Raw genomic sequence first — 123,376 nt, 5'->3', positions numbered from 1 at the left:
AAAATGTTGTTCATAAAGTCAATTTTCGCAATTATATTACTGGATTCATGCTTAAAATTTATTTTTCATTAAAGGTTAACCGAAACAATTATTTATTAATGATGAAATAGCATTCAGATATGAAAGATAATGATTAGTCACCAATAAAAGTTATAAACCCGCATTTTTTTGTTTATCATTAATACTATCCACTGAATAAATTAATTATTATTACTACTACGATATCCAATTTCTTTAAAATTTTTTTAGAGATCTAGCACCTCAATTCATATTATTTTCAATTTTTACGCTGGTATTTACTCGTTCATACATACAAAAATATATTACATTTACAATTTTCATGAGGACTGTTATCATTAAAATCCTCTGAAATAATTTTTGCAATTACATTATTTTTGTGAATAAATTGAATAAACAATTCTTGATTCATACCAGTATCGCAATACAACAATATATTTAGTTCAAGAAATTATTTTTTCTGAGTTATACTGATATAATGAGCAGAAAATTTGCCGCTATTCCCAACGATAATTATCCGCAGGTCATAGTTACCAAGGTACTTAAAAAATGCAACAATAAAACAAGAAAGAAACAAGAAACCACCGTCTATAAGACAAAATAATTTATTAAAAAGAAAGAGGTGAAAAAGAAAATATAAAATATTCCCCCGTGTCTGTATCTGCTAAATTTGTCCCTTTCGCAAGGTCAAACAGGCCTAAAGTAAATATGAAAACATAGAGAAAGGGTGCAGAAACAGAAGAAAGAAAAGAGAGAGATAGACACAAAGAAAACACTAAAATACTTTTTACAGTGGTCGATCATTTTATCTTTTTACGTGTGTACGAAAATAAGTCAACAGAAGTTAATTCCCCTTAACTGGCTTTGGTATCTCTTTTTATTAGGGTAAATAAATCCAAGTAAGTTCTTTGTAGATGACGAAAATACTCACGGAAGTTCATTCGAATTTCTTTTGGTAATTCCGGTAGATTTTTCTCTTTGGCAGCTGAGTCTTCACTGCCTAGCTTGGCAGAATTTTTTTTTCTTGTTCACACCAAACGCAAGTCACCTTTTGTAATCCGGCTGTACTTAGCACTGCAGCAGCATTACAATCTCGTGTTAGACCGTTTAGCAATTTCTCCATCCCAGAAAAAATGTTCTGTCTTTATCTTATAATACTGGAATATTTCAGATTTTTATGTCTTTACTGACATGTTTATAGTCTAGTCACAATATCAAGATAAAACATAACCTCTTGGTTAGCTTCTCTAAACTTTCTGATTTTCAACTGTGTTAAAGTCCCGTTAAGACTAGTTCTAATTTTTACGTCTTTATTGACGAAGACAAAGTTCACACGTCCACACCAATGGACGCCGAATCCTCAACTGACAAAATAACGAAAATCTTCAAAAAACAAGCGGAATCTTCCCAAACTAATCAGCGAGTACAATTCAGTCAGCTGATACAACAATCATCATCATAATCAGAAATAGATAGAAAGAGTAAGAAAGAAGATGAAGTGGAAAAAGGGAGAAAGAAAGATTAAGACAGAATAAAATCCCAACAGTAATGAATACAGGTTTAAGGAGGTTTTTCACAATATTCCTGTATTCTTTTTAAAATTTATTGGAAAAATTGACGAACCTTTATTTTCATAAAAAAGCGAAAAATATATTATGCGTTTTTAGTACTTAAAACTATAACTTAAATAATGTGTTTTTGTTTAAAATTAATAAATTTTCACTAAGATTAAAAAAATAATAATCAGTTCTTTTTATTCTGATATCGTCAATTATTAAATACTGAAAATTACATTAAAATGAGTTTCTGAACTTTTGTCAGATTTTAAACGATAAGAGTTATCGAATGCGAATAAGCCAATCATTTTACAAGTAGATATTGACGAAAGACATATTGAACGTTTACAAAACTGCTGCAGTTGATGTCAGCGTAGTTAAGAGATGGGTTCGTTTGTTGCAAAGTTGTGTAAACACCGTACATCGAAGCTCTCGTCGATTATTGGTAAAAGTGCTTTAAGAATGTTGGATACTGTGTGGAAAAATACATTCTAGCGCACAAAAGTTCTCTCATTTTAACGATACCACTCAAGTATTTGTAGCTCTTCAACTTTTTGTGATAAAACAACAAAATAGTAAGCATTATATTTGAAACAGCCTTCATATGTTATACGAATAGATTCGAGTACTTTTCTTTACAGAATTAGGGTTCATTTTTAGAAAAAGAAGATTAGATTTATGCCATAGAAAATGCTTAATATACACTACGTAACATGTAGAAATATTGTGAATAACAAGGATGGTCTAACACATAAAATAAAAGAAGTAAATGCATTTAATATTGTTACAGTCTCTTGTGAACAATATTTGCTAAATAAAGGGGCCGGGTAAGATATCACATCCAAGCTACAATCAACTTTATGTGCTTCCCAAATACGCAACTGCTAATATCATGATTGATACAATACTCGTTGACCAATAATAGGCATTTTTATTGCTGCCTTTAATTCATCCAGTTGTGGAGAGTTTTACAGAGTAAATTTTAGAGTTACTTGAATGAAGCTCATAGTACATAATTTAATTTTTAAATTCTTCTAAAAAATCTTAGATTTCACATCTAAATAAAATGGCACGCTGGAAAAATGGTCAGATCCTTCTATCGATCCAGTAGATATCTCACTGCTGATGCAATTCTCTATCTATATAAGAGCCAGATACGTCCAAGGATGGAATACCGTTGCCACATATGGGCAGGAGCTGCTAGAAAAGACTTGTCCTGCCTTGATAGGGTTCAAAATAGACTTTGTGGCCTGGTGGGAGATGTTTTTTTCTCTTCGCTGCAACCTCTATCTCACCTCTGCTTTATCGTTATTTTCATGGAAAGTGTTCGACTGAGCTTTAATCTATGCCCCCCCTCGCCAAACTTTCACAGGAAACACTAGACTAGCTGAAAACATTATCAATAATTTTCCTCACTCTTTATTTGTGCCTAAACCTAAACATAGATTCCATGATCAAAGCTTCTTTCTTAGAACTGCACGCCTGTGGAATTGTCTTCAGTTTTCCTGCTTTCCAGCTGTCTATAATATGGTTGTCTTCAAGTCCAACGTGAACAAGTTTCTGATGAGCCGTTCCACTTAAGTTAACAAATTTACCGAACTTCCATTACTATTGATTACTATATTGTCCTTTTGACTACTCTACACTCTTTAGCCCTTATCCTTGAGTGGCCGATCGGCCTTGATAAGTGGTGACGCCTATGAAAAAAAAAACTTTCCGGAAAATATGATACTAAATATTATTTTTTGTGGAAGCATGGACCTTTTCTAATACTTAAGTTTGAATGTTTAAATGTTTGATTGAAATGTTCACTATTTTCATTAATTTTCTTTTTGTGTAATATTTACGTTTACTTTTTATATTGAAAAAAATATGACAGACAATTTTGTTCATTTTTCGACTTGCTTTTTTTTAGTCACTTGTTTATTTACTTTATTTACTTATGTATTGAAAATAAATAAAGTAGATATTTTTCTTGCTGTTTAAAAAAAAATTAATATTGCAAATATTTTTTCAACAGGAATACACTTTTTCGACAACATCATCTGCTGGATTCGTATTTATTATGTAGTTCAAAATTGAATTATTCATATATTTGATATTTGGAACTTTAGTTATTTTAAAAATGTTATCATTTATTATTTACTTAATTTTTTAATTTTCATATTTTTAACTAATAAAACTTTCATTAATTTCTGCTAAAATATTCATATTTCCGGAATTATTAAAGTATCCAAAAATTATCACAATATTACCGTGGGTTAAACTGCCAGATAACCATGTTTCCACTATTAGCAACCTCGTGGACTGAAGTCAGTGCTGACTTTGGACACCCCCAGAAAGGAAAGTATTTTCTTGTAACTGATGAATACTCACACTAGGTTATTGTTGACATTCTAGGCTTCATCTCAACGACGCCAGTTATAGACGTCTGGACAGGATATTTGCCTAATTTGGGGGCGCTATTATCCATCAAAATGGACAATGTTACACCATTTAACAGCTGTGATTTCAAAGCCTGCTATTCCATTACCACATTCAGACACAGGAATATAACACCCCTTATGGCTTCAGACCAATACCGAACAAGGAGTGTAAAACCCAAGACAAGCAAATATTAAAGCAATACGCTGATAAAAATATACATACGAGAAATTTAATGATCTTAATGTTTGGGACATATTAATCGAAAAAGCGACTATCATTCAAAGCTTCTCACACTTTGCCAACTTCACCCGATAACTATTACAAACAAAAAAGGGTCTAAATCCACACCCCAATATGCTACTGGACGTCCATTCTGGGAAAGGCTGCTAATGCTGTCGCAGATGCATCAGTTTCTATCGTAAAAGGAACTTCATCCTCAATGGCTGCAACCGAAGCCTTGCAAATTTCATCTTTCATGGCTTGAAATTGATTTTTGAGTTTCTCAGTGATAGGAAAGGACGTAATGTTTAATAAAGGTGAAATCCGATCTGAGAAATTCTCTATCCATGGTGAATAGTATGAAAAGAGACGTAGAGCCCGCCTGAGTGACTTACTGCAGTTCGGAATCGGTAATTCTTTTAGTGGTGTAAGTCCGTTTGGATCAGGACTGATTGTTCCATTTTCCAATAAGTGTCCTAGAAACTTTAGTTTGGTTATACCGTATTCACATTTTACAGGGTTTAGTTGCAAGTTAAGACGGTTGATAACCTTTCTAAAAGCTTCCATATTTTCGTTTAATTCTTTATTAGTTTTTCCTCCGATGACAATGTCATCAATGTAGGCAAATGTACCTTGGAGTTCATGTTCTTTTTGTTGCGATGGGTTTACAATTCTTTGCTAAATTAGCAAAAAGAGACGGTGGCTCGATTTTCATCTGAGTGACGTTACAAATCTGTAAAGATGGTATCTTTCCGTTATAACGGAATTCCACCCGGTTATGCAATTGCATGAACTCTTGTCCTAGTATAATTGGAGCACACTAGTTGGGAAGGATAGATAGACGCATATTAGTGTAAATTTGTCCATTAGCAGCGATGGACGCAACACAGTGTCCTAAGGTTTTGCTCGTGAGATTCGAGGAAGCCATGCTTACCGTATCATTAGAAGGTAATATACTAAGGCCGGGTGATCTCACGATGTTTATTCGTATAAAGTTATGAGTGCTTCCACTGTCTACCATAGCTTTCAAACAGGTACTATTAATTGTTGCATTTACTACAGAATATTGTGTGCATGGAGTGCATTGGGATGACGCAGTGAGGGCAATATATGCAGAAGTAGTCCTGGTATTATAAGTTGTTTGTTTTATTTTAGATCGGCAGATTTTAGAGAAATAGCCCCTTTTTCCACATTTAAGGCATTCCGAGCTGGGCAAATATTTCGAGAATGATTTTCTCGTCCACAGAATTGGCATCTGGCGAAGTGAGTCGCCTGATTATTTCTGGAAACAGCAGCACATTCATTAGTTAGTTCCAAACTAGAGTTATTTTCAGATTCATCTGCATGAATAGATGCCTTTGCTACAATTGATGTGTCATAAGCTGCTGCATTATGTTGGGCCATTTCTAGACTTCGTGCAGTTGCTACGGCATGATCTAGGTTAATTTCAAAACTTTCAAGTAATCTTTGCCTAATAGCTGAGGAAGTGAGACCTGTGATAAATGCGTCACGTATCGCTAGCTCCGCATGTTGAGAGGCAGTAACATCTTCAAATTTACAATCCTTAGAAAGATTCTTTAGTTTTAGGAGAAACTGATCAATAGATTCACCTTGATTTTGTTTCCTACTGGCGAGAAGGTGACGAGCAAGCACAGAATTTACCGGTTTTGCATAGGTTGCTTGAAGGATGCTAATAGCTCTCTCGAATGTTGAACAGTGAGATATAAGAGAATAGACCTTCGGTGAGGTGAAATTAATCAGAATACTTAACTTATTCGGAGGATTTTGAGGATGAGCGACTGTGAGAGAGTCGATGCAGTTGATGAGGGTACGATACCAATGGTTCCATTCGTCAGCGGTTGTATCTGACGATCCTTCGAATTTACCAGGTCTCAGTATAGCATCCATTGTTGCTGTTAATTTTTAATTTTATGTTGAATAAATTGTAATGAAAAATAAAGACCTTTTAAGATATTAGAAAGGTTTTATTCAACATAAAATTCAGCAGGTACAACAACATGGTCGGTAACGAACGACTAAGCTGGGAAAAGGCGCCAATTTCGTTCTATTTGTAAACATCTGGTGCGCATGCGCACTAGCGCTCTAAACTCACAACACCCATAACGTTCAGTGAATTTAAAGTGGCATTGCGTAGTTATGAAGAGATAAATAGGATGCACGTCGACAATAATAACTCCAACAATATCATGAAGTTCAAAAATGCTTCTCTAAAACCGACACAACTAAATTACACATCTCACCGCAATGTTTTCCCCAAAAGTAATTTTCCCAAGAAAAAGAATAAAATTATCTGTTATCAGTGTGGGCGGCCCAATCACAAAAGTTTCCAATGTCGATATAAAAGCTCAAAAGTGGACTTCATCAAAAACGTTGAGAACTTTCATGAAGAACATACATTTCTATTCACATGTAAATTTTGCAATATGACAAATGGTAAAAATTTTCTTGTAGACTTTTGCGCTACAGCACACATTATCACCAAGGAATCAGTTTTTATTAATTTAAATTGGAACTTTAATCCACAGAATCATTTTGTCGAACTTGCTAGTGGTAGTCAAATAAATGATATAGTCTTGAAAAGAGGCGATGCTAAAATATCACTAAAAAATAATAATGGTGAAATTTGTAACCGTATTCTTAAAAATGATCTTTACATACCTACATTTAAGCAAGACATATTTTCCGTACAGACCACCATCAAACAAGGTGCGAATATAAAGTTTGGCCATAACAAGTCAAAATTGAATGGAACTGTATTTGATTCAAAATTCAAATGGAACTGTATTTGACATTAAAAAAAATGGCCGACTACATTATTTTAAAAGTATAGTTCCCTCAAAAACCGCCTATCACGACTTGGAGATTGGCATAAAATTCTAAAAAAAAAAAAAAGTTACTAAATGTAGTTTAAGACATGAAAATAATATCTTTAGACAATCTTCCAAATTGTGATGCTTGTGCACAGGGAAAAATGGCGAAATATATGAGCAAAACACCAGACAAAAAGGTCACAAAAATTCTGTCACGTGCACTGTGACTTGGCAGGCCTAATAAGTCCGATGGGGGAATAACTTCAGGTATGGTTTACATTTTGTTGATTCAGGTTTAATTATGGTTTATTTCTTAACAAAAAAAAGCAAAACAAATTCGATACTATCCTAACCACTAAGAAATATTTAGTTGACATCGCCCCATAAAACTCGGTAAAATGTATTCATTTGGACACTGGAACTAAATTTACTAGTAAAGATTTTGAACCTCTATTTATTAATCATCATACGAGAGTCGTGCAATAAGTAATGCCCCTGACCCACTTCCCATAGTAGTAGAGCAACGAAACTTGGCACAGTTATTAGTCTTTCTTTACATAGGAACCACCCAGAGTTATGCATTTCTCCCATCGTTTGATGCAGCTCTGGAGACCGTTTTTGTAGAACACCCCAGGTTGGTCCTCCAACCACGACGTGACTTCAAAAATCAAGGCTGCATCATCTGAGAAACGCTTTCCTTTCAAAAACAACTTCATGGCTGGGAAGAGGTGAAAGTCAAAGTGTGCAAGGTCAGGAGAGTAGGGAGGATGGGGGAGGATTTCATAACCACACGCCCGTGCGAGATTTGGACTGGAGCGTTGTCCTGCAGAAGGAGAGTACCTTTGTTGATCTTGTCCTGTCTCTTGATTTTGATATCTTCCTTTAATTTCCTCGAAAGTGAAGCATAATAGGCTCCTGTAATTGTGGTACCCTTTGCCAGGAAATCTGTCATCACTACTCCGTCCTGGTCCCAGAAGACTGGGAGCATGACCTTGCCACCGGAGGGCTGCACCCTTGCCTTCTTTGGAGGTGGTGAGTCCAAGTGCTTCCACTGCATTTGACTGGGCTTTGGTCTCTGGATCATAGTGATGGACCCAGGTTTCATCCTGTGTAATCAGTCTTTTGAAAAACTTTGACTCATCTTCTTGGCACATCTCCAAATTCATCCTCGAGCACTCGACGCGTTCTCGTTTCTGAAATGGTGGGAGCAACCTGGGAATCCATCTGGCAGACACCTTATGCATATGTAAATGGTCATGAATGATAGTTTCCACAAACCCTGTACTAATCTTGACATCTTGGGCTATTTGGCGAATAGTAATGCACCGATCTTCCAAAATGGCAGCCTCAATTTGACGGACAGATGCCTCATCAATGGCAGAAGGGGGCGACCAGGTCTGCGAGCTGTTTCCACAGACTTCCGGCCATGTTTGAATTCACGATGCCAGCGTTTTACAAGGTCATATGATGGGGCATTATCACCATAAGTTTATTTCATTTCACCAAAAGTCTCCTGTGGTGTGCGTCCTTTCAAATACAAAAACCAGATCACTGCTCGACATTCAACAGGCTCCATTTCACACCTGACCTTTTCCTAGCTAAAATGCCATAAAAATGTTGGACGTGTAAAATTTAATAACACATTTGTTATATTTCCGTTAAAGTAAAACTTTCTATGGCATGTGATTTTGCACACGTCCCTTTTCCTTTTTAAAAGGGCTGAGTTTTTTTCTTCTTCAACATTTCGTTACTAGCAGTTCTTGCGTTTACTGCTGCTACCTGCCATTTGCTCTTACGTTTATTATTGACTGTGAAATTAGTTCGGTAAAGCCTAGTAAAGAAGGTTTGGTCTGTCTTCCGTTCTACGATAAAACACCACAACATTTGGTTTAAAAAATGATGAACCAGTGGACAAAAAACGTGAGGAAATACTTCCTAGTCTTGTTGTTGATCACAATGAAAATATTAATAATGACGAAAATTGCAGTAAATCTACTAACGTAAATAATAACCCGACATGTCGATACCCGATAAGAGATCGTAAAAGGCCAAATTTCTTAAAAATGAAAAGCTACAAGACTATGTAAAAAATTAGTTACTCATTTAAAAGCGCACCAGAAAGTTATATTGAGGCGATTAATTCAGAAAATCACCAATAATGGAAAAAAGCTATGCAATTCGAATTGGGAGCTTTATCTGAAAATACTACATATGAAATGGTACCAAAACCAAAGGATAAGATATTGGAATTTATTTATGTAGTTCCTCCTGCTAATGGCGCTTTTCTCTCTTAAGGCTCTGTAGATTGGCTAGCAGTGATCTCCTACCCCCACCCCCTTAGGCGTCACGTGTATTACAGTGCCCAGGGGAAAACGAAAAGAAAAAATTTAATTGTTTGTTCGAAACGGGCAGTAAAAGATCATACTTTTCAAAGAAAATGATTGAAAAATTAAAAATCTCACAAGAAGATTTAACTCCTTTGGAATATGAAGTGAAAACATTTTTGGACACGAAAAAAAAAAAAAAAAGAAACAAACTTGATATGTGTTACGTTCACGGGTTAGTATCGGAGTGAAGACGACACATAAGTTAAAATATAATAACAGCTTTATTGAGCGGCCATGTTACAAGCAGTAGTCCTCCTCCTTTTTAGGAGAGTTCTATAGCAAGAGGAGATGGCAAGTGAGGGCAGTGGCGGGGGTTTATCTATACGCAACAATGTGGTCGTTTTAGGAGTTCATCTGGACAAGGAACGCACTCTACCCATACCAGTTCTGGTGGACGATGATTTTGATATAAACTTCAAAATTGAAAATTTTAGAGAAGTAAAAAAACAACCTCAAAGCATCAAATTACAAATTAGCCTTCCTAGACGAAGGTGACTACCATATACATATCCATGGTTTTATAGGAGTTGACATCATCCAATTTATGAAAGATGTTAAATTGATCGGGTATTTCACCATTAGGCAACTGCCGACATTTTCTAAACAGAGGACAAATCCCCCTCGAGGAAACTAAAGCAAAAGCGACAGAGAACAACTACCACTCTGTAATAACTGCTTATTCATCATGTTCTGAGGCCCGGGAGGATTTTGTTTTAAATCCAAAAAAAAAGTCACCTAGATCCATTTCCCGAATTGTTTGATGAAAGTGCAGTTGAACATAATATCGAAAAAATGTTTGATGTCGATTCATTGGGCTCCACTCCAAACAATAAGGAATTCGTCAACGATTATGATAAAAACCAAATAAAAACATTTAGGAAGTCCATATACTTTTAAAATGGTGCATATTATGTGGACCTTCCCTGGCATAAGGATTGTCCCTTCACACTACCAAGTTGCACTTAAGGTGCTTGATAAACAGTGAAGTATTTACAGACTTTAAAATTAAATGGAGACAACAGCTGCAAAATCAAACACGTTAAAATACCATTGTACTCACCTTGGGTAAGTAACACACGGGAGCGTTTGATACGGGTGGTGAAGGGATGTTAGTATAAAAGCATCGGTCGAGCCCAAGTCAAATACTTTGAGCTCTTGACATCTCTTAGCGACATACAAAATGCAGTAAACTCAAGACCTCTCACTTACAGATGTTCATCAGATAATGATCTTCAAATAATAATCCCCAATTGTTTCTTACGTTCTAATATAAACAGTGGACTTGTAAGATCAAGGCTTCAGATACAATGAAAACTGATCTAACGAGGACTGACCTCACAGAGACTTTGGAAGAGTGTGAAAGAGTTGGAAAAATTTCGAGAATTGTGGTAGGAAGAGTACTTACTCGGTCTCAGAGAAAACTGCAAGGATCTGCACCAAATAAATTTCTCCAATAAGATAAAACTAAACAATGTGATTCTTATAAAGAATCCAGCAAAGCCTAGACCTTATTGGCAACTTGGAAGGGTAATGGAACTCTTCACAGGAGATGACAAGATTCGGTCAGTTCAAGTGAAAAGAGGAGATGGATTGATACAAACCCACTCCATAAAACATTTGTATCTATTAGAATTATTTCTCACACATGACTACCACCCTACCCTACCCGAAGGGAAGAAAATAAATATCTCCAGCTCAACTACTGAAGAGCTGGTCACTGATGATGCCTCCGTTAAAACCAATGAACGCAATCAAACATCATCGCGGCCAAAAAGAACAGTTAATAAAAAATCAGGGAAAAATTACTCAGATGATCCATATATATATATATACTATTAATGACAAGTTTATTTAAAAAAACATATGTATATATAACGATACAAAAACAACTCAACTAAAATCAATTTAAAAACACTAATATTTCATTTTCACCCCCTCTATGATCTACATGCATTTTTATCATATGCACATTACACATACATCAAGCTGTAACCTTCCTTTTGGACATTACTGTTAAGCCTCCTAAAAATTACATTCACTTATTAACTGAACTTTAAAGTACCCTAATATAATGCTATGACATATTCATAGCATTATTCTCCTAAGTCGGGAATGTATAAGAATTTATTTATGTAGCTTCTCCTGCTAATGGCGCTTGCCCCTCTTAAGGCTCTGTGGATTGGCTAGCAGCGATCTCCTACCCCCACCCCTTAGGGGTCACGTGTATCAAACTATAAAAACCTTGGGAGATCTTGCGTTATCCTCTTTTTCGGCGCAAGCTGGAGATTGGTATTTCGGTGTGAAGCCCACGGTGGCAGTCACTGAAAGCCACCCCACTTCTACTTCACATTACCCATTGAATATTGTCTTCTTTCCGGACATCCCAAGACGACAGTGAGAAGTTAGCCAGTCTTCATCCCCGTTTATACAGAGTCGAACTGTTAACCGTCCACACGAAAAGAGCCAGAATTGTGGAATGAATTCATCTTTTATCCGAACTCAGATAGGTTCTAACGAACCACGTTTTCGCAAACCCTTAATCATCTTCATCAGTCTGTGCAATAGTCCGTTTTCATTTTAGATTATATTTTATTTTTACTCACCCAGTAAAATTGCTTTAATATCAATTGCTTGGTTGTGTTCCGTTTTTGCAAACTGTCGTCACATTTCTGATAAGAACTTTTCTATTGAATTGTTGTTGCATTCTCACGCGTGAGAATTGAACTTTATTCCATGGAAAATTAATCCCAACAAAGAATATAATTTCTTCTCATTGGGTTTTTACCAAAAACATCATGGCTTTTGGCAGTGAAACTTTTAAAGCAAGATTTGTGGCAAAAGGTTTTTCCCAAATTTATGAGGTCAATTATTTTGTCCCATTCTCACCACGACAAATTAAGAATTTTATTGCAACTTGCCGTTCAATACAATTTAAAAATGAATCAAAAGGATGTAAAAAAATGCTTATTTAAGTGCTCCAATTGACTGTAAAATTTATATTTACCCCCACCCCGAGGGATTTAAAATGAAAAATAAAAATTTCGTACGGAAATTAAATAAGGCACTGTATGGTCTAAAACAAAGTGCTCACAATTGGAATCTAACACTCCATAAGTATTTAGTAGAACAAGAATTCAGCCAATGTCCCATAGACGCATGCATGTATATAAAAATTATAGGTAATAAATTGTTGATTTTGTTTTTTTTTTGGGGGGGGGGGGTTGACGATATATCACTTGTCTCGAATTGTGACAACACTTAAAATGATGTCAAAAATAAATTAAATAAAAAGTTTTTAGTTGACCGATCTTGTATAATTATCATGTTTCCTTGGTATAAAGTTTACTTGTGAAAATGAAACTATAACAATGAACCAATCACGGTAAATTGAAAAAATCCTGCTGAAGTTTGGATTGAAAGATTCTAAACCATGTATAACTCCTGTTGAGATTGATATAAAAATACAGAGACCGAAATTAAATTAATAGACGATCAATTATGCAGATGAATTATTGGAAGTCTAATCTATTTGATGACTGCCACTAGGCCTGATATATATAACTGTAACAAAGCTATCTTACAATTTATCAAAATTGACAATTAAGAACTTGTACAAAACAAGTCCTTTGTTATCTAAAAATAACCAAGGAACGATCTTTAGTATTTAAAAAGTCCACATATCCACTAAATTTAGGATTCTCAGATCAGATTAAGGTAGATTTCAGGATCGGAAAAGTATAACAGGATACTGTTTTAGACTGTCAAAGATTGTACTTAAGATCTGGAAAATTAAATAAAAAACAACAAATTGTGGCCCTTTCTACATGCAAGACAGGGTTTGTTGCACTTAAAGGAGAAGTGCTTCCGACTCCCTGGAAGACCTCATCAGTTTTCCCTGTATTTAAGAATTCAGGTGATAAGTCATCTCCCTCTCAGTACAGACCAATAAGTCTCCTGTGTGTTATGAGTAAGTTGCTGGAATCCATATTAAATAGAGAAATAGTCAACCACCTCAGCAGGAATAACCTTCTTAGTGACACACAATATGGTTTCCGCTCTGCAAGATCTACCGCAGATGTGCTGACGGTTATATCCCACAGGATTAGTGAATCTCTTGACAAGGGCTTCCTTTCTAGGGCAATTGCTCTTGACATATCAAACACCTTCGACAAGTATTGGCATAAGGGTCTACTTCACAGGATTTCCAGCTACGGTATAACTGGAAATGTTTTCTCAATCATTAAATCATTTCTCTCCGATAGGCTCAAAAGAGTAGTGGTAGATGGACAAAAATCGGAGGCCTGCAATATAAATGCTGGAGTCCCTCAGGGGTCAATCCTGGGCCCAACTCTCTTCCTGATCTACATCAATGACCTCCCTAAACACATACTTAAATCATTCGTTGACATCTATGCTGATGACACGACACATCAAAGGCTGTAAATGACATTCTCTCTGATTCTCTCTCCTCTGATCTCGAGCGCGTGGTTCAGTGGGGAAGATGTGGCTGGTTACCTTTAATGCATCCAAAACCAAACTCCTATCCTTACATCATCAACGCTCTGATCCCCATCTGGCATCAATTGTGATGGATGGCTCTCGTCTGGGTGAGGCCCCGTGTTTTGACAAGCTTCTGAGTTTGACCTTTACTCCTGATCTGAAATGGAACACGTACATCAAGTCTGTTGCCAAGGTCGCTGGAAAGATGGTAGGATCCTTCTACCGCTCCAGAAGATATCTCACTACTGATGCAATTCTCTATCTATATAAAAGCCAAGTACGTCCAAGGATGGAATACTGTTGCCATATCTGGGCAGGAGCTGCAAAAGCAGCCTATCCTGCCTTGACAGAGTACAAAATAGACTTCGTGGCTTAGTGGGGGATGCCCTTTTCTCTACCCTGCAACCTCTCTCCCACAGAAGAGACGTTGCGAGCCTATCCTTGTTTTATCGTTATATCCATGGCAGGTGCTCGTCTGAACTTCAATCTCTGGTCCTCCCTCGCCAATCTTTCACGATAAACACCCGTCTAGCCGAATCCACTGTGAAAAATTTCCCCCACTCTTTATCTGTGCCTAAATCAAAACGTGGATTCCATGAACGAAGCTTCTTTCTTAGAACTGCACGCCTGTGGAACTCTGTTCCGTCTGCCTGCTTCCCACCGGACAACAGCTTGGATGTCTTCAAGTCCAATGTTAAACAAATTCATAATGAATCGCCCCCTTAAGTAAACACTTCATCAAATCTCCACAGTAACGTAATGTACTTGCAATAACCCTTATCCCTGAGTGGCTTCCGGGCCTTGATAAGTGGTGATCACTGTGTGAAAAAAAACAACAACAAAAAAAACACAGCACAGGAGGCAATTTTTCTAAACACCTTTCTAAAGTCTATTTTAAAACCAGATGTTAGTAAAAAACAAATAGTAATTCATTGTGATAAACAGAATAATATCTTATAACCAAATAACTCTATGATTAATCAAAGGTCGAAGCATATTGATACCAAATATCATTTCATAAGAAAAAAATCGTATGTACATTTGAAAAATGTGTATATCTGAATTTGTATATATATTTGAAAAGCATGTATATCTGTGTGTATTTGTATAGATATTTGAAAAAATATATATCTAAAAAAAACCTTAAACAATTGGATTAAAGATGGCTTCTTTTTACACAGATTATACCAATATGTTGATATTTTTTAACCAGAATAAAGATAAATTCCAAAAATAAATAAAGCACAAAAAGAAAAAAAAAGAAATAAATACATTTTTTTATTTTTGCACTATCAAACGAAATTGAGCGTGAGAGTACTTTTTATTGCATCAAAAAGGATGGAGAACTGTTTTTGATTAATAATGAGGGTATAACCCCAATAATTTGGACGATCTTATTTATAACTATGCATCAGGACAATCGATCAATGAGAAGCCTTTTGGATGCAAGTTAGTCTCTGTCTTGAAATGACTGAGCCAGATTACATTGATTCTTCAACACCATCTTTGTTATTAAGAATTACTCAGCACTCGAAATCGTGATATCATTGATTCTTCGCTGATTTGATTTACTACCACCAACTTTGTTCAACATAATGTCTCAACACTTAACAGTTTTTTCCCAAAACTCTACCTAAAAGTAACGTCACATTAAAAATTGCCTCAATGTAAGACTACGTTAGACTCTAAAGGTTAAACTATTTTAAATTATTGTTTATGATCTATATTCTTTTTATTAAAACATTTAAACATAAATAATTTTTTCTTTAAATATTTATTTTGCTATGATAACATAGCAGCTTGTTTGTGTATTGTTCGTTTGTCGTTTTTATTGTTTAAAGGCTTGGTCAGAGACATCAGAAAGTCACCATTTATAGCTTCTTTGTGTATTACGGTATAAAAAGCATGAAATAGAAACTCCATTCAACACACGACAAACTCTGAACATTTAAGGTTTAAATAACTTTTATCATTAACAAAAGACTAGATTGAATGTGCGTGTTTAAAAAAGTTCATTTTCATGTGTTTTCACCTTTCAAAATAATACAAAGACGTTGAAATAAACGAAAAAAGAGGGGTAATGTTTATAAAGAGTATTTATTCCTTGTTTCCTTTTGTTGGTAGAGTAGCGGCCACAAAGAAGAGTGTTTGCAGGCTTTTAACAGTGAAAGTGGGTGACTCACTCGACTGCACCCATATTTTGTTTCCTTAGTGTCTCGTTTCCCTTCTCTCTCGTTTACAAAAAACATAGGGTTTTTACTCTTCTTACCAGCTTCCACAGACATGTTGGTTGTTAAATTTTATTTTTATTGCACCCCGTTCCCATCAGATAATAACTACTATTTTTCTTTTTTCTTTTTGTTTGCTTGACGGACAAACTTTGAACATTTAAGTTTTAAATAACTTATCATTAACAAAAGGCTAGATTGAATGTGCATGTTCAAAAAAGTTCATTTTCATGTGCCGTCACCTTTTAAAATAATACAAAGTAAGGCATTGGAATAGATAGAGAAAAGTAGGGAGAATGTTCATAAAGACTACTTACTCATTGTTTATTTTTGTTAATCGAGTAGCAATAACAAAAAAGGAGTGTTTGCCGAGTTTTAACAATGAAAACGGGTGACTTTTAACTTGACTGAATCCGTGTCTTGACATATTTTGTTTCCGTGGTGTCTCGTTTCCCTTCTCTCTTGTTTACAAAAAAACATGGGTTTTTATCTCTTCTTATCGGCTCCCACAGACAGGTTGGTTGTTAAATTTTATTTTTATCGCGCCCCACTTCCATTGGCTTATCAAATTTTATTATTTTTCTCTTTCTGACTGGATGTGTGCATGGAGCTTATGCGTAATGACGCGTTTACACATTTTTTCTGTGATAACAAACAAGTAAACATCCAGCTGGGAGTTTATTAGCTTTTTTATGAATCCTCACAAATTCTAATTTTACAAATATTGCAACGATCATAACAATCGTCGACTAACGATACCTTCATCGTAATCCTGCTAGTATCTAACATATTACAACCAGTGGCGGCTCGTGCCTGAGATTAGTGGGGGTGCTGTTTTTAAAAAATACCTATTGTTTTAATATTGTGTAAAAATAAAACAAACGTAAAAATATAATTTATACGTATGCATACGATGACGAAAAATTTCTGGGGGTGTCGCCAAAACTCGTCTTTTTGGGAAACGATTGGGGTAAAAAATGAGAAAATAATGTCAAGCAACAACACAAAGAGAAATAAAAGGTAATTAATTGAGACCCTGTAAACTGTTAGAATTATAAATGTTTATTTAAAGAAAAAGGTGTCTGGTTGCTTTGAATTCCCAAAAGCTTGTAAAATAAAATTTACTAAGTAACAAATAGAGAGAAAAAAAGGGAGAAAAAATCAAAGACAAAAAGGCATTCAATATAAAAAGGAAAAAAGGCAACTGGGCAAAAATTCACATTAAAATGGTCTCTCAAAAGGGAGACTTTTCAAAATATATAAAATGTTCTTAATATCAAAGGCTTACTTGAAGTCTGAATGAAAAAGAAAATAAACATTTCAAAACAGGGAATCCTTTAAGACGTGTTTTTCACCAATAAAACGAACCTTCAAAGGTTTTTTTAAATGTTTCTCTCGCCCGAAATAGGGTTCCAAACAAATGGTCCACTCTCCTTTTCATGAAGGGTTGTCAGTGTCTCTCTCTCTCTCTCCTAATTCCTCCTTTCTTTGGAGTAAGCAGTTTTACTCAAAAATTCCGACACAGTTCTTATAGTTGGGCTCTCTACCCAACGTTTAAATAAAATGAAATTTATCGACGGCACGTCGAATGTTCTTCTTTGAAAGGGAGGTGCTTTACAAACACTTCAATACATTCCTTTTAAAAAAAGCACTCCACTGTCAGAAAAGGATAAAAAATATACAAAATACGTTGCCGAAAAACGGTCAGCAACAGAGTCTAAAGGATGCTTCTTCCAAGATGGCCAACCTCCAAACTGATTTTTTTAAAAAGGGCACATAAAACGGGGCACTGTGGCGTTGCCAGAAGTTCCACAAGGATCGTGATTGGCCAATAGCCAAGGGCAAAAAGGAGGAAGAAAAGACAGGTCGTTTCAAATTGGGAGAGAGATAGAGAAAGAGAGAGAGAGGTAAAGAGGGAGATGGGGCGAGAGAGAAGCGCACACACTCACAGGTCAGTTAAACGGCCAACTACTACATACGTGTACCAGGCAAAAAGGGGAAGGGAGTCACAAAGCCAGCGAGTCAGTCGCTCAAGGCAGCCCATCTCCCACCCCACTTGCACTGTGTGATGGCGACAAGAATCTTTAAAGTAAAATTTCGGAAAATGATTAAAAATACAATAACTTAAAGGAATCCTAAATAGATGTAAATATTTTAAATATTTTACTTATTACATTCATTTGAAAGCAAACTCAATTTTTCTTGTTTTAATTTGTGAGGAAAGATTGATAATTTTCTCCTTAACTTCTGAATGACTGCTGAAGAACGTTTTTTCAATTGAAAGCACTGCAAGTGCATTTAGTCTTTCGCAACCCATGGTGCTCCTTAGAAAAGTTTTTATTCTTTTCAGACTTGAAAAACACCGTCTTGCCTCTGATGTAGTCATGGGAATTGTCATGATAATTTTTATGAGTTTTGTGATTTCACTATAAGAACATTGTTTTAATTGTTTTCCAAAATAAATTTCAGGAGATCAATTAGTTTGCAATACTCATGGATATCTGACCTACTATAAAATATTTCTAGCTCAGTTTCAAACTTTCCTTTCAATCATTGGATATGCTTCAGTTGTCAAGGATATCTGTTCTGTAGGTAGTTTTTTCTTAAAACTAGCAAAGCTTTTCTTGTAAAACAATTTAGCAAGTATTAAATGTTTAGTTGAAGAATATCTGTCCGTTATATCAACAGATATATAGTCACACAGTTCTTTAGCTTCGCCCTTGGGTGTTTGTGAAGGATTTTCACAGTATTTGGTGTTTCTGTAGTGAAGTAGAAGAAAAATGAAATAAAAAAAAATATATAAGACACAGCTGTTCCTTCCAAAAGGTCGAGCTCTTCAACGTCCAAAAAGAATTCGCCGTCACTTCTTCCAACCGTCGTTTCACTCTCTGCGCTCTTCACCCCTGCTTAAAAAAGTACCGTTTATATGCTGCCCATTTCTCCACTTATGCAAATTGACTATCAACCAGAGCCATCTAGTTTTCCATTTCTCCAAACAGCCAATTTGCAAAGGGGGACAACTCAAACCACACAGAGCCATCTAGTTTTCCATTTCTCCAAACAGCCAATTTGCAAAGGGGGACAACTCAAACCACACGCCCCCTTGATCTACACCAGGGGTCACCAAACTTTTTTCACAGTGGGCCGGATAACTGAAAGAATGACGAGCGCGGGCCGCATAATCGTTCTGTTCAATACTTGCAAGCCAGAACGAAAGCTCTGGGGAAAAAGACGAAAAACTAAGTTTAGCATTCCATGTTAATCAAAAAACAAAGATAACCAACATTTTATTTACTAAAAAGTTTTCAAAGAAGGCGACGTAAGCAAAAAGATAGTTACATCAAACCTAGTGTGCACATATCCGAATCTCACAACCTAAACAGCAAAAACGTTAAGTGAGATTTGTGAAACTGACGTTTGGCTTTCAAGATATCATCAATGTTTGGTTTGGAATTGCTGCACCCAATCAAGAGAATTGCTTTCAAATGATCATCAGTCAATCTCGTTCGATGTGTTGACTTTACATACTTCATTTTTGAAAATGTTTGCTCACAGACATAAGTTGTTCCAAACACTGATGCCATACCAGCGGCAAATTTCTTCAATTTCGGAAACTCAGGATCAGGTAAGCAGCGGTAAAATTCAACAAGTTTTCCTTCTCTGTGCTTCTCTTTCAACAAGTCATTTGCTTGCAAATCAATGAGTTCCAACTGAGTTCAACTGGCACATCATCGAGGTTACAATCAAACGGATTCTGGAACAGAAGAATGTCACTCTCAGTTCTGTCGAGATCTGAAAATATCTCAAAAAAATGCTTCTTCAAGTCACGAATAATCTTTTTTGGAAAATCGAGGTTGACATCTTCAGCGATTGAAGCGCAAAACTCTCTGAAACAGTGAAAATGAGAGAAGTTTTCTCCTTCCAGTTGTGCTTCAAACAATGACAGCTTTCTCCGAAATCCTTTGATGATTCTGTAGAGATCACAGACGAGGTTATCCTTTCCCTGAAGTTTCAAGTTCAGTTCATTCATGTAGGATGTGATGTCGACCAAAAAAGATAACTTTGACAGCCAGATAAAATCTGACATCTGTGGATCGGCTCTATCTTTTTCAGTGAGAAAAACATCTATTTCGTTTCGGAGCTTGTAAAAACGAAACAGGACTTTACCACAGCTGAGCCATCTCACTGCTGTGTAATAAGGCAAGTCACAGAAATCAGACTCAATTTCTTCAAGAAAAGCCTGGAAATGACGGTGATTGAGTGCATTTCCCCGAATGAAGTTCACAGCAGAAACGACTGAAATATCTAAGTCTTTCCTACAGAGTGCTTGCTGATGTATGATGCACTGTATGAACAGAGCGCCTGGAATTTGAAGATCTTCCAACTGAGTCCTGATCTGCCCCACCAGACCCTTCCTCCCTCCAGCCATGTTTTTACCTCCATCAACTGTAACACCTCGAAGCTGATTCCACTGAAGGTTATAGTCTTGCAAAGTTTTCTGCACTTCCATGAAAATGTCTTTTCCAGTTGTTCCATGCATGCTGCAAACGGATGCCAACTCTTCTGTTATCTGAAAGTCCGAATTGACACCAAGAATGAACACGAGAAGTTATGATCAGTGGACTCATCCAGCGCCAGAGATTACCACAAGAAGTTCCTAGCTTTCTCACGTATCTGTAGCTCTATGTTCTCTCCAAGTTCTTCTGTTCTCCGCACAACTGAACTTGTCGAAAGGCTGATACTTCAAAACAAATCGGCTTTCTCAGGACACAAGTCATTTGTTGCTTCCATCATACACGCTTTGATGAAGTTGCCATCAGTAAACGGTTTTCCTCGGTCTGCCATCTTATGCACTATTTTGTAACTTGTACGAGTGACAGATTCATTTTCAGCAAACTTTCTCGTGAAGAGGTTTCTTTGAATTTCTAAACCACGTTTCATGGACTCATATTTCTCAGAGCGTAACTTTCCAGAAAACTTTGAATATGTTGATAGATGTTTTGTTTCATAGTGACGCCGAATATTGTACTCTTTCAAAACGGCAACACTTTCGCTACATATCACGCAACTAGCTTTCTGGTCCTTTGTTTCAACAAAGAAGTACTTTACTCCCCATTCTTCATTGAAAACGCGACACTCGGCGTCCACTTTTCTTTTCTTAGAAACCATAATGAAGGGTGAAGAAAACAGGATCTGAAAATGAAAAAGAAATTGAATTAATTTTGGCGCTTGACCTTTCGACCTTTTTCCACTGAACCACTACCATCTCGGAATGGTAAATGTAAAACGATTGATATTTATTAATTTTCTCGCTTGAGTAGTTTGGCTCTTTGTCTACTAAGTGTCAGAGTACGGAGCGATCAAACACAGTACAAGGCCTGCCGACCAATTTTACACCCCTTACGGCAGGGAGGTAAGGATTTTAAAAATGAGTCAATTTTGACTGCTTTTATATTGTCTTCAAACAAGTTGAAACATCTTAATTTTGTATAAATATAGACATATAGGTGAAAGTAATCCAATAAATCACCAAATGAATGTCAAATTATCAATTCAATCACTCATTTTAAAAAAAAATTGAATATAAGTATTATGAATATAATTTTTTGATCCTTAAAAGGACTTTTGAATAACAGTAAATAGATAAAAATTAAGTAATTCTAATAATAAATTAAAACAAATATTTGCCAGGGTTGATAAAAAATTTTAATATGCTGAAAACAAAATCAGAGTCAGGAGCAAAACGTTTCCCTTTTCAAAAATTTTCTGAACTTATATAATCATATTAAAATTTGTTAATTGATTAAAAGAAATATTAATATATCTGACAAAAATCATTGAATACCAGTCTCATGGGATAGAATGCAGAACATGACATATTGAAATTGACCTGTGCACCTTGAAGAGATCTATAACAAGATTATTTTATCTGAAAAATCATAGAATTTATTTTTTTAAGCATCTTATCAATGAAATTAATAAATAATCATGCATGAACATTTTTTTTAAATTAAAAAAATATGGAGAAATAATAATTTTTACTGTGATCATCAAATTTTAAAACTTCAAGAAAATTTTTGTATTATTATCTTAGATTCAAAAAAGGATGCACAATCATAATATAGTCTATTTTGCTTTAGTCGATTTTCAGTAACAGAGAAGGTACAAAATTTATTTTAAGTAAATTTATATTTTGTGTCTTAAATAAACATTTATCAAAAATATGCTAAAAAAACACCATTAAATTCCTTAATATTAATAGCTCCAAATAAATTGTTTATAAGTTTTGGCGAAAAGTACCCTAACCATAAATTTTTGAGACAACGAAAAACAACTATATAGAATTAATTAACTCAATTACAATCCGACAAAGATTTAATTTTTATTTTATTATTAGAATTACAATTAGCGATGACGCAAGATTCTTTCGTCAGGCGAGACCCAACAGAAAAACTCTGAGCGAGAATTAAAAAAAAATATAAGTATAAGATATTTGTACTATTATTAATTCTATAATATTATATCTATTTATCCAAAAAAATATAATTTGATTATCATTTGGTGATTTACTGGGTTATTTTCACCTAGAAACTTTAATCATACAAAATTACTTGAGCACGTAGTACAATGGGGAAAGGAGTGGCTGGTTACTTTTAATGCATCTAAAACCAAGCTTCTCTCTTTACATCATCAACATTCTAATTCACATTTGTCATCAATTGAAATGAATGGCTCTCGTCTTCAGGAGGCCTCAAGTTTTGACAAGCTTCTGGGCTTGACCATTACTCCTGATCTTAAATGGAACACGTATATCAAATCTGTTGCCAAGGCCGCTGGAAAAATGGTGGGATCTTTCTATCGATCCAGTAGATATCTCACTGCTGATGCTATTCTCTACCTATATAAGAGCCAGGTACGTCCAAGGATGGAATACTGTTGCCACATCTGGGCAGGAGCTGCTAGAAAGGACTTGTCCTGCCTTGATAGAGTTCAAAATAGACTTCGTAGCCTCGTAGGAGATGTCCTTTTCTCCTCCTTGCAACTTCTATCTCACAGAAGAGATGTTGCGAGTTTGTCTCTGATGTATCGTTATTTTCATGGAAAGTGTTCAACTGAGCTTCAATCTATGGTCCCCCCTCGCCAAACTTTCACAAGAAACACTCGTCTAGCTGTAAACACTATCAATAATTTCCCCCATTCTTTATCTGTGCCTAAACCTAAACGTAGATTCCATGAACAAAGCTTCTTTCTTAGAACTGCACGCCTGTGGAATTGTCTTCCGTTTTCCTGCTTTCCGGCTGACTACAATATGGTTGTGTTCAAGTCTAAAGTAAATAAGTTCTTGATGAGCCGTTCCATATAAGTTATTAAATTTACCAAATTTTCATTACTAATGATTACTATATTGACCAATTTCTACTGTACACTCTTTAACCCTTATCATTGAGTGGCCTCTGGGCCTTGATAATGTGGTGATGCCTTTGTAAAAAAAAAAAAAAAAAAAAAAAAAAAAAAATTAAGATGTTTCACCTTGTTTGAAGACAATATAAAAACAGTCAAATTGACTCATTTTTAAAATCCTTACCTCCCTGCCGTGAGAGGTATAAAACTGGTCGGCAGGCCTTGTACTGTGTTTGATCGCTCCGTACTCTGACACTTAGTAGACAAAGAGCCAAACTACTCAAGCGAGAAAATTAATAAATATCAATCGTTTTACATTTACCATTCCGAGATAGTAGTGGTTCAGTGGAAAAAGGTCGAAAGTTGTTGTGAATAGTATTTCTAAATTTTTTCCACTTAGTTCTTTCATAAGTAAAATAAAAAGTTTTTCAGTTTGATGTTAGCATGTCTTTTCTAAGAAATTTACTTAAGAATGATATTTCTATTATTTAAAATTTTTTTTTCAAATATCCTATTTTTTTGATTGAACTTTGCACACCTTTGAGATAAATGAATAAGTCAATGAAAAATTGCAAGAATCTTTTTTTTTAAACATCATTGGCAAATCTATTTTTTAAAGATAAACAACCTTCTCAAAAAGGTCTTAAAGCGATGGAAACCATGGTGACGTCAGAGCGTAGGCGGAGCTACCACGAGCCGAGGAAGCGACGTCAGTTCAACGTCGACGGGCCTGGTGAACTGACGTCGCGGGCCGAATCCGGCCCGCGGGTCGTAGTTTGGTGACCCCTGATCTACACGATCATCACATGTCAACCCATCACATAGTCGCTCAACTAACATGGCGGCCGTCTCTCTCGCTGCGATCTCCGCGGAGCCTCTTCGTGAACGTCACTACTTGGCTCGACGTCGCTGTCTTCCTCTGATGACACCACTACCGGCCACACATCAAGGATGTGTCGAGGGATGCCGTCGATAGATACATAGTTCGGGGACTGGACACTTGTCACAATGCCCTCCCTCAGCGTGTGGTACAGCGAGCATCAGGCGGTTTGATCCACACTTCCTCTCCCACTCGCACAGTCGCTCGCTTCTCGCCTTCCTCCGCGGGTACCTGTGCAGTTCGGGGATTCCGGCACTCGTACTTGAAGACTGCCCTCTGCGGCACTGACTCCACTTTTTGCCCTGACTTTGGAGCCATATTATACCAGAAGACAGCTTCTGGCGGCGAAATCTGGCCCCTTTCAGCTATAGCCTTAATGGTCCTGTGATGCCGCCCCACAATTCCGTTTCCGCCTGGTCTATATGCAGCCCTGAAATAGCGCCGCACTCCCCACTTATTCAACACATTCTCCATGAAAGCTGAGCGAAAGGCAGTTCCATTGTCCATTAGCACTTCCGTCACTGGACCCCTCTCCAAAAACACCTCTTCCAAGACCTTTGCCATTTCACCTGCATTTTCCGCCTTGATTTCCCTCACAAATAGCTACTCTTCCTGGTCCACAGTCGACCATTGACAGATACGGCCTCTGTCGATAGTGCGTTACGTCTATCGCCAACCTGCTCCAGTTCTCTGCCACCTGAACCTCACCAGTTTTGTGTCTACTCGGCGCAGTGTCGCTTGATTGACACCGGCTGCATCTCTCAACCACTGTCCTAACGGCCTCCTTTGTGATTCTGGGGTCCACCTTCCTGGCCAAGAACAAGGTTCTATCCACTCCAAAATGATGCATGTCATGCAAATCCTTCAGAGTGTCTTCATTCAAACAACATATTGCAACAGCCGCCTCATTCGGTGTCTTTAGCCAGGTCTTCCGCACCCTCGTCATCACATCTGCTCTGTTCTTCGCTGAAGGAACGATAGTGACCCTAAGTTGAAAATCAAATTCCCTAATCAGCTCCCTTAACATCATCAATCGACGCTTTACTAGCATCTCGGCAGCGCCTTTCGTCTTCACCCTCCTTTCTCCTGTAGCTTCGGACTGGATCCAAGAGAACACAGTGGCTGAGTCGGTCCTCACCTCAACATTCTGTAGCCCCCATTTCAAGGCTAAGTTGATGCCCTTCATAACCGCATCCAGTTCCGCCACATTTATGTGAGCCACATCGTCCTTCTTCCGCAACCAAGCAGCATCTTCTCCAGTAACACCACTTATCTCCAAGGTGACCCCCACAGCTATACAGCTTGCATCACACCACACAACACTTTCTGCACTGTTGGGTACATGCCAAACACCTCTCACTGGATCCTCCCTCTTCACCTCTTCAATAATCTCTCTCATAATATCCACAGTCTCTTTATCAACTTCATCCTCCCACTTCGTTCCATTAGCTAGCCTTTTGATATAACTACATGCAGTCCGTAGCCATCCTGCAATAGGGTAATGGCCCACCAGTCTTCCGCATATTGAGAAGAGTTCTCGCCTGCTCAATTTTTCCGACACCTCCGGGATCTCATTTCCCCTCTGGAACACTAACCGTCCTATCTGGTCCTTTCTTAGTTGGAGCCCTAACACAGCTCCTCCATCCAACGATTCTGGGCGTTTTGCAATTAGCCCAAAACTGTTGAGGTGTTTTACTACGTCCTCCGCACTTGTTACCGTCTCATCCACCAAAATATCATCAATGTAGGAACTGGTGACTCTTCTGACTGCGTCCTCCTTGCTTAGCACCGTTTTGAGGATCGCTGCCATGATTTTTGGTGCAGAATTCAGGCCAAAACCCAACCTAGTCAGGCAGTACGTTCGGCCCTTGTATCTGACCAGCTGGTATTTCCAGAATTCCTGTGAAATGTGGATCTGTAGGTATGCAGATTTTAAATCCACAATCGTCGCAGTCTTCTGAATCTGCCTCCACTCTCGCATGGTCTCTCCGCACACGTCCATCACATCGCCTCCCGTGTGACACGCAACGTGTACGTTCAGCTCCCTGAAGTCCAGTACTGGCCGAACTTTTTATTTTGTGGGCTGAACAACCGCCATTAACGGCAGCACACCTTCCACCTTCTCCGTCCATGGTCTTAAAATTCCCTCTGAGATCCATCGGTCCACCTCCTTCTCAAATTCAACTCTTGTGCCTCCTCGCAACGTATGCTCGTAGCATTCCACTCTCTTGTTCAGTATGGGAGGTTCTCCCTTCCATGCCCACTTGACTGTCCATTTCTCACCATCAAAGTGTGCAAAGAAATCTTGGTCCTCTATCGTGCAACTTTCGTCTAACCCGGCCGTTCCTGTGACACCTTTTTCGAATTGCACACCTGCAGCCCCTTGATGTCCTCCAAATCTCACGGAGTTCCTATAACACCCCCTAGTCGAGCAATTGCGTCCATCCCTAACACCACATCGACACCCGTTACAATTTTGTTAATAACAATCGCCTGGATTGTTAGTGACATCCCACGTACCATCAACGGAACGATACTTGTGTCATTGCACTTCACCTCTCTGCCGTCAACTGCCGTAATGCTGCTGGTTCCATTGCATGTGTCAACCATGTCTTTGGGGACAATTGTTGAAGTACAGCCCGTGTCGACAAGGGCTTTTGCACTTCGTCCATTTAGGGTCACCTCTACTTGTGGTGACATACCCTGAAGCGCCTTCATCGAATAAGTGGGGTAGCCACCGGCGCAGTAGCTTCCCCTGTTCGTTTTCCCTGGGAACAGAATCTGCTGATGTGGCCGACTTCCCCACAGCGGTAACACGCGACTTCTGGCTTTGGCTCCCTGCACTCCCTCGCCATATGGGGGCCTTGGCATCGGTAGCATCTGCCAGAGAACCTGGGTCTCTACCACAGTCCTCTCTGCTTTTCGTCCTTCACAATTTCCTGCTGCAGTTTGCTTCGTTGAGCGACAGCTACGATTCCCTGCTCACTCTCTTTTTTCCTGGCCAGCGCCCTAGCCTGTGTAATCAACTCTGCCACCTCCATAGTATTTACACCGGGCTGTTGCTGCACAGCTATAGAAATATGGTCTGGGAAGCTATTGATAAAGGCCATCTTAACCATCTGTCGACGGCCTCCTCCATTGAATCCTGCTAGTCCCGTCAACCTCCTGATATTGTTGGCGTAAACATCGACAGGCTCTCCGGTCCACACCATACGGCTTAGTTTGCCATATGCCACAAACGGTCCTTCGGTAAATGCTTCCTTCAACTTTTCCTCACTGGCGTCAACAGACAGTCGATCCTCCTCCCGCATCTCCAGATATAGGTCCAGAGCATCACCATCAAGATACAGTGGTATCAAGCTGGCTACATCCGCGATGTTCCGCAACTTAGCGACAAGTTTAACCTTGGACAGCCAGGTTATAACATGTCCCTCTCCAGAGAACGTCTTAAGCATTTCACTGCTGATCCTCTTTGCTTCCATAGTTCCCGCCGAAATAGCTTGTAGTGAAGTAGAAAAAAAAAGAAATTAAAAAAATATATAAGACACAGCTGTTCCTTCCAAAAGGTCGAGCTCTTCAATGTCCAAAAATAATTCACTGTGAAAAATTTCAATCCACTGTGAAAAATTTATTGATAATAATCCACTGTGAAAAATTTCCCCCACTCTATATCTGTGCCTAAATCAAAACGCGGATTCCATGAACAAAGCATCTTTCTTAGAACTGCACGCCTGTGGAACTCTGTTCCGTCTGCCTGCTTCCCACCGGACTACAACTTGGATGTCTTCAAGTCCAATGTTAACAAATTCCTAATGAACCGCCCCCTTAAGTAAACACTTCATCAAATCTCCACACTAACGTACTGTACTTGCAATAACCCTTATCCCTGAGTGGCTTCCGGGCCTTGATAAGTGGTGATCACTGTGTAAAAAAAAATTCACCGTCACAAAAAGAATTCGCCGTCACTTCTTCCAACCGTCGTTTCACTCTCTGCGCTCTTCACCCCTGCTTAAAAAAGTACCGTTTATATGTTGCCCATTTCTCCACTTATGCAAATTGACTATCAACCAGAGCCATCTAGTTTTCCATTTCTCCAAACAGCCAATTTGCAAAGGGGGACAACTCAAACCACACAAAGCCATCTAGTTTTCCATTTCTCCAAACAGCCAATTTGCAAAGGGGGATAACTCAAACCACAGTTTCTTATCTCTAAAATAGCAGTTTTGAAATTTGTTATGTATTCATTGACTTTATATATGCTAATTTCCCGAGAAATAATTTCAACATGAGACATAATTTTATGAAATAGCTCAAACCAAAATATGAAATTTTCATCGTTCAAATATTTCAGAATTCCTGTCGCTTCTGCAACGGTCTCATCTAAATATGATGATGACTGAATTTCAGTGACAGTTTTTTTATGCTTGAACATTTTCATGAACTTTATGTATGTTAAAATTCCACCTTGTGGCGGATGGACGTAGAATGCTTACATCCAGATGTTTCTTGAGAATGGACAGACGCTGTGGTGATCTAGAAAAGAAAGTCGGAATAGCCAAAATGTTAGAGATAAATATTCTGGCATTTCGTGTAATGCTTGCTGCATTCCTCATTATTAAATTAAGTTGATGCGCATAACAGTGAAATGTGCATTAATATAAACTGCTTTTATTTTCGCCTGAGCACCAGCTTTTTTTGCCTTTCATGACATTTGCATCATCAAATGTCTGAGCTATCAGTTTTTGGCGATTCCCTTGAAGGATTATATCTAATTGTTGTAGAATACATTTTGATATTCCATCAGCGGTTTGGTTTTCTGGAATAAAGAATCCCCAAAAGCGTTCAAGTATTTTTTCATCCAAGACGTACCGTAAAACAATGATCATTTGTGCATGTTCAGACACATCCATGACAGCTAAAAAGGAAGCTTTGGTAATTTCAGCCCTTATTTCATCACGGTATATTTGTAAAAGACAGTCAAGTATGTCATTCTGAATGGTCTTGGAAACACCTTTGAAGACATTACTGGTTTCTAAGTGATTCTTTAAATCTGGATCTAATTAAGATGCAAAATTTAAAAACCCTCTAAATACAATTGGATTTACTGAATTATCTTATTCATCATGTCCTCGTTAGGGAGTTTCAAAGTTCCCACAAAAGAAAATACAATCTGTTATTTTAGATAAAATTTCACGGTTCTTCTTAGCATTCATATTATGATGATTGATTGAAAATCTGTAGGCCTCACTGTTTTTCTTTAATATATATGGTCCCCAAAATTGATAGGGAAACTGTAGCAGAAGTAGCAATAACTAAAATGAGGGGGAAAAGAGCTTACCTCGGGTACGTCTGTTGTGTCACCAGTTGGGGGGGAAAAAGAGAATTCCAAGATGGCGTCCGGGGGTTTTTATTAGCATTTACCCCATGCAACTCTCGGAAAATCACGTTTCTGTCTCATGTGATTATGCAAATGGATAATTCCCGGCCACTATAAAAGCAGGAGGCTAGAGACGAGTCGGCAGTGTCCTGCAAACTGTGTGTGTGGGTGTTTCTGGCGATTGGAGTGTGTCTTCTTTTACCACGGTTATCACGGACAGGAATTCCCTCTCTTCTGGAGGTGGGCGATATTGACTATTTTGAAGTTGTACTGTTGCTGACAGAACATTTATTTATTTATTTTTTGCCTACTACATTTTTGTTTCAAGCTATTTCGGCCCGAATATGGCGAAGGTGCGGATAAGCAGTGATATTATCAAGCCGTTCTCTGGCGAGGGAGACGTTGTAGCGTGGCTGAAAAAAGTGAGACTTGTCGCACAACTTCAGCAGGTGGATGACGTAGCGAGTCTGCTACCTTTATACCTGGAAGGCGATGCGCTGACCCTCTACATGGAAATGGAGGAGGACGATCAAAAGAAAATAGACCAGATTGAGGCTCGATTAAAGGAGGCATTTACTGATGACGCGTTTGCAGCATATAGAAAAATAACTATGGTTAGATGGGCTGGTGAACGTGTGGATGTGTACGCCAACAAAATCAGGCAGTTGGTTGGATTGGCCGGATTCACAGGAGAAAGCTCAGAGAGACTCACAAAATTAATTTTTGTCACTGGATTCCCTGACACCATCTCAATTGCTCTTCAACAGGTGCCGAACATCAAAGCCCTGACCATGGGGGAGCTAATGTCGAGAGCGAGAATTTTGACGACGACTGGCGAACAAAATCAGGATGTGGTTGCGGCCACACGCTCACCCAACAACAGGGCCCAGAATAATCCTGTTAACGTGACCTGTTTCAAATGCAATGTTAAAGGCCACCTTGCAAGGGACTGTCGAAAACGTGGAACACGGTGTTACCGTTGCGGTGAGAGTGGACACTGGGCTCGGAACTGCTCGGGAAACGAGCAAGGGGAGGACGCATAAGCGCCAGTCTCCTTCCCAACCAAGATGTGAACACGACGCTCCCGGTGATAAGCATCCATGTTGACGGGACGCGATGTTTGGCGCTTATTGATACAGGATGCTCCAGGACAATTTTACATGCAGACCGGTGCCGGTCTTGGAGAAAAACAAACGTAAATGTCAACACAATTGGTGGAATGTCCCATGCGTGCTGCGGTGTTGGAATGGTCTCTGTATCCACTGATGAAGGTGTGTCTGCCAGAGTCGATGTGTTGGTGGTGCATGGCAAGCCACTGGGATTTGACTTGCTTCTAGGGATCGACGCCATAAAAGCTCTAGGAGGTGTCGTTGTCAAGCCTACAGGATCAGTGCGGCTGGGCGCCAGGAAAAGTATTAAATGCGCAGCCATTTCTATCGATGAACCAGATTTCACTGCTACCTTTGACCATCAAAACCGAACGTGGACCGCATCGTGGAAATGGTCTGTGGACCACCCCCCTGAAAGGCTGCATAATCGAGTGTCAGAGTACCCAGTGCCAGCAGAAATTCGTGAAGAATACACGCAGGAGCTCCACACCTGGATAGATAATGGTTGGCTTGTGCCATACCCAGAGGATAAATTGGGACCCCCCAAAGGTCTAATTCCCCTGATGGCTGTGATACAGCAGAACAAAGCCAAAGTGCGCCCGGTAATGGACTACCGGGAGCTAAATCATTACGTAGACGTATTTACGGCCAACGCAGATGTTTGTGCGGCTAAGCTGCGTGAGTGGAGACAAAAAGGTGCTAACGTGTCTCTACTGGACCTCAGAAGAGCATACCTACAAGTCCGGGTCCATGAGACACTGTGGCCATACCAGACTGTGGAAATCGATGGGAAAAAATACTGTCTGACCCGTCTGGGGTTTGGTTTGAATGTGGCTCCCTTGATAATGAGAGCAATTGTCAGCGAAGTACTATCTCAGGAAGAAGTTATAAGCCGCGCAGCATCTGCTTACATTGATGACATTTTTGTCAATGAAGACGTGGTGCCCGCGACCCGTGTGAGAGAACACCTCGCGCAGTTCGGGTTGGAGTGCAAGAACCCGGAGCAGTTGAAGGACGGTGCACGGGTGCTGGGATTGGCAGTCAGGATGGAACACAATGAACTGCGGTGGAAGCGAGGAAATGCAATTCCGGAGGCTCCCAGTATTGTTACGCGACGAACAATCTTTTCCCTGTGTGGTCGACTTGTCGGGCACTTTCCGGTGTGCGGTTGGCTTCGTGTGGCTTGCGGAATACTCAGAAGGAGAGTAAGTTCGGTAACGGAGGGCTGGGATGATGAAGCAAGGGACGCCGTACTACATCATATGATGTTCGAAACCTTAAAATCTGCACAGCAGAACGATCCGGCACAGGGAAATTGGTGTGTGGACGGCAAAGAGCTGAATGTATGGGTCGATGCTAGCTCCCTAGCAATTGGGGCAGCCTTGGAGATGTGTGAAACTGTGCTGGAAGATGCATGTTGGCTGCGACCTGAAGATGACTCTCAACATATCAACTTGGCTGAACTGGATGCCGTATTGAAAGGCATCAATTTGGCTCTCCAGTGGCAGAGCAAGGTGCTACACATAAAGACAGATTCTGTTTGCGTATACCATTGGGTCTCGGACACGCTAACTGGAAAGGCGCGAGTACGCACCAAAGCAGCAAGCGAGATGCTTATTAGGAGGCGATTAAACACTCTTGAGCTCGTGAAAGAGTACGGGCTGACAGTGGATGTGACGCTGGTTCCATCAGCACGAAACATTGCTGACCGACTGACACGAGTGCCACAGCGGTGGTTTGAGGCAATGAAAAAGAAAAACGGTCTTGACCCAGTGATAGGCGCGGTCCACACAGACGAGCTGGATGAGAGTTAAATCATGGCTATTCACAAAGATAGTGGACATCCGGGGGTGCGACGCACTACCTACTTTGTCAGGAGAAGATGTCCAACCACGACAAAAGCAACTGTCAGAACGGTCATACAGAAATGCGAGGAATGTCAGTCCATTGACCCAGCGCCAGTCAGGTGGGAAAAGGGAAAGCTGGAAGTTAACGAGAATTGGCAGAGAATTGGAATGGATATCACGCATTATGGCACCTTCCATTTTTTAACTTTAACAGACTGTGGTCCATCGCGTTTCTCCATTTGGAGGAAATTGGCAAGGCAGGACTCGGCAAGTGTGATTCATCAGTTGGAGGCAGTGTTCCTCGAGCGTGGCGCGCCGCATGAACTCCTTTTAGACAATGACACAGCTTTCTGCAGCAATATGTTCCAAGCATTTGCATGTAAATGGGGAGTTCACTTGCGATTCCGTTGTGCATACGCTCCAGCCGGGAATGGCATAGCGGAGCGATGTCATCGTACAGTGAAACGAATAGCGGCTAGAATGTGTTGTCCCATACAGGAGGCTGTCTACTGGTATAACATCACACCAAGAGACGACACATCTCCCTCCACTGTGCCTGCAAACAGGATTTATCAATACGAAGTTCGAGTAAAGGAGACCAATCTCGCAACTGCGTCCCCAGGTCCCAAGAACAGCTTTTACCAGGTTGGAGATCGCGTATGGGTCAGAAGACCGCAAAATCGATGTACCACGAGGTTCGGCAAGGGTGAGGTGACCAAGGTGATCAGCCCTCGGTCGATTTTGGTGGACGGTGTGCCTCGTCACGTGAAGGATTTGCGCCCTCGCCATTATGTTGTTACATCGGAGGAAGAGGGAGACTCAGACAGTATGATGTCTTCTGAAAAGACAGAGAGTATGATGCAGGACGACGAAGAGGATTTTGAGCCATATAATGTACATACTGAAGAAGCGGAGGAAAGACCACCCGTCTTGCCTCTACGAAGGAGTACCCGACAGAAACGAATACTGCCCCCCTGCCCTGATTGTGAAACACCGCCTATGGAGCAGACTGGTGGCAATAATGGCGATGAGGAGGATGGCAGGGAGGAAGTGCTGCCTCCGGTTCTTCGGAGAAGTACCAGACAGAGACGACTGCCCCCCCCTGCCCCATTTGTGATCATGAGATCAGGGGGGAGTGTAGCAGAAGTAGCAATAACTAAAATGAGGGGAAAAAGAGCTTACCTCGGGTACGTCTGTTGTGTCACCAGTTGGGGGGGGGGGAAAAGAGAATTCCAAGATGGCGTCCGGGGTTTTTTATTAGCATTTACCCCATGCAACTCTCGGAAAATCACGTTTCTGTCTCATGTGATTATGCAAATGGATAATTCCCGGCCACTACAAAACCAGGAGGCTAGAGACGAGTCGGCAGTGTCCTGCAAACTGTGTGTGTGGGTGTTTCTGGCGATTGGAGTGTGTCTTCTTTTACCACGGTTATCACGGACAGGAATTCCCTCTCTTCTGGAGGTGGGCGATATTGACTATTTTGAAGTTGTACTGTTGCTGACAGAACATTTATTTATTTATTTTTTTTTTTGCCTACTACATTTTTGTTTCAGAAACTACATTGTCAACGTGCTTCTCATGCTTTTCAGTTCTAACTTTCATTTTGCTAATAGTTCTGAAACTATCTTTTGTCCACGTTACTCCCCCCCCCCTAACAACAAACAAGGAAAGCAAAACAATGCCTTTTTTAGTTCACAGCCACAAAGCCAACTTTTCCGTTTGTACCATTAAAGCTACGAATATATACTTTGTTGTTGATAATGCGTGGCTGAGATATTTGAATATCAGGCGTTGAACGGCTTCTTTTCTTAATTTCAACTTCATCATGGAGAGACAGCTGTGAAAACTCAATCTGTTGCAGTTCATTTACCGTCGCAGAAGTTATTTCTTGGGGATTCAAGGAGGCCATGGTTAAATTCTTTTTATATCAATTGTGTTGGGAAAGGTAAGTACTAGGTAGTCTATTAGTAGAATATCAATTAGGGTAGAAGGAATACAATGTTTACGTGATCCTCTTTTTGCGATTCAACTGAACCGGAAGTTCTAACTGAGTTTAATCATACTTTTATAACTTTTAGTTTTTTGTTAATTAAATTAGTTTTTTGTTGATTAAAAATAGGCGTATAACAAACTAAGCTTGTACTTAAAATTGCTGTTTTAATACAAATATTTTTAACTTTGCCATTATAAGCCGTCGAAAAAGGAGTAATACCGTGGCCTTCGTTATAAAGATGGCCGGCCAGCTGAAAAAATGACGTCATCGCCGAGGTCCCAACAAGCAAGATATGTGGAACTCTTAGACTGTAAATAATGAACAGTAATTTTTACAGACAGCGTTACAAAACTTCAAAATTGGTTAAAAATAAAGAAATAAAGAAAGAACACGATGATTTATACTGAAACTCATCTAATATTAATAATAAAAAAATAATTAAAAAAAACACAAGTTATTTGTTTAAGTATATTAGCAATTGAATATTTCGTTGTATTATAGATTTTAAAGATTAGAATGCGTTCTTTAATTACTTATAAATTACATTTTAAAAAGTGAAGGAACACGATTTGATTTGAAATAAACTTGAAGTTTATTTAATATAATTAAATGAAAATTATGCATGTAAGATTATGAATATTTAAAGCAGAACACAAGCAAAACATTTTATATGAGTTAAGACAATAAACAAATATTAAAATTAAACTTTTTTTTACTCAAAATGAATATTTTTTAATCAAAATGAATATTTTTTAATCAAAATGAATATTTTTTAATCAAAATGAATATTTTTTTAATCAAAATGAATATTTTTTAATCAAAATGATTAACAATATTTTTTCAAAATCAAAAACAATATTTTTAATAAATTCATGAAATATTGCACAGTAAAAAAATAATTAACCTAAAGAAAAAATCATGTTTCTTATTTAAGATTATTTCACCACATAACAAAAATAACATGCAAAATCATTTTTTTATATCCATATTTTCAGTTTGTTAAAATACGTGGGTTTGTATTACTGTACACATAGATTCGAAAACGTTGTCAAAAAACAAATATATAACAAATAAATGTTATCAAAGGCAAGATAAGTTACTTTTCTACCAAACTGGATATATTTTTCGTGTTTTTATTGAATGTAATATGTTTATTCAGCTCGAAAAACATAGTGTTTACCGATGTATTCGAAAATTCCAGATGGCGTATGATTCTCTCTTTAACACGGTAAGTTTGGGAAAAGGTGTTATAAATACAAAACCGGATAAAATACTGTTAAAAACTCACTCAATATATGTTACCGTGACATAGGTTGACATATATTCGGCGGGTTTTTAATAGTATGTTGTATAGTTTTTTATATATAACACCTTATCCCAAACTTACCGTGTTAAAGAGAGAATCAGACGTCATCTTGAATTTTCGAATACATCGGTAAACACTGTATGTTTTTCGAGCTGAATAAACATGTTACATTCAATAAAAACACGAAAAATATTTGGTAGAAAAGTAACTTATCTTGCCTTTGATAACATTTATTTGTTATATATTTGTTTTTTGACAACTTTTTCGAATCTATGTGTACAGTAATACAAACCCAATTACGTTAATGAAATGAAATGAAAAGACCACGAGTGAACGCGCGTTTTTTTTAGTTTAGTTTCATATATATATATATATATATATATATATATATATATATATATATATATATAAATAAGTATTTTTAAATTTTATCTTTCTAGCTTTAAAAAAAAGTTTAAAAATTTTATCAACCGGCATAATTTATTTTTAAATATTGAAAAATTTCAGGAAAATAAATTTTTGCTAGATTTTTAAAACACGTGTGTCAACAGCTTAAAAAAAATCGTCTTTTCAAAAGAACGTGTTGTCGATGTTGTCTCGCATTTTCATTAGTTTTGTATGCTGTAAAAAATTTTTTTTTAATATTACCAATTTATTTGAAGCTTCTTCTTTTGAATGATAAAAAAATTTAGGAGGATAATATTGAATTAAATTATAGTTACATCGTGTTAAATACAGGGGGAGCACGTTAAAACTTACTTTGCTGAATGGAGATGGTGTAAAATCTTTTTTTTTTACTGCATTATAATTCTTTATCTTTCGGAAATGAAAATACTGTCACTTTTTGGTCCTTTACGATAATTTCCTCAGCAATTTGGAACGATGCACCGTGAAGGCATTTTAATAAAAAAAGAAATATTACACTGACTTCAAGACGTTACGAGTGCCTACCGGTGACTACCGGTGTCACCGGTAAGGACTATCCGTGATGACGTCAACAGATTAAATTATTTTTGCTCACCGGCCATCTTGTCTTTTAAGACGGTCTTGGTAATACGCGAAAACATTTTCATTAAAAAACACTATTTTAAATTGTGTACACTTTACAGAGTAATAATAACAAAAACAAATATATTTCTTTTAAACTTTACCGATTAAATAAAAATTTACGGGCCTTTCCCGCAGGCAAACAAAAGAAAAACATTTTTTAAATACATTTTATTTACATTTTTTTAATAATTTATTTTTTCATAAAAACAAAATCTTTGAAATTTACTTGCCTGCAAACGATGGTAAAGTTAGGAGTTTACCATTTAAAAATGGTTTTATTGGATAAGTTTTATTTAAAATTTAAAAATGTGTGTTTATAACAAAACTTTGTAAATAAAATATAGAATAAAAAAGTTTACATATTTGTACTATGAGCAAACAAAAAAATTTAATGATGCATAATTTTATTTACAAATCTTTTATATATATGTGTGTGTATGTATATATGTGTGTGTGTGCGCGTATATACATGTGTGTATATATATATATATGTGTGTATATATATATGTTTGTGTATATATATATATGTGTATATATATGTATATATATGTGTGTGTATATATATGTGTGTGTATATATATGTGTGTGTATATATATATATGTATATATATATATGTGTATGTATATATATATGTGTGTGCGTATATATATGGGTGTGCATATATATGTGTGCATATACAGGTGTGTATATATATATATATATATATATATATATATATATATATAAGGTAAAAACATTTCTAACTAAAATGTATTTTAGAACTAAAATTTTCTTTGCTTTTCTATAGAAAAAAATGTAAATATTTTTTATTCTGTAAAGTTTAACTACTACAAAATAAATAGATTTCAAACTACTTAAAAACACAAACAAAATAAGCCGTATAGGTAAAAAAAAAAAAAAAAACATTAGTCGCGTTGGTAGCTTCAGGGCTAAAAGCCCGAACACTTTTAATTAAAAAAAAGTTTGGCATATTGTATATTTTTGTCTGCTTAAATCGCATTTATAAGTCTGGGAATTTTTTTAAGGTGGAGATTTTATTTACAAGAACACGTTACTTTTTAATAATAATAAAAAGAAAACATTTGTAAACAAGCCTCTTAAAAGAAAATAAGCGAAAACGCGCAACATCGCATTTCACGAGCGTTTGGAACTGCGAAAACTACAGTTCCAAATTGGCTCATATCGGCCATTAAGATCAGGCATGCGCACAAACGAACTTCACTAAGAATGTGTAACTATGAATTTCGCAGCTCCAGGCAAAGTTTTACTTTTATGCTAAGCTTCAGGATTATATATATATATATATATATATATATATATATATATATATATATATATATATATATATATATATATATATATAATTATTAATATGATATATTATCACATAGAAAGAAAAAAATAAACATATTCTTTTTAACGTGTATCGATAATATTGACTAGAAATGACTTGGGGGTGCTGCTGAACTGCTGCAGTTCCACAGCTCCAGGCACGAACCGCCACTGATTACAACCCTTTTACATAAGAGATGGCATTGCTTAGACTTGGTTATTCAAGCCGACGAGATTATTTAACATTCACGTTGATTGTTAACATGCACTGCAAGGATTTCAAGCAAGTAGAATTATCGACGATTTCAAATGTCTCATTTTTGCACAAGGATTTGTGTCTGATAATAAAAAATTGAAGGCATGTATTTTAAAAAATATTTTCAAATCTATTTACTTTGAATTGGATTAATACTTTTAATCTTTGGAATTTATCAGCAAATATTTTTAGTAAGAAAGGATGTAAGCATAAGAATGTCGTAAAGCGAAAATGTACCGTTCAAAAGCTCTTCAAAATCAAACTGTTTATAAAAACAAGCAGACTTTTAAAATGAATTGTATACTCCAAAGGAATGAAGATATTAATAAGATTAACATGTATAATTTGAAAATACGTCGACAAATAACACAGCAACAATTAAAAAATAAGCATAAAATAAAAGTGTTATAGAAAAGGTTGGATAAAAAAATGTTTTGTCTAAACGCAAACAAAAAGAGGGCGAAGCAATATTCAGGGAAAAGCAAAAACCAATATCCAGTCATGCAGCAAGTAGGATTAACAGATATGTGGGAATTGAAAATCCCAGGCTAACTCGATTGTCGCCCTTTAACTCTGATAACCGGAGTGTGACACAGTAACGTGACCTCCTGTTTCTTATATTTCTCCCTCTTTTCCGCTGAACTCTCGACCAGTCAACATGTAACAAGGTGCGTTCCGGTTGGAATGGCCACCCAACCAGCACTCCTGTCTAACCTGTCAGCCTCTCATCAATCGCAAGTAACGTTACTTCTTTCTCAACGAACTCTTATTCTCGCTATCTATCAATCAATCAAAACTAAGTAATACCTGCTAATATTTGGTATAAAATGATAAATAAAATGCTACTGTTTATTATGATTTTTAAAAAAGGAATACACTGTTTTATCAATGGTTTGAATTTGTTTTAGTATTATAATAATATATTAATTTATAAAATACTTTTCTTTATATTATTTAGAAAAATAGAATAAAATATTTTCTTGTATAATTAAAATATATTTTTGAACAAAAATGAACAATCTTTAACAAATATTAATATATAGAACTAATTGTAAAGACTTTCAGTGTTTGCGATGCAAAAAGAACTCCTGAAGATAACTTCGAAAATTTCCGGCACTAGTTCTTCACAACTCAGAATCTGCTTTTGCAATTATTCTTGAACCTCACATATGATTGGTGTGTACAGTTCTGTCGTCGAGGTCCACAAATTTGAACTCATGATTAATATGCGCATGGTCTGGTAGGATATTGTAAGCCTGCCAAACCTCAGTTATTCTGGGGCTAGGAATATTCTATGGGTTGCCATTTATAGTGAAGCTTGTCCAGACATGACTGTGCATATTGCCGTTATTGTTGTAAGGGTTGCAATTACTGGCTTGGTGAGGAAAGAGTCTGTTGAAATGATGACAAAGAATGAGATGGAGGTGCGGCCAAAGTCATTGGCAAGCCTTAGGAAAGGTAAAGAGAAGGACCCATTCGTAACATAATAGATATAATGAAATATGAGTATGATAGCAGCAACTGTTTCGCATGTTGACCATCTTGATCTGGTCACCATTTGAAATGGTGGAATATGATGACAAATGTTGCATGTTTACTTCACATCACCTCTGCCTTCCATGTTTAAAAAGGATGTGTCCTCTATAGTATCAGCCCTGACCGAATGGTTAATTGTAGGTATAGACCAATTTATACCATCTAAAAAATTCCAACAAAAACCAAACAGCCAGTCATGGTTCTCCCCAGAATGTGTTGCTGCCATTGCGCACAGAAATCACTTTTTCCAAAGCTATCAACCTAATAGATGTACCGAGACTAAAGCTGCTTTCAGGACTGCCAGCAACCACTGTAAAAAAGTAATAAACAATTCAAGAGAGCTATATGCTCAGCCTGTTAAATCCAAAGTAGCTGAGCAGCGGCTTGGTTACCACCAGTTTTGGCAAATAGCAAACAGGATCCTGAACAGAAGCGTGCGTTCTATCCCAACCATCATCAATGGACCTGAGGTCATCTCGTCAGCATCAGACAAGGCCAAACTATTTACCAAGAACTTTGGGATGAAGGCCATGAACTCCCCGTATTTCCTCCTATAACAGACAACACACTATGCAACATACAAATATCTGTGCGTGAGGTCGCCAAGCTCATCAAGAACCTTGATTCCACTAAAGCAACTGGCCCTGACGACATTCCAATTTACCAACCAGAACTTGCCTCCATATTACAAAACTGTTTAAGTGTTGCCTTAAGGAGAAGTGCTTTCCAACACGCTGGAAAACCTCATCAGTATGCCCTGTATTTAAGAATTCAGGTGAAAAGTCATCTCCCTCTTAGTACAGACCAATAAGTCTCCTGTGTGTCATGAGTAAGCTGCTGGAATGCATATAAATAGAGAAGTAGTCAACCATCTCAGCAGAAATAACCTTCTTAGTGACACGCAATATGGTTTCCGTTCTGCTAGATCTACAGCAGATGTGCTAATGGTCATATCTCATAGGATTAGTGAATCTCTCGACAAAGGCTTCCTTTCTAGGGAAATTGCTCTTGACATATCAAAGGTTTTTTATAAGGTATCGCATAGGGGCCTACTTCATAAGATTTCCAGCTACGGTATAACTGGAAATGTTTTCTCAATTATTAAATCATTTCTCTCTGATAGGCTCATAAGAGTAGTGGTTGATGGGCAGAAATCAGATGCCCACAGTATTAACGTTGGAATCCCTCAGGGGTCTATCCTGGGCCCAACTCTCTTCCTGATCTACATCAATGATCTCCCAAAACATATACTTAAATCATCTGTTGACATCTATGCTGATGACACGACCAGCAATGACAACACATCAAAGGCCGTAAATGACAAAGTTCTTTCTGATTCTCTCTCCTCTGATCTTGAGCGCATGGTGCAATGGGGGAAAGGTGGCTGGTTACTTTTAATGCATCCAAAACCAAGCTCCTATCTTTACATTATCAACGCTCTGATCCCCATCTGGCATCAATTAAAATGGATAGCTCTCGTCTTGGGGAGGCTCCATGTTTTGGCAAGCTTCTGGGTTTGACCTTTACTGTTAATCTGAAATAGAACACATACATCAAATCTGTTACCAAGGTCACTGGGGAAAATGGTGGGATCTCCTTCTACCGCCCCAGAAGATATCTCACTACTGATGCAATTCTCTATCTGTATAAAAGCCAAGTACGTCCAAGAAAGGAGTACTGCTGCCACATCTGGACAGGAGCTGCTAAAAACAGCCTATTCTGCCTTGATAGAGTACAAAATAGACTTCGTGGCTTGGTGGGAGATGCCCTTTTCTCTTCCCTGCAACCTCTCTCCCACAGAAGAGACGTTGAGAGCCTGTCTTTTTTTATCGTTATTTCCATGGCAAGTACTTGTCCAAGCTCCAATCTCTGGTCCCCTCTCGCCAATCTTTCTTGAAACACACCCGTCTAGTTGAAACCACTGTCAGTAAGTTTCTCCACTCTTTATCTGTGCCTAAATCAAAACGTAGATTCCATGAACAAAGCTTCTTTCTTAGAAGTGCACACATGTGGAACTCTCTTCCGTTTGCCTGTTTCCCACCTGACTACTACTTGAATGTCTCCAAGTTCAACATAAACAAATTCCTGATGAATCGCCGCCTTCAGTAAGACATCCAATCACCAATACTAACGATTACTACGATACTATCCCATTGATTACTGTACACGCAATGACCCTTATCCTCGAATGGCTTTCGGCCCTTGCTAAGTTGTTACCTTCATGTAAAAAAATAAAAACATCAGGTCACCATTTGTAGTGGAACAAGATGAGAGGATAAATGAGATTTAGAAACATCGATCAATATTTTTTATTACAATTATTGTGTAGATAGTGAAAACAGGAAATATGACAACCATACATTTTACTTTTGAATGAAGTATACACTTTGTAAATGTCGGAATGTCAAACCTGAATCAATTGTTCCCTCAGCTTGTACAATGACGGCCTGTAAACCTCAGAGAAGGCGTTGTTTAATATGTCCAGCAAAAGGAAATTAGTGGCGCCACAAGCATTAGGGGCAGTTATAAGAACCACGCAACAAACTAATGGCGACAGCTCGCCATATGGTTATTAATAATTGGACGTTTCTAGTGGATTATGTCTGTGGGTGCTAGTTTTTATTCATACCAGAATTTCATTAACCTGTTTTCTGCAGTATTTGCAATTAGGCTATGAGGAGCCAACCATTGTAAAGTCTGTTATATTCCATCAACTTCCCTCATTAAATTTAGTAAATAATAATCACACAAACGCACTTCATCTGAAATCAGAACTTTATGTGCGATACAAGGAATTAGTGACAAAAATATCATAAGTTACCTGCAAGAGTTCCTCTGGCGTTGAAGAGTTTAAAAAATTATTTCTGCAATATTTTACATGAAATCCGTGTATAGGTTATAGTCAGCTAAAGTTTCCCTACGTTTTCTGTGTGCCTGTTACCGGAAATGGTCATGGCTTCAAATAGTTACTTATGATTTTTTTATTTGGTATTTACATGTGTAACCGATTGAAATAAAAAAAAGCAAATAAACATATAAATAAAAAATAAAATAAAATAAATAAAAATAAAAAAAATTGTCTTTATTTGCATTTTTAATAACAGAATTATAAAGATATTTTTTTAAATAAAACTTTTATTTGAAATTTTATAATAAATATATATTTAGGTAATCTTGACAATCGTAGATTAAATACCCAAACATTGATAACACGGCCGAAAAAAAGTAACACCACTTGGAAAATGAAAAATGTGATATCCAGACATGAAATGTAATAACTTTTAATAGTTAACTCAAGTTTTAATAGTAGTTGCGTTTTATAATCATTTTTACATTAACTTCTTTTTCTTTTCTGTATTTACGGGTTAACATTTATTAAAAATATAATCTCTTGCAGATTTTGAATAATTATCTTACAGGAATTTTAATTTAAATGGGCGCTTGATAGGGGAATAGCTCTATACGAATATATATATATGATTTTTAAGTCATGATTATTTATTAAATGCTTTCATTAAGAGATTCATTTATTTGTTTAATACGAGTATTTTTATATATTAAAAAGAAAGGGGCATAATTCCATTTTAATAAGATCTGTAAGAGATTCTAATTCATTTTAAAATAAATTTTTACCCTAAAAACATTACGAAAGAAAAGGAAGGTGTGATTATTTAAAAAAATGATATGTGATGGCCCTTTGGCTATGATCACAGCATAGTGTCTGCTTTATATTATAATGGTCAGTGCCATGGGTCAGAACGACTATTATGATTAATTGTTTATTTAGGTTACAAAGATATTCAGAAAAATATTTTCAAAGAAAAGAATGTTAGTTAAAATATTTGTTAAATATTTCACTGGGGAATTTTAGCTCAAGGACAATGTTATAATAAAAGAAAAGCATAAAAAGATAGTTTGGAATTTAGTTAAGTAAACAACCATGTGGCATATGTGACAAACACCGGTGTCCACGTTGGCTGATGTAAGAGACACATAAGCCAGAAGAAATGATAATTAGGTGTTAGTCTGAAACGGGAAGTCGAGGAGACGAATTGGTAGTTAGCAAGCCACTGGGTTAAAGCTGACAGAAGTTGTCTCCATTATTTGATTGAAGCATCTACAGACCAACTAAGGAAAATGTAAGGTAGATTAAGAGCTGCAAACTCCAAGACTACCTTGCATTTGCACATTTAAAATAAAGATTTGGAAATGATAACTCAGCATTTTGGATGTTCCATTCGGAAGAGGATGCCTTCATTTAAGGTGCCTGTGTCAGAGGACGGGAGACAATAAATAAGGTATGTGTCAAGAAGACATGAGTTTATTTGTCATTGTTAGAGACTGTCCATGTTATTGACTCGTTTGTTATTGTTGTGATTCTGTTAAGCCACCCACATACACATAGAAAGCCTATTAAATATACACACAGCGGATTGACACATACAGACACCCCATATACAAAGAAAAGTAATTGTAATTATGATTCTTACCATTAGACAATACACGAACATCAATTATAAAAACATGTATACTTGCATACACGACATACATAGACACAGATATATAACTGACAATACAATATTGTTCAATTTGATAACACACCATTAAATGTAACAATGTTTATAAAATAAAATTGCTATTAAAACTATTCATGTATCAGGATTTTGTACCTTTCATTTCCCAAGTGACATCACTTATTTCGATCATGCTATCAATGTTTCAGGATTCAAAATACGATTGTCAAGATTGCCCAAGAGTCCGTTTGTCAATCCCTGTACTTGACCTGTACCGAACCTCTTTGTCAGTCAATATTTTTTAGCGTATTTTTCTGGGAATTCAAATTCTGCCACTTGTTTTTTTCATCATAATGATTCGTTAGATATCAGCAAGGTTATTCAGCTTCATCCAGGATGCACAATATCGTCACAATACAACTGATGCTATTGGAGAAAATTAATGCTTTCAAATGTAAATCTGTGAAGTTGCATTTCTTCACAAATCTACCAGTGGAGATATTTACACACTTTGTTATGGTGAGCATTGTAGTGGCCATTTACTTCCAAGCCTTTACATCAAGACATTAGGTGTTTTGGACTATCAATAACTGAATGGTAAAAACTGTACTAATGATTTTTGTAGACAAGTCATTTTCTTAAATTCATCTGTGAGTAAGCGCTGATTTTGTCCAGTTAATAATTTCCTTATCTAATGAAATATTGCTATTGTGGAGTCATTTTAGAGAAGTCTATTTGTCAATATCATTTTTATTAAGTTATTCAATGAACTTAGTTCTTTAAATTAGAATTATCGGAAAATTTTAACCCACATACTTCAAAAGAATATAGTTATTTTCCATTTAAACTTTTGTTTGTTAGCTGTCAGATATAAAACGGACTCTTCCTGTGACTAACTCTTAAATTCTCAATATATAAATACCTAAGTACGTTCTTTGCTACTTACCAAACATATCACTATGTCAACTTTGTTTTCTAGGTATGTAACTGTATTCATAGTGGATAGTGTATGACTTATTTCCAACACTGTGTTCTAGTATATATGTTCCCATGAGTTGATGTTATAGTATATATTCAATTTTGACAGGTGGTCCTATGAGGTAATTATATGCTTCTCTATTCTACTTCCTCTTTTATTTTACTTCAAAATAATTTCTCAGAATTCTATGGATATCATTCTTAAGATTAACACGATCTGTGAGATGCATCGTTTTCATTAAAGTTCTTATCTATCTCTCAACTGCATCAATAAATAAGTGAAGATCAATCATTTTTCTCCTTCCAATTTACTCTATTTACAAAGCCCTGGACAGAGTGACCTTTAAAATTTAGGGATAGTGCCTAGTAGGCATTTAGCTCCTATCTCTTAATTCTCTTTTTTTCCAGATAGTCCAAAGAGTCAAGAGGCTGTGTAATAAAGCTAATACGGACTTGATTATGATTTTAAGTAATATCTGAGGGATTTTAAGGATACATGTTCTCCCTTTTAAGGTTGTTATCTGCATTTCGTTACTAATAGATCTTTCAGGAATCTTTTCTAAGTGTTTTGTTAGATCTTTTTATTAGACCAGTTAAGCCTACAACAATTAATATAATGCTTATTTCTTTCAAAAGCTATGTTATTTTTAAGTAATATTTGAGATTTTGACATTTAGTGATTTTTACATTTTTTTTACATAGGCATCACCACATTATCAAGGCCAAGAGGTCACTCAAGGATAATGGTAAAAGAGTGTACAGTAGAAATTGGACAATATAGTAATCATTAGTAATGAAAATTTGGTAAATTTGATAATTTATATGGAACGGCTCATCAAGAACTTATTTATGTTAGACTTGAAGACAACCATATTGTAGTCAGCCGGAAAGCAGGAAAACGGAAGACAATTCCACAGGCGTTCAGTTCTAAGAAAGAAGCTTTGTTCATGGAATCTACGTTTAGCTTTAGGCACAGATAAAGAGTGGGGGAATTATTGATAGTGTTTACAGCTAGACGAGTGTTTCTTGTGAAAGTTTTGCGAGGGGGACCATAGATTGAAGCTCAGTCGAACACTTTCCATGAAAATAACGATACACCAGAGACAAACTCGCAACATCTCTTCTGTGGGATTGAGGTTGTAAGGAAGAGAAAAGGACATTTCCTACGAGGCTACGAAGTCTATTTTGAACTCTATCAAGGCAGGCCAAGTCCTTTCTAGCAGCTCCTGCCCAGATGTGGCAACAGTATTCCATCCTTGGACGTACCTGGCTCTTATATAGATAGAGAATAGCATCAGCAGTGAGATATCTACCGGATTGATAGAAAGATCCCACCATTTTTCCAGCGGCCTTGGCAACAGATTTGATGTACGTGTTCCATTTAAGATCAGGAGTAATGGTCAAGCCAAGAAGCTTGTCAAAACTTGAGGCCTCCTGAAGACGAGAGCCATTCATTTCAATTGATGCCAGATGTGGATCAGAATGTTGATGATGTAAAGAGAAAAGCTTGGTTTTAGATGCATTAAAAGTAACCAGCCACTCCTTCCCCCATTGTACTACGTGCTCAAGATCACAGGAGAGAGAATTGGAGAGAACTTGGTCGTTTACTGTCTTAGATGTACTACCATAAATGGTAGTGTCGTCAGCATAAATGTCTACAAATGATGTAAGGATGTGATTTGGAAGATCATTAATGTAGATCATATTCAGCTGCATTGAGATAATAATCATTTGGAATGGTTACATTAATTATGAATTCATTTCTTTTCAGTTGATACATATAGCAATGTCTAGCTTAATGGCCTTATCTTTTATGTACATAGCCACCTGTATGTAGTTGTTACAGAATACTATAATCTTTCTATAGTGTCTCCATAGCTGAATGTTAAAGCTTACAATGGCCATTTGTTTGTAAGCCAACTATTTAATATCGATTTATGAGAAATCCTTGGTTTTGCTCAGCTATTATCTTCTTATCAAATTGAAGTTTACCATTCTTGATGCATTAGAGTAAAGCTTTCTTTTTTATGTATTCTGTATAAGGATCATCCATGAACTCTCCTGGTCTCCTATATTGTTGCTATCCTTGTTTTCTTCTCCTTATTTAATTTTTGTGTATTCTGCTTTTCTTTTTTGCAATCCAGGTTTGCTACTTCAACATCAGCTTCACAGTATTCTCTATGTTAGATTTCAGCAAACTTTGTGATTGCGATTTATTGCTATATATATATATATATATATATATATATATATATGTGTGTGTGTGTGTGTATTCTGAATGATCCCTAGTTATTCCCATTGTCATATCTGTGGACCATGTGTATGTACTGTCTCCTATTCCGGCTGGGTATACATGGATGATATTAATGAGGCCTAGATCTTTTTCAGGGAAGATATATACTGTTCATTTATTTGTTAGTGTATATTAACTGTATTAAGCTATCAATTTTCTGGTGTTAGTATGGAGTCTATTAATGTTAAATTGTGACTGTCAATAAGTGTTTGACGCTTTTTTCTTAAATAAAAACAACTTGAAAATGTCGATCTGCAAATCGAACTGAAATAAGTTAACACTTGATACCAATACGACTGTGTGTCTGTATGTGTGATTTTAAATGAGCTGTTTGAGAAAATGTTGACCCACAGATGTCACAAGAATAAGGTTTCTCACCAGTGTGTGTACGTATGTGCCTTTTTAAAGAAGAATTCTCTGAAAACGATGTGGAACACACTTCACAGGAATAAGGTTTCTCCCCAGTGTGTGTCCGAATGTGTGACTTTAAATTACGATTTAGTGAAAATGCTGAGCCACAAACTTTACAAGAAAATGGTTTATCTCCAGTGTGTGTAAACATGTGCCTTTTTACAGCAGACTTTCTTGAAAACGATAAACCACAAACTTCGCAAGAATAAGGTTTCTCTCCAGAGTGTGTAAACATGTGTGTCTTTAAATTACAATTCAGTGAAAATGTTGATTGGCAGATTTTACAAGAATATGGTTTCTCTCCAGTGTGTGTACGCATGTGACTTTTTAAAGAAAAAATGTGTGAAAACGATAATGCACACACTTCACAGGTATACGGTTTCTCTCCAGTGTGTGTCCGCAGGTGTAATTTTAAAGTTACATTTAGTGCAAATGTTGAGCCACAGAATTCACAGGAATAAGGTTTATCTCCAGTGTGTGTCCGCATGTGGCTTTTTAAAGTAGAATACTCTGAAAATGCCGATGCACACATTTCACAAGCATAAGGTTTCTCTCCAGTGTGTGTTCGCACATGTGATTTTAAATTCACTGTTTGAGAAAATGCTGCCCCACAGATTTCACAAGAATATGATTTCTCTCCAGTATGTGTTCGTATGTGCCGTTTTAGAGAAGAATTATCTGAAAACGATGATCCACACATTTCACACGAGTACAGTTTCTCTTGAGTGTGTGTTCGCATGTGTGATTTTAAATGAGCTTTTTGTGAAAATGTTGATACGCAGATTTCACAAGAATATGGTTTCTCACCAGTGTGTATCTGCATGTGGCGTTTTAGAGAAGAATTCTGTGAAAATGCTGAGCCACACACTTCACATGAAAAAGGTTTGTTTCCAGTGCTTGTTTGCATGTGGGGTTTTTAATATAAATTTTTGTGTAGATGTTGTCCCGTAAATCTCAGACAAATAAAGTTTTTCCTCAGTGTATTTTTTCATGTGTAGTTTTCAATTATAACATTTTGCTGACAAGCAAGTTCACCAAATAAACTGTACTCTAGTGTTTACTTGTTTATTTCATACTAAATATGAATTGTTCTTAATTCTTATTCATATACTTGGAACTTTTTACCTCCAAAATGTAATCGGCCTTGAAAAATCTAACAGATGTATATATTGAATCATAGGAAGATCCCTTTAGGCACATGGATTGTTTGTGAAAAGATGTAGCCATACATCTCAGAATAATGAAATATATTTCACTGTTTTAGTCTGAATAAAATGACTCAGGTGTATAATCTGTGAATGAGAAAGAAATGTTAAACACATATTGCAATAAAAATGTAACTAAAATTTGCATTAAAATGAAAATAAACTGATATTTTTTCTGACTTAAAAATAAAAAAAATGATTTTACTGCTTTTATCTGTAGTTACAGGTGAACAGCCTTGGAATACTTTGTAGTAAAAAAAAAATCGTGCAAACCTTGTACCACTGGCAACGCCCGCTTCAGAGAGTGAAAGAAGAAAGAAGAAGAAGAGAATGGCCACTGCGTCTATTTATAGACTAGAGATCATTGGAAGAGTATGCAAATAACTTTGGACGGTTTTGTCCTATAAAAAGCCTGTATTTGGGAGAGAGGGTGTCTTTTTTGTTGGGCAGAAGCAATTGCTGTCAGAAGTGCATTGGACTGCAGGATTGAAGAGTGAAGATTGAGTTGTGGGGTCATTGTATTTAACCACAAGCTATTTCAGCCAAGAACAGATCATGGAATCTGGGATGTTGAGATTGGGAAAAGATGTGATACCACCTTTTAGTGGAGAAGGTGATGTAGTCGGATGGATAAAGAAAGTAAAACTGGTGGCTAAGCTTCAACATGTGCCAGACCTTGCCAGTTTTATTCCACTTTTTTTGCAGGGAGATGCACTAGCTCTCTATCTTGAGATGAATAATGCAGAACAAGAAGATGCAGAACTGATAGAGATGAGACTCGTGACCGCCTTCACTGAGGAGCCTTTTGAGGCATACGAAAAACTGCAACGATTCAAGTGGACAGGAGAATCGGTGGATGTTTATGCTAATAAAGTCAAAAGATTGGCTGGACTGGCGGGATATCTGGGAAGAGGGCTGGAACATACAGCCAAACTGGCATTCATAACTGGATTCCCAGATGATGTATCTGTGGCATTACAGCAGCTACCGAACATAGAGAGAATGGATGTCAGCAAACTGATACCGACTGCATGGCTTTTAGTCAGCAAAAGGGTCGTAGAAACTCGGACATTGGCCGCAAGTGCGCAAACTAATGAGACTAATAAGGGAAAGAAAGAATCAAGCCTTCAGTGCTTTAGATGTCAAGGACCGCACCTAAAAAAAGATTGCACAGAGATCCCTAGGGCCAGGGCAACATGCTACAATTGTGGAAAATTTGGCCATATTACGAGATATTGTCCTCAGATTCAGGTAAACGGGCAAGGGGGAGCTTCTGCACCGCAAGCTACCCTAGCAATGAAATGAAGGCGCGATACTGGCCTCTTCCTATAATAGAAGTAGAGGTGAATGATTCTGTAATGACTGCACTTGTCGATACCGGGTGCACCACTACTTTAATCAATTCCAAACTTTTGAAGGGATATGGAAGGAGCGGTACAGTGAAAGCAGTTGATGGGAGGAATATAGAATGTAAAGGAGCCAGACAAGTGGAGATAAAAGTCTGTGGAATGCACGTAAAGGTGAGGGCAATCTTGATGAATCACATCGTTGATGGGATCGACGTCATAATTGGAATGGACGTGATTAATGAGCTGGGAGGTGTAACTATAAAGAAAGCCAAAGTGAAGTTTGGAGATATACAATGTGCCGTGGCTGCCCATCAGCTGAATGTTTGCAAAATCGAGGATAAAGACTTTGAAGCAAACTTCGATGGAGATAAATGGACAGTAAGATGGACATGGAAGGGAGAGCCTCCAGTATTGCAGAACAAAGTCCAATATTATAAAAACTCTCTGGAAGGCGATAAGAAATTAGAATTCGAGAAAGAGGTGGAAAGATGGATATCGGATGGTATTCTGTTACCATGGAAAGGAAAAAGAAAAGGCGTGTTGCCATTGATGGCAGTATTTCAGGCCACAAAAGGGAAAGTTAGGCCAGTGTTCGACTTTCGTGAGTTGAACCGTTTTGTGGCGTGTCATACAGGGAGCGACATAATAGATGTGTGTGATGAAAAGATAAGAAAGTGGAGACAGTTGGTAGGAGGGACCGCAATAGTGGACCTTAAGTCTGCCTACCTGCAACTACATGTGGCAAAGGAACTATGGCAGTACCAGCTGGTCTGTTATAAAGGAAAAACCTATTGCCTAACACGATTAGGATTCGGACTTAATGTCGCACCAAAGATTATGGCAACCATTTTAAAAATAGTATTAAAGAAAGGAAGTAGGACGAAAGAGGCCACTGATTCATACATTGATGATATAATGGTAGACGTAACGAAAATATCGACACAGGAAGTTGTGGAACATTTCAAGGGGTTTGGATTAGCAGCAAAATCTCCAGAATCCCTGGACGGAGGAGCAGCACTGAGCCTTAAGCTTATGAAAAATAAGATGGGTGCACTAATGTTCAGGAGAGGCAACGAGATCCCAGAGATGGGAGGAGAAATTAGTAGGCAGGAGCTATTTTCGATCTGTGGTAAATTATTGGGGCACTATCCAATTGCTGGATGGCTGCGATTAGCATGCAGTTATGTGAAAAGAAGAGCAAATGAAGTGGATTGGGAAGAAAAAGTTGATTGCAGAACCATGAAAGTGATGCAGGAGGTTCTAGCTGAGGTGAAAAAAGAAGACCCTGTTAATGGCGCTTGGCACATACCTGAAGTGAGCACAGGAGTTGTGTGGTGTGATGCAAGCAATGTTGCAACTGGCGTGATTGTCGAGATTGGCGGTGTGGTGGCGGAAGATGCAACTTGGCTGAGGAAAAGTGATGACTTTAATCACATTAACATAGCTGAATTAGATGCTGTTCTAAAGGGTGTCAATTTAGCTATCAAATGGAGACTGACAAATATTGAAATAAGAACTGATTCAGCCACTGTACTCAGTTGGGTGAACTCTACTGTGGAGGAGAGTGGCAGAATACGAACAAAGGGTGCTGGAGAAGTGATAATAAAGCGGAGATTAGGGATGCTTAGAAAGTAGATGTCTGAATTGAAACTGCAGATAAAAGCAGTGTTTGTGCCTTCTGAAAGAAACAAGGCAGATGCGCTAACACGGATAAAAAAACAGTGGTTAATTGAGAAAGAGGAGGCGCCGATATGCTGTCTTGGAATTGGAGAAATTAAAGAGTTGCATGACATGCATCACATGGGAGTGGAGAGAACATTATATTTGGTGAGGCAAGTGGATCCGAATGTAAAACGGGAAGAAATTCAGATGATAGTAAAGAACTGTGTTCGGTGTCAATCGATCGATCCTGCCCCAAATATACATAATCCTGGGGAAATTGGAGTTTTAACAAACTGGACGAGACTAGCTATTGACATAGCACACTACCGAGGGGGAGCGTACTTATCAATAATTGATTGTGGGCCAAGTAGACTGGCGATATGGAAGGAACTGTGAGTGGAAGCCGCATCTGCAGTTGCAACTGAATTAGAAAAGGTGATGCTTGAACGAGGTCTAGTAAGGGAGGTGATAATGGACAATGGCACTTTTTCGCTCAGAAATCTTTCAGATGCTGCTAAAAAAATGGAAGATTAAAAGTTATTACAGGGCAGCCTACAGACCTGGAGGAAATGGCATTGTGGAGCGACATCATCGGACCGTGAAAGCAATAGCTGAGAGAGGAAGAATATCGCCTGAAGAGGCCACATTTTGGTACAACATGTCCCCTAAGGTCGGGCAAAGAAATGACACAGTACCACATAGAGCAATCTTTAATTACGAATGGAGACATCCTAGAGACATGTCACCGGAAATTAATGATCAAGGACCAGCCAGAATCCAAATAGGAGAAGTTTGGGTGAAACCGCCTAATGCCTGATGCACAACGCAGTGCGGAAGAGGAGTGATAACAGGAGTGCAATCCCCAAACAACTTAAGTGTCAATGGAATGCCACGACATGTTTTGGATTTAAGGCGTGTGGTCCATTTAGGTGATGAGGATGGTGGTACTGAGTCAGGGAGTGATGAAGATGAACCGGTGCCGATGCAGAGACTGCAAAGAGAACGCAATGTGCCGATCTGGACATGGGATTATGAGATGTGAATGATCTTTAATGATCATGGGGGCGTGTAGTAAAAAAAAAAAAAAAATCGTGCAAACCTTTTACCACTGGCAACGCCCGCTTCAGAGAGTGAAAGAAGAAAGAAGAAGAGAATGGCCACTGCGTCTATTTATAGACTAGAGATCATGGGAAGAGTATGCAAATAACTTTGGATGGTTTTGTCCTATAAAAAGCCTGTATTTGGGAGAGAGGGTGTCTTTTTTGTTGGGCAGAAGCAATTGCTGTCAGAAGTGCATTGGACTGCAGGATTGAAGAGTGAAGATTGAGTTGTGGGGTCATTGTATTTAACCACATACTTGAATTTTTTAAAATGTTATACTTGATGGTAACTTTAAAGTAATTTCCCCAAGTATAATCGCCTTTAATTCTCAGTTGAATAAGTACTGGTAATAGCTCTAAATTTATATTTTAGTTTAATTACATTGTTAAAAAATATTTCTTATATTTAAGACTCTCTGTGATGAGGATTCTTGAATTGTATTCTTTGGAGTTCTCCTCTCATCTTGGATTTCATTTTTAGAATATTTGCGTCAATGCAACCGCCAATTTTTTTCGAATTCATCTAGTCAAAGTCATGCTTTTCAAATGAAACCCTTGATTAAATTCAGGAAGGTAGCTGGCGCTTTCCAGTTACAATGTCAGGATTGTAGTCATAAGTAATTTGAATTTTTATCCTTAGAATCACCACTACTGAGGATCGAACATCCAAACTTCAAAAGATTATTACTTAAAACTAATTATTACTTAACACATGTATCCATTCTATCAGTTGCATAATTTGGTTACTAAAGATTCTTACACGGTCATAGTCGACAGAATTCAATCAGGCTACCTCCATGGACTAAATAATTATGTTAAAAATTTCATTCAAGATTCCGAAGTTTTATAAAGATTCCCAAGTTCAACAAGACAGACCTAAAGTAGACTGAAGATTATACCGACACAAATGTTGTGCGAATACAACTGTAAAGTTGAATGTAATAATCAAAGAAGCAAACGCCAACGTGTGTGCCTTGTGTGGCTAAAATACTTACCTTAAGGCGGGATCTGAGAGAGAGAGAAATTAAAGATGGCAGCTGTGGTTTTATAAGGTGTGGTCTCATGGAATCGCACGAGATCACACCACCAATGCACAGATATGCAAATGAAATGCAGTCAGTAAAAAAAACGTCTGGTGGCAGAGGTGAGGGGGCAGCATGTGTTGGAAATTGAGAAAGTTGCGAGGAAGAAATACAGTGAAAAATTCTATCTGTAAACTTTTGTTTTTTTTCTTTTTTCTCTCAAAATATCAGCCCATTTAACTGCAAGCTATTTCGGCAAAATGGGGGACAAGTTTGACCTTAAATTAATACCAGAATTTGATGGTTCGATCCTAATACTTGAGTGGGTGGAGTAGGTGGAACAGCATTGCCTGTTGTCTAGCATGAAGAGCATTGAGCACGTGACGTGATTTCTCTATATCTGTTTGGTGGACCTTTTGCAGTGTATCAACAGCTTAGTCCTGAGGAAAAACAGGATTATGAAAAGATCAAGGCAGCATATACAAGGCGTTGTTACAATAACAGGTCCCCTGTTCTTGTAAGTAAGTAAAAACGAGATAGGATAGTCCGAGAATTCGAACCTGGAAAGCTAGGTTTGGAATTAAGATTCAGGAAAGTTTTAAAATAAATAAGCAGATATGTTTGTTGAAAAGGAATTCGTTGTTTAGAAATGTTATTGTGAAAAAAGGAATTTGATGATTCAATTCTGTTTATGAAAATGAAATTAAAATAAGGAATTTGGAAATGAACAATAGCAAATGTTAAACATATTGAGAAATAAGTTAGACCAAAATTAGGTTAGAGAATTCTTGTTTGCAAGCATGTGTGAACAATTCACGTGAATTCAGGACACATGAGTCAGGCACATGCTCGGACATGGAAAGGACGAACACGTGAAGCATGTCTAGGCCATGGGATCAAGATGCACGTGTTGGCCATGCAATGACATCATGGCTAAGAGATGAGTTCTCAATGTAGTTGGAGTTTTGGTGAGACAAACAGACAGAGTAGAACAGAGTCGGACAGACAGAGCTGACAGCAGTAAGAAGGAATCCACCTTTGGAGGCGAAAGATTAGAAGTTGAAATCATGTAGGACTTTGAATTCCTTGATGTGAAATCATTGACCGGTCGCAGAAATAAAAGAAGCATCATCATTTTGTAACTGTCGTCTTGTGTTGTGTAATTCTACCAAAGCAAAGGTAAAGTCAATTTGTATTTATATGAACTTGTGTTCCACTCATCTGTATAATGAACTTTGGGTATGAACCCATCTAAGTAATGTGTCTCCATTATGTAATGTGTCACATCATCTAAGAAATGTATCTGCCTCTATCAAGAAATAATGACCGTCCCCCTTTATGATATAAGAACTGATAATTTTCATCTCTAAAATATACGTGTTAAGAAAATAGAAAATTCACAAAATGAATACATGTCTATCTCTCTTCTTCTACCCCCCTCTCATTGTGTATTACATGTTCCCGTCTCTGTATTAAGAAATACCCTATATCTCTCCCTAATATGAACACCCACTACATAACAGCGTTTGCTATTGACCCCGCCACTGCTTGGGAGCAATTTGAAGCAAGACCTTACCTCCAGGCGAAACTGTCAACATGTATCTGGCCGAGCTGAAAAAGTTGATGGTGTTCTTCGGTGGGCTGCCTGAACAGGCCTTGGCATGCAAATTTCTGGCAGGGCTCCCAACTGGAGCAAAGCAACTCCTGCAAGCAAGCTCAAGCATGGCTTCTTTGTCCTTTAATGACCTGGTAGAATGAGCCAGGCCCATGATGAAGAATACCTATGAGATGAGAGAACCGAGTGATGATAGACCATCTCAGAGGCCTGGTCAGCATAGTAAAATGTGTTACAGGTGCAATGGCCAGAGCCACATTGCAAGGAACTGCCAGCGGTGACTGACAGCTGTTTGCTGCTACCAGTGTAATGAGACTGGTCATATGGCCGGGGATTGTGCAGGAAACGGGGTTGGGGACAAAGTGCCAGTGTTGACCTCTCTCCAAGCAGAAAATTAGATGAGGCGCTTCTGACCATTCAGGTCTATATCAATGAGACATTGTGATCAACACTCTTCGATTCCTGGTGCTCTTGCACCATAGTGTGCATTGACCTCTGCTGCACTTGGAAGAATGCCAAGATGACCACCATCAGTGGAGAGACACAGGCATGTTGGGGGGTGGGTTCAGTGAACATTCGCACAAGAACTGGAAATTTGGCTACCCTCAAAGCACTGGTAGTGTTAGAAAAACCGTTGAGCTTTGACCTGCTTCTAGGCTATGATGCCATCAGAGCCCTAGGTGGTGTCCACTTAATGCAGACAGAGGCAGTACAGTTTCAGAAGGCTCCAGTGTGCGCTGCAATGAAGATTGACCAGCCAGACTTTATTGTCAAATTTGACCAGCATCAGAAAGCTTGGACTGCCTCATGGAAGTGGTCAGAAAACCAGAAACCAGGCAAACCGCGGAATGTAGTAGCCGAGTACCATGTGCTCAAACAAATGAGGCATGCATAAAAAGAAGAACTCCACAAATGGATCCAGGATGGCTGGTTAATTTCCTACTCCTATGGGAAACTTGGACCTCCAAAAAGCATGATCCCATTGATGGCGGTTGTTCAGCACAACAAGGCAAAGGTGAGGCTGGTGATGGACTACCGTGAACTAAATGTGCATGTTGATGCATTCACGGCAGATGCTGATGTTTGTGGCAGCAAACTACAAGATTGGCGTCAGCAAGGTTCCAATGTGTCCCTGCTGGATGTAAGAAAGGCATATCTTGATGGCATATATGTGAATGAAGACGCTATGCATGTACCACTGGATATCAGACATACTGACAGGCAAGACCAGGGTGCACACTAAGGCAGCCATTGAGATGCTGATCAGATGGAGGTTGGAGACTAAAAAAAGCTGGTAACAGAGTACAACCTGTCTGCTGACACGGTACTTGTCACTTCAAATTGCAATCTTTTTGATAGGCTCACTCAGGTGCAACAGAGATTGTATGACACCATGAAGAAGGAAGTTTCGCCAATACCATTACTATGTGCTGCCTCTAATAAGGTGGCGGATGAAATCAGGAAGATATAGAGCATCAGTGGGCACTCGAGAGTGAGACAGGCATGTTATTATGTGCAGTTGACCAATCTATCGGTACCCAAAAGTGCAGTGAAAGCAGTTGTCAAGGAATGCCAAATAAACACGATCTGGTGCCCATTAATAAGACAGGATTCCTTCAGTCTCATCCGTGAATTGGAGTCCATATTTTACGAAAAGGGGCAACCTGAAGAGATCGTCATCAACAACAACATGGCCTTCTGCAGTGGGGAGTTCAGGCATTGATCGGCAGGGAACTTGAGGGCCACATGAGTTAGGGGACACTGGGTGAAGCCTCCCAATAGCCAATGTACCACCAGCTTTCAAAGAGGACGACTCACTGGCATCTTCAGTGAGCAGGTCGTGCTAGTTGATTGTACCCTACACTATATGAGGGATATCTGACCTGCTCTAAATACAAACCAGTTGCTGAGTAGCAGTAATGGTGAATCATCAAATGATGACCAGTAAGTCCGACCTATTCCCCGTGATGGTACAACTGCAAACCCCAATAGTTCCAGCACCCCTTCTGACAGTTCCAATGAAGATGAAGATGAAGTAATCCAGCCAACCCCCCTTCGTAACAAACGATTATGTCCAAAATGCCACATGTTTGATCTTGAGACCAGAGGGGGAGGTGTAAAGTTGAATGCAATAATCAAAGAAGCAAGTGCCTACATGTCTGTGCCTTGTATGGCTATATGACTTACCTTCAGGTGGAATCTGAGAGAGAGAGAGAGAGAGATTAAAGATGGCGGCCATGGCTTTAAGATGTGGTCTTGTGGAATTGCACGAGATCACACCACCCCTCGCACACATATGTAAATGAAATGCAGTCAGTTTTTTTTTATAAAACGCCTTTTGGCAGAGGTGCGGGGAACAGACGCATACTGGAAGTTGATAGAGAAAGTAGTGGGGTTGAAATACAGTGATGAATTCTATTTGTGAACTTTTTTCTTTTTTTTCTCCCAAAATACCAGCCTATTTAACTGCAACCACCAAAGATGAGAACAGTAGACTGAATAATAAAAATTATACAAAATCAGTTTTATTTGAAAAATCCAATATGGAATCCTGAAAAATGAAATTGCAAAGAAGTATAACATAATCATGTCTCCAACAGGAGATAACACAACCATCTCTGTATTTAAAATAGAGGATAATGTAAAATCTATATATAAAAAAAGAAAAGCCACAAATTTTACTTTTTAAAAATTCTCCAGCTTATTTTTTATTTTTATTTTTTTATTACATTTTCACCCCAAAATGTAACTTAACTGCAAATTAAGTTTTTTTGCTTTTTTTTTTACAAAGGAGTAACCACTTATCAAGACCCGGGGGCCACTCAAAAATAAGGATTAATGAGTGTACAGTAGTCAATGGGAAAATATTGTAATAATCGTTAGTAGTGGAAATTTGGTAAATTGGATTACTTAAGAGGATGTCTCATCAAGACCTTGTTCATGCTGGACTTGTAGACGCCCATACTGTATCCCTTATTAAACTACAGAGTCTATTTTGAACTCTGTGAAGACAGAATAAGCTCTTTCTAGCAGGTTATGCTCAGATATGGCAACAGTATTCCATCCTTGGATGGACTTGACTTTTATACAGGTAGAAAATTGCGTCAGAGCGATAGAATGATACCACCAGTGGCGACTCGAGCATGGAGCCGTGGGACTGCAGCACCCCCAAGTTATTTCAACACAATATTAATGAGAAAATTAAAAATAATAGTTTTTTTTATTATTATTATTTTATTTTTTCTATGTGTACATTATAAAATCATTAAGTTTAATGTCGGTATCTCCAAATTCATATGAAAATAAAAATAAAACTGGCTTGGAACTGTGAAATTCACAGTTACACTTTCTTAATGAAATTCTCTTCTGCATATGCATGCTTTTAGACAGCCAAAACGGCCGCTAAGGAACTGTCACTTCTCGCAACTCCGTGTTTTTTAAATACACACACTTTTAGCATTGCGATTTAAGTCAGTAGCAGATGGAAATATATAATATGCAGAACCTGTTTTTTTTTTTCATTAAGAGTATTCGGGGATTTAGTAGTGAAGCTAATATGTGACTAAGGGTAAAAATCAAACATACAATAAATAAATCTTACCATAAAAATAAAGTTACTTTTCCATCTAACTGCCTTTTTGTTTGTTTGTTTTAAGTAGTTTTAAATGCTATTTATTTTGCAACAACTAAACTTTACAAAATAAAAAACAAACTGTTTACATTTTTCCTAGAAGCAAACAAGCGAAGAAACATTTTATGTTGAAAATATATTTTAGTTAGAAATCTTTATAACTTGTACGTTTTAGATATAAAAAAAATAGCGTTTATTTGCCTGTGACAAGGACAATGTTAGAAGTTTTATGCTTTGAAAAGTGTTTTTTTTACACAAGGTTTTTTTAAATTAAAATGTGTTTGTAAGTAAAAAAAAAGAAACAGTTTTTATAATTATGCATTTTTAAAGTTTACATTGAATTTGTTAGTAGATGAAGCACTGGGGCAAATAATACGCATTAAAAAAAAGTAATTAGAAATTCTTCTGGACTGGGACAATTTTAATTTTTTGTTTTCTTTGGGGAGAAAGCTACATTAAAATTCGATGTTTTATAATATGACACCCTTTTTCTTATAATAAATCTCCACTTCATGTCGATCTTTACCGGCATGGGAAGGTCAGTAAATGGCCAAGTTTGTTTGTTCTTCTATATATATAAAAGCGAAAATGTATGTATGTATGTATGTATGTATGTATGTTTGTGTATATGTTTGGATGTCTGCTAAAAACTTTCGACAGACAGAACAAAAATTCACAAATTTGGTCTCAAATGAAAGCCCCACCTTCCGGACGACACATATCGAAAAATTGGCCCAAAAGGACCATCAGAAGTGGGTTAGCTGATCGATTTTTTGCAGGGGGGGGGCCGAAAAAAGTGACATTTTAATGTTAAACATGGCATATTTTTAAATCGATTTATAAGTGCCCCCTAAAAAACGGGCCCCAACTCTTCTACATAAAGTGTACACGGGGCCCGTTTATTTTGGGTGACATTGTATTTAAAAACCGCTGAGTCATGTCACGTGATCTTGACGTCAGCAAGCTGTAATGGCAGTCTGTATATAAAAACATATTAGTAACATATCCAAGAATTATGAAAAATGATGAAATGTTAGTTATTTGATGTGTATGGTTGTAATGAAATAGACACCCTAGACAACGTCGCATGGTTGTTATTTTAGTAAGAGAGGGGCGATTATGTGTGTTAAATCATGGAAAATGATTGTCGAAATTAGTAACATGTCCAAGAATTATGAAAAATGATAAAATGTGAGTTATTTGATTGGTGTGTTTATCATGAAATAACTATGAAATAACCAGAGACAATGTCTCAAAGTTATTATTTTAGCAAGAGGAGAGGGGATTATGTGGGTTAAATCATGAAAAACGATTGTCGAAATTAGTAACATATCCAAGAACTATGAAAAGTTATTAAATGTAAGTTATTTGATTGGTGTGTTTATAATGAAATAAACAGACCAGATATTGTCTCAAAGTTAGTATTTTAGTAAGAGGGGGTCGATTATGTGGGTTAAATCATAAATAATGATTGTCGAAATTAGTAACATATCCAAGAATTATGAAAAATGATTAAATGTGAGTTATTTGATTGGTGTGTTCGTAATGAAATTGACAGGCTAGAAGAAGTATACAAAGTTGTTATTTTTGTAAGTGGAAGGGGATCGTGTCGGTTAAAGAGGGGGCGATTATTTGGGTTACTTCATTAAAAATAATTGTCGAAATTAGTAACATATCCAAGAATTATGAAAAATGGTCAAATGTGAGTAACTTCATAGGTGTGTTTGTAATGAAAAAAACAGCCATACAATGTCTGAAAGTTATTATTTTAGTGATAGGAGGTGGCGGTAATGTGGATTAACTCATGAAACATTATTGTCGAAATTAGTAACATATCCAAGAATTATGAAAAATGAAGTTTTAGTTATTTGATTGGAGTATTTATAATGAAATAAACAGCCCAGTCAATTTAGCAAATTTATGATTTTAGTAAGAATTGGGCGATTAGATGTGCACACTCATTAAATTTGATTGTCGAAATTCATAACATATTCAATCGGAACACGTTACCGAAGTGCTCACAGATAGCCACCCATGTGTACAAGCATATAAGAAACTCCAACATAGTGCATTCTCTGCGAGCTCTAGAGTCACAATGTTCCTGAGTGTTATCTCTCGATATTCTGTTAAATTATCCCATATACCAGGGAAAAATAATATATCAGATTATGCTAGTCGGAACACTATTCATTGCAAGGAAAAATGCCAAATTTGTAAATTTATCAACGCCCTAGAGACATCAGTAATTTGAGAAATCACTGTAAAAGATATATTAGCTGGTCATTGTCCGATTCCATACATGACTCGTAACGCATGGATCCAGGCTTAACAAGAGTGTCCGGATTTACAACAAGTGTATAGACTATTACACGATAGCAGAACTACATCTAAGAAGAAGAAAGGTTTAACCACTATTAAAAGGTATTTACAACATTGTAAACTCTCAGCAACCCCGGCAGATGGGTTAATCATAGTTACACAGGAGGAAGCCTTGCACCCAGCTAGGCAGAGAATCGTCATTCCCCAAGGAGTATTAGATGAACTTTTAGTCGCTCTACACTTACAACTTCACCATGCCAGTAAACACCAGTTAAAGTAGATTTTTAATATGGGATTCTATGAACTGGATGTGGACAAGGCCATCAGTCGTACCATAGATAGTTGCCACACCTGCATGTCACTACAGCAGATACCAAGCCAATTCAAGAAACAATCCTCAACAAAACCACCAGATAAAATTGGGAGCTGGTACGCTGGTGATGTTGTAAAATGTGAAGGACAACTAGTATTATTGGTTCGAGAAAATGTTTCTGCCCTAACACATGCAACATTACTATTATCAGAAAGCAGCCAATCTCTAAAAGATGGTTTAATCACAACCATATCGAGGTTCTGTCCTCCGTCGGGTGATGAAGTAAAGATCAGGGTTGACGGCGCTTCTGGATTTCAAGCCCTACTCACAGACAGTTTACTGGGATCATTCCGTATTAAAATAGAGATTGGAGAGATAAAGAACTGTAATAAAAATCCAATTAGTGAACACTCAGTATCAGAATTTCATACTGAATTCTGCAAATTAAAACCGTCTGGTGGTAAGATAACAGATACTGAGTTGGCCGTGATAATATCTAATATGTATAGTAGAGTTAGAGAAAACGGTTACTTTTCTCTAGAAGTTTGGACAATGAGAGACCAAACCACTGGAGAGAAACTACCGATAGAAGGAAGATGAAGACCTGATTAAAGAAAAATACCAAAATAGGTTAAAAAGTCACGAGGCATCAGCTAAATATAAAGGCCGAGGCAAAACTACTGAGATAAAGATCGACGTCAAAGTTGGGGAGATTGTCTATCTATAACAAGATAGGGTGAAAACTAACGCCTGTAGTAAATATATGGTGATGGAAGTTGGAGATCAGTATTATACTGTGCAGAAATTTACGGATAGACAGTTTAGGGGGAAAAGATATAAAGTGAAGAAATGTGATATTATCAAAGTTGAACAACACCCTAACCATTCCACCACCGATCAAAACGGAAGTCAAAATAAAATAAATATCCCTAAATATATTGAACCCAATTCATTATTCAATGAACAATCAGACTCTACTAAACATAGAGACACACAAAGCATGCAAGATGACAGTACAAACTGTATGGACCCGATAGAAGAAAGCCCCCAGAGTATAGTTCCTGATGAAATTAGTGATCTGTGTCGGTCTTCATGAATCCGAAAACGTTCAAGATTTTTAGAAGAGAACTATGTGATGTATAGTAAATCTGATTAAGTTCTATTCAGAAATCATGCTCACACAACTTGGGGGGGGGGGGAAGAAAATGGAGAAATAAGGACTCTGTCACTGCTTAGTGATCATTCGGCCTAGGAATATGTATCCTGCTGAGATGCTCTCCGGTTACATATGAACTACATACTTATATGAGGCCGTCAACACTACCAACGGGCAGTGTTTTATTCAAGTCGCTAACTATTCAGCGCTTTGTCTCTGACAGGATCGTTTTCTCACGTGGATTATTGTTGTTATCTGCTTTTCCCAGAAAAGGCACCTTAAAGCCACACACGCAGGACTTTTCAAACAGGATGCTATAATCGAAATTACAGGCCTTTTAAAACAAGATGCTATAATCGAAAGGTGTGATATGCATAGTGTCTTCGCATAAAAAAGTACTTCTGCATTTACTGATCTGTTTTTCCATGAATGTTACCTTGGCATATTTCAGCAGACTGTCGGAGTATAGTAAAAACGCTCAGACAATGTGTAGTGAAGTAGAAAAAAAAAAGAAATAAAAAAAAATATATAAGACACAGCTGTTCCTTCCAAAAGGTCGAGCTCTTCAACGTCCAAAAATAATTCACCATCACAAAAAGAATTCGCCGTCACTTCTTCCAACCGTCGTTTCACTCTCTGCGCTCTTCACCCTGCTTAAAAAAAGTACCGTTTATATGCTGCCCATTTCTCCACTTATGCAAATTGACTATCAACCAGAGCCATCTAGTTTTCCATTTCTCCAAACAGCCAATTTGCAAAGGGGGACAACTCAAACCACACACAGAGCTATCTAGTTTTCCATTTCTCCAAACAGCCAATTTGCAAAGGGGGACAACTCAAACCACACAATGAAAAATTGATTGCCCATACAACATTTCAAATGCACTGTGTGTTTAGCCAATGAAAATCTCAGCAGACGACAGTCAGTAAATTGGAAGAAAATATTAACTTTAACTGCATAACTAAATTAAAGCCTTGCGAAATTCAAAGACATTGGAACATGCCTTTTTAATCTAACATGCATTTAAGCAAACCGTACACACATCCATACTTTTAAACAATGAATCAGTTGTTGTCCTTGTGGTAATCTCCGCTTTGCTCAACAAGTGGCACTCTCCATTTCCTCTTCCATTTTTTCTCTCTCTCTTCTTTCTCTTCCCACTCGAGACATTGAGCTGACAACATGTGTTTTCCTACAATTCAAACCTCAAATGTGAGTCGCACGCAAATAACGTCCATATCTCGACAGGGCATTACCTTTCTCTAGTAAAGAATGAAACTCATATAAACAAACTCTTACACACACAGTGAACTTCCAACATATGCTTCGACGAACTCTTGCATACGTTCACGCACACATACATGCAACAAATGTTTATCTACATGCATGCTAGTTTAATAAACACACAAACACTCTGTAACGTTCATAACCTTTCTATGTAAATAAATATTCCTTGTACTTATGTAAATATATGATCCTGTTTCAGCATGCTTCGTTTCAATGTCTTAAATGTACTCGTAACATGTGCCCTTATTGTTGATTGTTTTTCATCATGCTGTACGATCTGCAAACGACAACCTCCAACTATCCGGCTTATGGAACACACAGCCTATTCCAGTAACCGGTTTATATTCAGCCTACAAAGAGGGGATCCACCTCTACAACCGGTATATAAAGTACGAAACAGTTCCTCCACAAACTGGTAAATCCCAACATTAAAACTATCCGACATTCGTCATTCACTAAAATCATGATTTTTACAGTGATTTCATTTACACATCAACAATTAAAAATTCTCCTCGACGAGTACAATAAAAAACATAAATAAATAAATAAAAGAAAAAGAAAATAAGAAATATCCCTTTTTTCCAACATGTCGCCAACTAGTCAATACTCAACACATGTATGTAGCAAAAATGTTGTCAACCTCACGCACACCGATAGACACACACACACACCACAATTTTTTTCGCCACGTGTGCAGAAAAAAAGGTAAAAAAATAACATTTTGTACAACCCTCGATCTTTTTCTTCGCTGTCTATATAAATAATTATATTTTTTCCGCCATGTGTGCATATATATATAAAAAATTATTCAGCTTAGGAATTTCATAATGGTGAATGTATAGCAACAAGCCCACCAGAAAAATTCAAATAGTGATTCTCACGCTGTTTTAACTTCAATTTTCATCATAAAATGGAAGGAGCAAGTGACAATAAGCCTCCAAGTGACTTTAAAAAAAGAGTAATAATTTCATCTCCATCCAAAGGGAACAAGAATTGCCATATACACACACTTGACTTGCATTGTCTTGTCAAAAAACCATCTCAACAACACTGAGTTTTTTATATTTCATATCGATTAAAGTAAGTCAAGCTCAACTTATGGCATATCAACCCTCAGCAACACCTTATGGCATATCAACTCGTTCTGACATTAACTCACAAAACACTGTAAACTTCTAGATCTCACAACGACTCACCTCACTGAAGTTCCCCAGCTAACGAGTAAGCTGCATCATGCACACTAAGACACTCATTCCTGGGCGTTAAGATCTGTACCGTCCCACTGGTTAAGCCGATCATCTGAACAACGCCAACAGTTCTCTATGGACGGACTGATTTCCTTGCAGACCCACTTGTTACCATAAGCATGTAATCGACACATTCACGACCAATGTGAATCAACTTCAAACCATTGTGCTAACCCTTACGCATGCTTCATAGACTCCGTGGCAATACAGTCTATGACCGCAACACTCACACTGAAACTCACATCGTTCCTGTGACTGTTTTCACAGTTACACACCTTTTGAACTGTCATTGTGATATTTTCCTATCGTAAACCTTTTTACTCCTCTAGTCTTCGACTAACTGGTGGGAGAGTATTATAGGAACATGCCTTTTTAATCATTTAAGCACACACATCCATGCATGCACTAGATGAGTAGCACACCTTTCCTTAGTCGATGAGGTATGGGTGAAGAAACTGATGAGGGTTGATTACACACGGCACTGACAATCTTGATGAAGTCTGAGTGTGGCCTCCAAGTTCCATACAAGTTCCACTAAAGAATGCTGAGCGTTCTTTTTCACAACATGAGCATGGATAATCAAAATTCTGATTTTGAACTTAATACAGCTGCTGACAGTTTCTTCTATTTATGTCACAATGTGCACTGTTCAGACTATTCTCACTTGCGCAAAAACTAAAAGGTTCAATTTCAAAAAGTATTTGTACAAATACTCAAACAGCTGTAATTTAAACCTGCTTAACATGCATTCCTCTCCCCCACAAGTTCGCAAGGAATTTCGGGTGAGTGACGTGAAAAAGAATGCTGTTCACTCTACACTCTGAAACAATAGAGAAGAGGGTTGGTGAGCTTATGTCCTAGGTGATCAGAGGAGACATTTACATTAACTATCTCCCCCACCCACGTCGAGTTTTTGTGGGCACGACAAAAAAATTCTGTACAAAAGTCCTCTGAAGCTATATACACTGTACAATGTTGACTGGTGATGAAATCACTAGTCTTGGTTGCGCCGAGGCCACAACCTACTCGCTGGTGCAGTTTCTGAAGCACCAGGAGTGTTGTGTGGCATCAGTCGGCTCAAGGCCCCGGGGCCTTCTTGGCAATTGCATGCATGTTCTTAGGAGTGATGTCGTTTCCAGCTCCATCGTTCTTGGGAGTGGTCGCATGTGCGACTGGTGTGGAGTTCTCGGGAGTGCCAGAATCTCTAGCTGGGTCAGAAGCATGAGAAGTAGTTGGAAGGATCTCAGAAGGGCTCGATGGCATGTCATAAAAATTTTTATCGCCAGACTTACATATGAGACTATCTGTTGGATTACCAGCATGAACTTCTGGCAGGGTGGGAGGAGAGTCCTCTGGTGCCCCTGGTAGGGTGCTGACAGAGGTGTCTTCCGGCAGCCTGGTGACTGGTAAGAAGGACTCTATCACGTCTTCGCTAGTTATGGTCCTGAAAGGCTTGAATTTCTGAAGGTGTTGTTGGTTTCTGAGCGTGAGTCTCCCAGAACCATCTATCTTGACCACATATTGGTGAAATTATCTCACCTACACAATGGTGCCTGTTTGTTCCCAGCATTTAGGGTGATTTCCAGTAAGGTTTTGAATATACACGTGATCCCCCACGCTTAGAGGAGGCAAAGATCTTGTATGCTCGCTCCACTTTTCATGCTCAAGTGAATGATGTTTTGCTAGTGCCTTCTCCCTGTTTACAAGCGTTTCAGACCATGTGGGGTGGGGGCAGTACCGACCCATTGGGATCAGGATGGGATCTCTAATGGGTCGTCCGAAAACTATAAGAGCAGGGGATGCCTTTGTCTCTAGGTCAATGGAGTTGCAGTATATTAGCATCGCCCATTGAAATTTGTCCACATTGATGGACCTGCCTGCTGAGGTGTTATCCATCAGCATTCGTTTGACAGTTTTGACTACAATTTCTGCTCTGCAGTTGGCGTGAGGGTTGGCAACAGAGGTAAGGCGATGGTGGACTCCCCATGATCGGAGGAAATCCTGAGTCTTCCCAGCAGTAAACTGGGGTCCTTCGTCGGATGTCAGCTCCTCAGGCACTCCAAAAGTCACAAAGACTTCTCTGACACGCTTGATGAGGCTATCTGTGCCATTCTCTGCTTGAAATACCATCGGCCAGTTGGAGTACCGGTCGACTACCACAACATAATCATGGTTGTTGTGTGTGAAGTAGTCGCTGGCGATCTTGTGGAACGGATACTCTGGAGGCGCAGCATTAACAGGTGGCTGCATAGCATTAGACTTTGCAATCCAATGGCAGTGGGTGCAACTGTCCCTGACACGTTGGATGTCGATGCTGATATTGGGCCAGTAAACCGAGTCAGCCGTGTGGGCACACATGAACTGACTCCCTGGTGGGCCGCATGCAGGGCCTCTAATATCTCTTGGCATAATGTTGCAGGCATAATGATGCGGTTGCTGACAAGGATCATGCTATCAACGGTGCAAAGGCTGCTGGAGATGCGGTGGTACGACCGGAGTGCAGTCCAAAGGAAATCCGTCATGAATCAGTCGGTGTAATTCCTTTAGGTCTGCATCCGAAGATGTAGTTTCACGCACCATGTCCCAGGAAACCACATTAGTGACTGCATAGAGAGTGTTAGACATGGATGCATGTATTCTATCATCCTCTCCAATATCTGCAGTATCTTCTGGGCTAGAATCATCATCTGCGCGACTGGCGGCAGCTAGTGAGTATTGGGAGGCGGCCTCAGGTTCAAGGTTCTTCTTTTCAGAGAAATGGATGACTTCAAAGTTGTAGGAGAGGGTCTTTTCCTTTAGATTCAACAGACGGCGATTGTCTATCTCCGTCAAGGAGTGGTTATTGAGTATCCGACCAATGACTTGTGGTTGGTAGCCACAGTCAAGTCACGGAATCCGCGGATGTAATACCATGTTTGGTGCAAGGCGTAGGCAACAGCGAGGGCTTCTCCTTCAATGGGTGCATACCTGGATTCTGCCACATGGGTGAAGTGACTACCCACGAGGAAGAGCTTTCAGCCCTCCTTGCAGCACACAGGTGTCCTGGTGGCACAGTCGCAGTACTTTTGCATCATGAAGTATCCGATGCCAGTGACCGACCAATTGGTTAACAAAGAGGTTTGGCGGGATGGCTGGAACAACCTCACTCCTTCTTTTATTTCCTCTATGATCTTCAGCGAATATCTTGTTCAATTCCTCTGTCCACTGATATTTGGTGGATTTTTTTTTTAATTACATTTTCACCCCAAACAAGGCACATTGCCACTTTGGTGTAGGGGCTATTATCAGGGGCAACAACTACTGGGGTACTATGTTGGGATTTGGGCAGCAAGATTTGGGTTCATGTTACACTTGAACTTCTGCACGTCAGTACAGTTGGGGAAGCAGGGACCTGGAATGGAATTCCAGAGTCTAGCGGTTCTGGGGAAGAAACTACTGGAGTAGAAAGATCTTTTACATCTAGGGATCTGTACTGTGTGGGGGTGGGATGTAGCTGCCTGTCGCGTTTGTCGAGGGTGTCTACGTCATGGGGGCACAATTGTCCACAGTTCGCCAGAGCATTCACCATTAAAATAGTTGTAGAACAGGCAGAGGGATGCAACGTTTCATGGATGGGACAGGGGCTGAAGCTTAGATGCCAGTTCAGGGCCTATCAGCTTGGCGACTCTCTTTTAAACCTTGTCTAGGAGCGAGAGACTAGTAGCAGATGCACTAGCCCAAATGTGACAGCAATACTCCATACATGGGCGAATAGTGGCCTTATAGTAGGGGTAGGCTATAGAAACAAAATTTTTCAAATAAATGCCAAAAGTGGCTTATTACCTTCATTTATATGTAAATAGATGGGAACAAGTGATTTTGTTCAAAACGGGTCAAAATTGGAGGGTCGCTGGCCCCAAACATGATTTGACCGCGTCGATGCGTGAAAATGGCCCAAATTTTGCCCCCGAACACACTTAATCACTTATTGAAAGCGACAGGGTGCATTTCTTGACTATAAAAGCATTTGTATCATTTAATCTAACATTCCCATTGGCTATCCCACAAGTATAGGGCTTTTTAGGGTATCTCAGAGTCCAAAATGGGTCAAAATTACCCCAAAGTTAGCCAAAAATGGTCGGAAATCACGGATTTTCCAAAATGCACCTCCCAAGCCACACAGGGTGCAATTTTTGAGCATAAATGGCTCTATATCATTAAATCTAACATTCTCACTGGCTATCCCACCTATATAGGGCTTTTCAAGGTATCTTAAGGGTCCAAAATGGGTCAAATTTACCCAAAAATTAGCCAAAAATGAATGAAAATCATGGATAATCCCCAAAATGCAGGTATTATATCTCATCGGGCTCCTATAAACACTCCTGTATGGCTTTTTACAGTTGGAAAACTGAAATAACCACCCTGTTATCTTATCCATTTGTATTTAGGGTATTTAGAGATCTTTGGGGGATGTAAAAAGGGTCAAAACAATCCAAAAATGACAAAATTACGCTTTACGGTACATAACATATGAATCATTAGTTCATTCATCAATGATACTTTTTAGAAACATCATAACTTTACTATATCAACTTCTCATAAAGTAATTAATTGTAAATTGAACATTGAATGTCAATAAAATGCTGTCCAAGAAGAGTCTGAATTCATATTGTTCTCATAGTTACCTCAAAATTGATGAAAATGGCCCTCGATTCGCTATTTCTCGATTTTAACCAATATATTGAATAACTTGATAAAAGGTATGATTTTGTTATTTCACCAGATAAAAGGAATTATTTTGTTATTTCACCAGTTCGCAGATTGTAAGTGACATGTGTTTGGGTGGCGATCTCGGTACATGGGACAGTGCTACGGATTGTACCCGATCTGTTTAATGAGTAGTTCAAATTGTTTGAGGTATCATGCTCTGGCAATTGGTCACTTATATCCTCCACTTCAAATTGATCATCGTCCAAATCCAAACGATTGTGCAATTCTTGTTCTGACAGAAACTGTTCATGTTCCATATCAACGTGGAAAGTGTCAATGAGCCATTTGCGAGAGAGAGACTTTTGATCGACAAAGAATCTTCGTTCATATACATCAAATTCATCAGGATTCACATCTTTTGAAAGTATATTGAGAAGGACATGGTGCTCTCGTTTCCATTTAATCATATTCACACGTCTGGAACCCTTTGCTTTGTAGACATCTTTGTCGTAAATTTTTAGCGATCGATCAAGTTTATGTTTTATCCCAGGTATTGTAACATAACGAACATCACTTCCAAAGGCTTTCTGCCACAATTGTAGTAATCGCAAGGAGAACTGGTGAATATGATTTTTCTGTGTCGTGGTACCATATTTGGCAGCATGATGTTGCACAGCTTGAACACATTCAGCCTCAGTTGGAAGAGAATCAAGCAGAAGATAAGTCTAATCGTCGTAATTATAATCTTCGTCAATCTGCCCTGCTATACCAGCAATGTTCATTGCATTTTACTAACTGAAAAAGAAAGCAAAGTTCAATCAAATTCACAATTAATGCAATGCAATGTTATCGTGTCTATTTAAAGATGCCATTGCATTGTTACAGAAAGAAAACATTTCCTTATTTGGTAATTTTCCATCTATAACTCAAATTAAGCCCCTTTTTGACAACCTATGTTGATTCTTAGGGACTTTTTGACTCTCTTTGGCTAAATCGGCCATATTTAGCCCCTTTTAAAGGTCCTTATACCCCTCATTAACAGTGCAAAAGTTAGGAGAGTGCCTGCTTCAAGCATTTCCCAACAGTTTCTGCCATGTAGAGGTGTCTTTGGGCCCATGGGAGGTGCATTTTGGAAAATCCGTGATTTCCGACCATTTTTGGCTAACTTTGGGGTAATTTTGACCCATTTTGGACTCTATGATACCCTAAAAAAACCCTATACTTGTGGGATAGCCAATGGGAATGTTAGATTTAATGATACAAATGCTTTTATAGTCAAGAAATGCACCCTGTCGCTTTCAATAAGTGATTAAGTGTGTTCGGGGGCGAAATTTGGGCCATTTTCACGCGTCGACGCGGTCAAATCACGTTTGGGGCCAGCGACCCTCCAATTTTGACCCGTTTTGAACAAAATCACTTGTTCCCATCTATTTACATATAAATGAAGGTAATAAGCCACTTTTGGCATTTATTTGAAAAATTTTGTTTCTATAGCCTACCCCTACTTATAGAGGTATAGGATACTTTCAGGTGTTAGTAGTTTTCTAGCATGGTAGAGAGAGCCTACCTTCTTTGCAGCAGCCCTGGCAATGCTTTCAATGTAATTGTTCCAACTCATGTTTCCTGTGAACGTTAGGTCAAGCAGTTTGAAAGATGTACTCTCAGATAAAGAATCACTGGCAATTGTTATTGGTGGCAGAGGTTTCTTGTAATTATTGAAGGAAACCAATTTAGTCTTGGCAGCATTGAATGTGACCATCCACTTTTGTTCCCATTCCACTACAGATTGGAGGTCATCCTCTAGTGTTTTGGCCATTTCTTTAGATATGTGTTCATTTGTTTTCCTGTCATGCCTGTTATAGAGTATGGTGTCATCAGCATCTCAGAGGCAATTTTGGATGGTTTTAGGAGATGCCAGAACGGCTGCATGCACCTGGCCATGGAGAATGCATATGCTCCTTGATAGACCAATCCAAACCAAGCCCTTGCACCAGTGATGTCCTTCGGGGTAGGGAAATTCCGAATAGATTCCAAGAGCTTGTCAGACGGGGTGACATTAGTGGGCGTGATCTGGAGGCCCGCAAAGACAACAGTCTCTTCGGCAAACTGGAACTTCTTGGGGTTGAGGGCAATCCCATTTCTGGCACAGTCCAACTACTCGCATGTCTGAAAGAATGATGCCTCAACTAAATCAACCCACATGCACGTGTCATCCACGCACTTAACTTTGATTTTGAAATTGGTGATAATAGCATCAAATTGCTAGTTGTAGGCATCGCCACTAGCAAGGAATCCCTGTGGTGCCACCTTGTAACGATAACGATCCCATGGGGTTATGAAGGTTGTAATGTGGCGATCTTCCTCTCGGATGGAAACAGAATGGTAACTATTCCAAGCATCCATGACGGTCTTCCACGTGTGCTGGGAGACGCGATCTGCCAGATGGAAGGGACTCTCCACGTGGTGAATCTGCCTCACAGACCGTCGATTCTGTAGCTGCAGATCCACTGTTCTTCTAGGGGAGCCATCAGCTTTTGCGGTCACCACTATATGAGAACACCAGGTAGTTGGCATGTTGGGGCTGACCTTCTCAGGACGCCAATAGTGACGTCTCTCTTAAGGTCGTTATAGACCTTATCCTGCCAGTGTAGGGGACCAATGCAGGCTTGTGAATGGCGATTGGCTTTGCGTTGGGGTCGATATGAAGCTCCGGCGATTCACACTTCATCATGGGAAGTGGCTGGTGCTCGCATGTATTAAACGTTGTTGATGAATAGAAGTCAAGCAGCCATTGCTTCAGAATGGGCACATTTTCATCAGTGGACGTAATACCTGTTGGAAGCTTTGTTGGTATAGGTGGTAGTAAATCAGTGCATTTTGGGCACGAACACTGCCTATTTTCATCTTCCACTGTAGTCAGGGAGTCTTGAGGCCAACTTACTGGCACAGTTGGGAAACTGGCAGGTATGGCCCCTAATGCCACCAGTGCTTCACGACAAAAGAAAGCTTTGCCGATTTTCCTAGACACATATAACAACTGCTTTGTTGTTTTTGGTGTGCCAGATACATCAGCTGTGGATACCTCCACGAAGATACCTCCTTCAACCCCTAGATCCTCCTTGATAGCTCCTTGCATGGACAATTTGGCAGGGAATATGTCAGTCTTGGTGATGCCCATCGCAAGTGCTGATCTGATGGGTATGATGGAACTCTGACAACTAGAATCTGCCACCATAGGTATTTTGATTGATGTGGGGTTTGAGGATTTGAGTGGGCGGCCAAGCTTCTTGTGGTCATCGGTGGTAATGGGGTGAGCTTCACCGTCATCATTGGGTGGGGCGTGGAAGGTCTAGCGACCCATTTGCCTTCGTAGACATGATGTTCGATTGGCTTGCAGCTGCTAGTTAAGGGTTGATGAGTCTGGACGGTACAAAGTTGGTCAAATAGAGTGCCAGCTTCGTCATCCCCCATGTGCAAGGCGTCATTACTGTACTTGGACTCAACCTTACAGTGGGGTTCTGTTTTCGTGTATAGATGTAAAATAAAACAGATGTCTCTCTGTGCCTCTTACTGTATGCTGAGAAAAGATGTTATGGTGTTAATTCATTTGTTTGTCATCATCGATACCTTCCAAAATGAAGTTATTTAAAGAACAAAGGTATGTTTTCTTAATTTACTTGGTAATTTAAGATTATCAACCTAACAAAGGCTATTAATTAAACCAACACTTATAGCACCTCAATGTAAATATCTCTGACTAACCAGACAAGCAGCAAAATTTAATCTCTTCACTGTAGAAGTCCTTTAATGCTGGAAAGCCTTCTATTCTAATCGTGTCTTCCTTCAAACTGAAAGACTTCACAATTCCCTCCCAATATCCTACTTCTCTACATCCAAATAGCAATATGCCTTATTTGAAGTAAATAAGAGTAAACAAAAAGTACTTATACTATTGGGAAGAGATTGGATGAAGAAATTGAAGCTAGACTGGAAATAAATGTTTGTTTAACAAGTGAAATCCTAATCGAGACTAAAACATTATGATACTTTAGTTTGAAAGTCAGTTTCAATAAAGTTGTGTGCTCTTTTTCACCTATGGTTTTATTAACTTGAACAATCTGTTGCATATGCTCATCTGCCTACTATCGCTTCTTAAGACTCATCCTCCTGTTCCCTCCATTACTCTTTTTATGTGCTGAGAAGTAATGAGAGTCTGCATTACCCATGATCGTCAAACACAAAAGCAACTGTGAGTCACCATTTTTATTTCTTGTCAAGTGACCGAATTTACAAAACACACACATGCTAGTCAGGTAAGTTACGATTTTCCCTACACTCTCTCCTGATCTCATGATCACAATCAAAGCAGGGGGTACTATCTGTCTCTTTTTAAGTACTTCTTTGAAGAAGAACGACGCAAGTACAACCCTCATACAACACTCAGCTGGGTGGTTACTGGCATCGGAGTCAGTGCCCAGTGTTTTAAAATTCAAATAGATAAGCACTCACTAACCTCAGAATTGCTTTTGTCGCTCAATGAAAATGGTGCCTATATTATTGGTTGGAGATGTTTAAAGTGACAAGCCCATTCATCAATTTTCATGATGTCCAGGCTGATCACTTTAGTAAAACAACCAGTCTTATATTTTCTTGTTCACCTGCAGTCTGGGTTTTTAACCTGTGGAGAAATGCGTGACTTACCTGGATAGACCACGTGCGGGTCGGTCACCAAAAATAAATAAAAAGAAAAAAAAGAAATGGTCAAGACTCTTATTTATAGAGTAGTGATCACGTGAGTTAGAAGAATATGCAAATAGAGGTGAACGATTTTGCGATATAAAAAGCCTGTGTTGTTAAGAGGAGGGGCAGACTGTTGGCAGAAGTCAGTGCTGTCAGACGTGCTTTAGAGTTTTGTTATTGTGTTCGATTGTTGGGAGAGAGAAAAGAGAAGAGGAGGAACCAAGAAGACATTCTGCAGATACTTGACTTTGTGTTGGTTTTAAGCTATCTCGGCGCTTGGTGTGCGGTTACTAACAATGGACAGATTCGACATTCGCTTAATACCCGAGTTCGACTGATCTACCACTGGACCGGCTGTCGTTGAATGGATTGAAAAGGCAAGAGAAAATCTGTAAACTGTGCAAAATTAAAGAACCAGCCACAGTTATCCCTTTGAGGCTAACCGGAGGGGCCTATGCAGTCTACCAACAACTCGGGGATGAACCAGACTGGGATGAAATCAAGCAGAGCCTGTATACAGCGTTTGGTACAGATCCATTTGTTGCGTGGCAACAGTTCACGAGCCGGACACTTCAACCCAAGGAAACAGTCAACGTGTACCTAGCCGACCTGCGAAAATTATCTGTACCGTTTGGTGGGGTCAACGATAAAATATTAAGCTGTGCTTTTTTGGTAGGCCTACCCGAGGAGGTCAGTAAACTGTTGCGGGCATCATCAAGAATCGATGAATTGTCAACTGATGAGTTATTGGCCCGAGCTCGAAACATCTGTAAGGAACAGGAACCAATTGCAGCAGCAGCTCGTTTTCGACATGGAGGCAATGTGGACTCTCTTCCAGATAGTAATAAGCATGCCACCCCAGTGTGCTATAAATGTGGGGAGGCCAATCATTTTGCTAAAGAGTGCCGGAGTGATAGGAGAGGTGTATATCCACAATCAAAGAGACCAGTGCAATGCTATCGCTGCAATAAGTTTGGGCACATATCTCGCAACTGTTCGGGAAACGAAGTTGGGGGCAAGGTACTATCGCTACCCTTGCCCCCTGCCAACCAATAAACACAGGATTGCCTGTCATTAGCGTTAAACTTGATGATGTGCAGTGTTCAGCACTTATAGACACGGGGTGTTCCCGGTCTATAGTTAGTGCCCATTGCTGTCCGGTGTGGCGGAGGAACCCAGTTGGCGTTATGACCATCAATGGCTTATCACGGGTATGTTGTGGTGAAGGGACAGTCACAATCTGCACTGAGAAGGGTGACACAGCTAAAGTTGACGTTCTGGTGATGCAGGAGAAACCCCTTGGCTACGACATGTTGCTTGGAATTGATGCAATACAAGCACTAGGAGGCGTTACAATCACAGCAGCTAGAGGTATCAGGCTTGGAGAAGGGAAAGACGTCTGTGCAGCCATGTCGATTGAAGAAAAGGACTTCTGTGCTACATGTGATGACAACGAAAGGGTGTGGACTGCAAAGTGGAAATGGGCCATGGGCCAGGAACCAGATCGGCTGTGCAACACGATTCCAGAGTATGCAGTTTCTACCAAGAATAGGGCCGCATATGAAGAAGAACTTCAGATGTGGATTGACAACGGTTGGTTAATACCATACCCACAGGAACGTCTGGGACCACCCAAGGGATTAATTCCGCTCATGGCTGTTGAACAACCTACCAAAGAAAAAATTTGTCCCGTAATGGATTACCGAGAGTTGAATCGGCATGTTGATGCGTTTACCGGAAACGCAGATGTGTGCGCTGCTAAACTGAGAGAGTGGCGTCAAAAAGGGAGCAATGTAGCACTTCTGGATCTAAAGAGGGCCTACCTGCAGATACGTGTCCATGAGTCATTATGGCCGTTTCAGACAGTACTACTCAAGGGAAAACTATATTGTTTGACACGTTTGGGTTTTGGCCTAAACGTAGCACCCTTGATTATGACAACCATTATTAAAACTGTTTTGATGCAGGATGAGACCACAGCAAAAGCTGCTTCAGCCTACATAGATGACATCTATGTTAATGAGGACATAATGTCTGCGGATGCAGTTCGAATAAAACTGAAAGCGTTTGGGTTAATAAGCAAAGACCCTAAGCGCCTAAAGGATGGAGTGCCCGTGCTAGGCCTCGAGGTCTGGGAGGAGGGCAATACGTTGCGATGGAAACGAGGGAGCCCACTTCCAAAGTTACCCAATGTATTAACAAGACGTACTGTGTTTTCTATCTGTGGTAAATTGATAGGACATCTACCTGTCTGTGGATGGCTCCGATCGGCAACAGGAGTGGTGAAAAGACGAGTGACTACAGTAACAAAAGGATGGGACGATGTTGCGGATGATGATTCTCTCCAACAAATGATGGCTGAAATGTTGTCCAGAGTGCATAGGAATGACCCTGCCCGGGGTGAGTGGCAAGTGTCTGGAAACGAACTAAATGCATGGGTTGACGCAAGTTCGTTGGCTACAGGTGTCGTGTTGGAGCAACTAGGTGTTGTTGTGGAAGATGCATGCTGGCTTCGTCCGAAAAATGATGCCCAACATATAAATTTGGCAGAACTTGATGCCACGTTAAAAGGTCTTAATCTCGCATTGCAATGGCAGACTAATGTTGTGCATCTCCACACTGACTCATTGTGTGTTTACCATTGGTTAACCGACACCTTGACTGGAAAGGCTCGAGTTAAGACTAGAGCTGCAAGTGAGATGCTAGTACGAAGGAGACTAGCAATAATTAAGCGTCTAGTTGACGAATACAGCTTGCAGGTAGACATTACGTTAGTCTCATCGATGCAGAATTTGGCTGATAGCTTGACTCGAGTACCAAAGAGGTGGATCGATGCAATGAGGCAGGGATCCGATCTTCAACAACAAACATGCGCGACTGTAACGGATCAATTAACACCTGACCAGATCCGTATGATACACCAGCAGATTGGACATCCTGGAATTCAGAGGACTGCATATTTTGTCCGAAGAGTATGCCCTGCAACTACAAAAGCATCAGTGAAAGCAGCCATACGTTCGTGTGAAGAGTGTCAGAGAATTGATCCGGCACCATCCCAATGGCAAAAAGGGAAGCTCGAGGTGGAGGGCAACTGGCAGCGAGTAGGGATGGACATAACACATTATGGGGGCAAACATTTTTTGACCATGACGGATTGTGGCCCGACGCGTTTCACAATATGGCGCCTGTTGACACGACAGGATGCAGCCAGCATTATACAACAGTTGAGAGCCGTCTTTTTTGAACGTGGTGCCCCGATTGAAATTCTGACTGATAATGCCGCCACATTTCGATGTCAAGAATTTCAGAAATTCGTGCACGAATGGGGGATTAAAATGCATTATCGGTGTGCATATTATCCCGAGGGTAATGGTATAGCAGAACGGTGTCACCGCACCATCAAAAGAATTGCAGCCAGGACGCAGTGCTCTATTCCAGAAGCTGTGTACTGGTATAATATAACACCCAAGGACAATGCAACACCAGCAACTGCACCAGCCAATGGGATTTACCAATATGAACAGCGTGTGAAAGGAGTTGATGCCATACGATCAGTGGTGAGTGTTGTCAATACACCATATCAGGTGGGAGACCTTGTTTGGATAAAACCCCCAAATGCTGGGTGCACTACGAAATTTTTCCGGGGAAAAATAGATGAAATCATAAGTCCTCAGACCATGTTGATTGGTGGCATACCACGTCACGTAAAAGATATCCGCCCTTGTTATACCTCTTCTGATTCTGAGGACGATGAGGAGGATCACACACCGTTCAGAGATGATCCTGATCACTTACTGCCCCTTCAGGTGAGCATAGAAACACCACCAACAGAACCAGATGAGGGAATGATGGGACATACTGATGACAATAGTGAGGAGAGCGATGGACACAAGGAAGTAATGCCTCATCGAAATACTCGACAGAGACGAATACTGCCCACCCCCCGTGATTGCGAAACCCAGCGAGAAGGGATGATGGAGCATACCGAGGAGATGACGCCTCCGATTCTTCGGAGAAGTACCCGACAAAGACGGATACTGCCCCCCTGCCCTGATTGTGAGACACCGCCTATGGAACCACGAGACGGGATAATGGAACAGACTGGTAGTAATGATGGTGGTAATGAAGAAAACAGCAATGAGGAAGTGCTTCTTCGAAGGAGTACCCGCCAACGACGATTGCCCGCATGTCCTGTTTGTGATCATGAGATCAGGGGGGAGTGTGGAGAAATGCGTGACTTACCTGGATAGACCACGTGCGGGTCGGTCACCAAAAATAAATAAAAAGAAAGAAAAGAAATGGTCAAGACTCTTATTTATAGAGTAGTGATCACGTGAGTTAGAAGAATATGCAAATAGAGGTGAACGATTTTGCGATATAAAAAGCCTGTGTTGTTAAGAGGAGGGGCAGACTGTTGGCAGAAGTCAGTGCTGTCAGACGTGCTTTAGAGTTTTGTTATTGTGTTCGATTGTTGGGAGAGAGAAAAGAGAAGAGGAGGAACCAAGAAGACATTCTGCAGATACTTGACTTTGTGTTGGTTTTATAACCCAAACTACGTCTTCTGTTTTATATTTCCCTCCAATCACCTATTGTTCAGGCAGCAGGTTAGGCTTAACACCTTTTATTTGGACATGGTATCTATGTAGTGCATAAACCAGCACAGTAGAAGGTGAAATGTTATTCTTTGGGGTGACGTTCTGCCAGTAGATTGCCTTCAATATTGAAAAATTCTTTCTGGCCATAACGGCCTTAATGGTTCTATGATATGATTCTACTTTCGTTTCCACTCTGTGAGTAAGTACAATGAAACTGAAGATGCACATCCCAATTCTTCACAAATTCACTTAAGGCTTTACTAGTGAATGCGGTGCTGTTATCAACAATATTTCCACCTACAGCTCTCGCACCAAGAAAACATTCTCCAACTGTCAGATAACCATGATTGCATCTTGTTGGTGCAGCGGCTGCCATATTGCAAATCTAGAGGGACCACAGTTGATGATAGAAAATTTTCATTATTGCAGTGGATTATGTCAATCATCAATTTGCTCTAGTTATGCTGAGTTTTCCATTTCCCAGTAAACAGGTGTTAGATCTATCGATCGACAAGTTTCACAGGCTTTCATAACTGGTTTAGTAATTTCCTCATGCATTTAAGGGTCAACTGACCTGGCAAAGTATGAGATCGACTTCAAACTCGGATAATGGATGTCAGCCACTTTGTCCTTGTCCAATCATCCTCCTACCATTGCACAACTCTCGAGCATTGACTCTTTTCCTTCCTTGAGAAGATCCATCCACATGTGCAGCATTCTGGTGAGACTATCAGCATGGTTCTGATAGGACTTGAAGAGTTTCATGTCTATGGTCAATCCATATTCTTTCGCCAGTAATTTCAAAGTTCTTAATTGTCACCTGACTAGCATCTCTTCAGCTACACTCATATTCACACATGCCTTTCCAGTTAAAGTGTTGGAAATCCATCTGTGGACAAGCATCAAATCAATGACCAAGTGTAATACTGTTGCCTCCCACTGAAGGGCCAAACTGACTCCTTTAAATTCTGGTAAGCATTAAATTTTTTAATGCTTACCAGAATTTAATTATCAGTTTTTAGATCTGTAATTTTTGGGCAACTTGGTTAAATATCCTCGAGTCATTCTGAACTTGATTTGAATGGAAATTGTTTACTCCTTTTGCTTAAATTCAATGTGGAATGGCGTCAGCAGTTTTTTTCTTGTAAGAAAAAATATTTTAGAATGTTTTTTTTTCTTTCAGTCATGTATTAATTTTTCTTTCACTTATGAATTAATTCATTTACCCAATTGTTTTGCTTTCTACCCTCAAACACCTCCAAATACTATTGTTACAATTTAAAATTAGAATTTATTGTGGTCAATTTGTAGCTTGTGATTCACTTGGTAAATTTCCTCAAAATAAACGTATTCTCCAATTCTGAATTCAATGTCTTCTCACATTACTTTTGCAAAAAAAAAAAAAAAAAAAAAAGACGCCATTCCATTTTTAAGTATACTTTTCAAACAGGCATACTAATAAATGCAGCACCTAGAATTGAATGTAAGCAAAAGGAGTAGGCAATTTCCATTCAAATCAAGTCGGGAATGACTCAAGGAAATTTAGCCGAGTTGCTCAAGAATTGCACATGTTAAATTTGTCAACTGAATTGTTTCTTTATTTCAGTTAGTGTAAGTGGAACCTACTACCATACTTGCCTCTAAACAGGTCAGTTGAACTTAGTAGGTAGAATACTTAATATTATTAGCAGTTTTTTTTTAATGGTGAGTAGACAATTAATTGTGGATATGTTGTTTTCAGCTACTCTAACTTTTGCTTCTCCTAATTTGTCTCTCGGTCCTTGTTTAGGACGAGTGATTTTTCTGACAAAGGGAAAAGAAAAAAGCTGTATTCTAGGTCGGCAGAATTTTTTTGTTAGCAGTAGCCTGAGATGTTAGAAATTTTCTGTTTCTATTTCTATCCTTGTAAGCATGTCACTAATAAGGGTGCTGGAGGTAAACGTTTTTCTGGGCTGACATTATACGCCTGATAGTCAGGGACCCGAACCTTGGACTAACCACTAAGGAGGCCATCCTATCAGCACGTGCAAAGTACTGGGGCTGCTGTATTACCATTTGGTGAATTGATTCTGGACCATGCAGTAGCTTCCAGTAGGGCTTCTTGATGCCATATTAATGTGTAATTGTTACGGCTTTATCTTATTGTCTACAATGAAAAAAATATTTCTTAACTTCTTTTTTTTCCTTACTTTCCCAGTCCTGGATATGACCTTAAACTATATCCGATGGTGAGGCCCCAGTTTGTGGGCTTTGGGGAGTGTGGAGCCACCCTTTAATTGCCATTGCTCCCAGGTCCACTCTAACCCAGTGGTAGTACCTGTTAGGGTTCCAACTATGGGTTAAATAGAAACCGACTTGAAAAAAACCCAAATATATTCTATTAAGAAATTGTTCTTCAAAATCATTGAGTTCAGCATTAAATAACCTGAAAAGGGTTGATATGCCGTAAAGCAAAAACAACCAACCAACCAACCAACCAACCTTACTTTCCCTCCGCTCTGCTCTAACCAAGTCTGTGAACCTATTCCACAAATCCTAAAACTCCATCATGAAGTCTCCAGAAAGAATACACGATTAAACCCAGAACTCCAACTTCCAACATAGACCCCACACTACCATGTCTCCTTCTCTAAAATCTGGGGTCTACATTTCAACCTTTCAGAGGTTGAAATCCAATTACAGGAGACCAAACTAGACCTATTCTTCCTAAGCAAAACTAGCATTGGACCGATTATTTCCCTAGATGAGTTCATAATTATTCTAATTTCACATCCAAATTTGACCCCCAAGTTCGCCATAGGCATGGAATATGTGCCTATATTAGAGATGGCTTTCCATGTTGTATGAACATCTTCAGAGAAGACCCTAAATTCCCTATATGTTCTTTTGGATTGCACTTGCTCACACCACTACATTTATATTTGCTCTCTATCACCCCCCCCCCAACAACGGAGTTACTATCTTTAAGAGCATATCTGAGAAAATTGACCACATCGTGTCTGTGCATCCTTTGACTACCATTCACATTTGTGGAGACTTCTATATTCACAATGTGGAATGATTAGCCCACTCAAATAAGACAGATGATGAGCAGAGGTTCTATCATGATTTCTATATTGTTTATGATCTAAGATTGTTCACGAACCCACCTGTGTGCCTTACACTGATGGCCCATTTGCAAGTTTCCTAGACTTTTTTCTTACAACTTGCCCTGAGTTACGTTCGTCTTCCATTCTATCCCCACTGAGATCTTCCGACTACTCAGTTGTCTCCGTTAAGATAAAAACAAAATGTAATAAGTCCTCCGAGATACCTCTCTATCATACAGTATATCGATACTCTATGGCTGACTGGGATAGCTTCCGTATATTTATATCAGATCTACCTCTTCATTCCATGTTTAAAAAGAATGTACTCTTCATAATATCATACCTGACTGAATGGTTAAATGGAGGTATAGACTGCTTCATATCCTCAGAAAAATTTCAGCAAAAACCTAACAGCCAGCCATAGTTCTCTCCAGAATATGCTGCTGCCATTGCAACAGAAATCACTATTTCCATTGCTTCCATAGTAATAGATGTACTGAGACTAAATCCGCTTTCAGGACTGCCAGAACTTTGCAGCTAATTCTACCCTATGCCTTCAGGACCGCCAAACCCCCATATTTCCTTCTGGGTCTCAAAACACACTATGCAATTTACAAATATCAGTGCATGATTCCAGCAAAGCAACTGGCCCTGATTGTATTCCTATTATACTCATAGCTTCAACCAGAACTAGCTCCTATACTTACAAAGATATTTAAGCATTCTATTTTTCCATTATCAACGCTCTAATCCCCATCTGGCATCAATCGAAATGAATGGCTCTCATCTTGGGGGAGGCTCCATGTTTTGACAAACTTCTAGGTCTGATCTTTACTCCTGATCTGAGATGGAACATGTACATCAAATCCATTGCCAGAGATGCTGAAAAAAATGGTGACATCATTCTATCGCTCCAGTAGATATCTCACTGCTGATGCAATTCTCTACCTGTATAAGAGCCAAGTACATCCAAGGATGGAGTACTGTTGCCACATCTGGGCAGGAGCTACTAGAAGCAGCTTATCTTGCCTTGACAGAGTTCATAATAGATTTCATAGCCTAGTGAAAGATGCCCTTTTCTCTTCCACACAACCTGTTTCCCACAGAAGAGACGCAAGCCTGTCTCTGTTTTATCGTTATTTACATGGCAAATGCTATCCTGAGCTCTAATCTATGGTTCTTACCTGTTCTGACTTTCACAAAAAACATTCATCTAGCTAAAACCACTGTCAATATTTCCCCATTCTTCATCTATGTTTTAACCTAAACATAGATTCCATAAACAAAACTTCTTTCTTAGAACTGCACGCCTGTGGAACTGTTCCGTTTTCTTGCTTTCCAACTGACTAAAATATGGTTGTCTTCGAGTCTAACGTGAACAAATTCTTGATGAGCCATACCCTTAAGTAATTCAATTTAACAATTTTCCACTACTAAAGATGACTACATGTTCCCCTTGACCACTGTACACTCATTAACCCTTATCCTCGAGTGGACTCCGGGCCTTGATAAGTGATACTCCCTTGTAAAAAAAAAAAAAAAAAAAACTAAGTATTTATCTAGTTTTCAATCTTGCAACCTGGATTTCAATTTGTGTTGTTGCCTTTTGCCTATTATAACCGGATTTTATCAAGTCAATCTGTAAAGGCGACCAAATTTCCAAAAAATGTTGAATTTACAAATTCAACCATTAAAAAAAAATGATTAGTTTTTAAATAAATAATGAATTGTTTCCTTACAATCAGGTAATTTTAATATTTTTCAGTCTGCTTTAAGGCGGAGGGGAGTCACTTGTTTACCTAGGAAAACTGGAACGTTGACTAGTTTGAGACATTATATATATATATATATATATATATATATATATATATATATATATATATATATATATATATATATTGGTTTAGTCGCACCATTGTAATTAAAAAGAACGTAAAACTCGCAAATTCAAGTAGTAATACTTACTTTTTGTTTTATAATCTTCTTTCAAGAAAAGAACTTTTAAAACGTAACTCGATTGTTTATAAAAGTCAAAATTCAAGATGGCGACAAGAATAGCAGGTTCGCAGAAAATAAGAAAAAAAATTTTAAAAAATTTTCGAAATAAGGCAGAGCTATTGAGTGAATATTACGAGTAAAGTTAAAATGATTGTGGCGATATAGAAGAATAGGCGACCCTAATCCACCCGTACCGGTGTCAGGTGAACACATGTTTAATAAACATGTGTTCACCTGACACATTTTTACATCATAACGACGGGCGATAAACCGAGAAAAATCACTGATGGATGAGCGTGCGAAAAACGATCCCGGGAGCGGGACCTTTAGATTGCAAATCAAAATTGGTACATGTACAGTTTAAGCAAGACATCAAAAACTGAAAATATCGGAAAAAGTTTAAATTGTACGTATCCGTTATGAAATGAAGTTCTCCAAAAAAAAAAAAACAAAAAAAAAATGGCACTTCTGCATATCATTGCCATGAGGCGAATGTGCGTATTTTAGTTTCAAGAACGGCCGATAGAGGGCGTGTGTCAGTGGAACAAGTGTAGCAGACGCAAATAGACCTCTTTCTTCTTGCATATATTCCTCCCTGATTGAGTGATGTGGCCATAATTTTTGTAGGAATTTTTGACACCCCTAACACGGACACCTCTAACACGAAACTGCGAATACAATATAAAAATCTCGGAATTTCTCTGTTAAAAGTGGGTTATTTATTTTCTTTATGGATTATACTTCCAAAATAAACTATTACAGTTGTTTTAAAAGTAATAGAAATATTTTTTTTTTTAAACAGTAATGAATTTTCCGAACTCAATATTTTTCAATTTTTAAACTCAATATTTTTCAATTTTTAAATTTTAAAAATCTATCAAAATTTTTCTATTGATTCTATTTTTACGATATTTTCAGGGTAAATGTGAAATTTTATGTTCTTTCCAATAAATCGAATATAATATTTTAGACAAAATTTTTTTTTAAATTCACGAACCCCCCATCCCAATTTTTAAGTGTCTATTAAAAAGTAAATACTTAATTTAGTAACCCGATGACTACATAATTATTTACTCACAAATTGAAGAGAAAAGGTCAATACATAATATATTCAAATTAAAAAAAAAAAAAAACATAGTGTTCTTTTAGAATTTTACCTGTAAAGTTTGAAGTTTAAAACCTTTTTTTTTAAAACCACGTTATTTGTTTTTTCTTTTTTTTTTTAATGGAACCTTGGTCCTTGCTCCTTTAATTGAAAAAAAAATTAGGGCTTGAATTACATTTTTCGAGGAGTTATAAGCTTGGAAAGACAGGGGGTCGAATAATTCACGCCTCCCATTTTGTAAATGTCTAATAATAATTAATTTAGAACCCGATGAGTACATAATTATTTACTCACAAATTGAAGAGAAAAGGTCAATACATAATATATTCAAATTTAAAACAAAAAAAACATAGTGTTCTTATAGAATTTTACCTGGAAAGTCCGAAGTTTAAAACCTTTTTTAAAAAAAAACACGTTTTTTTTTTTTTTTTTTTTTTAAAGAAATCTTGGTCCTTGTTCCTTTAATTGAAAAAAAAATTAGGGCTTGATTTGCATTTTTCGAGGAGTTATAAGCTTGGAAAGATGGGGTGGAATTATTCACTATTTTTCACGAAATTTCTGACACCGCTAGCCATACACTGGCCAATCAGAGGAGTAGCGCATGAATATTTTTAACCCCCAAGGACCTGACAGCTTCCGGTCCTGAGAAGAAAAAACTCTCTCTTACTCCACCAGCTTTCGAAGGGACTAGACCTTTCGCTTCTCTGCTCCTACTAGGTATCAGACGACAGCCACCGGCTGTAACTACCTAGTAAGCAGTGAAGTCCCGAACTGGTCTATGGAGCACCTCTATCGTTGTCAGGTCAGATGCTGACCCCGATAGAGGATATAACAACTGACACAGCTCTGTATGTCAACAGACTACGAGCTTATCTCAGTAAGCTACCGCCGATGCACCCTAGGAAACAGACCATTGAATCTTTGGTTCTGAAGGACATATCGATATGGACTCACGTGTTCCTTAGAAAGGACGCAGTAAAAGCCCCCCTAACTCCACCTTACACTGGCCCTTATCGCGTGCTTTCACGCACTGACAAAACGTTGATCTTGGACATTAGTGGTAAAAAAGAGACAGTATCGGTAGATAGGGTAAAAAGAGCCTTTCTGGACATATTAACACCTGAGCCACACATTCCTCCAACATACACACAGCATCATCATCATACACCTGAGGTAAATGTTCCACTTGAGAACAATTATGTGACCACTACACGTAGTGGTCGACGGGTACATTGGCCAAAGAGACTATGCAAACTGTGTATTTCTGTTGAGAAAGAACATTTTTTCTCTCCTTTCCAAAAAAAGAACATTTTTTTTCTTCTCTCCTTCACCAAAAAAAAAAAAAAATTTTCAAAAAAATACTCAAATAAATTTACATTTTTATTGTATTCTTCTTCTTACTATTTGTTATGCTACTTTTTTCTCTGTCGGCTTTCAGCCTAAGCAGGGGGTTATGTAGCAGACGCAAATAGACCTCTTTCTTCTTTCACATATTCCTCCCCGCTTGAGTGATGTGGCCATACACTGGCCAATCAGAGGAGTAGCGCATGAATATTTTTAACCCCCAAGGACCTGACAGCTTCCGGTTCTGAGAAGAAAAAAAACTCTCTCTTACTCCACCAGCTTTCGAAGGGACTAGACCTTTAGCTTCTCTGCTCCTACTAGGTATCAGACGACAGCCACCAACTGTAACTACCTAGTAAGAAGTGAAGTCCCGAACCTTCCTTCCTTGAGTTTAATGCCTTTCTAAATAAACCTTTCCTTGTTAAGTTTAAGAAGTGGTTTGTTGTTTGTTCGGAAAATTGTGTTAAATTATTTTATTAGGAAGTGCCTTAAAAGCACCAAATAATAAATCCCTAAAATGGTGACCCGACGCGATAACACGTGTTTTCCGAATAGCTAACTTATTTTGCGTTTGAACAAGGAAAGGCGGGCATTTTAAAACTCAGCACATGGTGTGTAAAACTTCAGCAAACCGACCACATAACGCCTCTGAAGGACAAAAAAAAAAAAATCACAGCAACTGTCTTGTAAGAGCACATTTAAAACTTAAATTTAACATAAAAAAAGATGTTATTTCCTGCTCGGCTTGTCCGTTATAAAAATATATATATATATATATATATATATATATATACGTATATATACGTATATATTTTATAAATTAAGGAGTCAGCGCCACCCTTTGTCGACCGCATATTGTTTTTAAAAAAAAAAAAGAAAAAAAGAAAAAAAGGGAACAGAAAATAAAAGAAACTAAAAGTTTTTTGTTTTTTTTTTTTCAGAAACGACGCCCGGTACTTTCCGAGATACATTTGCACGCTCCGAAGTTTTAAGAAAAAACACAACAACAAACGAAAAAAGAAGTGTTACGTTGCGCAGGACCCCAGGTTGGGAACGGTCATAGTTTTTTTTTTTTTTTTTTTATTACATTTTCACCCCAAACAAGGCAAATTGCCACTTTGGTGTAGGGGGCTACTATCAGGGGCAACAACTACTGGGGTACTATGTAGGGATTTGGGCAGCAAGGTGTCGGTTCACGTTACACTTGAACTTCTGCACGTCAGTACTGTTGGGGAAGCAGGGACCTGGAATGGAATTCCAGAGTCTAGCGGTTCTGGGGAAGAAGCTATTGGAGTAAAAAGATCTTTTAAATCTAGGGATCTCTACAGTGTGGGGGTGGGATTTAGCAGCCTGTCGGGTTTGTCGAGGGTGCTCACGTCGTGGGGGCACAAGTGATTGCAGTTCGTCAGAGCATTCACCACTAAAATACTTGTAGAAAAGGCAGAGGGATGCAACGTTTCGTCGATGGGACAGAGGCTGAAGCTTAAATGCCAGTTCAGGGCCTATCAGGTTTGCGACTCTCTTTTGAACCTTGTCAAGGAGCGAGAGACTAGTAGCAGATGCACCAGCCCAGATGTGGCAGCAATACTCCATACATGGGCGAATGGTGGCCTTATAGAAGTACAGGATACTTTCGGGTGTTAGTAGTTTTCTAGCACGGTAGAGAGAGCCCACCTTTCTTGCAGCGGCCCTGGCAATGCCTTCAATGTAATTGTTCCAACTCATGTTTCCTGTGAACGTTAGGCCAAGGAGTTTGAAAGATGGACTCTCAGATAAAGAGTCGTTGGCCATTGCTATTGGTGGTAGAGAGGGTTTCTTGTAATTATTGAATGAAACTAGTTTAGTCTTGGCAGCATTGAACGCGACCAACCACTTTTGTCCCCATTCCACTACGGATTGGAGGTCTTCCTCTAGTGTTTCTGCCATTTCTTTAGAAATGTGTTCATTCGTCTTCCTGTCGTGTCTGCCATAGAGTGTAGTGTCATCAGCATATATACCCATCTCAGAGGCAATGTTGTCAGGGAGGTCATTTATGAATATCAGGAACAATAGAGGTCCAAGGATAGAACCCTGGGGCACTCCCGCATTTATATCATATTGTTTAGATGTACGACCGTCAAGGACAACCTGGATTTTTCTCTTATCTAAGAAGGATTTAATTATGTTAAGTATTCTACCAGTGATACCGTATGATCTGATTTTACTGAGGAGACCCTCATGCCATACCCTGTCAAAAGCCTTAGATATATCTAGAGCTACCGCTCTGCCCTCCTCCGCTTTGTCCAGTGAATGGTATATACGTTCAGAGATCACAGTTAGGATGTCTGCTGTGGAACGGGCTTGTCTAAATCCATATTGTTTGTCAGTCAGTAGTTTAGCATCTGTAAGATGATGGACTAGAGCATGGTTAATTATGGTCTCAAATATTTTGGCAAAAAGTGGGAGGAGGCTAATGGGGCGATAATTTGATGGGTCTGTCCTTTCGCCAGAATTCTTGAATACTGGTACAACAGAAGCAGTTTTCCAACAGCCCGGAAAGCAAGCTTCATTAAGGCATTTGTTGTAGAGTTTGGAGAGAACTGGAGCTACTTCGGCTGAGCACTTTTTTAATAGCACAGCTGGGATAAGATCGGGTCCACATGCTTTTGAGGTGTCAAGGTTTTTTATGATAGCATGCACCTGAGCAGGGGTGGTTTTCAGATCGTCTAGTGTGGCGTCTGTCCGCATAGGAAAGTCAGGTAAGGGGGTGGTTGGAAGGGTCCAGTGTAGAGTTTGAGGCAAACCAACTGGCAAGCATGTTAGCCTTGTCGGTTGCTGAGGAGACAACCTCGTGATTGTTGGTTAGTGGGGGAATTGTTGATTGCCCATTATTTACTACACTATTGTAGATTTCCCAGAAGTCTCGAGTTCCTAGTTTTTGTGCTTCAATGCACTTTTTAGTGGTTTCCGTAAATTCTCTCTTAGCTGTCGCTATTTCTTTCTAAACGTTATTTCTAGCTTCTATATACTTCAGTCTGTTTGAACTGGACTTATGTCGGTTAAACCTACGGTATGCATGCTGCTTTTGAGCAATGGCAGTTGCACAAGTTGACGTAAACCATTGGGGAGAGTGGGGCTTACTATAAAATTTCCGCATGGGAACATGCGCTTCGATTGCAGTTTTGAACCAGTCAGTGGTCTCGTTTGCACATTGTTCAGCAGAGAGAAAGGAAATATTTTTCCATGGAGCATCTCTAATTAGTTCCCTGATGGCTTCCCAGTCAGCCTTATTATAATATCTCGTTATTTTGAGCACTGGCTCTTCAGTTTTGGGTCTAGAGTTTAGGGCGATTTCAACCATTATCACTGCATGATCAGCATTCCCGAGTGGGCTGTGGGCCTTCGTTATGCAGTCATCGGGAACTGTGGTCAAAAACAGATCTAGAAGTGATGCGTGTTGTTCTTCCTGGTCAGGGAAACGGGTTGGAAACGTAACAATTTGTGATAGGGAGTGAGATATAGCGAAGCTATGGGTTGTGCTGCCCGCTGCATCTGTGTGAGTAGAGAATCCAAGCCAGTTTTTGTGGTGGACATTAAAGTCACCAAACACATGTATTTGTGCGCTAGTGTCGAGGGACAGTGCCATGTCTATGCTGTCAGATACTTTGTTTATTATGGAGCAGTCTTGAGTCGAGGGAGAGCGGTAGAGAAAATAATAGTAGCTAATATTGTGTTGCATGTTTAGTCTAAAGCACATAAAGGCTTGATCATCCGTTTCCAGGTTTGTTTCTCTAGTCAAGGGAAGGGTATTACGAATGTAAACTCCAAGTCCGTGCATATGTCTGTCAGAGTCCTTACGGCAGAGTGGGAGATATCCAGGCATGTTAAAGTGGTTAGAGGAAATGGAGTAGTGTAGGTTAGTCTCACTTAGTGCTAAGATATCCGGGGTATTTGTTAAGAGAAATGCTTCAACATCAGCTAAATTAGTTCTAAGCCCACGGATATTTGTGAATGAGAGCCTCAAGGGAGGAGGCAAGTTGAATTTGTTTGTCCCTAATCCTGGTTTAAGCTTATTTCTAGATTGTACTGTCGTCATATTTTTTTTTTTTAAGAGTTTCGGTAAGGGGGAGCTAAACAAGAGGTTATGCGGAGCTTCAGACATGCATCACAAGTAGACCATCAGCTGACCTTTAGTTAGTAGGTTTGTAACAAAAACATTGTAGCCGTCAATTTCCTTGATCGTCTGCTAGTGTAACTTGTTTACGATCCGAGCTAAACGGTTGTCATGGCAACTGCTAAAACAGCATGGTTATTTCCCCCTTTTTTATTCGAGCTGACTTATCAATTGTACGTCCTTGTCATAACAATGACGGAATCTGAAACAAAGTTTTGACAGGCACATAACGATCAGGCGTAACTCAGAACATAAAGGAAAGACGTAAGTCACGATTGCTTTTCATATAAAAATGTATTTTTAACTAAAGCCTTACATGCATTTTATCAAATAGTTCATTTCTGCGGCTTGGCTTTCCTTTCATTGAGCGATCGGAGGGGGGGATGCGATTTCACTTCGACAATCGCACGTCCTTCAGCGGTCCTCAAACCTACTTCTCCTCTTCTGACTTTTACTGTCGATAATCGATTCTTCGATTCCCAGGCAAGTTTTAGCTTTGTTTACAAAATGCATTGCTTGCATTTGACCCAGATATCCAGTAACCCATTTTCTCTTAGTCGGGCGACTATTGTTTTTGTTTATTGCACGTGTCTTTACAACACGTTCCAGCCTTGATCATAATTGTTTTTTTCCAGGACATTCCAATCTTTCTTTGTTCTCGCAAAGGAATGTCCCATTCCAGCAAAATATACGATCTCCCTCACAATCACTTTACTTTGTAAACAAAAAAATCGTCGTCCGATTTTTCTGTTTACGCCATAATTACTTTTGTCTGGTGGACAATCAATATTCGATGCCCTCCTTTCGAGTTTCTTAAAAAGGTTTATTTTAACCGTTATGTATCGGATGGTCCCAGACATCCGTTACATAACAGAAGAAGAAAAAGAACTTTCACAAAGTTTTTTTTACATTTAGCATCCTTCGGCCAAATTGTAAGTACTCAAAGAGTTCATTTATCTTCAGGTTTACACACATTTACACAAAAAAAACAAAAAAAAACACACTCACACACACACATATTGTCCACATTTTTTTTCTCATGGCTCTTCCTTATAGAGTATACTTTTTTAGCTTTATTTCATTGTAATTTTATTTTTTCCTTTTTCTCCTCTCCCGTTAGCCTGTTAAGTTTTTTTTGTATTGTCTCTGTCTAAAGATTTTCTCTATATTTCTCATTCTCCACGTGGTCCATATTCGGTGTCCTTTCCATACTTCGGATAGGTTAGTTTTTTATTTATTTTTTATTTACTCTCAGTAGCGACAATGACAACATTGCCTGCCTTCGCCGGTGACGTGCGAATTTGGTTTGCTCAACTTGAGTCATATTTTGCAGCGAACAACGTTTCGGAGCAAACGAAGCTGCACATATTATTCAGTGCCTTCCCCGCGTCATTGACTCCTGTGGTCAAAGATTTAATAACGGACACCCCGCTAAACTCCACATACAACAGCATAAAGCGGGAGGTGCTACTCCGGACGTCAGTGTCGGCAGAAAAGCGTTTTCAAACGCTGGTCCACGACGAACATTTAGGCGAGCGCGTGGTTCAGTAGGGGAAGATGTGGCTGGTTACCTTTAATGCATCCAAAACTAAACTCCTATCCTTACATCATCAACGCTCTGATCCCCAGCTGGCATCAATTGTGATGGATGGCTCTTGTCTGGGTGAGGCCCTGTGTTTTGACAAGCTTCTGGGTTTGACCTTTACTCCTAATCTGAAATGGAACACATACATCAAGTCTGTTGCCAAGGTTGCTGGAAAGATGGTGGGATCCTTCTACCGCTCCAGAAGATATCTCACTACTGATGCAATTCTCTATCTATATAAAAGCCAAGTACGTCCAAGAATGGAATACTGTTGCCATATCTGGGCAGGAGTTGCTAAAAACAGCCTATCCTGCCTTGACAGAGTACAAAATAGACTTCGTGGCTTAGTGTGGGATGCCCTTTTCTCTACCCTTCAACCTCTCTCCCACAGAAGAGACGTTGCGAGCCTAACCTTGTTTTATCGTTATTTCCATGGCAGGTGTTCGTCTGAACTCTAATCTCTGGTCCCCCCTCGCCAATCTTTCACTAAAAACACCCGTCTAGCTGAATCCACTGTGAAAAATTTCCCCCACTCTATATCTGTGCCTAAATCAAAACGCGGATTCCATGAACAAAGCTTCTTTCTTAGAACTGCACGCCTGTGGAACTCTGTTTCGTCTGCCTGCTTCCCACCTGACTACAACTTGGATGTCTTCAAGTCCAACGTTAACAAATTCCTAATGAACCGCCCCCTTAAGTAAACACTTCATCAAATCTCCACAGTAACGTAATGTACTTGCAATAACCCTTATCCCTGAGTGGCTTCCGGGCCTTGATAAGTGGTGATCACTGTGTAAAAAAAAAAAAAAATAAAAAAAAAATAACTAGAATAATAACCCAATGAGGCGAAATACTGTTTGCTCATGGAAATAGGGTTATAAAATTGATCGAAGGGGGAGAGAACGTCTTATTTGGAATATGAGTTGAATCAAATTCGTTTATTTTAGAGAATATGGAACTGTTATTCCTAATTGTGAAATTAAGAACATTATGCTTTGACGAGTCAATCTAATTAAAAAAATAGATAGATATAATAATAATTGAACAAAGAAAAATTGAAAAGAAGGAGAGGTTTTGTAGAGATATTTATTTGAGAATTGGATTGATTTTTGGAAAATTATTTTTTCCTTCTCTTCCTCCTCGGCCTGGAAAGATTTATCTCATGAAATTGAACAGATTTTAGTTGAATTCAGTTGAGAATAATTAAGGGATTTTATTTCAGCAATAAATTGACTTTAAAGAATAAAATAGAATTTTACCTCAGTCGGGAAAGATTTCTTTTCGATGAATAAGAGTTAATAGACCGCTAATTGAGTGGGAATTCAGTTGAGAAGGAGATTAATTTCAGCAATTAAATTGACTTTTGAGAAGAAAATAGATTTTACCTCAGTCGGGAAGGATTTCTTAATCGAGAAATAAGAGTTAAGAGGCTGCTAACTGAGTGGGATTAATTCAACATTATTATCAGCATCACTGAGCGAGGTAATAAATTAAATGTACCGCACCCAATTTAGCTTGAAAGCGATTTACAATTTTTTTAGATGGACTTTTCATTTAAAATAAATCGTGCGCGTGGTGTTCGCATTTGGAAGACATTAGTCAAAAACAGAATTTCTTGCGAGATATAGGGGCGTAACTGCAAAGGCCGTTGCGAGATATAGGGGCGTAACTTGCAAAGGCCGTTAAACATTATGCATTTTAGCATTAATTAATTTTTGGGGTGAGGGACGTGTTAAGAAAGGTAGGGGCTGACGGCGGGAAGGGTGCGTATGCCATTGTAATAATTGTCGGGTGGCTCTCAGTTTTGGATCCGGCTGGGGGTGACCTGATCCCAATGGCGATGCCTTCACCCTTCAGAGGCCCTGTGATCATTCATAGTTGTGGTGTACAAGAATGGGGGGGAAGTTAGTGTACTATGAATGATATACATATGCTACTGGTGATTATGGTAGGGGTTGTTGCCTTCTATTATATGGTGTGTAAAAAGAACGAATATGATGAGGAAACGAAACGATAAGCATCTCGAGGCTGGTTGACCAGATGGCAAGAGAGACTCTGGTCCGAAACCGCCTGTGATTCTGGAGAATGCTATTCCTGGTGCTGACATAAACGAAACCAATGTGCATCCCGAAGACCTTCCCGATGCTGAGATGCAGAGGCACTGAAAGACGACTCGAAGATTTATCTTCTTTTCTTTTCTTTTCTCTCTGTTTTATCAAAATTCTTGCAGGACGCTGAGCTGTAAATTGCCAAGAGAAATCCCATCGGTAACTTGAAGGAGGTGAGAAGAAGTCCTTAATTCAACAAGATGCTTATGAGGGGCTGAACTGTGAATTATAAGGTGAAACCTCAACTGCAACTGGTTAAGGTGAGAGAAAACCCCTAGCTTAACAAAAAGCGGGTCCTTAAGTACCCCGGTAGGGTTGTATACCTTCTATTAAGAGACTGTGCTGTTAATAACAAAACAAATCTTATAAATTGTGACTGAATTTCTGAAAAACAAGGCCGATACCCATTAGTCACGTGCTCTCGTGTAATGAATGAATGCGTGAATGTAGGATTGGCATGAAATTCTTAAAGAAAAACTAAAATGACCGAAAAATGGGCTGAAATGACTTAAATGAATAAAAATAAATGACTTAGAATGACTTTAATGAACTTAAGGATGAATTTAATGACCTTAAGAATGACTTGAATGCTTAAAAAATAACTGGAATCCTTCAAAAACAACTTGAATGATCTGGAGAATGACTTGAATGGCTTTGAGACTGACTGGTTGTAAAGTGGGTGATCATTTTACATTAAATTAATGCAGAAAAGTGTTCACCCACTTTATATCACAAAGTTACAAACATAAATACAGCACGCAGTAAGAAGAGATACTACACTTTGATCTTGGCCAAAAGGCCAAGAAAAGCAGTATTTATTTGCTCCCCCACTGAGCAAATTAGGCACAAGGCCAATTTTTAAAGTGAGGAGTGAAGGGGAAATAGGGACCAACTCCCCGGGGAGTAGGGGAGCTGGATAGTGACAATTGGTATGAAGGGTTGCGCCTACATTGACCAAGGTCTTATATGTGGGGTTTACCCCACATATGGTCTTTGCTTGCTGCCGGAAAGATACTACACTTTGATCCCGGCCAAAAGGCCGAGAAAAGCTTAAAAAGCTAAGATCGGCATCTATTAACAATAGGCCTTTGATCTTAACCAAAAAGGCCAAGCACAAAAGTGTTACGGACAGACCGACCGACAGACCGACCGACCTACAGACCGACCGACCGACCGACCGACCGCCCGACCGACGGAGTGACTTACAGAGTTGCTTGCACGCAACTAAAAATGATGAGAACGAGGAAATGACTCTCGTAGATCCTTAAGAAAAATCCGAGTGCTAATTTGAAAAAAAAACAAAACTTTGTTACACAGGGGAGATAACTCTTATGAGTTTTAAAAAATGACAATTTTAAATAAGTTGATAATTAAGAAATACAGGATTCACGAACTGAAAAAAACCCTGTGAGTGACATTTATAAATGGTGATTTTTTTTTAGTTATTATCGTAAATTACGAAAAAAAGGAACAAGCAAACACTTTCATAATGCATGATGAAAAGAAAAGAGACTTAATTACCCTGAATGGAACCGTGGACTTCTGTATTTTATTACTTCCAATGAACTTTTGATTTTCCTTAATCCTTTGTAAGGACTTTCTTAAGAACTTTTGTATGAAAAATAAGGGGGAGAACCCTCGTTGGAGGGTGGCTATCAAACTATGTATATGTTATCTTTTCTTGACAGGTAAACCAACGTGAGAAACCTGTTGGTGAGCTGTGAGAAGGGCGAAGAGGTGTGCTAAGATTAGACCTATTAGTTCTATACAAAGCAATATGCCTAAAGGGGGGCGGATGTAATATGACCATTTGAGGGAGCGATTTGCTCCCCATTGGGGAGGTTGAGACCCCCCTGGGACCTGAGGAAGACCGGGCAAATATGCTAAGATTGTTTAATTGAATCCCGGACAGCGGCGCGTATCAAAAGTGATATGCTTGTACTTAAAAAAAGATATATATTTTATTGTTTGACGAGATTTGTACTCGTTAACCTGGAGAACACCCGTTCAGACTAGCTCTCTGAATGATAGGTTTTGACCCCTTGAGGTCGTGTGAAAAGGATTTCATTTTTGGTCTCAGATTACAAAACTCTGGTCGTATTGCTGAATTGCTCACACACAATTGGATCTAGAATTCCCCAGAAAACGCATTGAATGCCGATTGGTTAAAAGGATCGACCGACCCACCCTGTGACCATCTCTATAAAAAGCCAACACCCGGTTGAAATTACCAGATTTGCGCCGAAATCTTGAGAGAACAACACCCGCTCCAAGGATGCTCCCCTCCCGCCTATCCTGACCAGCCATCCAGTGACGAAACAGATTTGTGAAACTTAAAATGTTTTGATGAACTGAACGATATACATATGTAAAAAAATCTGTAACTTTTGTGAAATTAACCTTTCGTAGATAGAAACCCCTGATTTTGTCTATCTTTACTTTCCGGTGCATGCAAAGCTTTGCTTTTGCTTTTCACCAGAATTCAACACAGATACGCAGAGAGAATTCATGTGGACGACTTCCGGTAGATGATCACGACCAAAGCCTGAGGTCAATTGTTGACCTGAGCACGGGAGACCCGCCACATTGAAACGCTATCGAATGCTTTCTGTAGGTCATAAAATACAAAAAAGAGGAGTTTCTGTTGTTCCCTGCTTTTCTCCTGAAGCTGTCTAGCACTGAAAATAATATGTATTGTCCTCCAAGAGGTACGAAAGCGGAGCAGAGCTTCTGGGAGGACTTATTTCGTTACTTGCAGCAAGCGATTCAGTAGTATACGGGCAAAGATTTTCCCCATTATAGACAAAAGGGCAGTCCCACGGAAATTACCACATGATTTTCGGTTACCCATTTTGAAGAGGGTTACCATTTTTGCATCTTTCAGATCCTTTGGTACTTCACGTTCTTTCCACATCTTAAGAATGAGAGTGAATGGTTTTGTTTTCAGATGTTGTCCACCACGGTGGATAAGTTTGAAAGGGGTATTATCAGGTTTTATTTATTTCATTTGTTCCATCGCAATCTGAAATTCTGGAAAGGATGCTGGTGCATTCATACATAATTGTGCTGGGTACTGTGGCACCATTTTGAGAAAGTCTCCATCTGCGGCAGATTCTTTATTGAGTAGAGTGGAAAAATGCTCCTTCCAACGATCTAGAATTGATTGTGGATCGTTGAGGATAGTGTCATTCTCAGCTGCAAGGAGTGTTTTCCGTTGAGGATCTGAGAGGGCAAAAAATTTGTTTTACACCGGCATGGAAATTTCTAAGATCACGGGCTTCCACAAAAGCCTCCAATTCTAAAGTTTTCCACTGCCACCATTTGTTTTCTAGTTCCTGCAATCTTGATTAACACTGTTTTTTTACAGTTTCTGTAGATGTTGGTCTTATACCGGTTTCGAGGGTCTTGTTCATGAGCATGGCGGGCGTTTATCTTTTCTTGAATGAGTAGATTAATTTCAGCACAGTTTTCATCAAACCAGTCTTGCTTTTTCTTTAAACCGACTGTAGCTTTGGCTGATGCATTAATGATCTTACTGATTGACAACCATTCTTCTTCCAGGTCGCAAGAATTGGTTGGATTTATACAAAGGTGTTGTTCGATGGTGTGTTGGTATTTTGTTTTTACCTTGTAGAGTTCAATGTAATACTCAAAGAGGAAAGCGCCCCCGTGTGTGTGTGTCGTGCGGCCATACAACTTACCTTTGGATGGGATCTGAGAGAAAGAGAAATTAAAGATGGCAGCCATGGATTTATAAGGTGTAGTCTCGTGGAATCTCACGAGATCTCATCTTCCACTGCACATGTATGCAAATGGAATGGGATCAGTTTTCTGATAAAATTCTGTTGGCAGAGGCAGTTGGGAGAGACGTGCTGGAAGTTGAGAAAGAAAGTTGTCAGTGACGAATTCTAGCTGGACTTTTGCATATTGTATTTGGTTTATTTTGTTTTGCTGTTACCAGCCCATTTAACGTCAAGCTATTTTGGCGTAATGGGGAACAAATTCGACCTCAAATTAATACCGGAATTCGACGGCTCGACCTGTATTTGCCTGGGTGGAGAAGGTGAAACTGCATTCCTGTGTGAAGAACATTGAACATGTGGTTCCTCTACGTCTGTCCGGTGGGGATTTCGCAGTATATCAACAGCTTAGTCATGAGGAAAAACAGGATTATGAAAGGATCAAGGCGGAATTATACAAGGCATTCGCTATCGACCCCACCACTGCTTGGGAGCAATTTGAGGCAAGAACCTTGCATCCCGGTGAAACTGTCGACGTTTATTTGGCCGAGCTGATGAAATTGACGGTGTTGTTTGGTGGGATGCCTGAGCGAGCCTTCACATACAAATTTTTGGCAGGACTCCCAACCGGAGCAAAACAACTCCTGCGAGCTAACTCAAGCATAGCTTCATTGTCCCTTAACGACCTGGTAGACCGGGCTAGGACCGTGATGAAGAATACTAGATAGACCGTCCGAGGGGTCCATCCTGCACGGTGAAGTCATGTGTTATAGGTGTAATAACCAGGGCTACATTGTGAGGAACTGCCGGTGGCGACTGACAGCTATTCGCTGCTATCAATGTAATAAGAATGGTCATATGGCCCGGGTTTGTTCGGGAAACGGGGTCGGGGACAAGGTGCAAGCGTCGACCTCTTCCCCAAACAGAAATTGAACGAGGCGCTTCCGACCATTCAGGTCTGTGTCAATGAGACATTGTGCTCAGCACTCTTCAACTCTGCGTGCTCTCGCACCGTAGTGAGTGCGGGCCTCTGCCGCACTTGGAAGAAGATTACTAGATTAACCACCCTCAGTGGAGCGATGCGGCCATGTTGCAGGGTGGGCACTGTGAACATTCGCACTAACACTGGAAATTCAGCTAACGTCGAAGCACTGGTAATACTCGAGAAACCGCTCAGCTTGGACCTGCTCCTAGGCTATGACGCCATCAAAGCCCTAGGTTGTGCTCACATAACGCAGACGGGGGCGATACAGTTTCAGGAGAAGGTTCCAGTGTGTACTGCTTTGAAGATTGATCAGCCAGACTTTATTGTCGAGTTTTACTAGCAGCAGAAGGCTTGGACAGCCGTGTGGAAGGGGTCGGAAAACCAGGAACCAGCCAAACTGCGAAATGAGGTAACAGAGTACCATGTGCCCGACCAAATGAGGCCTGCATATGAAGAGGAACTTCGTGATTGGATCAAGGATGGCTGGTTGATTCCCTACCCCTATGAAAAACTTGGACCTCCCAAAGGCCTGATTCCGCTGATGGCAGTCGCTCAGCACAACAAAGCAAAGGTGAGCCCAATGGACTATCGCGAACTGAACACGCATGTTGATGTGTTCACGGCAGATGCTGACGTTTGTGCTAGCAAGTTACGAGAGTGGCGCCAGCAGGGTTCCAATGTGTCCCTGCTGGATCTAAGAAAAGCATACGCGCAGGTTCGAATCAGTGAAACAATGTGGCCATTTCAGACGGTAGTGGTACTGGCTGAGTTTGGTTTGACATGCAAGGATCTAGAACGTTTGGTGAATGGTGTTCGTGTCTTGAGTCTGAACGTTCGACAGGAGCGAGGGACTTTGAAATGGAGGCGCGGAACTGCAGTTCCTGAAGTGCCCGATGTCTTCACGAGGCGAGCAGTATTCTCCCTGTGTGGAAAACTTGTGAGGCACCTACCAATGTGTGGTACTGCCTTACCAGACTAGGCTTTGGGCTGGACGTGGCACCCCAAATAATGGAGACCATTATTAACACTGTGTTGTCACAGGAAGAGACAATAAAAGATGGGACATCGGCTTACCTTGATGACATATATGTGAACGAAGACATTGTGTTATCGTCACGTGTGAGGGCCAAACTGGCTGAGTTTGGTTTGACGTACAAGGATCCAGCACGTTTTGTGAATGGCGTTCGTGTCTTGAGCCTGAACGTTCGACAGCAGCGAGGGACTTTGAAATGGAGGCGCGGAACTGCAGTTCCTGAAGTGCCCGATGTCTTCACGAGGCAAACAGTATTCTCCCTGTATGGAAAACTTGTGGGGCACTTACCAGTGTGTGGATGGACTCGCATGGCAACAGACATCATAAAAAGGAGGGCAAGCGCAGTCACCAAAGACTGGGATGATGAAACAGCTGACGATCTGTTGGTTTGCATGGTGAAGGAGACCATCGCAAGGGTAAAGCAGGATGACCCCGCCAAAGGAGACTGGTGCGAGACAAACTGAATGTGTGGGTGGATGCGAGCTCTCTGGCAATTGGTATGCTGTTGGAGAAGAATGGTGCTGCGATTGAGGACGCTTGCTGGTTGCGACCGGCGAGTGACGCTGCTCATATCAACCTGGCAGAGTTCAATGCGGTGGAAAGTCAGGAAATTACGCATACACACAGATTCACTATGCGTGTACCACTGGATATCAGACACACTGACAGGCAAGACTAGGGTGCGCACTAAGGCAGCCAGTGGGATGCTGATCAGACGGAGGTTGGAGACCGTAAAAAAGCTGGTAACAGAGTACAACCTGTCTGTGGATACGATACTGGTCACTTCAAATTGCAACCTTGCTGATAGGCTCACTCGGGTGCAACAGAGATGGTATGACACCATGAAGAAGAAAGCCGAGCCAGTACCATTATGTGCCGCCTCTATTGAGGTGGAGGATGAAATCAGGAAGATACACCACCTCAGTGGACACCCCGGAGTGAGACGGACATGTTTTTTAGTGCAGTTGTCGGTGTCCAAAAGTGCAGTGAAAGCGGTAGTCAGGGAATGCCAGACATGCCAGTCAATCGACCCCGCCCCGGCCAGATAGCGGAAAGGTCAGCTGGGAGTAAGCGCGACTTGGAGCCGACTGGGTATGGACATAACCCACTACGGCAGCCAGCACGTCCTCACCCTGATCGTTAGTGGACCGACAAGGTTTGCAATCTGGTGGCCGTTAATTAGACAGGATTCCTCCAGTGTAATCCGTAAATTGGAGTCCATATTTTATGAAAGGGGGATGCCTGAAGAGATCCTCACAGACAATGACACGGCTTTCTGCAATGGGGAGTTCAGACGTTTCGTAGACGAGTGGGAATCCAACTCAGACACAGATGTGCATATGTACCAAGTAGCAACGGCATAGCAGAGCGGTACCATCTAAGTGTGAAGAGGATCGCGGCAAGAAAACAATGCACAATCACAGAGGCGATCTATAGATATAATGCAACTCCAAAGGATGGCATGACTGCTGCAAGCGCACCCACCAATGCGATCCATTGCTATTGAGTGCGCATCAAAGACATTGCCGCCCGTCTGCCCGATCGGCAGGAAACACGAGGGCCGTATGAGTTAGGGGACACTGTTTGGGTGAAGCCTCCCAATAATTGATGCACCAGCCGCTTTCAAAGAGGGCAAATCACTGGCATTATCAGTGAGCAAGCCGTGCTAGTCAATGGTACTCCACGCCATGTGAAGGATATCCGGCCTGCCCTGAATACGAACCAGTTGGCGAATAGCAGTGATGGTGAATCGTCCAACGATGACCTGTGGATCCGTCCTATTCCTCGCGATGGTATAACTGTGAACTCCGACGCTGACGTCGATAGTTCCAGCATCCCTTCTGAGAGCTCTGATGAAGATGAAGAAGTCCAGACTGATGGTATAACTGTACGCCCTAACGCTGATGCTAATGGTTCCGAAGCATCTTCTGAGAGCTCCAATGAAGATGAAGTAGTCCAGCCAATCCCCCTTCGTAGGATTGCCTGCAACAAACGACCGCGTCCACCATGCCAAATGTGTGGTCTGGAGACCAGGGTAGAGTGTAGAGTTGAATGTAATAATCAAAGAGGAATGCACCCCCGTGTGTGTGTTTGTCGTGCGGTCATACAACTTACCTTCGGATGGGATCTGAGAGAAAGAGAAATTAAAGCTGGAAGCCATGGATTTATAAGGTGTAGTCTCATGGAATCTCACGAGATCTCATCTTCCACTGCACATGTATGCAAATGGAATGGGGTCAGTTTTCTGATAAAATGTCTGTTGGCAGAGGCAGTTGGGAGAGACGTGCTGGAAGTTGAGAGAGAAAGTTGTCAGTGACGAATTCTAGCTGGACTTTTGCATATTGTATTTGGTTTATTTTGTTTTGCTGTTACCAGCCCATTTAACGTCATACCTCTGTTAGGTGATGTTTTGAGAGGTTATATTTTTTCCGAGGTTTCTGTTTTAAGTCAAATTTGGTCTTCTCTCTGGTAGTATATTAAGCACGTGTGATAACCAGACGGTGACCAGTCCAACATTCATCTACACTAAATGCTGATTTATTATGTGGATATCCATTTTTTAATCTTTCTAACGGACGTTGACATATTCTAGAAGGTGCCAATGCTGAGATCGAGGGTGTTTCCACGTGGTCTTAAATCTATTTTGGAGCTGGGTATGAGTGTTGGTAATGAATAACTCAAATTCTGAGCAAAGTTTTAACAACAGGCGGCCGTTAAATTTACCAAGTCCATGCTTCCCAATGACAGGGTCCCAGCGTATATGGTCTTTCCCCTACTCTCGCGTGAAAGTCGCCCAGCAGCATTAATTTGTCGCATGGTGGGGCTCTAGTTATAAGCTTGCCAAGCTGCTGGTAAAATTCTCGTTTCATTACACTGTCGGCGTCTAGGGTTGGTGCATATGCCGAGATGACAGTAATGAAGTTATCAGAAGGCAGTGGGACTCTAAGACATAAGTCTCTCATTTACAGCTGTTGGTGTGAGCTGATGATCATGCACGATATGTGACGTTATAGCGAAGCCAACTCCGTGTGTCCTTATTTCATCTTTATCCCTTCCCTCCCAAAGGAAAGTGTATCCTGAGACCTTTTCTTCCAGCTTACTCTCCTCTAAGAATCGGGTCTCGCTTAGTGCAGTAATGTCCACGTTAAGAGCCGCGAATTCCTTTGAGACCAGGGCAGTTCGTCATGTTGGTCTATCCATGTCATTGAGGTCTATCAGGGTTCTTATGTTCCATACACCAAAGGTTAGATATGTGGATTTGTTTTTTGAATTTTTCTGGTTTCAACCGAAAAATAGGGTACCCACTGGATGCGGCTTTCCAGCCAGGCACAGTTGTGACCTCTGATTTTTAACTCACATTTTCTAGGGCCCTCCCTGTTCAGGGTGGGCAGCGGTTGTCATCAATAAGGCTTGCCCACTAGTAGACACAAAACTGAACCGTCGGATAGTCACAGTTCTAAAAGAGGGCGACCATCACGCGTCCACTGCCAACGTGCAGGTCCAGACTAGAGGCTCCGAGTTTCATCAGAACCTTCTTCATCGCCTTTGGTCTTGTTGTAGAAGAGAGAAAAATAGGAGATTAAGCAGTAGAAGAGAGAGAAAAAACAACATTGGCATATGAATTTGTTTAGGATGGGCATCAACTTGCCAGGAAGAAACCCACACACTCTGGCTCCCGAATCTTACTTCGCGGAACTTGTGGGTGTGACGTGTGATATCAGGGAAAGGGGGCTGCAACGTACAAGTATGTTTGTTTGTTTGTTTGTTTGTTAAGCGCCTCATAGCCAGTCCGTCTGACTATTGGAATTTTTAAAAGTCTGAGTTTTCTTTCTCCCAGCCTTATCCCAGCCAAGGACCTGCAAGGCCGAGGAGCAGGGGTTGATGGCATGTCAGGGCATGTTCACACGTTGGTGGGCCATGGCATAGCACCTCTGGAGTTCCCTGCTGCTCCGAGATCCCCTGACATTTAGGTGGTGCTGCAAGGCACCAGTATCCGTATGTGGCCATGTGGGTATGTAAGATGGACTTTACACTGGAGAGAATAATTATACTGACAGAGAAGACTTACGCATATATATATATATATATATATATATATATATATATATATATATATATATATATGTGTGTGTGTGTGTGTGTGTGTGTGTTTGTGTGTGTGTGTGTGTGTGTGTGTGTAGGTAAAGATAACTGTGAACTAAATAAGTTTTATCAATTATGTCGAACACTCTGTTAAAGGGTGACGTACTTTCTCTGAATCATTATGCATAGTGTGTAAGAAGTTAACTAGTTGTTATTTTGTTGTCGGCTCCAATGTTTTTTGACAATAATACGGAAATAGAAATTCTGGGTGAATTTCTTGGCACATTTCTAAAACCATAATATATACATGATATTTTTACATAAGGTTATTAGCATGGTAATATGTGTTAGTTATTCATTTTTCGCTGTTTATATTAATTGTTATGATTCGTTATAACAATGATATCTATCTCACATTTCTGAACTTTTTATGCGGATTGATTATTCGTATTATTTTTTATTTCCGTTCTAAATAAAAAAAAATAAACACAATACCAGTTTTCTGAGTTTGTTTTTTTGTAGAAAGAGATAGTCAAATAAATTTGTATTGGAATAAATATTAATTTAATAAATACAACAACAACTACTACTACTACTAACACACACATATATATATATAAATATATATATATATGGGTTACTTATCAAGGCTTGGAGGCCACTCGAAGATAAGGGTATATATATATATATATATATATATATATATATATATATATATATATGAGTAGTACCCCTCAACAAATATTCAATGTGGAATGGTTAACTCACTCAAACAAGACCGATGACTAGGGGAGATTTTGTCACGATTTCTCTACTGCTGATGATCTCACTAAGATTGTTCATGAATTCACCTGTGTCCCCGGCACTGACAGCCAATGTGCAAGTCTCCTAGCCATTTTTGTCACAACTTGACCTGAGCTATGGTTATCCTCAGTTCTGTCTTCACTGGGATCTTCCGACCACTCCCTTGTATCAGTTAAAATGTAATAAGCCCGTACAGTATATCGATATGGCTGGCTGGGATAGCTTCTGCACATTTATATCAGATCTAACTCTGCATTCCATGTTTAAAAAGGATATGTCCTATATAGTATCAGACCTGACGGAATTGTTGCGTGAACAGTAGCCTGAGATGTCGGAAATTTTCTGGTCCTATGTCTATCCTTGTGGCCATGTCACTAGTAAGGGTGCTGGTGGTAAACGTTTCATCTGGGCTTACATAACCCGCCTGATAGTCAGGACCCGAACTTTGGATTAACCACTAAGGAGGCTGTCCTATCAGCAGGTGCAAAGTACTGGGACTGCTGTATTTCTATTTGGTGAATGGATTCTGGACCATGCAGTAGTTTCTGGTGGGACCTCTCCATGCCATACTAGTGGGTAATTGTTACGGCTTTACCTTATTATGTGCTACACAAATATTCCTGTCCTTTCCTCTCTTACTTTCCCTTTTTGTTCTGCTCTTAGCAAGTCTGTCAACCTGTTCCACACATCCTAAAACCTCAACATGAAATATCTCCAAAAAATACACGAACAAACCTAGAACCCCATCCTCCAACGTAAACCCCTACTACCATGTCTCCTTCTTCAACATCAGGGGTCTACATTCCAACCTTCCAGAGGTTGAAACCCAATTACAGGAGACGAAACTGGACATACTGTTCCTAAGCGAAACTGGCATAGGGCCGACCACTTCCCTAGATAAGTTCATAATTAAAGGATACTCTAACTTCTAGGATCTTCGGACCACTCTAACATCTAAATCTGAGCCCCAAGATCGCCATGGGCATTGAATATGTACTTACATTAAAGATGGCTTTCCTTGTGATAGGAATATCTCCAAAGAAGACCCTAATTTGTCTTATATGTGCTTCTGGGTTGCACTTGCTTACACCACCACATTTATATTTGCCCTTTATCGCTCCCACAACAGTGGAGTTACTATCTTAAAGAGTATATCTGAGAAAATTGACCACATCCTGTCTGATCATCCTTCGGCTAACATTTATATTTGTGGTGACTTCAATGTCCACAATGTGAAATGGTTGACCCACTCAAACAAAACAGATGATAAGGAGAGGTTCTGTCATGATTTTGCCATTGCCTATGACCTCACTCATATTGTTCACGAACCCACCCGCGTGCCCGATACTTCCGGCCATTATGCACGCCTTCTAGACCTTTTTCTCACAACTTCCCGGAGCAATGTTCATGTTCCATTCTATCTTCTCTAGGATCTTCGGACCACTCGGTTACATCAGTCAAGATAAAATTGAAACGTAATAAGTCTTCAGACGTACCTCTCCATCGTAGAGTATATCGATAATCTATGGCTGACTGGGATAGCTTCATATCTGATTTACCTCTGCATTCCATATTTAAAAAGGATGTGTCATCTATATTATCAGACCTTACCGAATGATCAATTATAGGTATAGACTGATTCATACAATCCAAAATATTCCAACAAAAACCTACCAGTCAGCCATGGTTCTACCCAGAATGTGCTGCTCCCATCGCGCAGGGAAATCACTTTTTCCATAGCTACCAACGTATTAGATGTACTGAGATTAAAGCTGCTTTCTTGACTGCCAGCAACCACTGTAAAAGAGTAAAAAAATGAAAATGAGCTATATGCTCAGTCCATTAAACCCAAAGAAGCTGAGAAGTGGCCTGGTTCCCATCAGTTTTGGCAAATAGCAAACAGGATCTTGAACAGAAGCGTGTGATCAATCCCAACCATCATCAAAGGACCTGAGGTCATCTCATCAGCATCAGACAAGGCCAAGCTATTTTCCAAGAACTTTTCAGTTAATTCTACCCTATGCGACGAAGGCCATCAACTCCCCGTATTTCCATCTACAACAGACAACACGCTATGCAACATACAAATATCTGTGTGTGAGGTCGCCAAGCTAATCAAGAACCTTGATCCGAGTAAAACAACTGGCCCTGACGGCATTCCAATTATAGTGTTGAAAAAGCTCCAACCAGAACTTGCCCCCAGACTTACAAAACTGTTGTCGTAAGGAGAATTACTTCCCAACACCCTGGAAACCTCATCAGTATGCCATGTATTTAAGAATTCAGATGAGAGGTATTCTCCCTCTCAGTACAGACCAATACGTCTTCTGTGTATCATGAGTAATTTGCTGGAATCCATATAAAATAAAGAAGTAGCAAAACACATCAGCAGAAATAACCTTCTTAGTGACATGCAATATGGTTTTCGTTCTGCTAGATCTACAGCAGATGTGCTAACAGTTATATCTCATAGGATAAGTGAATCTCTCGACAAAGGTTTCTTTTTTAGGGCAATTGCTCTTGACATATCAAAGGCCTTCGATAAGGTTTGGTATAAAGGCCTATTCACAAGAATTCCAGCTATGGTATAACTGGAAATGTTTTCTCAATTATTAAATCATTTCTCTCTGATAGGTTCCTAAGAGTAGTGGTTGATGGGCAGAAATCAGAGACCCACAATAGTAATGCTGGAGTCCCTCAGGGGTCCATCCTGGGCCCAACTCTCTTTCTGATCTACATCAATGATCTCCAAAAACACATACTTAAATCATTCGTTGACATCTATGCTGATGACGCGACCATCTATGGCAACACATCAAAGGCTATAAATAACAAAGTTCTCACTGATTCTTTTTCCTCTAATCTTGAGCGTATGGTACAATGGGGAAGAGGTGGCTTGTTAATTTTAATGCCTCTAAAACCAAGCTCCTATCTTACATCATCAACGCTCTGATCCCCATCTGGCATCAATTGTGATGGATGGCTCTCGTCTTGCGGGGGCTCCATTTTTTGACAAGCTTCTGGGATTGACATTTACTCCTGATCTGCAATGGAACATTTACATCAAGCCTGTTGCCAAGGTCACTTGAAAAATGGTGGGATCCTTCTACCACTCCAGTAGATATCTCACTGCTAATGCAATTCTCTATCTATATAAAAGCTAAGTACATCCAAGGATGGAGTACTGCTGCCATATCTGAGAAGGAGCTATAAAAACAGCATATCCTGCCTCGACAGAGTACAAAATAGACTTCATAGGTTAGTGGGGGGATTCTCTTTTCTCTTCCCTGCAACCTCTCTCCCACAGAAGAGACGTCCCAAGCCTGTCTTAGTTTTATCGTTATTTCCATGGCAAGTGCTCGTCTGAGTTCCAATCTCTGTTGCTCCCTCGCCAATCTTTCACGAAAAACACCGGTCTAGCTGAAACCACTGTCAATAATTTCCCTAATGTGCCTTAATGAAAACGTAGATTTCATGAATAATACTCCTTTACTAGAAGTGTGTGTAATAAATTGCGAACAGACGGGCTTACCTGATAAACGCTCAAGGTGTGCACTCTGAAAAGCGGGTACGTCCAAAGAAAAATGGCAAGATGGCGGCGGCCGGTTAATATTGCCAAGTAATCACGCAAAATCTCGTGTTCTCTTGCACACACGAGAGTTCAGCTTAGCATAAAAACGGGTCACTGTGAACAAGAAGGGAGAAGGAAAAACGTAGTCAAGACAAAGACGACGCTTCTGACGACTGAGAAGAAAAAAGAAGAAAAAGAGCAAGAAGTAGAAGAGGAAGAAGAGAACGATACATGAGAAGACGAGGTGTGTGCGGTTTTGAGTAAATCGAAACAGACAGAAAAAAAAACTCTGATTACAAGCTATCTCGGCTTTGGTATGGAGAAATTTGACATCAGATTAATTCCGGAATTCGATGGCTCCCCCACTGGTCCCTCGGTGGTCGAATGGCTGGAAAAGGCTGAGCGCGTTTGCCGGTTGTGCAAGATTAAAGACCCAGCTATGGTTATCCCATTGAGACTCACTAAAGGGGTTTATGCCGTGTACCAGCAGCTAGGGGAGGATCCGACCATGGAGCAGATTACACAAGCGCTATACGGGGCATTTGGTACATACCCTTTTGTCGCCTGGAGGCAGTTTTTCGAACGCCGACTTGGGCCGGGGGAGACAGTGGATGTCTACATGGCCGACTTGAAAAAGCTTGCCACTCCCTTCGGCGGTGCAAGTGATCGCATATTGGCATGCGCCTTTTTGTCGGGACTTCCGGATGAGGCAAGTCGACTGCTGCGAGCATCGTCAAGACTCACTGAGATTGGATTGGAGGAGTTATTGGCGAGAGCACGAAACATCTTGAAAGACGATCGAGAACTAGTCTCCGCAGCTGTTGACACTCTGGACTCGCCAACGAAGGGTCTATGATGCTATACCTGTGGTGGCCCCAACCACTTTTCCAGAGACTGCAAAAGCGGTACAAGGCGCACCCCTAATTATGGAGCACGACAAGTAATACGGTGTCACCAATGCAATAAGCCAGGCCACATAGCGCGGAATTGTCTGGGAAACGGGCAAGGGGAGGACGCCGCAGCGCTAGCACCTTCCTTAACGCGGCATTGAACAAAGCGCTGCCTGCAGTAACAGTTCAAGTTGATGGATGTGAACGTTCAGCGCTGGTTGACACCGGCTGTACCCAAACCCTTCTTCGAAAGGAATATTGCGCCACATGGAAGAAACGAAGGATCCCTGTACTTACTGTCGGCCAAGGCTCATTGGTGTGTTGTGGGGTCAGCGTTGTTCATATCAGCATTGGCAATGGCTCTCCGGTTGCTGTGACGGTGTTAGTGGTCGATGGGGAGCTGCTCGGATATGACCTTCTCCTTGGAATGGACGCTATCACACAGCTAGGTGGAATTACTGTGAACGGCGCCGGTGATGTGAGCTTCTCTCGACCGAATAAACAAATGTGTGCAGCAATCACTCTCGATGAGCCCGACTTCCATGCAGAATACGATAAGGGCACAAACACTTGGACAGCGTCCTGGAAATGGGCAGGCGACCAGCCACCAGTGTCATTGCGGAATCGACTTACAGAGTATCCCCCTCCTGCGTGGCTTAGGGGGCAGTACGAGGCAGAACTTCAAGTGTGGCTGGATAATGGCTGGTTAGTTCCATACCCAGAGGATGAGCTCGGGCCCCCGCGGGAGCTAATTCCCCTGATGGCTGTCAGACAAGAGAACAAGCAGAAAGTTCGACCTGTTCTTGATTACCGGGAACTTAATGAATACGTTGACCCACACACTGCGGGGGCTGATGTCTGTGCTCATAAACTACGGGAGTGGCGGCGGCAGGGTGCGGAAGCAGCCATACTGGACTTGCGAAGAGCGTACTTGCAAATAGGTGTTGAGAAATCGCTGTGGCCGTTCCAGACAGTGGTGATCAAAGGAACTCGCTATTGCTTAACCAGGCTAGGATTCGGCCTGAATGTAGCCCCTAACATCATGACAGCAATCATGCAGGCGATCCGGCGTCAAGATGAAGCGGTGCAACATGCGACATCGTCGTATATAGACGCCATTTTTGTCAATGAGAGCCTCCTGTCTGCCCAGGCAGTCAAAGAACACTTCGAGCACTTCGGATTGTCGTGCAAGGAGCCGGAGCGGCTACAGGACGGGGCGAAAGTGCTCGGACTGCAGGTGAGCGGAAGTGCAGATTGCCTTTAATGGGGAAGGAGTGGTGAAATCCCGGAAATCCCATCTACCATCACACGTCGGATCACGTTTTCCATTTGCGGAAAATTGGTGGGTCACTTCCCTGTGTGTGGGTGGCTCCGAGTGGCTGTAGCGGCCATAAAGCGACGGGCAACTTCTATGTCAACTGGATGGGACGATGAGGTGCATGATCCTGCCCTGCGAAGCATGCTGGTGGAAGTTGTGGCCAGAGTGACCAATGATGACCCTGTACGGGGGAGCTGGTGCGTCGATGGGAGTGAATTTACAGTTTGGGTAGACGCCAGCTCACTTGCCCTTGGCGTTGCTCTGGCGGTCGACGGAAGGATAATAGAAGATGCCTGCTGGCTTCGGCTGGAGAATGACGCCAAGCATATAAACCTAGCTGAACTCGATGCTACACTGAAAGGAGTCAATCTAGCGCTTCAGTGGCAGGCTAGAATCCTTCACATCATCACGGATTCCACGTGTGTGCATCGGTGGATGACCAATGCCTTGAACGGAAAAGCACGTCTGACAACGAAGGCATCGGCCGAAATGTTGATCCGGAGGCGGCTTGCTACCCTAACCGAAACCACTAAGGAATACGACTTGGTCATAGATGTGACACTGGTCCTGTTTGAATCAGGCGGATCGTCTGACCAGAGTGCCACGCCGTTGGCTAGACCTGCCAAAAGAAGTGAACGAGTCAGCACCTGTAAATTGCGCTGCAGTGGGACATAGACTCAGCCCGGATCATATTAATGATGTCCATTGCCAAAGCGGGCACCCCGGTGTAAACCAAACGCTTTACTTCGCCAGATTGGTTGACCCCTCTGTGTCTCGGAGGGCTGTGAAATCTGTTGTGGGAAGCTGCAACACCTGCCGATCGATCGACCCAGCACCTGTCCGGTGGAAGAAGGGAATACTCAGTGTGAAGCGTAATTGGGATAGGATTGCGATGGATATAACGCACTACGACGGGAGGCATTTTTTGAAGCTTATCGACTGTGGACCATCTAGGTTTTCATTGTGGCGGCCCCTTCGCCGGCAGGACGCGGCTGCCATTATCCATGAGTTGGAAGGTGTGTTCCTCGAGCGTGGCCCTCCTTCTGAGATACTCACCGACAATGGCCCCGCTTTTGTTAGTGAGCCGTTTAAACAGTTTGCAGATGGCTGGGGTGTCCATCTGCGTTTTCGGTGTGCCCATGTTCCCAGTGGAAACAGGATTATTGAGCGCAATCACAGAACTGTTAAGACAATCACAGCGCGGAAGGGGTGTACGGTACCTGAAGCAGTCTATTGGTACAACGTCACCCCTAAGGACGATGTTTCACCCTCCACCGCGCCAGCCAACGCGCTACATACATACCGTGTCAGGGTGAGAGGTTTGGAGAGCAGCTCACTACCCGAACCGGAGCCACCACAAAAGAACATAAAAGAGGGAGATGTCGTCTGGGTTAAAAAACCCCGAGGCCAGTGCACGACTCGCTACAGAACCGGTCATGTCACTGAAGTGATCAGCCCGCAGGCGGTGCGAGTTGATGGAGTACCTCGTCATATTAAAGACTTAAGATCAGTATTCCAAACGCAGCTGCCGCTTGACGAAGATAGTGAAATTGAATCCGTGACCAGCGACCCATCATTCTGGTTCATGACGGCTTCAACGCACAGCGACACTGAGAGTGGTAGCCTTCAAAGTACTGACCCTCCTGCTGATGATGAAGACCCGGACAGTGATACTGCGATGCTCAGCTTTTAGGTTCGCCGACCTTCGTGTCACGGAAGACAGCGCAGACGATGATGAAGCCCTGAATCCCCCTCTCCGAAGAAGCACTCGAAGAAAAAGGCCACCGCCTCCCTGCTCTTTCTGTGATAATGAGATCAGGGGGGAGTGTGTAATAAATTGCGAACAGACGGGCTTACCTGACAAACGCTCGAGGTGTGCACTCTGCAAAGCGGGCATGTCCAAAGAAAAATGGCAAGATGGCGGCGGCCGGTTAATATTGCCAAGTAATCACGCAAAATCTTGTGTTCTCTCGCACACACGAGAGTTCAGCTTAGCATAAAAACGGGTCACTGTGAGCAAGAAGGGAGAAGGAAAAACGTAGTCAAGACAAAGACGACGCTTCTGAAGACTGAGAAGAAAAAAGAAGAAAAAGAGCAAGAAGTAGAAGAGGAAGAAGAGAACGATACATGAGAAGACGAGGTGTGTGCGGTTTTGAGTAAATCGAAACAGACAGAAAAAAAACTCTGATTACAAAGTGCACACCTTAGGAACTCTCTTCTGTTTGCCTGTTTCCCACCTGATTAGAACTTGAATGTCTTTAAGTCCAACATTTGCAAGTTCCTGATAAACCGCCCCCTTAAGTAAGATGCTTTATCATATCACCCTTCTTAATGATTACTACGATATTATCTCATGCAATAACCTTTATTCCCGAGTGGTTTTCAGGCCTTGATAAATGGTGACTACCATGTAAAAGAAAGACCGTTTCATACCCTCGAAAATGTTTCAGCAAAAACCTAACAGCCAGCCGTGGTTCTCTTCAGAATATGCTGCTGCCATTGCGCACAGGAATTACCTTTTCCATTGTTTCCAATGTAATAGATGTACTGAGACTAAGCCGTCTTTAGATAAGTGGTGATCACTGTGTAAAAAAAAAAAAGAAAAAGATCCACCAGAAATCACTGTAAAAAAGTAATAAAGAATGTGAGAGAGTTGTATGCTCAGTCTGACTAGTCCAAAGTAGCTGAACAGCAGCTAGGGTTCCTCCAGTTTTGGCAAATAGCAAACAGAATCATGAACAGAAGTGTGTGCTCTATCCCACCTGTAATTACTGGACCTAAGGTAATCTCGTCAGCATCAGACAAAGCCAAACTCTTTGCCAAGATCTTTGCAGCTAATTCTACCCTTTATGACCAAGGCTGCCAACCCCCAGTACTTCTTCGTGTATCTGAAAACACGCTATGTGGCATAAAACTATCTGTATGTGATGTTTCTAAGTTAATCATAAACCTTGATTCCAGTAAAGCAAATTGCCCTATCATAGTGACCAAAAAGCTACAACCAGAACTTGCGCCAAACAAAGTTATTCAAGCGTTGTCTTAAGGAGAATCGCTTCCCACCACCTTGGAAAATCTCATCAGTGTGCCCTATATTTAAGAATTCAGGTGATCGCTCATCTCCCTCTCAATACAGATCAATAAGTCTCCTGTGCATCATGAGTAAGCTGCTGGAATCTGTGTTAAACCATCTCAGTAAAAACAACCTTCTTAGTAACGTGCAATATGTTTTCCGTTCTGCTAGATCTACAGCAGACGTGCTTACAGTTATATCTCATAGGATTAGCGAGTCTCTGAACAGAGTGTTCCTCTCTAGGGCAATTGCTCTTGACATATCAAAGGCCTTTGATAAGGTATGGCATAAAGGTATACATCACAAGATCTCCAGCTATGGTATAACTGGAAATATTTTCTCAATTATTAAATCATTTCTCTCTGATAGGTTCCTAAGAGTAGTGGTTGATGGGCAGAAATCAGAACCTCTCACTATTACAGCTGGAGTCCTGGGCCCAAATCTCTTTCTGATCTACATTAATGATCTTGCAAATCACATCCTTACATCATTCGCAGACATTTATGTTGACGACACATAGTAAATAATGTGCAGTCAACGATTCTCCCACTATCAAACAATCATGAGGTTGCTTGCACGGCATCCGACAAGGCTAATCTGCTTGCCAGTCGGTTTGCCTCAAACTCCGCACTGAACCCGGCACACCACTGCCTCCCCGACTTTCCTTTGTGGACAGACGCCACACTAGACGATTTGAAAATCACCCCTTCTCAGGTACGTGGTATCATAAAAAACCTAGAAACCTCAAAAGCATGTGGACCAGATCTCATCTCGGCTGTGCTATTAAAAACATTCTCTGCTGAAGTTGCTCCAGTTCTCTCCAAACTTTACAATAAATGCCTTAATGAATCTTGCTTCCCCGCTGCTGGAAAACCGCTTCTGTGGTACCAGTCTTCAAGAATACTGGTGAAAGAACTGACCCACTAAATTATCGCCCCATTAGCCTCCTCCCACTTTTCGCCAAAATATTTGAGTCCTTAGTAAATCAAGCCCTAGTCCAACACCTAACAGCTGTTAAACTCCTGACCGACAAACAATATGGATTTAGGCAAGCCCGTTCAACAGCAGATATCTTAACTGTAGTCTCTGGACGCATATACCGTTCACAGGTGAAGGTAGAGCGGTAACCCTTGATATACCTAAGGCTTTTGACAGGGTATGGCACGATGGTCTTCTAAGGAAAATTAGATCATATGGTATCACTTGAAGAATACATGATGTAATTAAATCCTTTATAAGTAAGAGAAAAACCAAGTTGTCCTCGACGGGCGTACATCTAAACACTATGATATAAATGTGGGAGAACCTCAGGGGTCTAACCTGGGACCTTTAATATTCCTGATATTCATAAATGACCTCCCCGACAAAATTGTTTCAAAGATGGGTATATTTGACGATGACGCCACTCTCTATAACAGGCATGAGGGGAAAACAAATGAACACATATCTAAGGACATGGAAGACACACTAGAGGATGACCTCTAATCTGTAGTGGAATGGGGGACAAAATGGATGGTCATATTCAATGCTGCCAAGACTAAGCTTGTTTCCTTCAATAACTACAAGAAAGCTTCTCTACACCAATAGCAATGGCCAAGAACACATTACCTGAAAGTACTTCTTTTAAACTCCTCTGCTTAAAGTTTACAGGGAATATGAACTGGAATAGATACATTGAGAGCATTGCCAATGCTGCTGCAAAGAAGGTGGGCTCTCTCTACCGTGCAAAAAAATTACTTACTCTTGAAAGTATCACGATTCGCCCATGTATGGAGTACTGTTGTCACATTTGGGCTGGTGCATTTGCTGCTTGTCTCTCACCCCTGGACAGGGTTCAAAAAAGAGTAGCCAACCTGATAGGCCCTGAACTGTCATCTAGGCTTCGGCCTCTGGCCCATCGACGAAATGTTGCATCCCTCTGCTTGTTCTACAAATACTTTAATGGTGAATGCTCTGACGAACTGCAAACACTTGTACCTCCTCGACGTAACTACCCCCGACAAACCCAACAAGCAACTAAGTCTCACCCTTTACAGTAGAAATTCCTAGGTATAAGAAAGCCTTCTACTCCAATAGTTTTTTCCCCAGAACTGCAAGTCTTTGGGACTCCCTTTCGGGATTCTGCTTTCCCAACTGTACTGATATGCAGAAGTTCAAGTTCAATGTGAAGCACCTTGCTGCTCATCTCCCTCCATAGTGCCTCTGCAAATGATGTCCCCGATAGTAGCCCCCTACTTCAAAGTGCAATGCGCCTTGTTTGGGGTGAAAATTAAATAAATAAAAATCTATGGTATCACATCAAATACCGTAAATAGCATAGTTCTCGGATTCTCTCTCCTCTGATCTTGAGCATGTGGTACAATGGACAATGGGGGAAAGGTGGCTGGTTACTTTTAATGCATCTAACACAAAGCTTCTATCTCTACACCATTTACGCTCTGATGCCAGTCTGGCATAGGTTAAAATGAATGGTTCTCGTCTTGGGGAGGCGTCATGTTTTTGACAAGCTCCTGACCTGAAATGGAACACGTGTATCAAATCCATTGCCAAGGTCGTGGGAAATATGGTGGTATACTTCTACCGCTTTAGCAGATATCTCACTCCTGATTCAATTCTTTACCTATATAAAAGCCAGAGACGACCAACGATGGAGTACTGTAGCCACATCTGGGCAAGAGCTACTAGAAGCAGCTTATCCTGCCTTGACAGAGTTCAAAATAGATTTCGTAGCTTAGTGGGGGGGATGTCCTTTTCTCTTCCCTGCAATCTCTTTCACACACAAGAGAAGTTGCAAGCCTGTCTCTGCTTTACCGTTATTTTCATGACAAGTGCTTCACCGAGCATCACTCTATGGTCCCCACTAGCCAAACATTCACGAAAAACACTCGTCTAGCCAAAACCACTATCAATAATTTCCCACACTCTTTATCTGTGCCTAAACCTAAATGTAGATTCCATGAACAAAGTTCTTTCATAGAACTGCACGCCTGTGGAAATCTCTTCCGATTGCCTGCTCTCCAGCAGACTACAATCTGATTGTTTTCAAGTCCAACGTTCTTGATGAAACGTCCCCCTAAGTAATTCAATTTACAAAATTCCCACTAATTATGTTTACTACACTATAATCACATTGACTAATGTATACCTATTAACCCTTATCCTCGAGTGGCCCCCGGGCTTTGATAAATGGCAATTCCTGTGTAAAAAAAGCGTTGACTGAACGTTGAAAAATAAAATACGTATTGAATACGTTTGAAGCCAAAATTGCAACGCGAAATTATTAAAATAAACAAGTGTTCATTTTAAGAAATATATTTCGGAGTAAAACTCCCTTTGTCAATCTTTTATATTTGGTTTTCTTCGTTTCTTCCCCATGATGTTATGTTGAAGAAAGTTGAATGGAGTGTCCATATATATTGTTCTTATATATGTATATATATTAGCATTTCACCCCGGCGTTGCCCGGGTGTTTGGATGTGTCTGTTGAGCAAAAACGAAAAAAAAAAGCGGTCAATTTTTTTTTACTTTGACCCCTATTAGGACCCCTTAAGATTTATTATTTTGGGCTCAAATCAAGTTATTAAGTTAGATCCATGGCCAAGGAACCTATACCTAAAATTTCAAGTGTTTAACCCCAAAATTGTCGGAGGAGTTTGGTAGAGTTCTCAAAGGTCAAATCGTGGAACTTTGACCCCTTAACAGCCAAATTTCTGTCCGAAAACCGACCAGAAAGATCTTCCCAAATCTCAGTACGCTGTATATCAAATTTCGAGTCTATAGACTAAAAATTGACAATTGGGTAGGGAAATGTACACAGACAGACAGACAGACACACAGACAGACACACAGATACACAGACACGTTCACTTATATATATATGGTGGTCAAGGTCTGGTGTGGACGTGTGTTAAAAGCACATAGATGTCTTAGCGTCTTACTGTGCTTCTCCCAGACAAATCAACCCCACGTGCACGTCATGACCACTGCCACGCAGCCAGAGCTCTTATAAACAGCGAGTATCCGTCGCCGTACACTGGACCTCCACTGCCTTGTGGGCGAAGGTTTTTTTAACCAAAGGCTAAGGGTGAGGCATCCCTGACAGAAACCTCCAGAGAAGCTTAGACCCTGTCAGCTGCGGTGTATGAAGTATGCTTTGGTGCCCGGCAACCTAAGTCCCAGACATGGATCAAATGGCATAGTGGGTGGAGAGGGCTCCCGTAAGCCGTGGTGAAGGCAACCTCTCTAGGAAAAGGAAACCCCTGATATAAAACCTGCTGCGACTGCTGCTTCCTATGATGTTGAGTTGTTCCTCTTTTTTGTTCAATGTGGCAGTTGATTAGAGAGTGGGATTGTGTCAGTGCAAAGTCTTTTCTCATTATAAAAAGCCTCAAGCATAGGCATAGCTTGATATAAATTAGATACACATTTTACCATCAATGTGTATCTCGATAGCAAAAAGGCTGGCTGTAGCCTAAAACAGCAAAACATGCAATGAAGTTGGCAAATATAGTCATGAACGTAAATGGCAATAAGGGAACTGGAACTTCCAGGGCCTGGCCCGGCAGGTGTCTCAGGGCTCCACAGCCTGGACCCGGTCGCCATCATGCTACTGTGAGGAAGTATATCACAATGACCATCCTATGTTGGAATCTGCGGACGCTGTTGGACTTGCCGTCAGCAATAACGCGCCCAGAGCGTAGATTTGCTCTTGTATCTAAGGAACTTCAACGTTATGACATGGACATAGTTGTGATATCTGAGACTAGGCTGGCTGATGAGGGACAGTTTTCTGAGTTGGCTGGGGTCCACTCTATTTTCTGGAGTGGTAGAGCAGATCGATGTAAGAGGGAATCAGGCGTGGCTTTTTCTATATAGGTATCAATTCTCTCTAACCTGGAAGAACTTCCATGTGGTGTGAGTGTGGTGTGAGTGTGTGGTGTGAGTATCATAATTATGAGGTTACCTCTGGTAAATGGTCGTTACACAACTCTTTTGAGTGTCTTTGCATCCACTATGGATGCAACAGAAGATGAAAAGGTTGCTTTCTTCCTTGCATTGTGCAGTGTAGTTAGACACATTCCCTCTGCCGACAAGATTTCAATGCTAAGGTGGGAAGATATTTTGAAACTTAGGATGTGCGGGGTTAATAGGAAGTAGGCAAGTGTAATAGCAATGGTCTGATGTTGTTGCAGTTTTGTTCAGAGATGGAGTTTAAAATCAATAACACCGGGTTTCAGCAAAAGGACAAATAGAAGACGACCTGGATGCATCCGGGCTCCAAACAATGGCACTTGATAGACTATGTGTTAGTCAGAAAACATGAGATGAGGGATATCTGCAGTGTTCGTGTCATGCGTGGTGCAGAGTGCTGGACCGACCATCGATTGGTCCGTGCTACGGTTAAGTGTGTTGTGAAGCCCAAGATGAGGGGACCTGGTGTGGTTATCCCAAAACGACTTAATGTTCACCGTCTAAGGGACAATATTGTGAGGGAGAAACTAGTTAAGGAGATGGAAAAGATTGACTGTGAAAACTCCTGGCCTGCTTTTAAGGAGTCTGTCTATGAGGTATGTGAGAGAGTGCTAGGCTATTGTGAGCATAAACATCAGGATTGGTTCAATAAGAATGATACTGAAATTCAGGCTCTGTTTGATTCAGGGGCCAGGGCATTGCATGCTTATCTCATGAGTGGTTTGACGAATGGTGAGCGATATCGATTAAGGGACAATTTTAAGGCAATCAAGGTTGCGAAACATGAAGGATGAATGGTGGATGCAATAAGCTGAGGAAATACAGCTTGCCTCGGATTTGAACAACACCAAGGTCTTATACAGCCTACTGCATGCGGTTTACGGACCATCCAGATCACCTATCACTCCTTTGCGTTCGAGGGATGGTGAGTATCTTTTTCGAGATCCTACTGACATTTTCTATAGATGGAGGGAGCATTTTGATGACCTCCTGAACAGGCCTTCTTACGTTAAGAGTTTGTTAAGTCGATTTCTAGCAATCCGGTCAAGGATATATTGGCAGAGGTTCCCTCTCCCCAGGAGGGTGAAGCAGCTGTCCATAAGCTGAACAATAGAAAATCTCCTGACATGAATCGGTTGCATGCAGAGATCTTAAAATGTTCTAGCCCAACGCTTGGCGGACTTGTTGCAGACTGCTTGGCAGGATGAGTGTGTTCCGCAAGATTGGTGGGATGCATTGATGGTGGTGCTATACAAGAGAAAGGGTGCCAGAATATGAAAACTATTGGGGCATCTTTTGCTGTCAGTAGTCAGTAAGGTGCTCTGTAAGATCATGCTAGACAGAATGCTGGAGCACATTGCTGACGATGTTTTGCCTGAGTCGCAGTGTGGTTTCAGAAGTAGTCGAGGGATAGTTGATATGATTTTTACAGCCAGGCAACTACAGGAAAAATGTATAGAATAGCGAAAGAGTCTGTATCTAGGTTCATCGATTTAACCAAGGCCTTTGATTCAGTAAATAGGGATGCTTTGTGGGAGATTCTGAAACAGCTTGACTGTCCTGACAAGTTTGTAACCATCTTAAAGCTCTTCCACGATGATATGAAGACTGTAATCAACGTTGGGGGAAAACTGGCTGATCCTATTTCAGTATAAAATGGTCTTAAGGAGGGCAGCATTCCAGCACCCACACTCTTTGCGTTGTATTTCACCATGATCTTTCGGATGTTATTCCGGGGTTGCTCTGATGGTGTCTATATTCGCTACCGAACTACTGGGGGTTTGTTCAACATTAGGCCTTCCAATACAAGTACAAAAGTACTCAGCAACACGATCCGTGACTTACTCTATGCGGATGACTGTGATCTGGTGGTTAATACGGGGGTTGATATGCAGCGTCTTGTGGACGCCTTTGCGGTTGCCTGCAGCACATTGGACCTGACTATGAATCTGAAAAAACCGTCTTAATGTATCAGCTTGCGCCAGGCATGCTATAATATGAGCCATCATTTTATATCTAAAGGGTCAAAGATAGTGGTTGTCGCTAAGTTTGTATATTTGGGTAGCACACTAAGTATGTCCGGTGCCCTGGATGAGGAGGTATCATTACAGATGAGTAGGGCGAGTGATGCCTTTGGAAAGTTGGACAAGCGTTTGTGGAGTTGTCATGGGATCTCGCTGCCAACAAAGGTTAAGGTTTATGCCGCATGCATTCTCTCTGCTCTTCTCTATGCCTGTGAGAGTTGGGTAACATACAGGAAGCATTTGAGACGTCTCAAGCGGTTTCACCAGATGTGCCTACGGCGAATCTTGGTGTGTGCTGGCAAATGTATGTCAGTGATGTTGAAGTTCTTGAACTGACCCAACGTCTAAGCATTGAAGCTCTCATTATCAAACATAAACTGAGATGGAGTGGACATGTGGTGAGGATGTCAGAAAGTCGACTTCCCAAACAACTCCTTCATGGCAAGCTCACCGAGGGAAGACGTTTGGCTCAAAAGCCTAAAATGAGATACAAGGATTGTTTGAGGTCCACCTTGAAAAAATGTGAGATGGATGAAAGAACCTGGTAGAGTCTTCCTTTGGATCGTGGAAAGTGGAGAAGAACCTTGCGGGGAGGTGTGGGCAAGTTTGAGGCTGATCGAACCCAGTATGAGCGACTGAAACGTGATATCCGGAAAGGGAGGATGCAAGAAGCAGTGGATGGGCTGGGGCACCAAATTGGTTTGAAGTGTCAGGTGTGCGGGAAATAATATCTGAGGAGAGCCGGGCTGATAAGCCACCAGACTACTCATCAACACAGTGGGCCACATAACAGTCTTTGCAGAGATTGCAGGCAGAGATTGCAGGCTGTCAAATTGCAGAAGGGCTCCCTTCTGCAATTTGACAGCCTGCAATCTCTTTCGGAATTCCTTTAATTAGACTGCAGCAATATTTCGGGGAAGAGAATCCCACTTTTCTTTAATTTTTGTCAAAAGTTCTCCACCAGTCGTACAAAATAGGAGAAATGATTTGAATTGGGAAAGGAAAAAATGAATTGCTTTGAGGAACGAACGAACAACGCGTTTACTTGAATTAAACTAACTAGGATTTATTTCGCAAAGAAACAAATGAAAGAAAAGGGCACAACACGTGTTCATGTC

The 123,376-nt window shown here is 39.9% G+C and overlaps 3 protein-coding genes and 1 pseudogene across 5 annotated transcripts; all 4 read right to left on the bottom strand.

The window, feature by feature from the left end:
• Positions 1–16,016: 16,016 nt before the first annotated feature.
• LOC145295815 (general transcription factor II-I repeat domain-containing protein 2B-like) lies at positions 16,017–85,632 on the bottom strand. Of its 3 annotated transcripts, none has more exons than XM_080141500.1 (2): positions 85,442–85,632; positions 16,017–21,359 (listed from the first exon to the last, which is right to left on the bottom strand). In XM_080141500.1, exon 2 carries the CDS (start codon positions 20,704–20,706, stop codon positions 19,840–19,842), a length of 867 nt encoding a protein of 288 aa, XP_079997626.1. In that variant the 5' UTR covers positions 20,707–21,359; positions 85,442–85,632; the 3' UTR covers positions 16,017–19,839. The 3 variants fall into 3 exon arrangements, with proteins under 3 accessions (XP_079997626.1, XP_079997625.1, XP_079997628.1); XM_080141499.1 differs by lacking the exon at positions 16,017–21,359 and adding an exon at positions 47,967–49,745; XM_080141502.1 differs by lacking the exon at positions 16,017–21,359 and adding an exon at positions 70,633–71,847.
• LOC145296286 (general transcription factor II-I repeat domain-containing protein 2-like) lies at positions 20,910–21,335 on the bottom strand. The gene has a single exon (XM_080142484.1). The coding sequence runs from the start codon at positions 21,333–21,335 to the stop codon at positions 20,910–20,912; it is 426 nt and encodes a 141-aa protein (XP_079998610.1).
• LOC145296285 (uncharacterized) lies at positions 67,900–68,769 on the bottom strand. The gene has a single exon (XM_080142483.1). The coding sequence runs from the start codon at positions 68,767–68,769 to the stop codon at positions 67,900–67,902; it is 870 nt and encodes a 289-aa protein (XP_079998609.1).
• A 10,807-nt stretch (positions 85,633–96,439) lies between the features above and the next one.
• LOC145296482 (U2 spliceosomal RNA) lies at positions 96,440–96,582 on the bottom strand (annotated as a pseudogene).
• Between the last annotated feature and the right edge of the window lie 26,794 nt (positions 96,583–123,376).

The sequence above is a fragment of the Euprymna scolopes genome, chromosome 16, assembly GCF_053919585.1.
Source record: "Euprymna scolopes isolate OS-2025 chromosome 16, ASM5391958v1, whole genome shotgun sequence".
NCBI lineage: Eukaryota > Metazoa > Mollusca > Cephalopoda > Sepiida > Sepiolidae > Euprymna > Euprymna scolopes.
The sequence above is the reverse complement of the archived record's forward strand: the minus strand, read 5'-3'. Positions and strand labels throughout refer to the sequence as shown.

Coding starts and splice junctions, on each gene's coding strand:
- LOC145296286 (XM_080142484.1), bottom strand. CDS start 21,335: ATGGTTTCTAAGAAAAGAAAAGTGGACGCCGAGTGTCGCGTTTTCAAT.
- LOC145295815 (XM_080141499.1), bottom strand. CDS start 49,360: ATGCAAACAAGCACTGGAAACAAACCTTTTTCATGTGAAGTGTGTGGC.
- LOC145296285 (XM_080142483.1), bottom strand. CDS start 68,769: ATGCCAAGAGATATTAGAGGCCCTGCATGCGGCCCACCAGGGAGTCAG.